This window comes from Lygodium microphyllum, chromosome 17, assembly GCF_053477565.2.
Source record: "Lygodium microphyllum isolate KBCC chromosome 17, Lygodium_microphyllum_v1.1.10, whole genome shotgun sequence".
NCBI lineage: Eukaryota > Viridiplantae > Streptophyta > Polypodiopsida > Schizaeales > Lygodiaceae > Lygodium > Lygodium microphyllum.
Window position 1 is genome coordinate 70,274,721 of NC_141151.1, and position 144,179 is coordinate 70,418,899.

Genomic DNA, 144,179 nt, shown 5'->3' on the forward strand with positions numbered 1-144,179 from the left:
TTGAGCTCATTCTGGGTGAAAATCCATTTAAGACTCTTGTGGTCCGTTACTAAGGAAAATTTGTTACCTAGCAAGTAATGTCTCCAAAGTTTGAGAGCATGGATGACAGCCAACAACTCCAGGTCGTGGGTAGCATAATTCCTTTCATGCCTCTTCAATTTTCTTGAAGAATATGCTATGGGATGACCTTCTTGCATAAATACACATCCTAAAGCAAGTGTGCTAGTATCAGTTACCACTTCAAGCTCCTTGCTAAGATCAGGAAGTTTTAGGATAGGTGCTGATACTAAGCTTTGCTTTATTTTGTCAAGCTGGTCTGTTTCGCATAATGACCATACAATTGCTACTTGCTTCTTTAGTAGATCAATCAGAGGTGCTGCAATCAAAGCATAATCTTTGATGAAAATTCTATACCACCCTGTCAACCCAAGAAAACTTCGTATTTCTTTGACAGAAGTTGGTGTTAGCCATTCCAGAATATCTCTGACCTTAGCTGGATCTACTGAAATTCCTTCTGCTGATACAATGAATCCCAAATATTAAATCTGTCGCTTGAAAAATGCACACTTCTTCTTCTTGGCATAAAGCTTGTGTGCTCTCATTGTTTCAAGAACAATGCGAAGCTGGGGTTCATGGTCCTTTCCTTGTTTTGAGTAGACTAGGGTATCGTAAAAAAAAAACGAGTACGAAGGCATCAAGATAGGGCCTAAAGATATCCTGCATTAACCTGTTGAAGGTAGCAGGAGCATTTGTCAACCCAAATGACATCATTAGGAATTCGAAGTGTCCATACCTTGTATTGAATGCAGTCTTCGAAATATCTTCTTCTTTGATCCTTATCTTATAATATCCAAATCTGAGATCTATCTTTGAGGATATCTTCGCCCCTTGAAGACGTTCAAGTAATTCTTCTATTCTTGGAATGGGGTATTTATTTTTTATGGTTGCTTGGTTCAACCCTCTGTAGTCAATGCATAGGCGAAGCGTTCCATCTTTCTTCTTTTGGAACAACACTGGAGCTCCCCGTGTGAGCTATTAGGACAGATGTAGCCTTGGTCTAATAGTTGCTTGAGTTGCTCTTTCAGTTCGATAGCTTCTGGAATGGACATTTTATATGGCCTCTTTGCGACCGGTGCAACTCTTGGCACAAGTTTGATTTTGTGGTCGACTTCCCTTTGGGAAGGAAGTTCCATCAGATCTTCAGTGAATACGTCTACGTATTCCTTTAACCATGAAGGTTCTTCTCCAGATTCCTGATTCTGATCTAGCTTATTCAATTTAACCAGATAGACAGGTAGACCCTTTTGAACACCTTTTATTATCTGTATTGCTTTTGCCAACTGTATTTTTGGCTTAACAGCCTCACCTTGAGTCGTGACTAGTTCCCCCTCAGAATCGCAGAAGGAGACTTGGCCCTTCCCACAGTGGATGTGGGCATCATTGGGTATTAGCCAATCCATTCTGAGTAAACATTCGTGGACACCTAGGTTAATTACCCTCAATCTCACAAAAGTTGGCTTCCCACCCAGTAGAAATTTCACCTTAGTAGTTTACCTAGTACAAGTAACCTCACAACCATTTGCTAATTTCACAAGTAAAGTAGGTGCATCTATTATGGCTATCCCTAATCTTTTTGCACAGATTGTTGAAATGAAGGAGTGTGTAGTGCCACAGTCAATCAAGGTTTTGAATCTTTTACCTTGATATTCTGATGGAGTTTGAATCACCGAGAATTGGTGATTTGGACCCTTCTTGTGAAGAGTGGCATGAACCGTTGCCCTCTCAATGTCAGCATCCATGGATGGATCTTCTTCATTGTCCAGCTCCTTGTTGGAAACACTGGAGGTTCTTCCTCTGGCCATAGCGGTGGTTCCTTGGCCATGAGTGGCTCTATTTTGACCTTGAAATTGCCCCTGGCGATGTCCTCTGCCAAGCTTGGGACACTCCCTCTTGAAGTGTCCGGGCTCGTTACAATGGGGGCAATGTGGGTTGCGATCATTGCTTTGTGTTGGAACAAAGTTGTTGATAGTATTGACCCTAGCTTTCTTTCTTTGGCCCTGATTCTGACCCTGTGCTCTCTTAGCCTCAGCCTTAGACATACCCTTATTCTGATATTTGTAAGGCCAAATCCTATTGTTCCTTGGTTTGGTCTGCACCTCCTGTATTATTGGAGCAGCTCAAATGAGTGCGTCTTGTAGGTCCGTTGGGGCGCATTGATTCCAATCGAGTGTTTATGGGTGGATTCAACCCAACACAGAATTTTGACACCTGTTGTGTCATATCCATTGGGGATGCATACTTTAGGAGTGAAATGAACTTCGAATAATATGCTTCAAGGGATAATCCTAGCTGCTTCAAGTCATAGAATTCATTCATCTTTTGTGTGCGGTAGGCAGGTGGCAGATACCTCCCTCGCACAGCTTCCTTAAGCTTATCCCAAGTGATTGACCCCTCCGAGATCATTTGGTCTCTGTACCACTGTTTCCACCAAAGTCTCGCTTTGCCTGTAAGCTTAAGTTTGGCGAGCATGGCCTGGTTAGCAGGTGCAGTTCCTGCTGCCTCAAAATAGTTCTCCATGGACTTAATACAGATCTCGGCGTCGGCTTGAACAATCCTTCCCTTGCCATCAAACTTGGGTGGCTTAATTTGTTTGGGAAGGAATTTCTTCTCTTGAACCACAGCTAGACTTAGTGCAAGAGTCAGATTTGGAACCTGCACTTGGGGTTGCGTCTGAACAATAAGATTCTTTATGTTAACATCTTATCATACGTTCCCATATTATGTTAATATAACTAGCACAGCTTTTTAGCTAAGTGATTTAATCACTTAAAACCTCAGTTAACATTTATGATCAAGATAGAAATTTGTAAAAAGTCTTATTTATTCATGAGGGCATAACCCTTTGAGTACATTTATTTGGATAAGTAGGACAGGCTGATTGATACATTAATTTGGCGAAAATAGGATTATGTTATAATTGGCTACAGGGACGAAATAATAATATGGAGTGGGGTCATGGATTTTTAGGAAACGGTAAGTCATAGGAAGCTTGGGGTATCCCTTCCTTTGATACCCGTTCTTTTCATAGCGCCCTAACACTTTGATTCTGTCAGCAGGCAGAGGTCACCTGGGTCACTTCTTCATAGACATACTTATTTTGCTTGACTTTTCGACCGCTAACGTGCAAAGTTGTGTTTACGTGAGCTTTGACAAAGATGGACAGCTTCACGATCTTTAAATCCTCCATCCACTTGATTCTCTTCAAGTTGGTCTGAAGGTACCTGAGTCGGTGGGTTGCTGTGTAGTATATTCCTAAGTCTCTCGTCCATCTCCGCTCCGCATACAGGGGCGAAGGATTATAGATCCGGTCCAGAATATTCATCATGCCAAGCCTCTCACAATAATTCAAAGCATGCATTGCAGTCATGAATGTTTTCAGCTCCAAGAACTTACTCCATGCTTCGTGACTCTGCAACCCAGCATCCATAAGTGAGTAAAGAAATGTTTTCAGCAAAAAATATTGCTCTATTCTACTCACCTTCCCCTGTTTATCCCCTTATTCCCTTTATTTTCCTCCATTAAGTTCCCTTGTAATCTTTAGATCTCGTTGGTTCGCTCTGATACCAACTGTAACGTGTCCGCTCGTCCACTTGTGGGATATGTCTTAGCAGCCCATCGGGAAGAGAGTCTAGAAAGCGCCACCTGGCACTCGCAAGGAATGTCACAGGGTTTGCGATCTAGGTCTTCCTGAGTCTCCCTGAGTGGAAGTATCCGACCGTTCCCACTTAGGACCAACCTGAAGTCACGGTTTCTTTCCTATCAGCAAAGTCTCTAGGAAGTAGCTAGCGTCGAGCTCCAGATAAACCACTTCACGAAGGAACAATAGAGTCGAAGCAGATTTATGCTACACTTGGTTCATGGAGAATGGGAAACGAGAGGGATGCGAAGCTCACCCTCTCTGCCCATAAGGCATAGTCCCATTTCGTTCCCCTAAAACAACATAAATCAGAATTCTAACTCAACTGACTCTAGGTCTTCACAATATCGCTATCACGTCTTTTGAGAAAAGTTTTCAGCTAACTGGGACCACCCTTCCGTAGGACGGACCCAAGTCACATCCACCGCACTTTCCTCGGCTTGCTTAGTTATCTAATTACCTACCACATTATGTTTGACATGCAAAAGCAACTTCCTTAATTAATCAATTTAAACACAGGTTCCTTCACGTAACTTAGACACTGACACAAAAACAATGTCAAGCAAGTTCTTTTTTCAAATATCTGATCTTTATTTATCATAGTCCCGAAATACATCAAGTATTATGCCCAAAGGCTATCCCAGCAATCAACAGGATTGTTGCTCCAAGTTTCGCCCGTAGACTAGTACACGAGCCTCGAGATCCCATCTCGAGCCACGTTGGCCTCTTGTGCGGGATCCAGAGGCAAGGAATTTACAGCTAGAGCCTTCCCTGGCACCCAAGCATCCTCCCACTCCAAGTAGCATCCACGGAGAGACCTCTCACGGCGGGTTTGGTCCATATACCCGATGCGGCTAACAACCCCCTTGGATAGGGCCATGCAGGCAGTCGGAGATAATTGAACTTGCCTCTCCCTCCAAGATTTTAACCTGAAGCATTAAGTGTTTTGCCTTGAATTAGTTCCTTGAGCAAAGAAGTTCAAACAATGTACCTAAGTGTACACACGATCATTTCAGTGGTCGTTCGTACGACCAATTGCTAAGGTGTGATTCCTTCTTCCCAAATGCTCCCAGCATTCGGTCCTAGATCATTCACGACTTAGCGGGATTCCAGGGGCTTGGCAAGCTATGTTGCTTGTTTTCCCTTTTTCTTTGGGTTAGGGTTTGTACCCTACCGACCCTAATTATCCTGGACGTGTCATCAGAAGATGAGTCTTCAATCCAAGAGGTAATTGATTGTGAAACCAAACCCGAAACGACTCTAATCCCATTTCAACATCTTAAGGAGCAACCTAAGTCTCCATCAAAAGAAGAAGTTGATTCAAGTGGGACATCAGAAGAGGACATGACTCCTTTGAAGGAGTCGGATCTGTATCCAGAAGCAGTCCGTGGGACCTTCATCCGTGAAGTAGAAGGTGAAAGGCAGTTAACTTTTGTGGATGCAGATGGCACTGAACGCCACTTGAAGGTGGGTAACAGCCTCCCAGAAGAGGAGTTGTCAACCTTGTACAACTTGTTGAAAGAGAATTTGGACGTGTTTGCTTGGTTCTATACTGGTAGGAAACCAGATATTTCTCATTTGAAAATTTTTGGTTGCATTGCCTATGTACATGTGCCAGATGAGTTGAGATCCAAGTTGGATCCAAAAGCTGAGAAGTGAATCTTTATTGGTTACTCTCTGCAGCAAAAAGGGTATAGATGCTATAACCCTTCTACTCGTAAGTTTACAGTGAGCAGAGATGTTGTTTTTGATGAGATGAGTAGCTGGTATAAACCAGTAAATGTGATTGATGATGTAGATGCACAAAATGGTAATGCTGCACAGAATTCACAGCAGCAGTCACAAAATATTAGTGGACCTGGAGCGTCCTCTAGCAGTGGTTCACATTCTTCGCCATGGACAGGCAGATTGAGATCAGGAGAATCTTCTCAAAGTAATGCAGATAGTGGTATGCAGGTATCACGAAAAGGAAAAGAGAAGGTTGATCAGCCCATGTTTGATGTGAATGCAGGTCACTCTTATGTGGATGGTGAATCCAGTGGCTCAGAACAGAGCATTGATGATGAGTTGGGTATTCCTACTATTGTTACACCTGGAGTAAGGAAGACCAGGGATGTTTTGAGAGCACCTGGGAGTGAACCCACTTTGCGCAGGTCTACCAGAGTTAGGTATCCTGTGGATAGGCTGAAATATGATGGATTTACAGCCATTCACTATGCATATATGGTCAAGGTGATACAGGAACCAGAACCCACTTCTTTTGAGCAAGCCATGGGAAAAGAAAAATGGGAGAAAGCCATGGATGAAGAAATGGATGCCTTGGAAGCAAATGCTACATGGGAATTGGTACCTTTGCCTAAAGGTAAGAATGCAATTGGCTGTAAGTGGGTCTATAAGGTGAAGCACAATGCAGATGGTTCTGTGAATAGATACAAGGCAAGATTAGTAGTCAAGGGGTATGCACAAACATATGGCATTGACTATGAAGAAACATTCAGTTTGGTTGCAAGGATGGCAACCGTAAGAGCAGTCATTGCTATGGCTGCATCAAAGGGATGGTCTTTACATCAGATGGATGTAAAGAATGCCTTCTTGCATGGTGATTTGCAAGAAGAGGTCTATATGGAGCAGCCACCAGGTTATGTGCATACTGTTCATCCTGAGTTTGTTTGCAGGTTGAAGAAAGCCTTGTATGGCTTGAAGCAAGCACCTAGAGCATGGTCTGACAAGATAGGGCAGTATCTTGTCACTATTGGCTTTCAGATTTCCAAGGCAGATTTCTCACTTTATGTGAGAAAGACAGAGAAAGGTATTATGTTGCTTGTCATTTATGTTGATGATTTGATTATGACAGGTGACAGTGATGAAGATATCCTTCATGTGAAAATGCTATTGAAGCAAAAGTTTGAGATGAAGGATTTGGGAGAGCTGCGTTATTTCTTGGGCATTGAGGTGATTAGATCACCAAGTGGGATACAGCTCTTGCAGAGGCAGTATGGATTGGACATGCTGTCCAAATATGGGATGACAGGCTGTAAGCCTATTTCAGTTCCTTTGGAGCAGAATGTGAAGCTAAGCGCAGATGCAGGTGAGCTTCTGGAAGACCCTACTATGTACAGACGCATAGTAGGAAGCTTGATTTATATGACTATTACCAGGCCAGATTTGAGCTATGCTGTTGGATTGGTAAGTCAGTTTATGCAGGCTCCAAGGAAACCGCATTTGGATGCAGCTAGACGCATACTCAGGTATGTGAAGTCCACATTGCAGTATGGACTATTTTATGAGACTGGGGTTCAGATACAGTTGCATGGATACACTGATGCTGATTGGGCTGGTAGTATTTCTGATAGACGATCTACCAGTGGATATGTGTTCTCTTTTGGGAGTGCTGCAGTCACTTGGAGCAGCAAGAAATAGCCTACAGTTGCCTTGTCGAGCACAGAGGCTGAGTACAGGGGTGCAGCAATGGCTGCATGTGAGGTAGCTTGGTTGCATAAGCTACTTTATGATATGCATCAGCCTTCAGATGGGCCAGTTGTCATTTATTGTGACAACATGAGTAGTATACACTTGGCAAATAACCCAGTCTATCATGCTAGAACAAAGCACATTGAGGTGCATTATCACTATGTGCGGGAGAGGGTTTTACTAGGTCTTATTGATCTAGTTTATGTCAGCACAGAGGATCAGGTAGCTGACATATTTACGAAGGCATTGGGCGCAGAGAAGCTGCGCAAGTTCAGAGACCTGCTTGGTGTGCAGGAATTGGGATTGAGCTCGAGGGGGAGTGTTGAGATATCGAGCTCCACTCGTGATACGCCAGGGTGACCGTTGTGTATTTATGTCACCGACTTGTCAGTTGCAGACGCGGTTGGTACACCGCCTATGAATAATAGCTACATGATAGCTATCCTTATCTACTCTAGTTCGTGGCTCAGTTAGTATGCCACCTTAGTTAGTTGAGTTTGGTTTGAGACCCATATATAGGGTTCTTCTATTTCTTTGTATAAGAGTTCATTTGGCTTACACAACTAAGGAGAGGAAAACTATTTTCAGCCTCCACCCTTGTGTGTATTCCCCCATTGTGCAAGCAAGAAAGCTACAAGTGAGACTCCTTCCTTCTCTCCCACAATCTTGACATGGGTTTCGCCCATTGTGGTAGTACCCAAGAAGAACGGGAAACTTTGAATATGTGTAGATTTTCAAAAGCTGAACTCGAAGAAGAAGAAGGATCATTTCCCTATCCCTTTTACCGACCAACTGTTGGACACAGTGGCAGGCCATGAGCTGTATTCCCTCTTGGATGGATTCAATGGATATAATCAAGTCCAAATTGCAGAAGAGGACCAATCCAAAATAACCTTCACCACAGAATGGGAGACCTATGCCTATAGAGTGATGCCATTTGGGCTCTGTAATGCTCCTGCCACCTTCCAACGAGTAATGATGGCTGCCTTCCAAAATCATTTGCATGATTTCATTGAGGTATATCTTGATGACTTTTGTGTCTATAGTTTGATTTGTGAGCACTGGGGACACCTAGAGCAATGTTTTGACAGATGCAGAGAGTATGGGATTTCTCTCAACCCCGACAAATGTGTCTTTGGCATCTCCTTGGGAGTTCTTTTGGGCCATATTGTCTCTGCACAAGGGATTGCAACAGACCCGGTGAAGATTGAGAAGATTGCTGCCTTAACAGCACCAACAAACCTTAAGCAATTGAGAGGATTTCTTGGCCATGTGGGCTACTACAGAAGATTTATTACACACTTTGCAACTAAGGTAGTCCCTTTGCACAAGCTCCTAAGGAAAGATGCGGATTTCCTTTGGATTTATGACTGTGAAGAGGCCTTTAATACCTTAAAACAGTGCCTTACCCAAGCACCTATTTTACAACCTCTTGATTGGACGAAGGAGTTTCATGTGCACACAGATGCTTCAGTCAAAGGGCTAAGTGCTGTCCTATGTCAAAAGGGCCCCTCTAAATTAGATCAACCGATATATTATGCAAGCCGAAAGGTCACTGATAGGGAATGGAACTACACAGTGACAGAGCTTGAGTGCTTGGCAATGGTGTTTGCATTGGAGAAGTTTCGACACTATCTACTATCAACGCATTTTAAGTTCTACATGGATCATGAAGCTCTGTCCTTCCTGATGAGCAAAGCAGATGTTAAAGGACGACTGATGAGATGGTTGCTCCTATTCCAGGAATTTGATTTTGAAGTGGTCACTAAGTCTGGCCATTTCCATGTCCTAGTCAATCATCTATCATGGATCTCTCAAACAAAAGCAGAGGAACAGGATGACCCAGACCTTCCTGATGCTTCCTTGTTTCTAGTTGAAACAATTACTCCCTGGTATGCAGACATAGCCAACCTCCTGGAAACTCAACAATATCCTCATGGCATCTCAAGCCATGAGAAGAAGAAGTTTCTGTTAGAATCAGCCCCCTACACCTTGCTAAGGTGGTGCACTGTACAAGAGAGGCAAAGATGAAGTGCTGCGAAGATATATTAGTGTATGGTACAGAAGCCATCTTCCCTGTTGAACTTGAATTGCCCTCTTTGCAAGTGGCAGTTAAAGAACGCTTAGGAGATGATGAGTCACTGCAATGCCACCTCTTGCACTTGGAATGCTTGGATGAGATACGGCGGATGGCCCTACAGTGCATGGAAACTACTCAAGTGCGACGCAAGGCCTATCATGACAATTTCATCAAGCACAAGGAGTTCCAAGAAGGTGATCTTATCCTGGCTTATGATTTGAGATTTGGCAAGTTTCCTGGCAAGCTTCAACAATGGTGGATGGGCCCATACAAGGTACTTGCTATCAATCCTAACAGCTCTGTTCGGGTGCAGACTGTTGATGCCTCTAATGATCCTTTCCTGATCAATGGCTATCATCTGAAGAAGTACTTCCCTCCTTGGGGATCTTGACAATCACAGTCGACCTACCCTTTCCCTTTTGGGCGTCGCACTATCCTTCTCATCATGCTTCTCATAGCCCTTATGATTCTCCTCATGAGGTGGTCTCATTCTGCTAGCCCCTCATAGATACCTCTCAACCTGACCTTGTTCTCTTCTTGCCTGATCCAACAATAGTGGCGAGGTTGGTCCTGACACATGGTATTTCTGCCATTCTCTTTCTTAATGAAAAAAAAATAAGAAAAAGAAAAGAAAGAAAAACAAAACAAATAAAATTGTTATGGGAGAAAATGAAGAAATTCCCTGTCATAACAGACCTCGTTCCAAGAAAATGTGAAAACACCCTTGGGCGAGAAGCTGACTGTGAAAAAGGTGGTAACACCCCACATTTCAGGATAGCTAACTCATCAGCAGACCTTTTTGAGCAAGTAATTTGAAGCCACCTCCCTTGGTGCGTTGTCTCTGCAATATTAGTCCATCTGCCCTTCTTAACATATGACTTTTCTTACAAATCATTGAAGTATGAGATTTGTAGGATGCCTCCCTGGGTACGCCTCGTCTTCAATATCCTAATAACAACAACAGCCGACATGATCTTCATCACTAACCCCTTGAGTGATGTGAGCTTTCATCCTAACAGGATGGGGATGCAAGTATGGGCTGCCCTTTGTATCTATCAACAGAGCGTGAGACAGAGGGTGGGGTGAGTGACCAGTCTTTCCCTTCCAATCAAATGAGAGGTGAGATGTGTGAATGGAGTGTTGCACGCACGGGATGAGCCTCTCAATAACAACACATGATCTGTTCTTGTGCACTGCACCATAAGGCTCCCTAGCCTTCCTTCTTGCACTATATGTCGGCACAAGGCGGGATGCACAGTTGCACCATCAAATGCGCACAAGGCATACAAGCTCTGCACAAGTGACGGTGAGGATTACATCAATGGGTTTCCGGAATGGGTTGCCCTCTGTATCTTTCAACAGAGCGTGAGACAGAGGGTGGGCTGAGTGTGACTGGTGTTTCTTCAATCAATTATCGAGAGGTGAGGATTGAGGGACGTTATGACCATTGGAGTCAGGTATGTTCTCATTTCCCTCTGCACCTACAGGATGGGTCTCTGCCGTCATCACAGGACACGTCACTCTATTCTATACACTGCACTACAAGGCTCCCTGGCCTTTCTCTTTGCACCTATGCCATACGGGTTGGACACACTGATGCACCATTCATTGTGCACCCTGGCATACTCTCTCTGCACCATTTCTTTGTCGATTCCTAAACCAGGTGTGAGATTTGGGTTCCATCATTATTTCCTCGAGAGATGTTAGTAATGGGGCAAGTGACTGCTCTTTTATTCCATTTGAGTGATCGTGAGTTGAGTGCAATATCCCTCGTCATCGACGAATTTCCTGCGATTCCTTCAACCAACTACCTCCCTGGGTGCTGTTGCGTGGTCCCTGCCATAAAGGACATGTGCTGCGAAGACACCTGGGTACCTCCTGCAGCCGACAACGATACAAGACGCAACCTCGATAGTCGACATTCCTCCTCAGCAATATGGGCCAAGTTTTTCTAACCCTACACCTTCTGTTTCTCAATGACGGTCATGTCTTAAGTGTGGGGACATTCGTGGTTGGTCTAATGTGTGGTACTAGGTCCCTGATGTTCGGTTTACCCTTCCTGTTAAGGTCTTAAGTGTGGGAATGTGTCCCTGCGCATCACTTCTACATATCATCATGGAAATATATCTATCCACCTCCAACTATGGAAATTCAAATGTTATGCTCTGATGGGGTCCCTTCCCCACTCCTCCGTTCTATTTCACCCTGTCCCCGGAGCTGTTCCTTGACCGTTTGCCTTTACTCTTTATTTTGTGATTTTTCCATACGAACACATCCTATGTTTACTGAAAATCACATCCAACCTTACCGCCCTGTTTGTCCCTTTGAACTTCCCACTTTTCATTTTTACCCACCCCTGTTCCGACAGATGATTCTAAAGTTATTAATTTTTGAAGCAATTCTTGTAAATTGGTTGGTTTTCCATGTGAATGTGTCTTTATTGCTTCGAAACCCTGATTTGATGTGCTAGCCCTATCCTACCCATTCCCTCTGACATTTTTTCTTTTTATTCCCTATCATTCCGATACACGGTTGGTCTGCTATTAATTTTTGCAGATTTACAGGCCCTTTTCATGCCTATTTTTCACATTTTTCCATGTGAACATGCCCTATTTGCACCGGAATTTCAATTTAATTTGACAGTCGTGTCTTGTCAATCTTCCCCCACTTTTTTCTTTTTCCTCCCCCCTCTTCCAACTCCTAGATTATTAGTTATTAACTTTTCTGAGTGTTTTCGAGTGTCTTTTTTGTGTTTCTCCCATGTGAACCCCTCCTAATTCCACCCAAACAAAGTTTTGATGTGCCAACCCTGTGAATCCCTTTCCCTCAAACATTTTTCCTGTTTATCGCACTTCGTTTGAGAAATCGGTTCTTCTCCTATTAATTTCCGAGTTCATTTTTGGGTTCGTTTTTGGGGGTTTTTCCATGTGAACGCATCCTATCTCAATCAAAACTGTGTTTTGTCATGATAGAGTTGTTGGACACATTATTCTACACATTTTTTCTTCTTTCCGCACTTCGTTTCGATGAGCAGATTTTTTGATATTAATACACGTATGTGTTTTCGGGTCTGTTTTTGCGTTTTTCCATGTGAACCCCCTGATTTGGCTCCAAAACCCGTGTCACATTTTCTTGTCCTTTTTCCTCATCTACCAGCAATTTTTTCCTTTTTACGGTATTTCGATCTGACGTCCGGTTTGAGTTTTATTAATTTTTCTTCCTTTTTGTTGTATGGCCGTGTTTCTCGTGTCGCGCGTGAACATGCCTGTTTTTGGTTTTACGCGCCTCAAGATGCCCCCTTGGCGTCTGTGGCTCGCGCGTCGCCATCCCTGCCCCGTCTGATCCCGCCATTGCAATTTTTTTTTAAACTCCCATCCCGCGCATGCGCACGTGACGATGGTCCATTCCTTTTTCACACCTATAACCAATTTATTTATTTTTTAAAAAAACACAAAATTTAAAAAAAGCAACACACACCATTTTTTAAAAAAATAAAAAAATATTTTTTAAAAAAATCCACATAATAATAATAATAATAATAGTAACAAAAACAACAAACAATACTTTTTTTTTAAACAAACAAACCAAAAACACCAACACACATTAATAACCCATTAAACAAATAAAAAGAAAAAAAAAACCACCAAAAAAAATGGTTACCTGCTCCCCACCTGCCTCGTCGCCCTCCAACTCGCTTGCGATCTCCCACTCCCTCGCGTCCCCTCCAACTCGCATGCGGTCTCCCACCCCCTCACATCCCGTCCAACTCGCCTGCAGCCTCCCCTCTAACTCCCTCTGCTCCGCCTCGGCCGCCCATCCCCTCCCTCTCCTCCTTGCCCTCCTACACTTCCCCTCCTCCTTCCCCTCCTCCTTTCTCTCCTCCACCACCTATCGCCCTACCCACCTCGTCCGCCCTCTCCGCCCACCGCCTGCCCTGCTTCCACCGCCCGCATCCTCTCCGCCCTCTCCCTTAACGCCGCCGCCTGCCCCTCCTCTCGCCCTCCTCCTCCCGCCCTTCTCGCTTTCGCCGCCTCCTCTCTTCCCCCACTTTCGCCTTCTCATTCCCTTCCTCCTGCTCCTCTGCCGCCCCACGCCCCGCTCGCCTCTTCCGCCCTCTTCCCCTACCTCTTCCACCTCCTCCCCACCCTCACCTCCTCCACCTTCTCCGCCCTCGACGTTTCCCTCCACCACCTCTCCTCCCTCTCCTCCTTCTCCCCACCTGCCCACCCGCCATTTTTTAGCCCCCCCAACCAAATTACCCCCCCCCCCTATTTTTAGCCCCCTCCCACTACTTTTACCCCCCCTCCAGTTGTCCCCTTTACCCAAACCCCAGTTGAACCCTTAATCCTACCCCCAGTTAACCCACCCCCTTTAACCCACAGTTACCCCACTAACCCCAGTTACCCCTCCCCTAGCCCCCCTTCCCACCCACCCCCCTCTCCACCCGCAGAAACCCTCCCCTCTCCCTCCCATGTTCCCACGCTGTGTGACCCTTGCGGTGTGTGTGTGTGTACGAGTGTGGCTCGCGGGCGTTCATGCGCGAGGACGCGCTTCTGATTTGTCCATGCGGTGGTGTGTTGCAGTCAGCCGTTCACACGCAGTCATCCTCCGTTGTTCACACGCAGCTCGGGTACCGCCTTTTAATTTCCAAACCCGCAAAATATATAAAAACACATAAAAATACACATAAAACACCTAAAAACTTCAAAAAATCATTAAACTTTATTTAAAATCCAAAAAAATTACAAAAAATTTCCTAAAAATTTTTCCACATTGCTGAGACCATTTGCAATATTTTCTAAAGTGGAAATTCAAGAAAATAAAGTGCAAAAATTTCAAAACTTTAAAATTCTTTCAAAAATACATTCAAAATGAGTAAAATTCATTAAAATTAAGTAAAATTTTAGAAAATTTCACAAACCCCCTTGCCCCTTTTGCCAATAATTTCTCAATTTAAAATGCTCCCATAAATGGTCAAAGTATTATTTGAAGCCAAAATCCTGAATTTAATACCTCCCCTCATGAAAATTCATTTTAAATTTCAAAAATCAATTGAAAAAACATGGATACATTCAAACACATTATTGACACTTGTTGGATTATTGAAATTCCACGCTTACACTTCACAACATATTCATGTGTCCTATATCCCATTTTAATTTTTTTTAAACAAGAAAAAGAATAAAAAAACAAACAAACACAACCAAACACTATACACAATACAAACACACCTAAAATACAAATTTAAAAAAAAACACACAGAAATAAAAATAAAAAATAAACAAATTAAAAAAATCAAAATAACACAAACACACTAAGGTGTTTTATTTTTTCCAGTCAGTGGTTTTTGCTTTTTTGACTGGATTCCTTGCATTTGGAACTACTTAGTGTGCCTTCAGTCTATTGCATACACACCCCTACCAGGTATTTATTTTTTAGCTTTATTCATTTTTATTATCTCTTAACCACAGTTAATTGCTAAAATAAACTTTATTCACCCACTTTTTCACGCGCGCTCGCGCTAAACACATAGTTTCTAATAATTAAAATCAACCAGCCATTCACTTTGTACATGCTATGTGTGCTTCAGAGGCACTTTAATTTTTAATAAAAACGAACTAGTCATTACAAAAAAGCACGCGCTGGCAAAAAAGCGCTCCACATCACCATTAATTTTTAATTGATGAATTTGCATTTAGAGACCCTAGTCTGGGTATCGCAGTTCGGGTTTCGTTAAAGCATCGCTTCATCCTAATAAATTGTAATTAAAATTTTAAGAAGGAACCGTCGTTTTCTTATTAAGGTTTATAACCTAATAAAATTTCACCCATTGTTAATAATTTCTTAAAATGAACCCTTCATTAAAACCATTTTCCCTCACTGCACTTTTTTTCCCTTTTAATAAACACGCTTCATGAGATGGGCACGCATAGTCCTCTTAGCTGAAATTGTTGGTCAAAGTTATGGTCAGGTCCTGATTAGGTTTTTTATGGTATTATGGTTTGCTTATATGCTACAATTATGGGTGCGGTTTGTAGTTTTTTTCTTTTTTTTGCCTGATACGAGGTCTTGGGTGCCTGTTTGTTGCATCGCATGAAGTTTTCGGTCACATATGTGTAGTGATCATGCCGAATTTTTTCTAGGATGATGTGGGTTGTTTGGGGTGGTAAATTGGTTAGCTACGTTTGTGTGTATCCTTCTTTTGCTTGATTTCTTTTTTATAACTATTTTGTTGTTTTGCAGGCATTCTTTGTGATCGTTTGTGTTTGTGATGTGTGTGTTTTCCATCTGAATGACACCTTACGCTCCTCCTCCTATCCAGTATGTCCCGTTGATCAATAGGGATTATTATTCCCTACTGGCTTTTGAGCCTATAGCGAAAGTAGGACTTGCAACTTTCGTGGCTGTTTCACTCCCATTGATTCCAAACGATCCATCCCTGTGTGATGAATTTCTTGCATCATACAGTAAGAAGTCGAGTGTGGTTCATGGTGCTTCCATGGTATTGACACCTAGAGGGTTAGGGAAGGCTTTGTCTCTTCCCTACAAAGGAGAACCCTTTGTTACAGCCAGAAAATTATTCTCCAATGATGAGATTCTCAAGCTGTTACAGAAGCAGACCAAAGAGATTCTAGATGTCAAGAAAGTGATTAACACTTCAGGAGTATCGTTTTCCATGATCACTGATCCTCTTTGGAAGTTAGTCTGCCAATTCCTCCAAGACAGGTTTATGCCTACCAAAACACCATCCCATTATTTGTCCAAAGAACTCTTCACAGCTTCTTGGATGGTGTTAAAAGGGGTGGCCACCATTGATTGGAGTACTTACCTGCTTACGAAGATGGACCAACATTTTGTCAAAGTGACAAGAGGGAATGTCACAAATGTCACTTATGGTTCCTACTTATATGTTTTCTTGACATACTCAGGCCTTAAGAAGGGTGTGCTACCACCTCCTCCATCTGATCCACTCCACCTTCAAAAGAGTCAGAACCTATTGACATAGAGGATCTTGATTCCCCTCCTCCATAGGTCATTCAGCAAAAACGCTTGAAGTGTGTGGCAGATAAAACTCCCTCAGTCCTTCCTTCAGTCTCACAGTTCCTGCTACATCTGGCAGTGACCTCCCTGCCTACCTCACATACAACAATTTATTCAGGGCACATAGAGAGGGTTCTTTAGAAATATCAGTCCCTTCACTGAACAGTTTAGTATCACGAGATGCCATTCCATTCCTTTGTAATGACATCCAAATTTGATTGAACTTTCAGTGACAGCTTGTGTTCAACAGTTGTATGCTTCTTTCTATGAAGAATTGATGCAATCCAAAGACTAGTTGCATAAGGCAACCTCAGAGTTAGCCTTTGCTAAAGACACTCTTGCATATCTGTTTAAGCAGATGGAGTAGTAGACCCAAATGATTGAGAACCAGAGAGAAGAAATATCTTCTTTGAAGATTTAGTTAACAAAAGCTTAGTCAGAGGTCACTAGAGTTTTGGAGGAGAAAGTGAAAATGTCCAAAGAAGCTCAAGAGTTTTAGACTCTTTTACATACAAAACTATCAGCTTTACAGACTGCTCATAATACAGTGGAATCACAAGCTTCCCAGATTAAGCAATTGTAAGACCAACTGGCACAGTCACGGTCCATTCCTCCAAGCCCCAATGTTCATATGATTCCTTCTATCTCTAAGCAGGACTTGGCAGTTCTCCAGAGACAGGCCACATTGTGTCCCTTGTTTCAATATAAAGTGAAAAGATTGCAGTCCAGGATGGATTTGTTATGGTCTACATTTGAGCACTTTCAGGAGTATGTTTCTTCGGACCATTCTTTCTTTGTCCACTGTCAGTTGCAGAAGTTGGCCTTCTATATGAAGCTTTCAACGATGGATCTTCCTCTTCCAGAGGATGGTTGGAGTGGGGCTTGGTCTTCTGATTTGCTAATAGAAGTTGTCCGTATGGTTTTTGAAGATTCTGTGATGACGGATACCATGTTGTTGTCTTACATGTATCTACGATGTGTTCTATTGATTTCAGATTATGTAGATGTGGCCTGGTATGTGGGGGATGTGGTTTTGCAAGCTGTATTATATGTCAACTATTTGGAGTTGCGGATAGATGACATGTTCTAGTGTTATTCTTCAAAAGTGGCTACTTGCCCTCACAATTCATGGCACTCAATGATTGATTATGTGGTCATGAATCAACTTCAGAATACAGCTTCTACTTATGTGTAGAGCACTAAGCAACTGAGGGTGGATCTCCTAGCTTATCTTTCCAAGAACCATCCATTTGATTCATCCTTTTTTTATGCCTATCAGAGACGATCTGTTTTAGGTCCCTCTGTTCCTAGCCTATTGTACTATCAACAAATGGCCCATCGCTATGATACTTATCTTTCCCTTCATCAAACCAACTCAGCAGCTAGCTTAGCTCTTCTTTTCCAACCTCAGGGTTTTTCTCAAATTCCTATATTTACCTATTGTTCTTTCATCGAAGATCGAGTTTTTTCCCCTTCTCCACTATGCCCTTCTCCATCTATCCATATACCTTCTACTTTTCCTGCTTATCAATTGACACCTTTCCTAACTGATTCACTTAAATTTTCAGCCACTCCTTCTTTAGCCTATTCCTCCTTTTATGATTTCTCCTACCCATGTCTTCATCCTCTTTTACTTATTCCACTTCCATCTCCTACCACTTCTATTTCTCAGCCCCCTCAGTTGGTTAGTGAGTACGATGGATTTAATCAGCATATTCCAAGAAGAAGAGGATGGAGCTCGACTGATTCTCTCACGGGACCACACATTAACTGGCCATTAAATCGAGGGGACTGGACAACTACTAGTCAAGCATACCAAAATTACCTTCATTTTGCTCACCAATATTCACAATCTCTAGATCCTTCAGTGAGATTGACAGCTCATTTTCCTTGGTATCTAGCATATATGCATAGGCATTCCCATAATGATCAAAAGGCCATTCCAAAGCTTTGTACTAATGTCAATGTGAACATTGATTCCCAACAATTGGATGTCCTATATTTTCATACCCTATGTCTACCTAACAGATACCTTGTTTTGCTAGAAAGGATGTAATGCCTTCAGTTCTTTCAAAATCCTCCCAAGACATTTGTGGATGAGTCCTTCTACATGGATCATTTTCGAAACCACCAAGCCTTCAAAAGGGATCACCTTCATTGATGCCTTTGCAATGTATTTTGGATGATTCTTAATGATATATATATCTCTCTTTTTGGAGGTGTCATTCAGATGGTTGTGTTTAGTGTGTGTGCTGTAATAATTTGTATGTGATGAGTTCGTGTTGGTTGAATAATTTGTTGGAGAGCTCTTTTCAAACTATTGATGGTGGATGGAAAGCCTATGGTGGAAAGCTAAAGAATAACCTCTTATATCCTTTACAAATTTGTTATGACTTTCAATTGTTTATCAGAAGTGTCAATGAATAACGAATTTTTCCTATAGAAGTATTCTTTTCTAGAGATACAGGTAATAAGTTGGGATCGTGGTTTGGCGAGATTATTGAAGACCCTAGGGAAGATCAAAATTGAGCTCTTTAGTGAACTTATATTATTCTTTTCCTTAGGTCGCGCGGACGCTTCCTTTCTAAGTGTGGGGATATGTTGAGAGTGGAAAAAGACTAAATTTTTGACTTTTTTTTTTTAAGGATTGAATGATTGATTTTTTATGGATTTAGAGTGATGTATGGTTGTTAAAGGAAGTGTTTGAGAGTGTTTTGGATGATATTGATTATGTTTTGGAAGCTCATCATGATTTTTAGTGGAAATATGAAGCTCTATGATGTTCTGATAGGTTCTGTTGAGGTTCTGATTGGTTCTGTATAGCTTTTGTTTTGTTTTGATTTTCTTCTGTATGAAGCATGGATTGATGATTGATGAAGATTGAAATCTTTTGAAAGCCTATTGAATAGTTTTTGATAGTTTGGAATGGTTTTAGTATGAGTTATGAGGTTCTGATGACCTTCTATAACCCTCTGTAAACCTTCTATAAAGCCTCTGTCTCTGCTCTGTAACTGTTCTGTATCTGCTCTGGTCCTGTACTGTATTGTTTTGTAGATCTTCTGTAAGTGTTCTGTAGAAATTATGTGTGAATTTGGAAAAGTTTTCTAACTTTTGGAAAAGATGAATCTAAGTTCAAAGGCGAGTGCCAAGTCCACCTAGGAGTCCCAAATCTCCTATATCCTCTTTTCCTAAATGGACATAGAAAGCACAACAGCAGTCGTCAAGTGCAGCTACTCAATCCCAATCTCTATCTCCATTTGAGCTTCCAAATGTCCAAGATGTAGGACATGACACTGCCCTTAGTTCTCAGCCTAAGGATATGCCTGTGCAATCAACCATGACTAGCTCAATTGATGCTCGATCTACGTAAGTGAATGTGCAAAGGGCAACAAAAGACACAACCACTTTTGATCTACTTAAGGACTTGACACCGTAGTTTACCGACAATATCCAGTCCACTTAACTAGCTGCTACTACTTCCAATCAAGAATTACTGCCAATGCAATTGGATGAGGGGCTAAACGGAGGGGAGTTAGTTGAAGATCTAGACTCTCCAAAAAGAGAGGCAATTGTACCCTCACAACCTCACAAGGCTGTTCAACAGGCTGTGGCTATGTCTCATAAGGACATGCCAGAAAAAGAGAATGTTGAGGCCCAACCAAGCACATCAACATCTGACCTAGTTCAGGGTCCTGAGTCCTTAAAGGATACACCGCAATTGCCCGAGAAAAAGAGGAGAAAACAACAAAAACAACGGCAGTTGCAAGTGGTTGTAGATGCCAAGAAGATTGACACCAAGAGTGGTAAAGAGCTGAGGAATAAACCATTGAGTCCATCGACGAATAAATCCATTGCCATCTCTTCTAATAGCGATGAAACCTCAGACACATCCATGTGTTCTAATAAGTCAAAGCAACCATTACCATCAATAGTTTCTTACAACACTCAATCCATCGACAACAGAACTTGCATTGACCAATCAAGGGTGGATACAACACTGTCACAATAGGTTGACAAAACTATACCAGTCACATCCGAGGAGAACCATGACACAATAACATCAAAGCCTCAAGAGAAACATGAAAATCGTGAGGACATAAGCAACCCTAGTATTGACCAATCTTGCTCATCTAGGCCTAAGCCCCCAGCTATGCTAAATCCTAGGGAAACTCCTAGAATCTTGTATGAGATAGCAACCGAACAACTTCAAAGAACATTGAAGTGACACAGAGTGCTTGACGGAGTTGGATGCTAAACTCAAATTATTCACATGTGTTTATGCCCTTGCAGACATGGGCACATTCCCTAGGGAGCAGCTTGAGGAATACTTGCCATATCTGCTAACTTAGGAAGAGTAAGAATATCTTAACGAGCACTATGAGAAGCTCCTATATGAACACATGTAACTCATCTATGACAAGGAGGCCGACAAACTACGCTTAACTATGACATTCAACGAAGCGCTTTGCCAACCAAATCTAAAAGAGATAGAGCAACTAAAGCGACAATCAGAGGGTCGAAGTCAGTTTGAAAACATTGGGTTTGAAAACTACGCTACAATGGCCGAACTTGGAGCCCAATCTCAGAGGAGCGACTAGCCAAATGGAGGTCTCAAAGAGACCTAACCTATGTGGCACCAACTTCCTTTCGAGTACTAGCTGTCGTTCAAGGTATGGACTTAGCTGGAGCTAGCTAAGAGAACTCTCTGATTGATAAAATTCTCAATGAGGAGGAGCTACATGTTGCCAGTAGACTTGGACAAGGTACCATGCTACTTGATGTTGCAAAATACTTGTTGTTATTGAGTAGGTTGCCACGAGTACTAGATGCGTGTGCCACACTCCACTACAATCCCGAGTTCTACAATTGGTTTTTATCCTCATGAAGTGACATGGATTTATAAACATGTATATAAATAAACAATGTGTTTTGTGACTGTGTGTAAATAATACCAAAAGAAGCAAAGCTAGCACACACACACACAAGCAATGATAATCAAGCGCAGGTAATATGCATCAAAGTCAACACTGTGGGATTCAGTTAAGTGATGTCTCTTTGAGCTGGATCTATTCATTATAGTTGAAGCATATTGACTTGCATGTACGCTCACTAGTTGTCAAGTGGATACAGGACGACATAGGTCTCTATACGAAAGCATTCAATGTCCAAATTACCACGAGACCACCGACCCCACAAAGAGCCATTATAGAAAAACAGAAATACCAAGAACAAAGAACCATGACGGAAGCTCCACTGCTGGAAGAGAAAATCACCCTTGCTGAAAGCCCACATTGTATTTGAGCATGGCCCAAAACATAGTTATTGGCTACTCTCTCTTTCTTGGCCAAAACTCTACATTTGGCTCACTGTAGTTGCTACCTCAACTGTACCGATATCTCACATGTTACAAAGAGGTTTGCAAATTCTCAAGTGTATCTCTCCATCTCAACAACTATTCCTCTAGCATCGAGGCTAGTAACATAATCATCCTTCTAATATCTATTTTTTCATAGCCTTTGGATCTTGACATTTCTCAGTCCAAATGAAAGGCTGATAGCTTCAATGTATTGCATTGGTTGTATTCATTTTATCCAATAAAAAAGAGAAAAGAAGAAGAAGAAGATAAAACAAAAAGAAAAGAAAAGAAAAAATCACCCACGATCACAACACAGCACCTAGGGGTCCTCAAAATAGATACGTCCAGTGACCTTGGTTGCCTGGCTCCATCTCTAATCCCCTAGTCTTTTTACACATCCCCACAATTGTTCAGGGCACATCAAGGGCATGACATACCTAGGGAGCTCATCTCGCATATGGTTCGACCTGTCACCTTGACCCAGTTACACAATTCTTTTTCACACTCCATCTCAGTTCCATTGCAATCAATACTGGTAAGCAATGCATGAAAGACCATGGAAAGTATGTTGTACTCTTCAACCACTACACGTAGCCACCCGCTACCAAAGCTAAGGCATCAATGAGCTTAATTATGCTACATCGTGTTGTCAAAATTACAAATGATGTCTCAAGAAGCTTTCAAGTGTCCTTCTTCTCAACATCGATAATTTTTCCCACCCCATCAAATCCTTGCTTCACCCACCCACTGCTACGATGAACTATACTAGCACTCTTCTAACTACGTAATATCTAAGTAAACACGTGCGCTCACATCATATCTACACCACAATATATACATAATTTGGATCCTCAAGTGGAGGGCAATACTCTCAGCTTGCTTAGAGTTCGACCTGTCTCCCAAGCTAATCAAACTATGTCTTGTGCACGATAAGAAGACTAGCACTATCCCACGGAGGGACCACATATGAAAGGTTTTCGATTGCAGGTATTGTAAAGACTCCAACGAAAGTAGCATCAGCTCTTCATCAACACTTAAATCTGAATTCTTATCCTTTATCAATGTGCAAGCCCACCAAAGAATCGTCGGCTGCCGTAGAATCCCCAAGCTATCAACACCTATGCCAACCCATGAGTGCAACTCGCAAAAAAAACTAGTCCTATCACCAACTTCAACAACCCTATCACCAGCCAATCAGGCCAACAAAGTGCCACCTACCACCTTCATCTGCTCCACACCAAAACTCCAAGGTAAATCACAACAGCCCCTTCCATCCATGTCTTCGATGCATGCCAAAGCCTGCTACCTATGACGGTGAGTGCCATGGGACTGGCACTCATCTAGGAGGGGGGTAATGTTAACCCTTAGACGAACAAGGTGGAAAATCCAAAAAATCTAAAGTGGAAGACAGGGCCAAGGCAAAGTGAAATGGAAGACGAAGGCACGCTAAGAAAAATATGGAAACACAAGAAGTGCTAAAAAGTTCTAAATCAAGGAGAAAGACGCACAAGAAAAAGCGCAAGTCAATAATTTTGTAAAAGAGCCAAAGGGACACCATGATTTATTTTAAGAGCATCGGGCTCTCATTCGTCCGAATTGTAAAAGTAGATGGGCAGTAGGAAGTAAGCTAGGAAGATAAGAGGACAATGGGACAAAGGGTGGCCTAGGCAACGACCGGCCATATAAAAAAGGGGATAAGGGAATGACCGCCCAAAAAGGATTTAGGGGTTTGTATATAAAGCTGAAAAGAGAATGAGAAGCTCATTCTTGTGTGTGGCCAAAAGTAACTCTCTTCTTCTTCTTCTTCTCGTTCTTGCTTGCTTGAGCTTGTTCTTGAGAGAGGGAGTGTGAGAGTGTGAGGGACCTTGGTGGAGAAGGTCTCCATCTTCTCCTCTCTTCTTCTCTTCTCTTCTCTTATCTTGTCTTGCTCGCGGCAATGGAGCTTGGAGCATGGAGCTTGAGGATGGAGCTTACTTGAAGCTTGCACCTGGATCATGGAGCTACCGGAGTGATCGAGAGAGGAGGCAACTCGATTAGGCATGGAGGTAAGCTCACTACACTCGTAGAGATGGATAGTGCATCAGCTATGTGAGAGGTAGCCATTAGTGCTTGGCTTGGAACGCTTGAAACAACAAGCAGTCCGTGGGTCTTGGTGGTTGATCACCTCTACACCCAATGTTGTAAAGGCCAAACCAATATCATCACCTAATTTTTTTGTTAGAGCTTCCATAATTATTTTCTAATGATATAATAAGCCAAGTTATACTACTAGAAATTGTAGTTCTATTGGAGCTATAAGGAGAATGGAAATCACACATACACACACACACACACACACCATCTTAACCATGCATAAGGATTGAATCTATGAGGTGCCTCCTCCAACAGACCCGGAGGAGTCCTCTTAGTAGTCGACTAAAATTCATATCCATGCATATCACCATCTCATCTCCCCTCGGTAAACCTTGGACTTAGTTGAACATGGGAGTCTTAGTTTTACTTCACAGGGGAAGCGTGGAAGAGTCACCCTTAACATCAATCTAACGCCCACCTAAGAAAGACCGCTTTGTAATCAATCAAAGACAGGAGTGAGGTTAACACTACAATTGGTTTAAAGAGAGTGAGAGACGGGGGAGAGTGTAACTCGATCCCCCTACCCATAAGGTAAAATCTCAGCTCCGGCCCCTTAAAACGTTGTCAAATCTAGTAACTAATCCTACCAATATTGGGGGGGGGGGGGGGGGGGAGGGAGGGGGGGGTCACAATTTAATCGACTCTATCTAGTATTGGAAAGTACTTGACTTATCAGGTTCACCATGCCATAGGCATTTGATCATCAAGATCGAAGCCTCCCACTTTTTGCGATGGGGTTTGCTTAGTTTTATAATTAGCAAATCATACTACCATACAGTTTGGACATATAAAATCATCTTCCTTTTATTTCTCTATTAAACTGGGTTTGTTAAACTCAATCTTTAGCACATAACAAACAATTCAGAAATTAGATACTTTATTTCATAGTAACATCTAGAACCATCACTCTGTAGAGTGGTACAAAACCATCTTTCCACAGAATGACACCGTCCAACCTAGAATAGTTAGGACCTTCCAATCCCTTGAGATTGGGTTGTATGTGATTGCACTTCGTCTGCGGGGTCAACAGGCAATTTACTGGCTCAAAGCCCCTCTAAGCTTCACTGAGCCTCAAAAGTCGTCCTATATAGCAGGGCACTTATCACTCAGCCCTTTGCTCTCTCAGGTGCTCAAGTGATCAAAAACCAAAATACCTACCTCCCTCAAGAGCTTATATATGCCAGTTCCATGCTATACTCAAGAATTTGACTTCGCAGGACATCACTTTTGCAGAGGATGTCACTCCTCTTTTCTTGCTTGGTACTCTTAATGAGTCATGGGATATATTCCACACTGCATTATGTGCCTCTACTGCTACCTTGAAATTATCTAATGTTGAGAGTGCTCTTCTGCAGGAAGTGGTTAACTGTAAGAATTTGGATGCCTCTCGTGTGTCTCATGCTATGATAGTTAGAGGCAAGAATGATGGATATGGAAAGCATGGCAGTGGTAGTGGTCGTGGACAGGATTCTCAGAAATCTCGGTCCAAGTCTCGTGGGAAGTCATGTAGCAAATCCCGTGGTAGGAATGCAAATGTTACTTGTCACCATTGTGGGAAAAAGGACCGTATTAGGCCACAATGCCATGAATTGCATAATGAAAGGCCCAAATATAAGGGGAAAGACAAAGTGCAGGATAATTCTTCTGATCGTAGCATAGTACCTGCAAAGTCCAGTGTCAAAATTGAAGAGATCAATGTTATGCACCATGAGAATGTTGATGATGATGATTATATCCTAGTAGCTTCTTCTAGTGCTTCGCAGATGACAGAGATACACTCTATGTATGCACAGTGTTGGATCTTGGACTCAGGTGCGTCCTTTCATGTGATACCTTGCGGAGAGTGGTTTCATTCATACCGTACTGTTTTGGGTTCTGTGCGCTTGGGTGATGACAGCTCTCTCGATATTGTGGGCATTGGTGATGTTAGGCTACAGTCTCCTTCTGGCAGTAGTTTTGGTATGCAGGATGTACGTCATGTACCTGCTTTGACACACAGTCTCATGTTAGCTGGACAGCTTGATGACGCATGATATCATGTATGTTTTGGAGACTCTGTATGGAAGATCACTCATGGCAGACTTGTGATTGCGAGAGATGCCAAGGCTGGCAGTCTCTACCCCTAGATTGTATCAACTTCTTTCCTTGATCATGTTTTGTCTGTGGGTTCTATTCCACATGTATCTCTTTGGCATGCCCGTTTGGGCCATATGTCTTTGAAGGGAATGAAAATGCTTTTTGGAAGTCTGGTAGGCCACCCCTCGTTACTAGGTTTGCTTAGTATGTCAGAATGTTCCTTGCCTTTCCCCTGAGGTTTGATGAGGTTACCCTTACTAAAGGTTGTGATTATCCTCACACTCGGTAGTGTCAAGTGTATCCTCTGTGCTAAATAATTAGCCTCACACTTCATCGCCCTTTTGAAGGGTCTTCCTAGGAGGGTTTCCTTTCCACAATTAGCACTATTTGGAGGAACATGGAATAGAATAGGCAAGCTTTCTGTTTCAATAGTTACAAGGATTTTTCACTTCCCTATAAGTGCTTCTGAGTGTCCCATGTAAGGATTAAGAGTTGCATTAGTCGATGTGAGCTCTGGTTGGCCCAATCGCATCCATGGTTCATAGGTCAAGATATTGAAATCTGCTCCTTCATCGATGAGAGCATTGATACTATGCTCTGTTTTTGCAATGAGTTTGACCCTAAGGTAAGCAGGCAGTACTATGTCTTTATCTTCTGGGCCTTGGCTTATACATTCAAGCCTTCTGGTACATGCCTTTGAGTCCCTAACTACACAACCATATGTGTATTCTCTACTAATGTCTTGGTTTGTCTGTGCATTGCCATTCAAGGTGCATCTATCATCAGGACTCTCATGTCTAGTCATCCTCATAGTTATAGCTTGATGTTGTTGCATTCCACTTTGACTAGATGCAGTCCGAATGCAACCTATACATGTTTTTGTGGTGTGGCCTTTTTGCCCTTGTTGGCTAGATTGGCCCATTGAGGTTCTAGGGTCTCTGTTTGGGTATGGGATTTTGGTTGTTGTTTTGCACGTAAGAATCTATGCTTGTGCAGAGCCATTATTACACTAGGATCTAATTTGGAGGGCCTGTCATGGCGCGTGTTTTCTCTCCAACCTACTTGGGGGAGGTGCAAAGGGGGCAGAACCATTACACTAAGCACCATGCATGATTTCAAAGAGTATTCGTAGCCAAGTTTTGAACTACTTGCTCTAGATTTCAACTCAATGATAGATTTATGATGTGCTTTCAGCTCTATATGGTCTATGGGTTGGTTTCAGGGCTTAGATGTGTTAAATGTGTATTCTATTCATCTATCCAATTTTGACTGTTTTTTGTCCAATTCTCAAAAGTCTGACTATCAAAATCGAACGTCCGATTTTGGGTTGGTCTGATTTTTGTGTGTCCGATTCTGGGAATCAGACGTCTGATTTGACAGGTATCCAATTTTGGAGTGTCCGATTCTCATTCGTCTGGTTCTCATGCATCCAATTTTGGGATGTCCGATCTTCCGATTTGACAGGTGTCGAATTTTAGAGTGTCCAGTCTGTCATCCGATTTTCGTGCGTCCGATTCAGGGAATCAGACCGTCTGATTCTAGGATGTCCGATTTTCAAAATCGAACAAGGTGTGTCCAATCAGATAGGATGGGTTGGTCCGATTTGGAAAATCGGACCGCTCAGACTAGACTCTAGTGACCGTGTCCGATTCCTGTGGACGAGTTTCCAAGATGCCGAAAATCAACTCGATTCTAATGATTTCGGTTATGAGGGGTCACACAAGCTTCCAAAATGTAAGAAAAGACCCTAATGAAGGATTGTATATACCTGGAATAGCAAATAAACTCCAAAATACAAATCGACAAGCAAATCAAACCCTTTTGCCCTTTATGACGGCAGAAACCCCAATGCTTGTTTTCCTTATTTTTTCTTTGTTTTTTCCTACCCTAATGCATCCAAATCACAAAGTAAATACCCATACTATTCCAACTTACTTTTCCAAATCTAAAAAACAAAAAACTTACTTGCTAAGGAGATCAAATACCTCTTCAAACTCCCTTGCTTCCTACCTATCTACCACAAGCACCGGTTCAGGGAAAACCCTACTTCTATGCTCGATTCGAAGAGTGCAAGAACTAAAGCCTTGAATCCGTTGGTCCCGGCAATGGAACCAAAATGTAGAGGCAATCAACTGCCAAGACCCACTGACCACTTATTGTTTCAAGCGTTCCAAGACAAGCACTAATGGCTACCTCTCACATAACCAACGCGCTATCCATCTCTACAAGTGTAGTGAGCTTACCTCCATGCCTGATCGAGTTGCCTCCTCTCTCGAGCACTCCAGTAGCTCCACGATCCAAGTGCAAGCTCCATCCTCAAGCTCCATGCTCCAAGCTCCATTGCCGTGAATAAGACAAGAGAAGAGCAAAACAGAGGAGAAGATGGAGAGCTTCTCCACCGCGGTCCCTCACCCTCATGCACTCACTCCCTCACACTCTCACACTCCTCTCAAGCACAAGCTCAAGCAAGCAAGAACAAGAAAAAGAAGAAGAAGAAGAGAGCTACTTTTGGCCGCACACAAGAATGAGCTTCTCATTCTCTTTACAACTTTGTATACAAATCCCTAAATCCCTTTTGGGCGGTCATCCCCTTTTTTACATGGCCGGCCATGGCCTACGGCTGTGGCCTAGGCCATTTTTCCCATTGTCCTCCTATCTTCCTAGCTTCCTTCCTACTGCCCATCTACTTTAACAATTTGCACGAGTGAGAGCCCGATGCTCTTAAAATAAATCATGGTGTCCCTTTGGCTCTTTTACAAAAGTATTGACGTGCTTTTTCTTGTGCGTCTTTCTCTTTGATTTAGGACTTTTTAGCACTTCTTGTGTTTCCATATTTTTCTTGATGCGTCTTTGTCTTCCGTTTCACTTTGCCTTGGCCCTGTCTTCCGCTTTAGATTTTCTAGATTTTCCACCTTGTTCGTCTAAGGGTTAACATTGGATTTTGACAAATTGGAAAAGTTTACAATGTCATTGATGTTAGCTTACAAAGACCAAAAAGTCTCGAAGAGAAGTTATCTTGAGTTTGCACTTGTGTTTGCAATGCTTCTCTTTGGATTCTTCCTTCCAACATCATGGGCTAAGGAGATAGCCTCATCCAAGGTGGTAGACTTAAACATATTCACCTCTAGATAGGGAAAGGTAAACATAGATTTCTACTACTACGTATCCAAGAACTTGAAGTAGAGTACTCCAAAATGGTTAGCATTCTAAGGAATTGTCTTATTCTTAGTGAGAGCAAGAATTTTGCATTGTTGCTGAGCTTATAGCTTGAATTGTGAAGGTCAAAAGCACACAATATTCTTTGCTTGGAAGTGTCCCAAGTAAGAGGATGGTTGGCACTTGTACAAGTGATGGTTTCTTAAAAGAAAGAAACCCCTTGCATTAGGCATGTAAGGCTTCAAATTTAAGCATCGGGGCTTTAAATAATCTCCCCATTTTGCTAATGATGATAGCTCCAAGTGGTTTGTGAAGGAAGAGCAAATTGTGTATTTCTTGAAAAGGGGTATTTAGGCATAATTTAAGAAGGAAGGAAGCATTTTCATCCATGAAGAACTATGCAATACCCTTGACCACTGGACAAAAGGATGATCCTTGATGTTGATAATGATGATGGGAACTCTCATGCATGAGAGGATGCCACAGTTGAAAGCAATTGCTTTAGCAATCACAGCAAAGCTCTTTTACCAATGTTAGATCCTCTCACAATAGTGTAACACTTCAATTAACAAGTGAGAAGAAATTATGAAGCAAAAAACATGAAAGTAAGAGAGAGTGCATGACACACGATTGGGTATAATCTCGCCCATGCATTGAGAGGGCTCTCCTCAATGCATGTCTTTAGTTGATGAGCTAGTATTTTCTCAGAAATAGTCCTTGAAAAAAATAAAACAACATTTTGCTAGTTGTTCTTGAATATTTGAGCGAAGGTTGATGAACCCTCACAAGTCGAACAAATTATGGAGTTCTAAGGCTAGATAAACATAATAGTCTATTACAAAGGTGCCTCATAAATAATAGTTGATGACACTATAAAATAAATAAATCCATCAATGCACCTCTAGTAAATAATTTTGGATGATGCTAATAAATGGGAAAAGATTTGAGGTAATTCAAAATGGATTGAATTCTTAGTCCAACACGGTGGACACATTCATTGCATGCCTCCACACATCAAGTGTGAGAATCAAAATGTAGAAATCGCCTTTTATAAACACAAAAAGTATAAACTATATAAAAATCGATTGTCACAAAAAATAAATAGTGAAGGGATGCTCCAATAAGAATCCTTTACATACATACAACTGATCTATATAGTAAGGAATCACCTGCTAGTAGGAATTACCCTCATACACAAGAGTAAGTATCATGCTTAGAAAGGATAGGCATCTATGTTAACTTTCCTCCTAAAGAAAAACCATGTAAAGCCATCATCCCCTTGAGAATGTGCCCCAATGCATAGAGGAAAACAATTTAAGGCCATCATTCCCCTAGCTAAGGCCTCTTGGCAACACTTTTTCACTATTCATTATTGTTCATTCTTGTCACTATTCAATGGTTGTGTTCATTCTCAATAGAAATAAGATGACTAATATTGTTGGGTTTGGTGCCTTTGTGTGATATTATTATTGATATTTTCATCTTTCAAAGTGCTATATATCGTGTTATTGGAGTTTTTGAACATTGTATTTGATGCTCTTACACATTCATCTTATATTGATGACTTATCGATGTGTTGGGTTGTGTGTTTACCAAGATGGGTGAGTTGAATTCTTGCTCAACAAAGTTGGAAATTTGGGGTTTTGCCTAATGCTAGTGTCATGGGGAATCATTTTGCTATTGCGAAGGTTAACTACCCTTACACCTATCCTGTTTGGATCTTGCATTTTTGTCTTATTTACTCCAATATGTGGTAAAACTTCAATTTCCTATTGACTCGCTCCAAATTATGTTAAAACCTGTGTTTTTCATTGTTTGATCTTCTTCAAACTTGAATTTTTCTTTCTTCACTAAAGAAAGGGTCTCAAGTGTTGGTTGGTGTGATTTCTCACTATATTCATTTCAGTATTGTGCCAATCTCTATTGATTTTTTGTTGCTTGTGTGTATGTTTACTATGTTTGAGTTGTGAAGCTTTGTTTCTTGAGCCAATTGACCATGAGTATGGCCCTTATATCTATCTATCTATGTGTGCATGCATGCATGGATGTCCATCCAATTGGCTTGCTCTCACCATGTCCTAACCTTGTTCTTCAAGGATTTCTTTTCAAGCTTCAAGGATGCTTGGAATTTTGTTCTTGGCTATAGATTATTCATGTTATACTTTAACAATGTTTTGAACTTCATGAATTTTTATGCTATATAGGTGAGACAATGTCTTGTTGTTATAGTGGTGACCATGTAGATTGAATTATGGTGATGAAAAATATAGAAAAATTTGCCATGTTCTTTGGTGGCATTGTTGGTTCTGTTTGGGCAATGGACAAATGGATGTTATCTTGACTATTAATGTATTGGTCTAACTTAGATGGTGGTTCTACATTAGGGTGGGAGGTCGACTTCTCCTACTGCATGATGAGGCTAGACTAGTTCCTGGCAAGTTTGCACTTGCAAACTATTGCATTATTTTATCTCCTCTATATCATCACTTATTCACTCTAGTCCATACTTTGCAACAAAGTGGGGATTCCCCTATCCTATGGCAATTGAGTAGCGCTCTTCAAGGATTGTGAGAGGCTAGAGAGGGATGATTGTGGAAGGATGGAGGTAGGGCATATTGATGCCTACCATATGTCTACATGATGCAATGACCTCCAGGGAGGCTTTCTACAAGGATTAGACTAGTCTATTAGTTAAAATGTTTGGGTTGGTATAACATCCTAGGCCATTATGGGAGGCTTCAACTTCAATAGCGAGTGAGTTATTGCTTCTAATATTCTTTTATTATGGGGACACTTCAATGGTTTGGTAAAATGATGGGAACCATGGTCATGATTTGTTTCTACAAGGCTATTCTAGATGTGCATTGAACTTTGACTATTTTGACTTTTTAAAATTCGGATTTGAGTATGATCGAAATTGGCTTTGTGCTTTTCCTTAGCTATTTTCTTGATTGGTATTTTCTTTAGTCACTTGGAGAATTTTCAATAGTGCATTCGAGTACCTCAAACATCTTCTTTGAGCATCGCATGATGATGTTGTATCTATGACAATGTTACAAGTTTCTAGCACATCATTGTTGTGGTATGGGACATATTGGTGGTCTTAAGGGGCTTGTATGTTTCTATCATTTTATATTCTATTATGTTGATCACTCATGATGTAAGAGATGGTGTTAGTGGTGTATATTTCATGGGTGTTGGGCATGTTTATTTGGGTGTGAGGATGCTTTTGTAGGAAATTGGGTGGCTGATATAGGTCTACATGTATTAGTCTCATCCTTTAACCTATATTCACTCCAATTCCTCTCTACTCTTTTACATTGGATCACATCCACCTAGAGAGAGGTAGACTAAAGGTATTGTTAATCATCATAGTGCCATTGCTTGTGTGGTTTACATTGTACATCTCATGTTTCGACTTATGAATCCATTACTTTTCTCATTCTCACATGCCATCACTTGTGTAGTTTGCATGCTACATCTCATGTCTTAGTTTACAACTCCCATTATATTTTGAGTTCTTTCACTTCATTACTTTACTCATTCTCACATTATTAAATATATTTCTTAATATCCAAGTTTGCACATTAAAGTGCGAGTTGAGGCATATTGGTAAAATAGGATGCACTTATCACTTTCTCGTGCACATGCATTGCAATTTACATTAACTTTGATTTATGACTTGTACATTTAGGTGGTGACTTATAACATTAGTAATTTGGTACCTTGGACCTTGTAACATACCCAAAATTCTGTAGCCACATATACTCACTTCAACCTTATTCACTGTCTATTTTTTCTTGAAATAGCTTAAAATAAGTTATTTAATTATTTTAAAAAGTAAATTTTTATAGATTAATTTAGGAGTTTTAAATATAAGAATATTTTATTTCAATTTGTACATGTAAGGGTTCATCACTAAGCAAAGGAAATCACATGTAGAAGCACAACCCAAGCAGAACAACTTGAGTGACCACTACTCCCTATATAGGTGCATATATAGGCAATGCCATGGTAAACCTACAAAGCCCTTACTCTTACACCCACCCCCACTCAATGGATTGTTGTCCTCAATAATCTAAGGGTGGTTTTCTTGACTTATTCTAGGGTCTTAACATAGCTCATTCTATCAATTTAGTTAGTGTCTGCCATTCTAGGACTTGACTCATTAGTGGGGTCTTCACATAGTCTTTTCTATCAAGTTGGTCAATCTTTGCCACACTACGATTTGGGGATCTTAACACAAATTTTCCTATCAAGATGGCCAGGGTTCTTCCCATTTAGAATTACTTCTTTTATTCTTTTTCATTATGGTCCACCCTCAACTCAATTATATTTGAGGAATGGAAGCTTCATAGTCTTAAGTTTATTTGGCTTGGCTCTTATGACACTGCATGCCAAGCTTTGTAGGCAGCACGATCCCACCATTGAGATCAAGGCATGGTGGCTCACTTGTTGCCATGTTGTGCCATGCATCAAGGGAGGAAGTCCATTAGGTTGCTTGTTGAGTAGTTACTTCCTTTCTACTTATCTTTGCACGATCCGGAGTTGTCCTACTATTGGGGTCAAGATGTGGTGGCTCGATTGTTGCCGTGTTGTGCCACACCTTAAGGGAGGCAATCCATTAGATTGCTCCTTGCGTAGTTCCTCCCTTTCTCATTGCCTTTGCCTTAGGCCTTGGGAACTTGGATCTCTTGGTTCATTTTCCAAGATGCTTTGTTCACGTCTCCAAGTCAAGTACTTAGGCTATTATGGCCTCTTTGCTGGATCTTTCTTGCTTGCCTTAAACTTAGGCAATCCGTTTGGTTTAGCTTGCCTTTTCACATACAAGGTGTGGTCTTGGTGCATGGCACCTCTTCGGCTCTTCTTACCTTCATTTGGAGCTGAAGTATTTTAGGGGGTATAGATTAAGCCATCACACATAGACTAGATTTGAGGTTGCAAAAGTAGAGCTATCATTGAAGTATTCGAGGTGACGCCCATGTTTGGTATGCTTGGCATATCACAGATCCATAGGATTGGGATGTCAACTCCTTGCATTGCTTATGGCATGAGTGCTAAGATCTCAATCTTTACTAGCATTGAGTATGGTCCCAACAGGTTCAATAGTCCAAAGGTGTTCCCCTTAAGAGTGAGTTGGAGAGTTCTTCAAGGCTCAACTAGCAAGGTTCCCTCATGCTCTCTCTTCTTTGAGGCTTCATTCTCTAAATTTGTCCAAGCTCATAAGGGTTCACCTCCTCAGGACCAAAGGCGTAGCCAATGACTCCATTGTTGAAATGCACTTGATTCCTACTTTGATCCAATTTGGTTCCTACTTTGCTCCTTGGCCACAAGTTTAGCTTGGGAGGTTTCGGAGGCATTGTTATTCTCATCTCGTATATTGGCTCTAGCGGCCTACCTCACTTCTTTGTGTTTGGTTTTGCCTTCCCCTTCTTCATCTCCTCATTCTCATTCTCTTCTTTCTCTATTTTTCCTTCTTCTTTTCAGCCTTCTTCGCCTAGGTCTAGCTTTTGCTCCTCTTCTTCCTTCTCTTTTTTGCCTAAGTCTTACTCATCTTCTATCTTTTCTCCTTTGGCCTTGATGCCTAGATCTATCTTTTCTAGCTCTTCTTATCCTAACCTATCTTCTTCCTTTGGCTTTCTAGCTCTCCACACTTTCTCACCTATGTCAGCTCCTCCGCCTCTTTCTACTTACTCGTGCTTCTTCCTAACTTTCTTCTTTTTGTTTTCTTCTACTTGTGTCTTCCCATCTTTCTCTATCTTTTTTTCTCTTCTAGCTTCTTCCTAGCCAATTCTGCTTGCTCTTCCATTTCCTTTCTTGTCACATCCTTTCTTCTATATTTTCTATGGCTTCATCTAATAAGTCTTTTTCTTCTTTTTTCCTATCATCTTCTTCTATCTCTTCCATATTCTGATGATTCTCTTAACTCTCTTTCTATCATGTCATCATTGAACTACTTGAGATTGGTTTGTTGTTCGGGATTATGTTGTCAAGGTTGAGGTGTTTCAGGATTTGGGCTGAGCTCATCCTCATCCTCTTCTTCTTCTTCTTCTTCTTCTTCTTCTTCTTCTTCTTCTTCTTCTTCTTCTTCTTCTTCTTCTTCTTCTTCTTCTTCTTCTTCTTCTTCTTCTTCTTCTTCTTCTTCTTCTTCTTCTTCTTCTTCTTCTTCTTCTTCTTCTTCTTGGGAAGGAGCTGTTCTAGGATCGAGGTTAATCTCATTCTCTCCCTTTTCTTTTTTTCCCTCTCCATAACTCTTCTCTCCTTCTTTGTCTAATTGCTCTTCTTAGGTTTAAGTGTTTCTTCCATATAGTGGATGCCCTGTCCAAGTTGCATTCACCCTTCCATTCTCATCTTCTAAGTATATCTCTTCATCTACCTCCTCCTCATCATTTTCATCACCTTGTGCCTCAAAGCATGGTGCCATCCTAGCCTCACCCTCAATCTCAATTAGTGGAGGTGTTCCAAGATCAAGATCAAGCCATCCTCCCTCTTCTCAAACTCTATCTCTTCTAACATTGTTCCTTCTTCCAGCTAGGTTGCACCTTGTGGGTACAAGGGATTATCCTTCTAACATGTTCACCTATCTTCATCTTCTTTCTTGTATCCTAACTCCTTCATAATATTTTCTATCTTTGAACTCACATCTATTCTTTGTCCTTCTCCCTTCACATAATACTCTATCTTTTCTTTTTTCTTCTTGAGCTCCTTCGGGTTGGCATTCTTAGGGGTGGGGGTACTCATTGTAGAGGTATTCTTTTGGGTGTTAGTTGATGAGATATTCTTCACAATAGCAATGTCCATCTCCTTAACGGGATATTCCTCGTAGAGGTAGTGATCTTTGGGATAGCCTTCTTCGTAATGGTCTTCAGGGTAGTGGCAATTGGCTCCTTTATAAGTCTTCTCCAATGCTTTGATTATCTTTCTTATTTGCTCGATTAGTTTGAGCTGTAGCTTCTTCTTCTTATATGTAATCTTGAGCCAATGACATAACTCATCCTCCTCTTCAAAGGAAATGTCATTCCATAGCTTCAACTCTATCTAAGAAATTTCTGAATGGTATGCCATGTGTCCCTATCATGCCATGGATCCCTCTCAACTTTGTTGCCACATTAATTTCTTTCACTTTTTAGTAGAAGGGGATGTCACGTGGGACATCACATTGTATTGTGTTGCATCGTGTCGTGTCATATTGTTGCATCACATTGTGCATTGTGTCACAGCGGTAGGATCTTCTTTGTATCTATAAGCATGTTCCCCTTTCGAGCTAGTATGTTCCGTGCTAGAGGTTCTTTGATGCCAAGCGTAATGGAGCTTCAAGGACTTTAAGGCATAATCTATTATGAGGCATAGAAATGGCATAGTGGAAAGGCACACAAAATATATCAATGAGAAACCTTTATATTCATGATATCAAAAGATACAACATTGCGGCACATCTTGAGGCTACACCCTCATGGCGCTACACATGTGAGGGTTCATCATTGAGCCTAGGGAATTACATGTAGAAGCACAGCCTAAGCAAAGCTTAAGTGACTATTACTCCCTATATAGGTGCATATGTAGATAAGTGTTATGGACCATCAGGACCATAATAGAAGATGCAGGAAATTAGCACTGCAAGGAACTTCCTGACACAATTCACAGCCATTTCATACATTTAATCTTCAGGAACAATATACAAACACAAACTACATATTATATTCATCAATGCTGAACCACTGTCCTGAAAACGATCACACAGTTTATCATCATCATATTCACTCCTGATCAAATAACTTGCAGTAGACAGCACAAATATTCAGGACACAGATACACATTATTAGAACCAGATATAAACGACCAGAATCTGGCGCTGTCCTGAAGAAGATGTCATTCCTGATCACGTAGGAATACAAAAGGCACGAACTCCTAACTGTCAAGAAAGTGCCTGCATGTCAGGTAAAAACCTGAATGCTTCATATGATGTCTTAAGTCACTTTCCATATGCTGGTTCTACATGTATGCTAGTACTAAGGTATAAAAGTACTAATATAGTGCAATTCGAGCCTCAACACCTAGCACAGCCCAATGGATGACTGGGACAGTCAAGACTCGAACCCACAAGTATGTAGCTATATAACGGAAAGCATACAAAGTAAGAAATAACCTAGAGAATACAATTATGCCCTGCCAGAGGCCTTGCACCCCTTGACAAGCCACACTAAGCAACCATGAGTAGAGCCCCTCTAGGATACTCATAGTCCTCTTTTGCAGTTGCATAATTGATCCTAAGTGTTAGCATAGGTCATTACATCATGTCATGAGCAAAAAAGAAGATACATATCAAAGTCAAGTAGTAAACGAACCAGGAGTGTAGAGAATAATATGTGTGCAAGTAGAAATCAGACACTCCGAACGAGCAGCAGCATAGTCTTCAACAAATCTACTACTAGTAACCTTAATCTCTTCATGCACCTCATACAAAACTTGCTGCACAGCAGCATCCTTATCTTCTAACTTAAAATCCTTCTGCTGCAAAAGAGATGCTACATAGTCATCACTTTTTCTCTTCTCATCCAAAGCATGCTGCAACTTAGCAGTAAGATCCACTTTGACAGCTTGCAAATCTGCAATTTGCTTAAGCAATGCCTCCTTTTCCTGAATTAATGCATCAAACTCAACTGGAACAAAAGCATTTTTAAGCATATTATAAGGTCTAGAAACCAAAGTGTCAAATTTTCCCATCACCAGCTGCCAAGTGTTTCTAACATCACCAATCAAATCTTACTGCATCTCAGAAAATTCAGACTTCAATACAACCGAGGCATCCACATCTACTTCCAAATTCTTCAAAATTTTCTCTTCAACATGTTTAAGAGGCTGAAACCTCTCCAACAACAATTGATGCTCAACCTGCAATTAAGCATGCATATCAACAAAACTTTGCAACTCATGCATACACTTATCTTGCAACTCTTGAGTCTATTTCTCAAACAAAGCAGTTGACATTTTTCTATTATCCACTAACTTCTGTAAAGCTGCAATTTTGCCAAGAGATTGTGTTTGCAAAGCATCATACTCATCTTGCTTAATCTTCAACTGTTTAACCAAGGCATCATACTGCTTCTGCTGAAAATCTAACTGGAACTTGACGTGTTTACATTCAGCTGTAGTTTGAGCACTATTTTTGTCAGCCTGCTCAAAAAATGACATAACCTTTTTCATGACAGCCCAAGCATCTGACACACTACTGACAGCAATTTCATCCACCGAGAGCAATCTGGAACAAAGGGAACACTGGGCTGAACAACATCCATCTGCTCTTTAACATCCAAAGACGCTGCAGATACCAAAGGGTCTTTAGAAAAAGTCTGCTGCTAAACCTGAGGCTCCTGCATGCTTCTCAACCAAATCTTACCGATTCTAGGTTTCTTTTTAGCATGCCCATAACCAACAGACTTAAGAAAATCTTCATTACCCTGATTTTCATGAATTGCTGCATCATCCAAAGAGATAGAATTCTTTGGAACAAAATCCAAGGCAACTTTCCGAGCATAGGCTTCATCATAACCGACCTGCATCAAGTCCCTGTATATAGCCTTCTGTTGCTCTTGGTCGGCAAAAACCTTATCACTGTCAGCATTCTTTTGATGAGAATCAGACTCTACATGTTGATCATCAGCATGCACTGCATTATCCACTGAAGAGAATGGCTTCAAGTCAGACACATTCCCCAAAACAACATCAGTAAATTTGGATTGTGCATACTCATAAAGAGCAGCCAAATAGCATCCCATACGCGACTTCTGAAAACCTTCTTGGGCTTAGAGATATTAATCTCAGCCATAAGCCTGTCAAACATCAAACCTGCCCAATTTGGCATACCCACATTCTCAGCATAATAAATAACACCATAAGTCTCCCTTGCTATGCTATCAGTTTTGATAAATAACATGAAACGCTCAATAAACCATCGGAGCTGCAATTTTCGGACAGCATCAACTCTCTTCAAAATGTAAACATGCCGAGGACCAGCAGGCTCCCCAAAGGCCTGATACATCTGCTCATCACTACATTTCCACAAAGTTGGATTTTCATTCATGGGTAATGCAAATACCCGTGCAACCACTGCAACAGTCAATTCCAAACGGCTTGCAATCATGCCCTGACTTTGCCTCATCATGTCCAATTGGGCGGATGCATTATCATTGGCAACCCATCGAGACCATGGCAAACATGCAAACGCATATAATCCAATGCGCTGCAGCCAAGCGTTATGAACTGCATCATCCACGTCAAGGACCAGGGAAGAATCAACAAACGGTGTACTCACAGCACTCGGGCTTGACAGTTGAGAAACCAACATCGGTGTTAACGTGTCCTCCTTGTGTCGACCAGGCCGATCATCTTCCGACAGCTCATACTCCTCATCGTCCTCCTCCTCTTGGTGAGCACGCTTTGGAAGAACCAACTTCGGGGCAGAACTTCGACGTGTATGTGTCATGACGGCACGAATAGGGCGCATAGCACACGGTGATGGAGAAAGAGGAGAATCACGAAGAATGCCTGCTTCCTTCTCCATTTGAAAAGTGAAGTCCAAGTCTTCTGCAAGTGAACTTTGTTGTGTGCCAAATGTCATGTCAGCATCATGCACAAGTGACCCTTCACACATGTAACCTTCACAATTTGATTCCCTTACATTAACAGGAAAAATTAAATTAATAGGTGAATAATAAGGTTGCAGTAGTCTTTTAAGCCAAAAACCATTGACCGCAGGCTTCAGGATATTGCCCTGCAAATTTTTGAGCAGAAATGTACCTTACCCAATATCTTTATGAATAATAAATGGTCCAGCATATCTAAGCTTCAATTTGCCGGGAAATTTTCCCAACCGAGAATTATAAACAACTACCCAATCCCCCTCTTCAAAAACTTTCTTGCGGATGTGTCGATTTACCCAAGCCCTTCTCCTTTGCTGAGTAATTCCTGACACATAAGCAACTAACACTCTGTCTTCCTCCAACTTCAGGAGCTGTTCCATCCGATGCTGCACTGAGTGTTCCGGATCCAACTTATGTTCAACAGCAACTCTTAAACTGGGAACCACAAATTCCATAGGGACAAAAACTTCCAATCCATACACTAACCTGAAAGGTGTTAATCCAGTTATCACCTTGTATGCAGTCTGGAAAGCCCACAAAGCAGAATCCAACTTGACATCCCAATCCTTCCTGTTATCTTCAATGATCTTCTTCAAGATACGGAGTAGGATCTTGTTGGAACTCTTAGCTTGCCCATTAGCCTGAGGATGGTATGGAGTTGACTTCTTGTGAAGAATCATATGCCTGACAGTTAGGTCCCGAATAACTTGATTCAAAAAATGTTTACCCCTGTCCACTGACCAGCTCAATAAGACATCCAAACCTAGTCATAATGTTAGTATACAAAAATTTGGCCACACTAACTGCTTTATTATCCTTGAGGGCTTGTACTTCCACCCACTTTGTGGCATAGTCTGAGCAAACCAAAATGTATTTGTTACCTGTGCCTTTAGTTGCTGGTTTGATAGGTCCAACAAAATCAATTCCCCATTTCTGAAATGGTTCAAGTGGTAATACAGGATGATCCGGCATTCTATCCCTGTCAAGAGGTTGACCTTCCTTCAAGCATTGCACACACTCCTTAGCATACTGATGAGCATCCTTCAACACAGTAGGCCACCATAAACCTGCTTATAGTATTTTCCTACCTGTAATTTCTCCAGAAAAGTGACCTCCTGACAGTCCGGAATGAGCTTCATGAAGAACTGCTGGTTGCTCAAATTCAGGAACACACCTCCTCAACACATTATCAACTCCTCTTTTGTACAAAAGATTCAAAATAACCTGAAAGGACCAACTCTTCAAAGCTAATCTCCTTCTCTGATCTGCTTTAAGATGTACAGGCATCACTCCTTCCTGTAAGAAATGCAGTAATTGATCATAATAAGAGTCAGGATCTATAGCCTGAACTTCAAAAAGTTCAGCATCAGGCAGCTGATCAGGAACTCCTGCTTCCATATCATCATTGTCCAATCTGCTAAGATAATCAGCTACAGCATGCTCTTTCCTAGGAGTATGAATAACCCTGAAATCAAATTCCTGCAATAGCAACATCCATCTAGCAAGTCTGCATATTAACTGAGGTTTATTGATCAGGAACAATAGTGCCTGATGATCCACATGAAATATAACCTAATTCCCAAGCAAGTAATGCCTAAATTTCTGAAATGAGTACACCATACCAAGTGCTTCTCTTTCCGTTTACTGAATAATTCTTTTCAGCAGTACTCAATCTCTGACCAAGAAGAGGTTCAAGAAGGTCAGGAGAGGGTGTCAGGAAACTTAAATGCTGCAAGTATGCATATTCAGTGTGATTGTTTTAATTGCATTAAAGTTGAGGATTGTCCTGATGAAGCTATGGTATTAGCGGTTACTAGAAGCCAAGCAGGCCGGAAGCTTGATTGGCAAGAACAAGAGGAAGCCAAGAGAAAGGTGACAAAGCAGGTCAAAAGACTGCAAAAAATTGCAGAGAAAGACAGATTTGAAGAGCCTGAGGATCAAGCAGCAGAGTCAAGAACACTGTTTCCTGATGATCAGGATCAGCCTCCTGAAGATAAATAATCAGGAAAATTTCAGGAGGGAGGTTCAACATAGCTATTTCAGGCTCTAGCAACGTGTTCCTTGCAATTAACATTGGAGCAGATCTTGGATTTGATCCCAGGGTTCAAGGAAAAGTTACTCCTAAAGATCAGGGAGAAGCAGCAGGAGGTTATTGAAAGTACATCACTTCAGGATTAGGTACTTCCTGACTGTCAAGCAGTTATACCAACTCAAAAGGAGGTGGTAGATTATCAAGTGCCTACTATTCAAGTTGAATATCAAGGGAAGAAGTTTGATGATGTCCTGTTGGATGGGGGTTCTGGAGTTAATATCCTTTCTAAACATACATATTTAGCAACTAAGCAAGAAGAGTTGCTACCAGCCCCATTTCAGGTCAGGATGGCAGACCAGAGGAGGTTACAACCTCTGGGAATTCTCAGGAAGCAAGAAATTCAAGTTGCTAGTCTGAAGTTTAGGGTAAGCTTTGTGGTATTAAGAATGTCAGAGATTGGAGATTCTTACAAGATGCTATTGGGAAGACCGTGGTTTAAGTTGGCTAAATTGAAGCAGGATTGGGGGAATGATTATGTCTGTATACCACGGGGATTGAAAGAGATCAAATTATCAACCGTTAATAAGGTAATCTTGAAGAGTTCTTCTCGACCTGTGGTAGCTCAGACTATTAATTTGGCTGATGAAGTGGAAGATGATGAGGAGGAAATATTTCTTCAAGCAAATCCTTATGTAGTTCCAGTGTTTGAAATTGATGTGGATAATATTATTCAGAAGTCAAGATTCTTCAATATCTACGGGCTATAAAGTTCGGGACCATTCAGTGGTTCAACATGCACGAGGAAACCAGTTAGGACAGCAACTTGAAGCATTTCCTAAAAGTCAGGAACAGCCTGATGTTCAGGAGAACTCAGGAAATGAAACTTATAACAGGATTCCGGATCAGGGCAGTAGTTATCCTGAAGAATTTCAGCCAGAGCAACTTGGAAATCAGCCTAAGGATGTGGATAAATGTAGGGACAGTCCTGAAGTACTTGATGAAGAGGGACAAAAAGCAATCATTCAGGCTAAGTTGAGATATGAGCACACCTTGAGAACATCTGCAAGGGTGGTAGAAGATGAGGTGCAGGAAGTCAATTTGGATCTTGAAGGGAAGGTTAAACTCATTAAGGTCAGTATCTTTGTGGAACAAGACTTCAAGCAAAACCTTGTTCAGTTGTGCAAAGAGTTTCAGGATATCTTTGCTTGGGATTACACAGATATGAAGGGTTTTGATCCAGCTATTTGTCAACATAGAATAAATCTTAAAAAAGATGCCAAGCCAATTGTTTAGAAAAGATATAGGATGAATCCCAATTATGCCAAGCAGGTCAAGGAAGAAATTGACAAGCTTCTAAGGGTGGGATTCATCAAACCAGTCAATGAGGTCACTTGGTTATCCCCTATAGTGGTGGTATCTAAAAAGAATGGAAAGATTTGGGTTTGTGTGGATTATAGGAAATTGAATGCAACTACTATTACTAATCCTTTTCCTATTCCTTTTACTGATTCTCTTCTTGATGATGTGGCTGGTCATGAAATGTATAGTTTTCTGGATGGTTTTTCAGGCTACAATCAAATAAGGATGCATCCAGAAGATATGGATAAGACAGCCTTCATTACTGAATGGGGAGCATATGTTAGTACGGTCATGAATTTTGAATTGAAGAATGGGCCTCCTGAGTTTCAGGGAGCTGCTCACATAAGACCTTTGGGCCGTATTTGACAACTTTTATGAGGGTGTTTATTGATGATTTCTATGTCTTTGGCATCACTAAAGATCATCTTCAACATCTTAGGTTATGTTTTGAGAGATGCAGAAAATTTGGCATGTCCTTAAATCCATTCAAATCAGTATTTGCAGCAAAGAGAGGAGTGCTGTTAGGCCATATTCTCTCTGAGGAGGGTATGAGCATAGATCCAAGAAAGATTGCAGTTGTTCAGAAAGCTAAAGCTCCATCCAATGTGCAGGAAGTTATGAGATTTGTCGGGCAAGTGAAGTGGCATAGCAGGTACTTGAGGTATCTATCTCATATATGAGCTTCTCTTACTAATTTAACCAAAAAGGGGATGCAGTTTGTCTGGAGGGAAGATCATGATAAGGCCTTTGGTATTCTCAAGAAAATGCTTGTTGTAGCTCCTATATTGTAGCCTCCTGCATGGGATTTAACTTTCCATGTTTTTGTTGATGCTTCTGATCTTGCTGTGGGAGCTGTTTTGATGCAAGATAAGGTGCCTGGATGGTATAGACCTATTTACTATGTATTCCCCTACCACTAACAGCTCCTGTATCAGCAGGGACTTGCCATTCCTCATCGTGATTAGGTAACTCTATTAGGACTGCTTCAACTGGGGCAGGTGGATACTGTAGATGAGATGCTCCTGCAGGTCTCCCGTCATTGCAGTTCCTTACTACTGGCATTCCTCTCTCAGTCCTATGCCTTGCCCAAAGTTCACAGTTTGGTCCCACAAAGTGTCCTTAACCTCCACAATAATGGCATGCTCCCATTTGAGTAGTTTGCTGCTATGTTCTTAAATTTTCCCAAGGCTATCTTGCATGTATTCTTCCAGATCCCCTGAAACGTCTTTGAGGCATTGTGTCAATCATAACATGATTTACTGCAACTGGCTGCAAAGCCCTCAGCCTAGGCTGCCCCATTGGCATCTGCTGTGGCATCCTAACATTAGGATTGTACCAGCATGTCCTTGTTTCATGGCCATTTCTTTGGCATATCTCACAATACTTTTCTTTCCTCTTAGTGTCTGAAAGACCTAAATCTTTCAGCTTATGCTTGATCTTTCTATCTAGTTTAGTCTCCTCTGCTTTTCTTTCATTCCTGGCTTTGGTTTTCTTCCTTCTGGACTTGATTGATCCTGACTTTTCCTTCCTCTTCTTGTGTTTCTTCCTACGAGAAGTCTCACTATCAAAATCACTGGCATCATTTTCTGAATATGAACTATTTTCACTATCATCATCACTAGTATCACTTTCAGATTCTGAATCTGAATCTGTGTCAAACTCTGATCCTGAAGAATCATCCTCTTTATGTCTTTTTGAACGAGAAGTACCCAGCCTTCTCTCCACTCTTATAGCAGCCCTAATCATGGTGTCCAGTGTACCATTCTGTCCCAATTCTACATTAGCAATTGGATTCCTGATCTTGCTTTGCAAACCCTTAATGAAATAAGTAATTTGCATTTCCACTGATGGTGCATCATCATTATTCAACCTATTCAATAGGTTCCTGAACTTTTGAGCATAATCTTCCACCAACATCCTCTTTTTCTTAATTCTCTTTATCTTCCTCAAAATATCTCCTGGTGTTTTATCTTTCCGGAACCTGCCCAAAAATGCATTCTTCAATTCATCATAGGTGTTAAATGCTGCCATGCCATAACTGGAAAACCAGTCCATGGCTTTTCCCTACAAAGTGGCTGCGAACTGCTACTCTTTAACCTGATCTCCATACAATTGATTAAATCCACTTGTTGTCCACCTCAAACTGAGCTACATGACAATCTGGATCTTCCTTCTTCCTGCCTGAAAATTTAGATGCCCTCACCTTTGGGTTGAACAATTGATTTTGATTCATATTGTGTTTCTTCTTAGGTTTCCTTTGAGGTGGTAAAGGATTAAAATTCAAAGATTTATTAACTAAAACCCCTGCATTCCTTAACAAGAATGTTCTCCCTAGAACTACATGCTGTAGTCTTTCAAGTGCCTGTTTTGGGGGAGTACCCTGATAGTCAGGAGGTTATACTGGTTCTTCATTATCTGATACATCTGGTATGCTGCAAGGGGTTGGAGGTGTAGGGATGGACTCTGTAGAGGTGGCAAGAGAATGATATACTGTGGAAGTGCCCTCAACAGAACCCACCCCCAAAAGATTATGTCCAATATCTGTGAACTCCTCTTCATCCAGCATGCCTAATTGCACCACTTCATCTATATCATCAGACCTTACAGATTGTTGTTGATGTCTTGACAATGCCTCCCTCAATGCTCAAGATCTGCTCCTTGTGAAAATAAGATTGGAGGAATGAGGATAATTCTTTGACATAAAGACTCCCCATGCAAGGCACCTTGTACATCTTCAATGCCATTAGCATCCTAAATTCCTGCAGCCAAATTGTGTAAGTATTTCTTCCAAGCCGTATACCTAAATCATGAGAAATATTCTCATGAAACTGGGCAGCATCGCCAAAGTGTTATGGACCATCAGGACCATAACAGAATATGCAAGAAATTAGCACTGCAGGGAACTTCCTAACACAATTTACAGCCATTTCGTACATTTAATCTTCAGGAACAATATACAAACACGAACTACATATTATATTCATCAATGCTGAACCACTGTCCTGAAAACGATCACACATTTTATCATCATCATATTCACTCCTGATCAAATAACTTGCAGTAGACAGCGCAAATATTCAGGACACAGATACACATTATTAGAACTAGACATAAACGACCAGAATCTGGCGCTGTCCTGAAGAAGATGTCATTCTTGATCACGCAGGAATACAAAAGACACGAACTCCTGACTGTCAAGAAAGCGCCTGCATGTCAGGTAAAAACCTGAATGCTTCATATGACGTCTTAAGTCACTTTCCATATGCTGGTTCTACATGTATGCTAGTACTAAGGTATAAAAGTACTAATATAGTGCAATTCGAGCCTCAACAATAAGGCCATGGTATACCTACAAAACCCTTATCCTTACAATCCCTCTAGGTTTACTAATATTATGAAAGGTTGTAATCTTGTGAGCTCAAATTATAATTATGCTAATTTTTCAATTCATATGAATTTTTTAGTTTTATATATGAAAAGTATATATATCTTACAGAATAGCATTTTGTCTGTATTATTGTTTTATTCAAAATAAGTATTCATTCGAAAATATTATTTCAATTTCTATCAATACGAAACACTCCTTTCGTACAAAGTATTTTTTTAGTATGAAATATTAGTGATTATATGGATTATACATGGATATTAAACATATAAAACATAATTCTAAATAATATTACCATTTAAATACAATCTAGCAACCATTAATGCATGCAAGGCACTCTCACTTGTGCCAAGAGAGCTTGGAATACCTAGAAGGTGCCAAAACAAAAGTAGTGGAATCGCTACTCCAATAGCCTTACATGTTAGCTTCATGAGATAATATGGGGAGAGTACCTTGCAAAAATGAAGTTTAATGGCTTCAACTTGTCTTTCTAGTTTATCTTTCCAAACATGGAGTCGTAGAGGGTGCTAGCACACTTATCAAATACTAGATATAAACACATATATATTTTTCAAAGAAAGTGATACAAGCTTTATGATTTCTCATAGGAGTCGTATCTTTTTCTCATATATAATATTGCTAAGCATACCTATACTTTGTTTTTGATTATACACTAGCTAGATCTTATGGTGCCTCTTCTAATAGACATCATGCTAGAATATCCATCTATGAGTTGTTTGGTCACTAGTGGTATCTACGATAGTTTGTATTATGTAAATCCTATATATGTGCACATCAAATCATGGCATCTATGCACAACATTACATATGGATCTAGATGGTTGCCAAATCACCATATCCCTTCATAGCATTTCTTAAGCCCTACAAATTCCTCCCAACATTGATCATTTGGAAGCTAACATGAAGGTATTTTGGCTAACGAGTCATGCTATTGAATCCTATTTTTGGCAAGGGGGTGTGAAGTCTTTTTGCATGAGTCATGATATTATATTTAATGTTTTGGGTACATTCACATTCATATTTCTAGTAAGATATTTGAACTTTTTAATATTCTCCAAATCCCCATTTTTCTTTCCACTAAACTCTCATTAACATGTGTTTATCTTGCATCAGTGATATTTATCTTGTGAAGTTAGCCTTAAGATGCATTGAGAGTAAATAATGAAGGTCAACAACATCTCCTTAGTCTGTCCCTCTGCAAAATAGTTAGTTCTCATGCACCACTTAGATTAATAATCCAGCTTTCGTGAGACATGTTGTCGAGTGAGATTATGAAGTGTTTCCTCCTCACGTTGATATTATTTATCCATGCTTTACATGGTAATTTTTCTTGCTAACAAAATCATTCCGTATATGTGATGGTAAGAACCAATAATATTGTAAGGATTGAAAGAGCTCATCTTTCACTCAAGTGGAGAGCTAGTGATTGGGATAGTTCAAACAAAAGAGCATAAAGTGGATACAATATTCTATTTTGAGCACACAATCTCTTGGAATACACTAAATATATGCATGAGGAATGTGCTCACTCATGCGAGGGAAGATCGTGTCCAATCTATGTTTCTTATATATATATATTTATAGATGTATATACATACATGTATATATAGATGTACATACATACATACGTGTGTGTGTGTGTGTGTGTGTGTGTGTGTGTGTGTGTGTGCACATGTATGTATGTATATATGTATGCACACACACACACACACACATATAATTCCCATATTCATTTCAATTGCTTTGTATGCTATTCAATCTCCATTAGATTATTGTTAATTATGGTGGAGGATCCAATTAGTTTCTTTTTCCTTCTTAGGATTGATCGATACCCTTTTTCCTCCTAACACTATTAGTCTTCAAAGAGCAAGTTCTAGGACACGATCTACAAGGTAATGTCTTGCTCTTCATCTTCTACATTCTCTTCCACAACATTTAGCATAAGCATGACTATTGCTTGTTGTGGCTATTTAGAGCTCAAAGAAAAAAGTGGTGAGAGAAGTTTGAGGAAGATAAATGAGTTTCATACCAAGAACAATCCCTTCATTGGTCAAATGTTTTCTTTTGCCTAAAAAGGCCTCATTCAAGTATTGATTGAAGGAAATCATACGATTTAATCATGTTTGCATGACCAAGCATACTAACCCATGAACACAATGACTAAGAAACAAAATGAACCTACACATGACAAGAATATTGTTTACATACACCTAATAAAGAAAGCAAGCTATGCATCCATCTATGTTTTGTTTTGGCTAAAAGGCAAATACTTAACTAGGCATATAAGGTTTTCGTGTAGGTTCAATTTGCTTCATACGCATTGTGTTGTTCACTGGGCAATATGGGTTGTAAAACTTGCCATAGTCTTTTAAAGATGGCTTTATAATACATGCATGTCAAAATCATGATCACAGCAAGTTGCTAATCTTAGTAATGACAATATTGTTGGTACTCCTATATGAGATAGGGTAAACATGGATTGATATACATGGGATAAACATGCAACGTAATATTCATAGTGCTCCATGCTATTCTACTCGAATCAAGGGCTACAAAGTTCTTTGAATATCTAGTCAAATGTTCAGCTCACTTGTAATCGAATGACATGTATATAGGATTGTAGAGCTTAAGGCTTCCTTGAATGTTGAGAAGTGAAAAGTTTTAAACGCATTGAAATACACAAAAAAGGAAAGATATAGGTTAGATTCGACATATATTGATAAGTTGGATGCCTTACATGATATTCAAGTGGTAAGACTACGTCTCATGTCGAGTTCATTCAATGTTACTTTGCATGGATAGGGTAAACATGCAATATAATAACCATAGTCCTCCCAAATCAAGGGCTACCACTATTCGGTGAGATGTTCAACTCGCTTCTTACAATGTTGAGAAGTGAAATTTTTTTAATGCACATTGAAATAGACAAAAAAGGAAAAGAGACATGCTAGATATTGATAAGTTGGATGCTTCATAGGATATTCAAGGGGTAAGAGTATGTCTCATGTCGGGAAGTTCATTCAATGAGCAAGCCATTGAATGTCATCAAAATCAACCAAGCAGATAGGTTCTCAAAAGCTCTGAAAACATGCTCAATGAATAACATTAAACAATCCAAAATCAAAGCCGAGAACCCAAGGTAGTTTCTTAAGTTGTTGGAGAGGGGTTCATGCAAATATGTGCTCACACGACAGGTAGAGAAAAACAATCTCCAATAAAGGCTAATCGATGTCCAACAACAAGAAGAAACAAAGAGGATGGAGATGCGAGCCGGGTGATCAAAATTGCTAAATTAAGCTTTTTAGTTCCAGGGTGATTGTTACATGTCATCCCAGTTCTACTCTATTCCACAGTATCTAATGTGAAGTTGTCACTGTTGAAAGCCGCCATTTCAGAACTGTACTCGCGTCAAGAAGTGAAGGCCAAGAGAGCTTTTTGTGCACGTATGCCACTTCTTTCTCCTTATATATTTGTATCTATTGTAGTCTCCAGATCGTTTTGACCTCCCTCTCTCTCTCTCTCTCTCTCTCTCTCTCTCTCTCTCTCTCTCGTTTGTCCTCAAATCTTGCTTTTTACATCTTGATGTGTCGTGCTCAAATCACGAAATAGGCTTGCCACTTGGAACTTATGTGATGCCAAGCTCCACGCCTGCCTAGCCTCGCTCCCAATAGAGAGGAGGGAATAGGAAGATCATGGAGAAGCTCACACCAACTCACTCGCTCTGAAAACCTCTTATACACTCAACACAAGATAGCAAGAAGCTAGTGGTTGCATTAGCAATGGCAAGGGAAGGTATGCACGATGCAGGGTTAGTACATTATATAGCTACAAGTGGCTACCAGGGTGGTTCCCACCCAGTATTTTACAATGATGGCTAGTATTCACCGGTCTCGTGTAGCCAGACCATTGATTAATAGGCACGCTCTCTTAATGGAGCCTTTGGGACGTCTGAGAGCACGATAATACAACACATTCTTTCTTCTTATGTCTCTTCTCCATCAAAAATAAAAAATAAGAAAGTTCAAGACCCCACCACTTTGTTCTGAACTTGCTAGCAACTCTGGAGAGCGAACTAATGAGCCCCAAACATTAATTCGTCGCCACAAGAAGAGCCTCGGGCCGCGCAGCTGGTAAGAGAAGACCAGTCCCGCCGTCTCTGTTGTCGCTTGTACTTCTGGTGATTCAGCACCACGGAAAGTCTTCACATGCAGCGACAGTAACGTCAATGTGAGTCCGGAACAAACTGAGATGCATAATGGACATCACAGTTGCTGTTGTAGTAGATCTCAAGACTGCAGAGAAGTTCCTTCTAATTCTTGATGAGAGATACAGGAAGCTGGGCAGGATTCAAGCATATGAACTTACCCAATGCGATCCTGCTTTCAATCCTCTCCAAGTGCAGCACAGCCAAAAATTGTGATCCGCAGCCAACCGTAGAGGAAATCATGACCCAAATACTGGCAAAGCTCTGCAACACCAAAAGCCTATGCTGGATTTATTTTGTAAGGGTTCAATCCCTGTCATTTGCTGTTCTTTGTGGGCCTAGTATCACCACCTCTAGATATGTACATCTGGGGCTTTAAGCATAAAGGACCATATTACAATACTCTCATGTTATAAGTAGTGCTGGTAATGCACAACTCTGGAGGATTGTCTCTATCATGATGCACAGGAAGGGCTGCCAGACTTCTGAGTCGACACAACATTTGAGCCACACTTAGGCGAATGAACTGACCGCAACTCACTCAAGCGGTGCTTTTCCCAATCAATCTTGTTCTGCAATGTGATAGAGAACGTCAGAGACCAGCCTCTCTCGAAATTAAACTATCTACAGGCCCAGACTTGTGTAACCTGTGCCTTACCTTCAATTTAACATCAGACAGCTCTCGTTCAGTAGATTCTAGCCTGTCTTGTATATACTTCAGAGCATCTGCAGCAACAGCGTGGTCCACCTCCTTCGCAGGCCGGACTATGCCAGCTACCTGTTAACAAAACACTTGAAGAATCACACGGTATACCCAATGATGTCATAGAAATGTTCTCAACCAGCTCACATTCTCACCTTCAGTAGGCTTGTACATAGCATTAAAAGCTTCTGTCCAACTTGAATTTTTTCCTCTTCAACTTCCTGCTTGCACAGAATGAGAATCAGACCAGCTCACATCTTGCTTGTGATACTTTTTTCATCTACAGAAATCTGGAACTATCACCTGTAATCTGAGTTTAAGTTTCTGTTCCTCCTCAAAGTCAATGTGAGGGGTTTTGCCATCAGCAGCCCGATATCGTCCTAGTTCATCACTTACACGGTTAAGAAGAACCTCTGTCCGTCGAAGCTTTGCTGCCAAGTCCTCATTCTTGATTCTCAAACAATTGTTTTCTTCCTAGTTTGTGTCAACAACACAAATCATTCAAACTGGAATTCACCAGTGAAAAATTGAAGTTGCAAAAGAACCAGACAAGAAGATAGCATGCCTTAATCTTTGCATGATGATGAATCCTTTGTTGAAGGTTTTGCTGACCCGAAAGTTTGTTGACTTCGTCTTCAAGTTCTAAAAGTCTCCGCTTCTGAGTAGCATTTTCTGCCTGCCTTGACCACATGAGTAATAGTCAATCCGCAGTCCTGGACATAAATGGAATCCTAGAAGTGAATACCAAATTACCTTTAGTACTTCATTTTCAGTGCTGATAATTTGGTCCCGCTGGCGCAACTTCTCAGCTGCAACCCGAGCAGTCATCATTTCAGCCTGCCTCCGGTTGATCTCTTCTAGCCAACTGTGCAAATCCAAGCAAAGTTTTAAACTTAACAGACGCATTCCAATCTCCCATGCAAAGTTTACCATTAAGGCAATAAAGTAGGTCACCTCTCTCTTTCCTCAATAAATTCATGAAGTTGCTCCTTCAATTCTTCCAATTCTCTTGCCTGTCAATGTTGAACTATTAATACAGGATCTGAATCATAGGACTTAAGGCAATGAATTTTACCTTCTCTTCAGCCTCAGCAGTTCGGAGTTGAGCTCTTTCAGCAATTTTCTGCACCTGTTGATGGTTGGCCAGAGACTACAAGGAATATATAACCCATTATCTTTCCTTCTTCAGAATTTTAACTTTATGAATGAGACATGGTTTTCAAAAAGAGAAAAATATGAGTGAACATGTTAATTCTCACTTACAGCATAATTGGTGATATCCAATTTTACTCCCAGCAGCTCCCTAATTACATCATGAGTCATGCTTTCTGCTTCAGCAAGCCGAGCATTCAACATGAAGATCTGCACAAAGCACACACATGTTCATTATGCTTCAAGTAAACATGTTCATTGATCAACTAAGATCAGTACTTGCCTCTTTCTGCCTTGATAGAGCAAAAGCCTCAAGTTCTTCTATCTTCTGTGTCTTGATAGCAAGCTCTTCATCCAATTCTAAGTTTATTTGATGGGTCAAGCCTGAACCAATGCATTTGAAAGGCGAACCTGTTCCTTTTGACTTCACAACACCCTTTTCACTTATTTTGGAAGTCTGGATATTCATGGTTGGCTTATGCTCACCCTTCACCTGCTCAATAATGCCTTCCAAGGCCCTCAACTAGTTTCGAACACAGCAGTCACAGTTACAACATGTTGGCCGTTTTGCTTTCAATTTACTTCAGTACAAGGTTTGCTATTTGCAATTACCTGCTGATGGTACTCAGAAGCTTGTCTCTCTGCTGCAGCAATAAGCTCGACTGTATGGTTTCTACAGTTTTTAATCTGCAATAAGGCCCAACATAGATCAAAAACCCTAAAAACCTGAGGTTGACTCAATTGTTTTGAGATCATTGATCTAAGTCCACACAACCTGCTCATCCTTTTCTATCAGTTTCTTTTCAAGCATTTGTATTCTTTGTTCAGCTTGTGTCTCCTTAATTTCATGCTCCCTGCACATCATTCATTCAATAACTGAGAGGAACAGCCCAAACAAAGACTCAGAAATGTTTTCTGGCAAACTTTCTATCGTTCAAACCTCTGTTTCTGTTCCCAGACACTGTACTGAATCTCCTCCTCCGACTTCAAAACCTGCATTTGCAACATTTGATGCCTTAAAACTTGCAACTCAATCTCCATGTTTTCTCTCATCAGCCTTTGCCTATCAGCATCATTCTTTATCATGCCCACCTGCCAAAACATCCGTTGAGTCAAGACTTTATGAGAGCTGTTCACTCCTCTCAAGGAAAGAAAATAACAAGCAGTGTAAGCAATTGGCATAGCTGTCACATCTGATGGCATGCAATTAGTTCTATCTGATGTTATAGGGCACTTCTCAGACTAAAATAGCTAGAAAATATGTCCAAAATGCCACATCAGATGTACAAAAAATACCCATAATTAATGCCTATACCTAACCTAATGTTGGAGACTTAAACAATACACTCCAAACATAGGTGTGAAATAGAGTATGATATATTGAGTGGGTGGGTCGCATGAGCCCATGTGTTGTGTTCTCACTGAACACACAGCTATTGTACATTACAAATATCCAACTTGTACACCAGTATGTCTGTACTTGCATTGTGGGAGATAAAGCATAAACAGGACCTAAGACAGCCCCAAAAGCTGCCCCAAACAGTTCAGCCAAACAGCCATGCAAACGGCCACTTTTCTGGTCAACAGATACAACAGTCACAAACTCTTGACTTAGACAGGTGTATGGGATTGGATGGATTGTCCCATGAATGGACATGGACAGCTACGACCAGTGGTAATATGTGCCTGTAAGCTCAAGTCCTAAAATTATGTTTACTACATACAGACCCATTTTAAGGCAAAATAATGACATCTGTATTTTGTTCTTTTCTTCTATTTGACTACATCTATGCACATGGCCTAAGCATGCATGCAACACATGTCAAATCAACTAATACACGATGCAAAGATGCATACTTGTGTTTCTAGAGCATTGACTGTGCTTTCTAGTTCTTCTACAGAGCGCTCCAACAGTTTTGCCTCTTCTTCTTTTTGTTCAGCATAAGTCTTACTTGTTTCTGCAACCTGTCATTGAAACCCCCCCCAACCCAACACACCCCATCCAAACCAAGGGGAAAAAAACGATTTAGACCAACCAAACCAGATTCCGAGCAATAAAAAAACGCACTGCTTAAACAAAGTCATACTTGCCGAGCTTCAATGGCCACAGCCTCATGCTCTTCTGCAAGTTGCTGGGCCATCTCCAGCTGCTCATTTAAAACAACTAGCTCTGCATGTAGCTTATCCCTCTCTTTAATTACTACAGCCAGATTCTCATTGCTGCTGCCTAATGAATTAGCTAATTTTTCTTCTACCAAACAGTTCAATTCTAGGAGCTCTGCCTCAAGCGCCTCAACTGCAAGCCCTTTGTCTTCTAATTCATCTTCCATTGAGACCTTTTGTTCATCCAGCTCTTTGACTTGGACTTTCAATTCTTCATTCTCAGCTTCTAAAAATAAGACCCTTTGTCTCAAATCTGAAGCTGTTGTTCCAACCATAAGCAGCTCCTCATTCACTTTATCCACAGTATTTTGAAGTTCACTGATTCTACTCTTCAAGCTAGTTATCTGGAGTCGATAATCCCCCAGATCAGTACAATGCTGTTCCATATTGAAAGCTGATTCACCAGGTCCAACATGACCGCAAAACTCTTGAGACAAGTTGACCTCCATCTGTAATTTCCTCAATACCTGATCTTTTCTCTGCAGCTCACTCTCAGCTTTTCTTTTCTCTTCTAGCACCTCTTCGAATTTCTTCCAAGCCAGGTCTGCATGTTCCCGACATGTTCGCACTTCCTTTTCAACCTCAGACAGCACAAGCTCACACCCTTCCATAAAGGCAATCTTGGAATCTTGCCCTATTTCTTGTGTCATTTGTTCCGTGATCATCTCAATTTTCATTTGTAGACCAGCTAATTTCATTTCATGCCCTTGAACAGCTTGGATGAGTTCTTGTGGCCCTTCATGAGTCACCTGCAGAGCATCTCTGGCCTTCAAATCTTCATGCTTTTGTACTGTTAGCTCACACCTCGCCTTTTCTTTCTGAATACACTGCAATTCTTCCTCTAATTCTGTAATTCTTGTGGATAGAACCAGTACCTGCATTTCTTTTTCCTCTAGCGCTAGCTTCGTATGCCTGAAACTGATTGCAGCACTTTCATGGTCTTCAGATATCATGCAAAAGCTTTCAGTAATGCTTTCAATTTCAGAAAAGAGCACGTTACACGCATCAGCAGTTAAGAATAATTCTTTAGGTTCTTCTTTGGCTGGTAGAAAAGCTAATATTCTATTGTATAAATCCGAAAGTTGGATTTCATGGCTTCCTACAGTGGTAAGTAAGATCCTACAATTTTCCTGGAAACCTTGAACAAGTAGCAAGGCATCTTCATGGAGCTCATAAAGCGCTTGGTATGCACAGGCTAATTGTGCCCTTTCATGTTCTATTTGATATTCTTTTATATTGACTTTTGAATAAAGACATGTTACCTCTTTTTCCTTGTTATGTAGCTCCTGAAGAGTTTTTAAATGAGCATCTTTCACTTCTGCTACAAAGTCACAGCTTCTCACAAGTTCATGTCGGAGGATTTCCATGTCTTCCTGCTTTTGATCTGCTTCAGCCATCAGAGCTACATTCTCACGTTCAAGTTTTTCTACTTTTGCAGCAACTTGCTGAAACTGAGAAGCAAAAATCTCCTGTATTAAGAAGCTCTCTACAGTCTTTTGCTCTAATTCACTTCTGGTGAATTCAATTTTCATTTGGAGCTCTTTCTCTAAGGCTTGCTTTTCCTGCTGCAGTACAGAAACCAAGTTCAACTGTTTCTCTTGCTGTTCAAATAGCCATTCCAGTCGATGCTCCAAATTTCTACCTTTTTCATCAAGGGTTTTCTCCCTTTGAGAAGCACAAACAAGCTCGGACCGAAGCAAATATAGTGCAGATTCTTTAGTCCTTAGCTCTTCATCCTTATCTGCCAGTTTTAGCAAAGCATTCTGGAATTTTACTTCTCTCTCAGCAATGTTATGTGAGCAACTTGCATGAATGTCCTCTATAACCATTAGCTTTTCAAGGTACTCTTGAGACCCTGCATAGAAAGAAGATATATGTACTTGTTGTTTCTCTATCATCTCCAGCAGTAAATATTGCTCTATCTTCAACTCTGAAACCGTCGAAGAAGCTTTTTTTAGTTCCCTCTGAGCATTCCATAGCAGTTCTGTGTTTTCCTGCAGTTGTCGATTGACAAATCTTTGATTTGATTCCATCTCCTTAATCTCATTTTCACAAGCTTCAAGCTCCATCATTACTTTCTTGAAAAATTTTCCTTGACAAGCCAAGTTATCGTCCCTCTCCAAGTCCAACTGCCTTATCTTTTCACAACTATCTTGCACATCATCCCTGAAGGATGCTATAATTTTAAGAAATTTTTCTACTTCCTGGTCATGGCTTGATCTGATTTTGGAGATTGCAGTGCAGTTCTGATGAAGCTCCTCTCTCAATTGCTCTGTTAGAATGGTTTGTTCGTTTAACCCTTCAACCAGATCCTTATTTTCCATATTCAAATGAGCAATCTCCTCTCTGCACAGTTCCAAATCTCTGCCAAGCAACTGCAAAATTTTCCTGTCCTTTTGATTACCCACCAACAAAGCCTCCACCTGGCTGTTTAGGTTGCCGTTTTCTGACTTCAAGCAACTAATGAGTTTATTATTCTCCATTATTTGCTCCTTCATTTCTTGGGACCTCTGATTCACCAGAAAGAGATCTTTTTCAATCACCAGCACCTGGTTAGAAAGTACTCCCTTCAGAATCTCTGACTCAAAAACATTAACATAAGTTTCTGCTTTTGAAGTTTCAGTAACATCTTCTAAAGTTTTAGAAAGATAAACACACCTCTCTTCAGCCTGCTTTGCTCGGGATTCAATACCCCGAAAGTGAGTTTCTCCATCTAAGGACTCCTGTTTAAGTTGTTCTATAACTTCCTGCTGTCCACTATTTTGAACTCTCAGACTTTCAAGTTCATTCTTCAGAGACTCCATGCTAGCAAATACTGTTAAGTTCTCCCTCTCCATTTCATTTGTCACATCTCTTAGCTTTGTCAGTGCCACCACACTTCTCTGCTCTGCATCTTTTACCTCCATTTGGCAACATTCTAATTCCCTGCTACAACTATCCAGGTTCCTTTGCAGCTGTAAAATCATATCTTCCTGGGCAACATTTTCCATTTTCAAGCTGGCACTCTCCTTTGAAATCTGGTAAAGTTTATCCTTAAAAATATCCAAGGTCGATTCATTTGACAACAAAGTGTTCTCTAGATGTTGAATCTGACTGTTTAGAACTGCTTTTTCAATCTCTATGTCCACAATCCCCATGAATTTCTGTTGAGCAAACTCTCCTCGAACCCTTTCTAAGTCAGATAGTAATTCAGCACACTTTTGCTCAGACAACTCCATGTCTATGTGTGATACTTTCGAGTTTTCATGTGTAAGCTGAAGTTCCCGTTTCAGTTGCTGCACAGAAGTTTGTAGTTCATTGACTGTCCTTTCCAACTCTGTTCTTTTTACAACATCCTCACCCTCTTGATTAACTTTTTCCCTCAAAGAAGCAACTTCACTTTTCAAACTGCAGACTTCATGAGCAGAAATGTTTCTTCTGAGTTCAGCATCCACTAAAACTAAGAAAGCATCACCGCTGAATTGTTCTGCAGCTGCATTGATACAAGAAAAGAATCGTGTGCATTCATCTTCATGCTGCAACTGTATTTGTTGCACATAATCTCTTTGTTTGTCCAGTTCATGTAATAGAGCCCTACTGTTTGATTCCATATTATTCATTTTAACACACAAAGTCTGAGCATGCTCCCTTTCTTCTTGAAGCAAAAGTGACTTGCCGGTAAGATCCAGCACCAGTTGCTCACGCTCTGAAACTAAACTCTCAACCTGTTTAGAAGCTAGTTCCACTTCTTCTTGTAATTGTACTGCCAGAAGCCTTTCTTTCTGTAGGGCAACTTCCAACTCCTCCTTGTCTGTCTGCGATTTTGCTAATTTCTTTGACAAATCGTCCACCTTCTCACCAAGCCTTAGACAATCCAATTGCATTTCTGTATGCCTAGATCTCATTACAGCTGCATTGGCATCCTGCTCTGCTATTTGATGACTTAGATGGCAAATAATAGTCTTTTCATTCATTATTGCATCCATCATATTGAGCTTGTCAGTTTCCAATTGAGAGATTGTTTTTTGAGATATATCTAGCTCTTCAGCAAGATGCTGCAATTCTCCCAGCTTGGAATGCTGTTGTGCACATGTTTCTTGAAGAGAACAAAGTGTTAGTTCCAATTGCTTCTCCATGCAAAAACGGTCCTGCAAATGCTTTTCGATTTCAGTGATCTCTTCATTCATATAACTGTTTTCTATCTGTAGTCCAACTAGCATTTGTTGACTTAGAACTGATGATTTATCTATCATCCTTGCATCCATTTCCTGAAGAGTGTCAAAAAGAGCAATGAGTGTTTCGACTGAAGCATGCAAATAAAGGTTTTCCCTATCCTTCTCTGCAAGCCGAGAGTCAAGCCATTCTTTGCCAATTAACAAGTTAGATTTTTCTGAGTCCCATTCATTCTTTTGTCTTTCAAATTCTGCAGAAACAGTTTCAAGATCCAACTCAGCAGAAGAAAGTTTTGTTTGCATGCTGCAAAGATTTCTTTGAAGCATCTCAGCAGCCCTGGCCTCCAGCAGAAACTTCTCCCCCACCTCAGTAACCTGCTTCTGCAGATCTGCAATTGCAGTCTCAAAAGAACCTTTTTCTTTCTCAATTTCTGATGCATGCTCTTGAATTTTGTTTTCTAACATTGATGAACTTCTTGACAGCTCCTCCTCGGTCAATTTCCCTTGCAGGTTCAGAAGATCTTGCAGCAACTGGATTTCAACCAGCATGACTAGTCTATCTTCTGTCCTGCTCAGATCAGTCACCTCAACATGTCCATTGGATCGTGAGGAAAACTTGTTTACAACAACAAATGCAGCAAGCGCCATTTTTTCAGCCTCAATGACCCTCAGTTTCCAATGTTTGACCTCCCTTAGCAGCTGATTGATATGGGAGCGTTTCTCCTCGACAACCAAAGTCAGAGATTCCAGGTCAGCTTGCATGGTTGCTTTTTCCTGCCTCTGAATCTGAGCGATTGCTAAAGTTGCATCGCTTAAAACTCTCACTTTGTTCTCAGTTTGCTTGGCTAGCTTCTGGGCATGCAAAAGCCTTCCCTGCAGGACTTCAACCAGGCCTTCCTTCCTGTTATATGTACCCTCTTCAAGAGCCAGTTTAGCCCTGCTTGGAGAAGTACAATCTTCTGCTATATTTTCGATTTCCTGAGCTGCATCGTCTAAAGCTTGGTTTCCCTCAGCAAGACATTCAATGAGACTAGTCGCTGCTTGATTCCAAACCTGTCTCAAGTTCAAAATTTCACTATCTTTTTGTTTGACGACATCCTCATACAGTTCTGATAACCGCGTGTTCTCCTCAACAATCTCCTCAAACCTCACTTGAAGGTTTCTCAAGTCAGTTGCAAGCTGCATTGCTTTGTGTTCAGACTTTGCTTCTCTCTGTTTGGTGATTTCTTGATCTTCGCATAAGTTTTGAATTTCTGATTGTAACAAGGTGATAGCCTCTGTTGTTTCCATTTCTGCATCAGCTCGCACAAGGTCCTTTTCGTGCTCACAAGCCTTCAGAGTATCTTGTTCGGACTGCAGTTTGTTGTTAAGATGCTGTGCTTTTCTGAGTGCTTTCCTGGTCCTCTCAAGCTTGACCTTTAGGTCAGAGTTTTGACCTTCGTTATTTTCTGCTTCCAAGACTCGCAATTCAAGTTCACGTTGAAGTTCACTTTGCAAATACACAACATAACCAGTCAAAACCTGTGTCTCCTTTTCCCTCTTATTCAGGATCTCACCCATTTTGATGTTTTCATCCCGAAGTTCTTTAATTTTGCTTAAAAGACATGATTGCTGCACTTCTAGAGAATCAACTAGTGATTTCTGGCTATGTACATTTTCAACAGACTCTAGAAGCCTTTTGGAGACCTCTAATTCCCTTTCCTCTAGTTCATCAAGCTGCGTGCTGAGAGTTAGGCTTCTCTCTTCTGCATCTTTTCTGTATATACGCTCTTCCTGAAGTAAATGACTCAAAGTGTCAACCTCCATTTGCAATTCCAAGGTTCTTTCTGCATTCTCATTGCGCCTGATTACAGGGTTTTCAGTCACAGCGTTTATACTTTCAGAAGGTGCTTGGGATGACAATTCTTGAATCAATTGTTGAGCTTCTTCCAATTTGCTTCTCAGTTGCAATTCCTGCAAAAAAGAAAAATTTGTCATATCAATGAACAAAGCAGTGTCAGTTATTGAGGTTTCGTAGATAGCACACCTGCAATTGCCACATTGCAGTTGCTTCCTGAATTTCTGAAAATGATTGGCGCTGTTGGTGTGCAATGTCCTCCATCTCCAACCTTATTTGTTTCACAGTAGCTTGAGCAGAGGCAGCTGCCTCCTGTTTTGCAAACAGCAACCCAAAAACCAGCATCCACAAGTCAGACTATCAGTCAATTTTTGGAGTTTCCAGGATCATAAGCAACAGGAGGTGTTACAAAGGTTTGCAGGACCTGTGCAGTAGCAAGGCTGGCCTCTGTCAGATGCAGACGCTCTACAAGCTCTCTGTTAGCCTCCTTGCTTTCCTGCAAATATCATATCCCCTTGCAATAAAAACTATTTCCAATATTGAGCAAGAAAATATGATCCAGAACCTAGAATGTGTATATGTAGTGAACATAGCCAAATTGAGGGTCAAGTATGACTGAAAAGCAAGATAGAAAAAAGTTATGCCATTCACAATATTATAGGTTCATCCTGTTAGCCTGCTCTTCTTCAGTCTCAGTCTGTCATCTCCTGGTTGTGAGCTCCTGTCAGAGTCTGACAGGAGACAGAGGAGCTCTGTCAGGACATTTTTGGGGCTGCTCTAGTTAGCTAGCAGCCCTGGGTTTGTTACAGCCCAAACTGGGCTGTTTTTTGTCCAGACTGCCCATTTTCTGGGCAGTCGGCCAGATCTGGCCAAAGTCGGCCAGATCTGGCTGGGCGGCCAAATCTGGCCAGGTCGGCCAGTTTGGCTGGTTGGCCAGTTTGCTGGCCTGGGGGCTATTTATAGCAGCCCCCCCAGTCAGTCCAGTATTGTTCTCTGCAGGTACAGCACTGCTCCCTCCGTCTCCGTCTCCGGCATTGGTGCTGCCACTGCTTCCAGTCTGTCCTGGTTCCCTCACTGACGCTCCGGGCTGCGTGCAGGGACTGTTCTGTCCATTCCAGTGTATTCAGCATTCATCTCAGTCAGTGCAGACTTTCTTCCTTCATTCTCTGCTTCCTCTCTCCTCTCCTCTGTGTTCGTGTTCTTCTTCCGTTGCGCACTCTCACACATCCACAATATACTGGGTTAAACAATGAGGGGATGAACAAAGCCAGTTAGCTTTACACACACACGTCAGGATATAGATGCAATTTACTGAATGATTCGAGTGTTACAACAAAGAAAAGCCAAAATAGCAAGAGACTGCTAAAAATACTGCCAACTTTCTAACAAGTTCTTACATTCTGCAAACATGTACAAGAACGCCTTTGTGTGCACTAATTCTTCTATTGATTCACAAGGAGAAATCCTTCAGTTAAAAGGGTCGCTGAAATTACAGACAATTAAAATACACTGTTATTGCTCTCTCGGCAGGATCCAACTTCAGATGGCTATAAAGCAATTGTCTACATGAAACTCACACCAATTGTCTCCATGAATAGCATGAGATCGTGACACTCAAAGGAACCAGGAAAGAGTGCTGGTTGATAAACTTCCCCTATATGAACTATGAGTGGGCTGGCAGCCTGGCTGTTGAGAAAACTAGAGAAGGAAGCACAAGTATGATAACAGTCTCACAGAAGGTGCTTCATTGTCACCTATAAACCTATATTCCGCAGATATAGTGAACACCTCACCATCATTCTTGACACATTTGAGGGCTGCATTATTGATTGGCACGAGATAATAATAAGATCTAAGTGATCTTATCACCTATCTATTAGAGTCTAGTCCATCAAGCTGTACTCCTCACAAGAGATGGTTCACTTGGAACTGTTGCAAGAATTTCCTAATTCTATGCCCTATGATTCTATAATGCATCCTGATTCCCAAAAGCCCTCTTCTTTGAACCTGTGGAAATAATAGGGTGTGTATAGTTCATATGCCCTCCATCTCCCTACATTTCATTTGTTGTTGTTTGCAAGGAAATTTGATCAAGTAGCAATAACCAAATAACAAAACCTATATTTGTGTACTTCCATCCTTGCCCATTGTTTTCCTTCCTCTCTCAAACTGGTGCTCAAGCCTTTAAAACCTAGGAGTTCAAGTTGCACTCTGGAGCTTTTCACTTATAGCTTGATGGGTCCTCTCTAAGCTTCCAAAACGATGTCCACGGCATGCCAATGAACTCAAAATGTTGACATGGATGGGCGAGAACCAAGAAAATTATTATGTCCAAAAGCTAGAGTGCATCTATCACAAGGTCGTGAATTTGTAACATATTTTATCACATGTGTGAGAATAAGTTGAAATGTGAGTCATGGTGACAAGCAAACCCTAGATTGGGCAATGAAGGATATGGGCAAAAGTTATAGAGCACAAATGTGAATGGGTACCTAGGAAAGATCTAGGTCAATGACACTGAAAGGCCCCTGTGGGAATGACTTTTAGTATCAAAGGGGTTAGAGAGTTAAATCACTTAATGTCTTGGTTTAAGATTTCTGAAAGTTTCAACACTTTCAAATTCATATACTTTAAATATCAAAGGGCTCAATAGACAACCGGGCGATTCTCCACTTCCACCCACAATAGGCACTAGTGCTTAAACAAACGTTGAAATTCTAGAAGGGGGCGCCATGTGACAATATGTGCTAACTGTTTCTCAAAGAAAAGGGGCTGCTTTTGGAGAAGGAAATCAGAGGCAAAGCAAAGAGAAGCACGACCTCATAAAATCCACACGGGCCAGCAAAGATATCCTCCACACAATCAATCTAAAGAATGGCAGTCAGCCATTAATGAATCCTAGTAAGCATGGGAATCCCACCTGTGAAGAAGACAACTGCCCCTCACTCACGAAAATCTGAAGAAGAACAAAGCACGTGTTGGGTGGGCACACGTGTATCCAAAATCTCCTCCTCCGCACAGGCAAGGATAGCTAAATGGTTGGTATTCGCAAACTTGAGCAACTGTTCCCAGTTTTGATCCTGCAGATTTTGTGAAACAAAGGTCACCTAAGCATACAAGCAAGGTGGAGAATCACCTGTGTCAAGGACCTCCAGGTTAGCATTGAATTCTTCATGGAAGTGCTTGCTGCGTTTGACAAAGGGCTGAGCATCAGCAGGCGGCTCAGCCATCTCCTCGATGCAAGGCACCATGTCTTCTTCCACAACTGTTTCTTCCACATCCATGTCTGGACCCAAGCCCTCAGCAAGCTGATCCATGTCATCCATCTGCACACATGCCATTGAGGACAGGGACTGTCGAAAAACCATTCTTCCTCCTTTGCTTTATTGTGCTGCTCCGCCCCTATACACAGCCAGCAGAGGGGACGATCCAAGCACAGCAACAGGCTGCACGCTGGTAAAAAAAGGCAACAAAAAAGCTATCAAGGCAAACCACAGGCCTGGCGGGGTAGTAAAGCTAAAGGGCAGCACAGTAGGACGGGAGGGTTGGCATCACAAGACTGCAGCAGGGCTGACAGACAGTTAGGTGCAAGGAGAGGGGCAGCCAAACTTCACAGGTCTGCAGGGCTGATGGTCGCAGGGCAGAAGTCCCGCACGGTAGCGAGGCAGAGGTGCAGGGGCAGAACACCTACACGAGCAGGTCAAGGAAAAGGCACAAGTCGTCGCGCTGCAAAGGATGGGCCCCATCAAGTCGCCATCATCAGCTCAACCCACCCTTTTTTTCGAAATGAGTAATTATATTAAGTATGAAAAAGAGTACAAGATAACAAGATCAAAGAGTACAAGGGGACTCTAGCATCCATCTCTCTCTCTCTCTCTCTCTCTCTCTCTCTCTCTCTCTCTCTCTCTCTCTCTCTCTCTCTCTCTCTCTCTCTCTCTCTCTCCGTAAAAGGTAATTGTATTAATTACGAAAAAAGGTACTAGTCGACATGATTACAAGATACACGATGGCTCTAAGCCATCGAGTTACAAAAAGTCATGGCAAAGACGCAAAGGAAATTGCCATATGCCAAGGAAGTAAGTCCTCCCGAGGGAATAAGTCAGAGTGCCGAATAAGATCCAACTACCAATGCAGGAGACCTCTAAGCCTCGCAATATGTCCCGGAACATTAGAGGCCGAATCAAAAAGAAAGGCATTCCGAGTGGTCCAATTGTGCCAGCAGCCCCAGTATCTAAGAAAGTGAAACAAGATCTTCATATGCGACTGTGCCGGTGTGGGGTATTTGGGCCGTACAAAAACCCAATCAAAGGGGCTTAGGGAGAACCCAACCACTGCTCGCTTAACAGCTGACATGAGTGACCAGATATTCTTCGCGAGAGGACAAGAAATAAATCGATGATGGGCCGATTCCACACTAGTGGTGCAAATCTCTCTCTCCCTCCCTCCCTCCCTCCCTCCCTCCCTCTCTTTTTTTTTCGTAAAACTCTCTCTCTCTCTCTCTCTCTCTCTCTCTCTCTCTCTCTCTCTCTCTCTCTCTCTCTCTCTCTCTCGTTTCATGAAAGAAATTGAATTAAATAGCAATATTTACATCAGACCATCAGGTCAGCTAAGAAAAACAAACCGGACACAAATCAAGTCGAAAGGCTACCAAGACTCTCTCTCTCTCAAGGCGCACTTATGACGGATGGAGGTCGATGGAGAAACCCCTAGTGTCCATGATATCCATGATGATCAGATGTAAGGCCTCAATGCCACATGAGATCATCAGAGCCGAGCTAGCAGCTACACCGATTGTGGTGATATGCATACATACATAGCCTATGGGACTTACCCAGACACAAATATGCACGGTTGGCCCTTGAGTCCTCCAGGCAACTTGCCAGAGAGGGTGATACTTCATGTTGGTATGCACATATGTCGGCCTGGTTTAAGCTGCATGGCTTTAGCATGGACAAGTTACCCCCCTTCCAATACTCCCTTGATGCACCATCTCTTGACCTGAGCAGGTTGGAGATCCGCAACATCATCAGGATGGATCTTACCCAATTGGATATCAGGCGGACATGATTGATGCCAAGGCAAGAACTAGAGACAAAGATGGCTTTCTATCGTATGCATTTCCTTCATACTACAGATGATGGATTTATTGTTCGCCCGAGATACATGGGCACCCACCTTTCCCATGGGATCAGATGTACTATTGGCCAGTTGCGCACCTCCTCACATCAGCTAGAGATTGAGACTGGCAAATATAGATCCATCCCACCAGAGGAGCACATATGCCAAATATGCCAATTAGAGCCAGAGACAGCGGAGCATTATATTTGCCACTGCCCAACATATTATGAGGTCTGTGGCCGTTTCCACTGCCTATTTAGAGATGGATTTGGACCACTATCCAGAGTCATGGATTTTACCGATCAGCAATGCCTTGGCCTCTTTCTTCTTGAGATACGACGGCTTCGTGACATGAGCCTCAGGAGTACAACTGCCCCAAGACATCAAGGCCCTTCACAAAGGCAGCTCACAAACTTCTTTGCAAAGGAGACTCAGAAGACTTCAATACAATTACAGCCACAATCCACACAAGAGCCTCTCTCACCGCCACAGTCCACACACAGACGAGTATTGATTGATCGAGCCGCTCACCTTAGCCGATCCAGACGTCCTAGGCCTCGGCACAAACACCAACAACACCTTCATAGATGGATACAGGAGATTATTGCTCGGGCTAAAGCTAGGTCCTCCATACCCACATGAGACTATACCATTTGGAGCTCATTGTTACTAGACAGAGCTCTATGTTTTACACATAGCTATAGTTAGTTTTCTTTCTTATTTTGCTTTGTGCTACATACATATTTTGCCCAGATAGTTGTACCATCATACACATGATTGTAACTCATGGTCTCATAGGTCATTTTGGCCTTTTGTAGACGTTAATCTCTCTCTCTCTCTCTCTCTCTCTCTCTCTCTCTCTCTCTCTCTCTCTCTCTCTCTCTCTCTCTCATGAGTAATATGTATTACTTAAAATGACTACAAAAGTAAAGAAAGTCAAGAGTCAAATCACTAAAAGAGTACAAAAGTCATGGCAAAGAAGCAACAAAAGAAAAATTGTCACATGACAAGGAAGCATCTCCCTCCCTCCCTTGGCATACTAAATTCACAAATGAAATAGAGATCGTGCATCATCTCCCTCATCCTCATCTCCAACACACCGGAGGAATTGCATTCCCACCTAGATGCACTACATGCCTTTTGTCAAGACAAGGATCTCACAGTCAACCTTGCGAAAACCAAGGTTATGGTATTTAACATTTCCTCCCAATGAATTCGTCAATCAATACCCCATTTCACATATGAAGAGGAGATAGTGAAGGTGGTCCAAAGATATGTTTACTTGGTGATTACCTTTACAAGGCCAAGATTCACTTTGAGGAGAGCAATAGAGGATAGATTGACACGAGACTATGTGGCTATGGGATTGACAAAGAGACAGTGTGCACACATACGATTTCAAGAGCCTCAACTCTCGCACTTTGACACTTTGGTCACACCAACACTCTTGTATGGGGCCCCCATCAAGCGATCGAGCCTTTCAAATGGAGAGACCCCTAGTACTGATGATTTCATGGATGACTCAAAATACCACATGAGATTATTAGAGCAAAGATGGAAGCACCACCCATAGTAGTAGAGGCCCTCTTCCGAACTAACTTTTCTGCACAACCTTTGGACCTTGCCGAGACAAAGATACTTCCAACTCGCACGAGAGTCCTCTGGACAATTAGCATTATAGAGGGAAACTGAGTGTTGGTATGCTCAGACACAGGCATGTGTATCACCTCCCACCACTACAATACAACTTCAATTCCCTCCACCTGGAGCTCAACTGAGAGGAGGTGAACTGCATCATCAGGATGGAGTTTATTCAAACACACACAACCAAGACATGGGTGGCACGTATTGAGAATCTAGGGACCAAGATGGCTTTCTACCAAAAGCATCTTCTCCATATATCCCCTAAATGGCTTTGTGGTCTTCCTGAGATACATGGATGCACACTTATCTCATCATCTACAATGCACCATTGAGCAACTCCATACATCGTCATACCAGTTGCGGATCAAGACAAGTACATATGGTGCAGACTCCCTCCCCCCAAAGGATAGGATTTGCTAGCTTTGTCAACTCAAGCTAGAGACAGAGGAGCACTACTCATGCAGATGCCTAATGTACTACAAGATTCGAGGGCATTTAAATTGCTTATTCAAAGAGGGATTTGGGCCACTATCAAAGGTTATGGATTTCCCAAATCACAAATGTCTCAGGCTCTTCTTGCTAGAGCTATGCCACCACAAAGAGCACCTCTTGCAAACCTAGCAACAAAGACACAAAGCCACACACCAACATGCACTTACGGAGTTCTACAAAGCATCAACTAGTCCCTCCACTAGAGAGCCCTCATCAATCCGACCAATGGCCCCACCATGAGGGACCACCCTAGACACAACCACAAAGAGATGCAAAGCCCATCACCCACGCCCTCGCATGAGGCATCATCTGCACATAAAGAGAATACTACACCATTACCGAGGGACCTTACCTTGCGGCATTAACCTCTCTATGCTAGATAGATCCATGACAGATATCCTGGGATGAGAGTGCCTCCTAAGCAGTTCCATATTATATCTAGCTTAGACATCATTTTGTATTCATCAACAATGTATAGTTCACTATTTATTTTCCATCTAGATAGTCAAAGCAATAGATGATAGCTATTTTGGGACATAGGAAATTCCCTGACTTTTTAGATGTAACATTTTGGTCTAATATGCCAAATTGGCCTTTTGTAGACATCTCTCTCTCTCTCTCTCTCTCTCTCTCTCTCTCTCTCTCTCTCTCTCTCTCTCTCTCTCTCTCTCTCTCTTTTTCGTAAAAGGTAATTGTATTAATTACGAAAAAAGTACAAGATTACATGATTACACGAGTACAAGAGACACGAGGGCCGTAGGCCAACGTGTGGGAAATCCCCGGACTAGGGTACTAAAAGGTTACACCAATCATGGCAAGGACCCAGAGGCAATTGCCAATCTCTCTCTCTCTCTCTCTCTCTCTCTCTCTCTCTCTCTCTCTCTCTCTCTCTCTCTCTCTCTCTCTCTCTCTCTCTCTCGCGCGCAAATTGGAGCCTCTACTCTGGACTTGAAGTGTTTCAGCCAAGAATTTGCTGATTTCAGACCTGCAAACAGCGAGAATTAGGGTTTGCATGGTGATCTTGGGATGGCTGCATGCGAAATATAGATATGCAAGAAGGATCACTGCCATGAAACAGTGAATTAACAGTAGATTTGAAATTGTTTGATTGTCTACAACAAGAGTGGTTGGCATGCAACTAGTGGAGACTCAAATTTGGCTCCCTAGGCATTCAAAATCGAGGGACAGATTGAAGATTAAGAATTGCTGCTTGCTGTAGATAGTCAATGGTTCCAGAAGTGTCAGGGAATATGCCTTGATATGTTGGGATTTGGGAAAATTTCAGTTGAAGGAACTTGGAGGGATTTCAAGTTCTCTGCTTGGTCCCCTAAATTCTCATAGCTTCGGCCTTTCTCTATTGTACTCCTCAATTTTTGGAATAAAGCTTAAATAAATACTGCAAGGGGGGGCACCAAGGTTTGGGGCAAATCACTATCAGATTGCGTCACTTGATTTAATTGGTATTTGTTTGCTGCAATTATTCATAAATCAGGGATTCACCACAGTTCTCTAAAAGGATGGCTGTTTTGAGCATCCCTCCACAAGGCAACAGGTTTACGTATAAACAAAGGCTTGACCATGCTACTAATGTAATATTTGCAGAATTAAAAGATAATTTCTCTTGCAGAAGTAAATAATCTCACCTGCAGCTCCTTTTGTAAAGTCTCTGAACCACGAACTGCTTCTAGCAACTGACTGTTCAGCTCATTACATTGAGACATCTGCATCTGGAGCATCTCCTCCTTCTGTTTGTCAAACTCAGTGTGAGCAAATGATCTCAAAAGAATTCTGTTCGCTTTTATTTTCACATGTACGAGTTTGATCACGATGCAGGCTGCACACAGTCTTCAAACTTGGAAGTGTGAGTACAAATTCTTCTGAAAAACGGTTGCAATTAAGGATATGTGACACACCTCTTCAAGCTGGCATTTCAAATGGGAAACAATGCCCTTTTCTTCAGTGTCATAGGTTTTGGCCATCCTATCATCCGAATCTTGTTCCTCTAGAATCTGAAATAACAAGAAAAAAGTTTAAAAGAACAACTACGTACATGTAAGCACAAGAAGAAAGCATGCCTATAGTAAAAAATATAATTATCTAAGAGGGAGCCTATTGCAACACGGATTCATCAATCACACCCAACCCTGCAATCTTTGGGGGAAAAAGTGATAATTGGCTTTATTTTGTACAGATATTGTATTGAAAATGAACCTGGGCACAGATCTGTGGAGCTAACTCTGTTGCAGCTTCAGCATCCATGCAGCTCAACAGCTGCAAAGCACAGGCAAATCCTTTTCAGTACAGAACACTAATTTTCACAGCAAATATAGTTTACAGATCATGCAGCCATAGGGAAGGAACCTGATCTCTTAGACTAGAAATTTCAGCTAGTAAGGTTTCCCGTTCACCCCCTCCATAGAAATCCTGAAACCTGCAAGCGTAAGCAAGAAGAAGGAACAAACCTTGAATCTTTCAAACTCATATCTACTCTTTGGAAATGACATGCTTTTTTTAATTAGTAGAAGGAACTTTAATTGGCAGAAAAGAAAGTATGCATCCTATAATTGGCAACATGGCCGGTATGTAAGCCCATTCAATACATGTGCTCAGCGTGACCTACCCGCCCTAACAACCTTGTCCAAATATTTGGAATCCCCCCCCCCCCCCCCACGCACAGGGCTTCCTCCCCTCCTCTATCTCATCATTCAACTGCTACCCTAGTAGTAATTTATTTGTTTTATCAACCTATAGAATCCGGTTAAATCTTATTTTTTCAATTCCTATAACTAGATGATCGTACAAGTGTTCAAACTGAGCTCACAACCTTCAAGTCACCATGCATTCAACCTACTAACTGAGCTACAGCTACCTGATCTCCTTTTTTGGGCAGAAAAAGGAACAGGAAGCTGCAAGGCTACTATGACAAGAAAAGGAACTCACAAAGTAGATACAACTAGGGTGGAATGGATGATCTCCATCCATGGAGTAGCAAGCTCTCTAAGGACCATGCCATCTCTCTTTTTTTTTTTCGTAACCATGCCATCTATCTCTCTCTCTCTCTCTCTCTCTCTCTCTCTCTCTCTCTCTCTCTCTCTCAATAGGTAAGTGTATTAACTACAAAAAAAGTACAAGATTACAAAATTACCACATGCAAGATGGCTCCAGGCCATCATGTAGAAAAAGATACAAAGTCACAGCAATTGAATAGAGGAGATTGCTGTATGCCAAGTTACCAAATCCTCCTGGGGAGAAGATCAGCATACTCAATAAGATCTAACAGCCAATGTAGGAGACCCTTGATTCAGCCAATGTAGGAGACCCTTGATTCAGGCAATACGTCCTTGAACACATGCACCTGAGTCAAAGATGAAAGCATTCTAGGTAACCCAATTATGCCAACAACCCCAAAATCTAAGAGAATGAAACATAAGCTTCATATGTTGCTGCAGTGGCGTGGGGTATTTTGGCAGTGCAAAAACCCAATCTGAGGATCGCAGCAACAGAAGAGCCACAATTCTCCAAATATTTGACAAGAAAATCTAAGTTTTCCTAGCTAAAGGGCAAGAGATAAATTGATGACATGAGGACTCCACAGTGGTCGTGCAAAAGAAGTAGCTGCCATCCAATATTCAGCACTTTGAAAGAGCCGAGGCAAGAGGCAACCCACCAATGATCACCCGCCAAAGAAAGACCTTGCATTTAAAGAGTGTCTTATTTAGCCAACCCTCCATCCCAATCACCTTCCATAGACCTTAGATTTATGCATACCCCAAGTCGCATTGGCTTTACTGACCAGCCAATGATGATCCTTAATCATGAGATTATAAACTTGGTTAGCTAAAGCCTTTTGAAGGTTAAGATGGCCAAAAAGATTCAAGTCTTGTCAAGGACAATCAAGCACACGTACAAGAAAGGGTTGCACAAGTTGCACTATCCTGTCTAGCTGAACCCACAACTAACAATATCCACGAGGAATCCGATAAAATCTCCTAGCTATGCGGAAGTACATGAACCCCCATCGTTGACAAAAGAGGCATCAACAATAGAAGCCAAACCTAAGCGCACCATATGATTAAATTTTCGGCGATCCTCCTGTTTCCCATCCTAACAAAGCAACGATGACACGACCAACAACTCTGGTCGGAAAGAATTAGCCATCAAGTGATCCTCCGAAGGATGCCAATGCACCTTTCAAAGCACCAAGTGCCAAGAACAAACCAAATGATTTGCCAAAGAGAAGGAAGGTGTCGAAAAGTGGGCATCAAAATTAATAATGTGCCACCATGAAGCTTGTAACCTAGGATTACCGTGGATGAGGCCCTAAAAGAAAAACTAGACAATAAAGACCCATGGGTTATAATCAGTGCACAAATCTTGAAGGAGTGACTAACAAAGGGCCACCATGTGAGTCTTCACATCAAGAATAGCTCCATCACCCATACTTTTGGAGATAGAAGTATGACTCCAAGAAATCCAAGATATTCTTGCATGCAAAGAATCCTTCTTCCACAACATGAAGCATATATTCTTCGTAAGGGCATTCAGAGTGGCAATAGTCCAAGGCAAGAGTGGAAGGAAGTAAGGAAGCATCCATAGCATGATGGCATGTGCAACTTCGAGATGCACATGGAAGGGCCAAGCCTAGGATTTCTAACAGACAAATTTTGCCTCCATCTTTTGCGAAATCCAATCCAATAAAACTTTGGGCTGAACATTGATCCCCAAGGGATAACCCATATGTCTAACAACACTGCCACAAGGTATGATCAACCCTTGCCATCCCAAGGACTGAAGATCAAGTCCAATGCAACTAACAAGAGAGAACTTCGCATCATTGACACGAAGACCAAAAGCATGACCAAAGAGATCCCAAACATCTAATGCCTTACAAAGATTGTCCCTTTTTGCATTAAGGATCATGAAGATGTCATCGAGCCAAAGACTAAGCAATAAAATGTTATTCAAAGTCTGACAACACTACCACGAAGTATGATCAACCCTTGCCATCCCAAGGACTGAAGATTAGGTCTTGTGCAACTGACAAGAGAGAACTTCGCAGCATTGACATGAAGACCAAAAGCATGACCAAAGAGATCCCAAACATCCAATGCCTTACAAAGATTGTCCCTTTTTGCATTAAGGATCATGAAGGTGTCATGGGCCAAAGACTAAGTAATAGTGTTATTTGAAAGGGAGGGACAAACCAAACAGTTGCCTAATGGCCACCATATGAGATAACATAGTAAGGACAGGATGAGTTGCCAAAGTGGAAAAAAATGACTCAAAAGGGCAGCCCTGTCTAACCAAGTGCTAAAGGGGAATGGAATCACTGACACCACCGTTTAACATCACTAAAGAGGATGCATCAGCACTAATCATGCAGATCAACTAGGATATACACTACCCAAATCCCATAATATGCATAAGTCTACGATGAAAGACCAATCCAAATTATCAAATGCCTTTTCCAAGTCTAGCTGCAATATGACCGCTTTCTGATTAGAATGCTTGGCACAGTCAATCCCCATCTGTAAATTTAGTACATTATGCAATATATTTTTGCCCTTGATGATCCATATTGGTTGGGGTGCAAATGTCAAGGAGGCGCTTGTGGAGGCGAAAAGTCAAGACTTTGGAGAAGTTTTTGTACATTGACCCCATTAGAGAGATGGGTCTCCAATGTTTCAACATGAAGGGCAAAGGCACTGTCCAAATCAATTTAATGACTCCCTCCTTCAATGATATTGGCATAAATCCTGTTACCTAAACCTATTGGCACATGGCGATCAAGGGTGTCAAAAAACTCATCAATGAGGCCATCTCAACCAAAACTTTTATCCATGGATAAATGCAATAATACATCCATCACCTCATCCTCATGGATGTCACTTTCCCAGGCATTCCTATTGCAACAAGCACTGAAAGTCAACCATTGGTCTCCGTGGTACCACATAAACATGGCATCAATCACAAAACAAAGGCACCTTTCCCAAGAGGTTGTCACAAAGCATTGTCAATTCAAGCATTACTTCATAGAAGCCCCATGGTCCCACGAAAATTTCCTCCACATAGTCACCCAATAGCATTGAGTTGAGCCATTGGCAAATCCATGAAAGTACTAGGATGCTGCCCGTGAAAAAGAGAATGACCCCGCTTTCATAAAATGCCGAGAAAGATCACAACACTGTCTTGGTATCAATGGTCGCATCTAAAACATCATTTTGATCCTGATCAAAGAATGCTTCACGATTGTGTCGAACGTAATCACCCAACAAAGTATTGGCAAACTCCAATAAGTATTCCCAATCAAGGTCCAAGAAAACTTCAATAACGGACGTGATGTGCGCATAGGAGCACACTTGATTATCAATCGACAGCATTCCATCAATTTCCTCCCTCAAGGCCAAACCATCCATCACTTGGTTAATAAAAACAATGTTTGACTCAAACATGTCCTCACCACAACCAATCAGGTCACACTTATGATGGATGGAGGTCGATGGAGAGTCCACTTGTATCCATGATTTCAAAGATGATTAGATGTAAGGCCTCGATGCCATGTGAGATCATTAGAGCTAAGGTAGTGGCCACATGGATTGTAGTAGAGGCCCTCCCCTGATCAATCACATATGTATATAGCCCATGGGATCTAGTATCTACCCAAACATAGATATGCACGGCTTGCTCTTGAGTCATCCCGATAGCTTGTCCGAGAGGGTGATACTTAGTGTTGGTATATACAAATGTTAGTCTAGTTTGAGTTACATGGCTTTAGTATGGACAGGCTATCCCCCTTTCAATACTCCCTTGATGCACCATGTCTTACCTTGAGCCACTTAGAGATTGGCAAAGTTATCAAGATAGATCTTACCCAGCTAGACACTAAGAGAACATGGTTGGCACCAATCCAAGAGCTAGGGACAAAGATTGCTTTCTAGAAAGAGCATCTTCTCCATACTATAAACGATGGATTTATTGTCTGCAGGAGATACATGGATATACACACCTCACATGGGATCATGTGTACTATTGATCAACTTCGCACCTCTTAACACCAATTAAAGATGCATGATGGCATGTATGAATCCATGCCACCAGAGAAGTGCATGTGGGATTAAATGTGTTATTGGTCAATTGTGCAACTCTTCACGCCAATTTGAGATTGAGATTAGGATATACAAATCCATACCACCAAAGAAGTGCATATGCTAGATATGTTGACCAGAGCTAGAGACAAAGGAGCACTATGTTTACCACTGCCCAACATACTATGAGATCCAAGGGCATTTCCACTATCTGTTTAGAGATGGGTTTGGACCACTATCTAGAGCCATGGATTTCACTGATTATCAACGGTGCCTTAAACCTCTTCCTCATTGAGATACAACGGCTTCAAGACATACTCCAAGACAGCAAGGCCCTACCCAAAGGCAACTTATAGATTTCTTCGCAAGAGAGATTGAGAAGGCTTCAACACAGTCGCAATATCAATCCATAGTCACATGCAACATAGGGGACACGTGCTCAAAACACAAGGACGTCATCTTGAAACGCAAGACCGATTCCCAAAGCATCCCCAAAGGATGTGTTTCTGTGCTAAGTCCAATCACCAAGGGACATGTCCTAAAACAAGTGGGACAGGTGGGGACGTGTGGGATGCACATGGGAGATGCTGCATGACATAAGAGCCCTATACACTATTCATATCCAATACATTCATGCACCTGCGATACTAACTAATACATGATGTGACGCAACCATTGCCTACCTGTGTGATGCCACGAGACTCCAGCCACCACCTGCCATGATTGCACTACCACTTGCCACGACTATAGCTGTCCCTTGCAAACTATCACAACTACAATATCCGCTTGCGAAACCTGTGTCTATTGCATTGTACCTACAATCCAAAACTACCCACTACCATAGTCCACATGTTCCTACTGCATGTAGACTATGCATGTTCCTCGACACTAGTCATTGCAATCTACGTCACTATACCACAAGACCTACAATGTTGAGTCACAAGTGTTGAGTGCACAATGTTTTTTTGGACACCTGCTCTTGACTCTTCAGACATTGAACATATTCTAACATTTTCAAGACTTGTTCACCATGGCATCATGTTCTAGACTTCCCTTGGCAACACCCTCTCGAGCTCCTACCCCTTGTAGGAATGGCAAGGGGTAGGAGCTCAAGACTTGTTCACCATGGCATCATCTTCCGAACTTCCTTGGCAACACCCTCTCAAACTCCTACCCCTTGTACAAATGGCAAGGGTAGACGATCAAATGATTGATCATGGTGATACAAGGTCGAGACCAAAAGGCTAACATTAGGCAAGGGATAACAACATTGGAAATGCACCTTTTGTGGCTATGAAAGTGCAAGTAGGCAAACAAAGTAAGATTCCATTTCTTCAGAGAGCCAAGCCATCAATTGCTCTTTTGTGAGAACCTCAACCAAGAGAAGAAGCAATTTCTTTAGCAAAAGGCCACAAAGCAAGATGCCACCTCAGCACAAAGGAGAGGATCACGACCAATGACAATAGATCCACACTAATTTGGCACAAGCACTGACGTGCATCTAGCTTTGCACACCACTCTTTTAGAGAAGGAGAGACATGCGGTGGACACTGCAGCTGAAAACACCAAGAGTTTATGAAAAGTAAATGGGATAGCTTTAATTGCAAACGAACACTTGAAGGCAATCCATTCATGGTGTGGTTGCATATTCACGTGGAAAGATGTATTTTATATACTCTCATAATGCCACTGAAATTGGTAAGTAAACTAATATACTTGCGACCAAATGAATCAATAGTATTGAGATGGTTGGCATTGATTTGATCGTTGGACTTGTTGTGGATAGAGAGTCCACAAATAGGACTACAAGTGAAAGTGTACAACATGCATATCCACACAGTACAATGTCTTATTGCCTGGCATGTTGCTTGAACAATTTGCCGAAAGACATTGGAAAGTACGAACATATATATACACAACAAGATGGAGTGAACAATATCCATGCATGGAGTTGCCACCTCTCCCATTATGAGGCCAACTGAAATCATAGAAGAAATCTACCATAAGGCAAGCCTCACACTCATCCCACATGGCTATGGATACCCAAAGCCAAATCAAAGACAAAAGCATTGCAAGTCCACCAAATGTATCAAAGACCACTCCATCGCATGTAGTGAAAGAGGCAAGTACGATGAGACTGCAACCTCCCCGTGGATGGGATCTTGCCTAGAACCCAAGAACACATAGGCATTCTGACCTGTCAATCGAGGTCCACACTCTAGAGATGTAAGTCCCAAACCTGTCTAGCAACCAAGCAAGAAATGAAAAGGTGAACAAGGGTCTCATCATAAGTAGTACAAAATATACATTTGCGCCAAGATATCTTGCATGCCCGCAACACATTGCCAATGGGAAAACTGTTGAGCTAAAATGAGCATTCTATGCTGAATTAGCCTCTTAAACAGTCGCAAAAACACTTCCTAAATGAAAACCCTAAAATGGTACACAATTCGAGAGAGTTTAAAACGGTGCACAATACAAAGTCCCAAAACTTTCTATAGATAGAAAGATTGCCCTCCATTCAACCCAATCTCGTTTGTGTTTAGGAGTATTTTCTCTCCTCACTACCTATCTACCACTAGATCCAACATCCTCTCTTGTGGACTAGTGTCTCACATTCAAAGGCTGCCTTGCTGCATTTCAGGATCTGTCATGAGTACAAAATACTCTCCCGCTCATCACCTTTACCTCAATCCTTGAGATATGAGTTCGGGATACAGTTTTCATTCCCTACACAGTTTGTTTGTTGCATGAGCATTGTATAGTGAGTACTCAATCATTCATTCAAATTTTCAATGTTCATTGTCTCTAGAGTTACCCTAACCCTAACTGTGTTCTGTTGAGTTTATGCTTTGTCATACGCTTCCATTTATATTTCTACCACTAGATCCAACATCCTTTGTTGTGTTTGCTAGTGTCTCACATTCAAAGGCTGCCTTGCTACATTTCAAGATTTGTTAAGAGTACAAAACACTCTCCCACTCATCACCTCTACCTCGATCCTCGAGATACAAGAGTTCAAGATATAGTTTTCATTCCTTGCACACTTTGTTTACTACATGAGCATTGTATAGTGAGTACCCAATCGTTCATTCAAATTGTCAATCTTCATTGTCTCTAAATTACCCTAACCCTAACTATGTTCTGTTGAGTTTATGCTTTGTCATACACTTTCATTTATATTTCTGCATTAGGATATTTTTTCACATGGTACCAGAGCAAGGTTCTTTTCCACAAAACCTCAACCTTTGATCTAAAAGCCCTTTGTAAGAAGTAAAAACACAAGATGGCAAGATGACTTCAAACACATCTTGGCCACATCATCATGATGCTCCAGAGCGTAGCACATCAAGACACAAGACAAAGTGGGCTTCACAACTTGCTGCTCCTTGACATTGCCAAGGAGTCTTCGAACCATCATGGTGTCCATAGACCATATGAGATCTCACGAGCCGAATATGATCTCATCCTCATGTATCGAGCTCAACAGCAAATTGAAAGTAAATTTAAGTTTTCCCTTTTAGATTTGGTGCACCAATCTAATGATTTTGAAGGAAGGATGGAAGCTCCACAAAAAACTAATCACCTTGACATGGAAACTAGCATGGAGTACAAACCATTTTAGTCACATTATTCCCTCAGAGATAGTGCCTTCTGAGTTGGGTCTACCGCCTACTCCTAACCCACCTATAAATTCTTTAACTCCCAAGCCCCTTCCGTGAGACCCATTACCTTGTCAATACCAACAAACCATTTGCATCACTATTTATAGCTGATTACATAACACCTTCTGAGCCAAATAGTTGGTAGGAGACTCTTTAGCACTCCCAATGGCGAGAGATCATGGAAAAGGAGCTAGAGAATATTGACCGAAATGAAAATTGGACCTTGGTGTGTGGCATTACGCATGGCAATCTCCCTTGCTTAGCTTGCTTTCCACACACTTTTTTTGCCTCTCCACATATTTTCCATATTTGCTTCACCTACCCTTGGTCTCTTCTTCATCATCGACAGCTAATAGTAGTAGGGATAACTTGCTTACTTTGTGAAAGTTAGTCCGACCACTAGTCTCACAACCATTACTTAATCGACTACCACCTATAGCTTTTAAAATAAACACTATCTTTTTTTTTCAAGTTCATTGTGGTTCCATCCACCTTTGCAAAACTTAGTAGGCAACTGGGCAACTGATGTTCTCCCTTTGTCCGATGCCCTAGCCTCTCTGGGGTGACCACTTGTACTCCCTTGGTAAGATAACCATCACCTTTGTAGTCTTGGTAGGCCACTGCACAAACACCGTGCATCCTTTGTCTAATGCTTTAGCTGCTTAGGGATGGGACACCTTGGAGTAAAAACAAAAACATATCAAATTGTGGATTGGCTTTTCTTTCTAGCTCAATTTTTAGGCTTGAGACGAGATGTTCATCTAAGATAAGTATTACATGCTGAATAGCCTAAATTAGGCTCTTAAATAGCCCCAAAAATGCTTAATTAATGAAAATCCTAAAATGGTACGCAATTCGAGAGAGTTTAAAACGATGTGCAGTACAAGGTCCCGAAACTTTCTATAAATGGATAGGCTGCCCTTCATTCAGCCCAGCTCGTTTTTGCAAGTTTCACGCACTCTAGCTTTGTTACCCACACCCTGTTCGCGGAGAACATCTCAATCAAAGTTGCCAGACACTGTTTACATTCATCAAGCATCTATTTGCAACCTCTCATGCAAGTTCTCTCACCAATTTGTTGCGGCCAACCGTCACGTCTTAGGACTGCATTCAACTTGGCAACTTGATTGAAGGCTATGTTTGTCATCTCTTCTCCCCAACAATCATCTACTGGCTACGTTTGGCCATAACTATTACCACCTTGTACTTATTCATCCGCTGATTCTTGCGATTGGTTCACTTTGCTCCCGCCTTGATTGTCACCATCATCAACAATCTACATTTGGCAATATTCTCTCTCTTCATTGCATATCTACTACTAGATCCAACATCCTCTGTTGGGTTTGTTGGTCTTTGACATTCAAAGGCTGCCTTGCTGTGTTTTTGGGTTTCTGTCAAGAGTACGACACTCTCTCCTACTCATCATCTCTACCTCGGTCCTCAAGACATGAGAGTTTGGGGTACAATTTTCGTTCCCTACATGGTTTGTTAGCTGCATGACAATTGTATATTCCATATTCACTCATTCATTCAAATTTTCACTATGTTCATTGTCTTTGAGTTGCCCTAACCCTAACTCTGTTCTGTTGAGTTTATGCTTTGTCATATGCTTTCATTTACATTTTGTGTTAGGATATTTCTTCACATAAACCCCCAATGTGAAGCCTCCAAAGACAAAACTTTTCCTTCATAGGAAAGCTTTGACTTTGATAAGTGAAGCAACCTCCCTCAAATATCAAGCCCAACAAGTGACCCAAACTATGTAGACATAGACAACCACCCCATATCAAACACAAATTGCTCAAATTTATGCACATCATACAGATATGGAGGAGGGCCAGTGTTGAGAGTGCGGCTATCAGGAAGCGTGAAGATTTGCAATGAGTGAGAATGACAGAGAGAGAGTACGACATGATTTGGGTGTACCAACAATGTGTTGGTACACAAAGAATAAAATGTATTTATACTTAGGGCACGTAAGGGTGCATTCACATGTACAACATAATAATACACGTGTACGATACACAGACGTGAATAAAGGACCTTTACATCCTAATAGCCAATACCTATAGACATGGGATGCATTTGACTAGGATTAATTAGTTGTTTTTCATGTTGTACACAATACTCAAGACATGGACTTATTGTATTAAAGCCAAAAAGGCATAGAAAACAAACCTAAGAAACCACTAAACTTTAGGAGAATTTCCTGTATGGTACTCTACATGCCCATTATTGGAGTTCAGCTAATTTGTATCTGTTCACCTTTTATACCTTGCTGCAGCCACACGGTAATGTAAATTCTTTTCTTATATTTTGATGGTCACTTTTCATTACAATTTGGGGAACCACTAAACTTTAGGAGAATTTCCTGTATGGTACTCTACATGCCCATTATTGGAGTTCAGCTAATTTGTATCTGTTCACCTTTTATACCTTGCTGCAGCCACACGGGAATGTAAATTCTTTTCTTGTATTTTGATGGTCACTTTTCATCACAATTTGGGGATTCCCACACAACAATATAACAAAAATACAAAACCAAAACATAACAGTGATTGGTTTGAGACCAAAGGTAAGGAAGCATGCCTTCCGAGTTGATCCATCAGACGAATGTTCTCCATGGCGAATCGTGTAAGTTCAGGGTTTCGATCAATACGACCACGTAGCAATTGAACTTCTTCTTTCAATGCCTGATTTTCTTCTGTCCTGTAAACTTCTGCAGACATTCCACCATCCAGTGTGGATTCTAGCCTTCTGATTTTGTCTTCTCTGAAACGTAGCATCATTTTGCTGCACTGTGCATCATCCTCTCTCTGTCTGACCTGCAGGTTACAGTGCATAAGACTAATACTACTTTGTGGCTGAGACAGCGGAATTTCAAGGACCTACCAAATGATTCAATTGCTCAATTTCTTTGTGCAGCTGCTTAGCAGCATTGTCAGAAGCCTGTTCCCTTCTCAGGGAACCTGCTAAAACTGCCTCCAAGGTCATTATCTGAAAAACAGAAACAAATAAACCAACTTGTGTATGAGTCATGACAGCAGAAGTAATGAATGTTTCTAAACAATCCCAAGTTTCCATTGGTTACCTTTCTACAGGTTGCACCATTATCATTTTCAACATCACAGCTTTCATTTGAAGAGGATCCAAGTCCTTTGCTGGAATCAGAGATAACAATTGTTGACACCTCAGGTACTGCTGTTACTATTGGAAGAGGTATTCTTGAGATGCTTTGACGACGCAGTCTGTTCAGTTCTTCCTGCAGAAAGTCGGTTGTAGTGAAAGTGAACAAAGAGAGAGCAGTAAGAGCGAAAAAGCATGAATGACCTGACATTTTAACCAAAATTGCAAGGAACCTTAAGCTGTTGTATTTGCAACCGAAGTGCTAATACATCTCCAGATGCATCCTCATTCACAATGGCCTATTTACAACAGAATGTACAAGTTATAAAAGTATCTGCACAACTGAGACATATACACATATTTATTCAAAGAATGTACACATGATATTCCTTACATTGTTTTGAATAAACTTTGCTCTCTGTGCAAACTTTAAAGTGCTTAATGTTTCAGCTGCAGAACTAACAGGAGAAATATGGGGTTATCCCTCTCTCTCTCTCTCTTTTTTTTTCGTAAATCTCTCTCTCTCTCTCTCTCTCTCTCTCTCTCTCTCTCTCTCTCTCTCTCTCTCTCTCTCTCTCTCTGCGTGTGTGATGGCACCATGGAGGGCAGCATGCTTGGTTAAATGGCACAAATCGTATGGCTTTTGACACTAGGCAGCCAGATTGAAAACCTTATGAGGACTTCACTTGAGTTCCTTGCCAGACCATAATGAGATATCTTGGATGTCATGAGGCAATGGACATTACTTCTTTGCAACAGCTGGCACCTCTTCTCTCTAGTGTCAAGCAGAAGCTCTTGGACTGGAGCTTGTGAGGCTTTCTTTTGATGGGAGAGTCATGGTGACCAGCCAGTTTCTTCTTGCAACTATGAGGTTGTAGGTAGATTAGGTGGTTCATGAATGAGTTTGAGTCAATGTTAGTGGGCTAGGCATTTATGATGCAGTCATCTAATGTGGCCAAATTTTGGCCAACTAGTCATTTTGATCGGCCAACTTGCATATTTTGGCCTCCGAAACCCTAACCGACATTTTCATGAGTGTTGCCTATACACACACACACATATAAGCCAGGCTCTCATTCATCTTTAGCATACTCAATTACTTTGCAGGTCTTGTTGGAGAGAGGGAGCCAATGCCAATGCTTACTCAGTTAGTGACTCGCTATTGTCCTTTACAATCTCTTGTCTTGCTATATGGATTCCATTTCCCGAGCATTCTTCTTTTGAGTTCTTTTGCAGTGCTCATCTTTTCTTTGCAATCTCCCTCTTCTTTCTTGTGTTGTGCAGTCTCCTGGAGCAGATTCTCACATTTTCATCGATTCGCCCACTTTTGACATGAAATCTCTTGTCTTGCTATATGGATTCCATTTCCCGAGCATTCTTCTTTTGAGTTCTTTTGCAGTGCTCATCTTTTCTTTGCAATCTCCCTCTTCTTTCTTGTGTTGTGCAGTCTCCTGGAGCAGATTCTCACATTTTCATTGATTCGCCCACTTTTGACATGATATCAGGCATCCATGATCAGGATTTTGATGCTGATTTCTGCCACTGCCAGTCTTCCCTCACACAGTTCTATAACTGATTAGCCTTTCCCTATCTGCTGCAGCCTGGCTAAGCTGTTTCAAGGTACTCCCTGCCTGTTACCAGCCTTCGGTCATCTGCATTTCTGTACTGAAATCTACATATGGGGTTTCGGCACTGTCCTTACATGGCTGTATACCATCCACAAGACTCAACAAATGCATTATTGGCTGTACCATAGCATCAATGCACTTCACGTCCTCCCAAAACACAAGATTCTCTTCCAATTCTTTACATTCTATCCCTACAGCAGTGATAGCCATTGGTAAAGAAGCAAATTCATCACTCATAAACAGCTGTCTTAGAGCACCATTGCATGTGCTCAATCAACCCAACATAAGGAAATTGAATGCAAACAGAGTTTCAGAATATTTCAGCAACATTGTGTTGGACTTCTTGCTGAACTCATAGCACAAGAACTGATGATTCAGCACAAATGACACCATCAAATTTGCATTGTCAATGACAAGTTGTATCCATGGCAACCTTCCAATGACTTTTAGCAAGGATTTCAAATAGTGAGCCATGCAATACGAAACAATATTATGCGGATAGACATTCTGCAAAAAACACCTACTACTGTAATCAACCATCCCGAAATGCCCCAAATTCAATGGCTAGCCAATCCTCCACCTGAATTTAGCTGAAATTCACCTTCAGCCCTGAAAAATCCAAGTCTTGGAGCTTCCAATTTCTGGCACACTTCCCGAGGCTGCTGCTAGACCCTAATTTCTGCTGTAAATTAGGGTTTAGCAGAGAAATTTGCAATTTCTCAACCTCCAAGGGTGCAAATGCTGAGATCTTCAAAGCAAGGCTATGAAATGGCTAGGAGATGAGAGAGAAAGCTGCAGAGAGAGAAAGCTCAGAGTTTCTTTTTGAAGAACTGAAGAAAACCTGTCATTTACTGCTGCTGCCCTGTCTCAACAGCTTGTAGATGCAAAGAACTGAAGAAAATCAATCATTTACTACTGCTGCATTGTCTCAACAGCCTGTAAATGCTATCACTTGCTATTGATTGGTCTTCTCTATCCCCTGGCTGCCTCAAAAGGTTCTCCAATGGCTATAAATCAGTGCAGCAATATCTCCTCCCTCTCTCTTACAAGCTGAATACACTAAAAATGCCTCTCTCCAACCTCTAAAGACGTTTTTCAGTCTTACTTGGGCATTTTTGACAAGTGCCAACCTTCCCAAATGGTTTTTCCAACATTAGCAATAATTAAATATTAAAAATTAATTAATGGTCTTCCCAAAATTAGCCATAATTAAATATTAATTTTCAATCTTTAAATACTAAAAATTAATCTAATAATTATTTCGATGCCTTAAAAAATAATCTAACTAGCCAATAAATAATCTAACTGGCCAATAATTAAATAGGCTAGGCATCTTCCACTCCCAAGTGTCTTTACGTCATCTTTGACCGTCAGATTGGCGTCAGGTACCATTAAATGCCACTTCTCTAGTGTCACCAACTGACACTTATGGCCAAATGAATGTCCTAGGCCAACAACTGACACCAAATACCACCAAGTACGTATGCGGCATAACTTATAGCAACATTTGTCTTTGACATTCCGTGATTTCCTCAGGTCCTGGGCTTCTAAATTTACTTTAACCCCAACTGCACCTCACATGTGCAACATTTACTTAATCATGTGATTAAAAATTAATCCACATGTTAAGTGAGGTTTTAAAAATACATGTCCTCATGACAAAAGGAGTATAAGTTGGAACATACTCCCCAATCTTTTTGCACATTGCTTTAAAATATTTTGACCTCATAACATTAAATGCAATGTGATCATGAAAGAAGAATTGTGCAATGGCAACATCAACTTTCTCCTTTTTTTTGAATCCCAAATAACCTTAAGACTGCGTTGTCACCTGAGAGAATCAATCAATGCTTGCCCAACAAATGCTCCTATTTCAAATGGATATTAAATAGATGATGTGTGACCAACACCAGTACTAGATGATGCATGAGATACCTGAGAGGTCAATGCCATCGCAAATACAATAGAATCAACGGCCGGTAGATGTGATGCTCTTCTCGCTAAAGACGAGGCCCGTAGCCCTATATCCTTCTTTGTGAGCTCTCTTCTCTTCTCAAGAGTCACGTAGGGGCAATATTGCACTTGATACCCTACAATGCGTAAGAAATGAGCTAGAACTTTACTTGTCCCACTTGTGCAATGGTATAGGCACAATTTGCACATCCATGCACGAGATCCTCCACCGCTTTCGAGACGCTCAGCATGCGCCTCATCCCACCAGCCATGCGTCAGATCTTCTACTTCTTCCGCCATGATGACCATCTCAACAAGAGTGGTTACCTTGTGCTTGTGGCAATCCCATGAGATGATGAGGATGATTGAAAAGAGAGAGAGAAAGAGAGGATTGAAACTTGAGATAGGCTACAACAAAGAGTGTCTACTATAAGTACACACAGGAATGAGAGAGCGAGAGAGAGAGAGAGAGAGAGAGCGAGAGAAAGAGAGAGAGAGAGAGACAATGGAGTTTGGCTGAAGGTAGATGTGTAGTTGATTGGAGCTTGGTGGACACGAGTTGTACTGTGAATCACTAATCAGTCTTTGCTAACTTCCAAGTGATGAGAACTGCAAGCGAATTGATAACAACAAACGCGAAAGAGATAAGTCAACCTGTTCTTTTTTAACGATTCATCACCGGAAACAATTAATTAGTCGATGACATTTTTAATGAACATAGAAGAGTCCGCATAATTTTGAAAAAGGACGATTCAATTAGCAGCCCATTTCTTTCAATTGACCAACATGCCCATTGTTGGGTGTAAAGGCCTTACCTACTCCTGTATATATATTTATTTACACATGTGAACACACCCTTGCAAGGGTAAGTGTACAATACCCTAAGTTCAAATACATTCTTTTATTCTTTGTATGTACCACACTAGTACACACCCATCTCTCAACTCTTCACACTCTCACTACATTGCACTGCTGAACACACCTCGATTGATGTGCACACTACTTGAGGGCTTTCTCTTGCTTCCTTCAAACTAATATCAGAGCATTGGCAAAAGAGAGTGTGCTTCAAATTGGTATCAAAGCATTGGCAAGAGAGTGTGCACTTCCCAAGGACAGAGATAGGCAATTATAGTCAATCGATGGTCTGTTTGACCAACAAGCGTGAGGCAACAATAGGTGTGACCAGTTTAGCAACAACGTTCTAGGCCAAGCGCAATCGTGATAGGCAACTCGTGTTTTCTATAACAATAGGCGACAACTGTTGAGAGCAACTCGCCAAGCACGAACTACAACTGACAATGCATTCTAGTAGTCAACGGAACAAGCGACAAGCTAGCGGAGCCAATTGCAAGCACAATCGATAGCAACGACAATACACAAGCAATTGACAAGTCAATGACTAGGTCGTTTAACAATTTTCAAATATTTTTTATAGTTTTTTTTTAATTATTATTTTCTACAAGCAGGCCCCCTGCTCATTAACAAGGGTTCACGCGCACAAGCACAAGGCTTGGATCTTTGCAAATTTATGTCCAAAAATTTGGGGCTTTTTTCCTAGATTTGATGCTGGTCATACAGAGCAGGACATCTGACCCAAAAATTGCAGACATTGTATGCATTTGCTTCAAAAATTTGGGGCTTTTCTTATAAAAGTGAAATTTTGCTCACTTGAGTTAATTTCATTATGATTTGTGCACGTTTGGACCCCAAAACTTGGAGGTTTTGCAAAATTTGTGAAATTTCTACATCATTTGCTCAAATTTGACACTCAATATGATGAATTAATGTAATTGGGACAAATTTATTGCAAAAATTTTGGGGCTTTTCACATCAGTGATACATTTTGAGCCGATTTATGCTTTGACAATGAAATTACAATAGATTCACTACTGAGTGGCAGAAATTTGGACTTAAGATGATGCATTAAATGTTGTAAAAGGGCAACCTCTCATGGTACATGTACTGTTGAATGCTCATGCAATGAAACAGTGGTACATACAACACTTGGATTATTGCATTTAGGCATTATGGTGATGTATTATTGAAGTGGGAGCTGTCATTTATGCAAATGTATTAGATTTGATTCATGTACATGCTATAATCAGCACTTGGGATTGAGATTGCAACAAAAATACCTGCTTCTTGGACACCTTTGAAAGTACAAGTGTGTGTACTTGCTGTTATAATCAACAACCTTGCTATTGGCTGAAAGTGTTCAGCATTTTATAGCAATCTTTTATTACTGAAGATGGCTGGCAGTGCATCTACATCTGATACAAAATATCTTTTTGAGATTTGTAAATTTGATAGCCATGGATTTGATCTTTGGAAAAATCGTATCTAGGGTATACTTTTTCTGAAGGTTTGTGATGATGCTTTGGCAATACATAAGCCTATTGCTTTGCCGAATGAGGATTGGGCTAAATTGAATAAAAAAGCCATTACTTACATTAAAGTGGCTGTCACACAAATGATAACTTAGTTGATATCAAGGGACTTCCCATTGCTTATGCAGTTAGGAAGATTCTCAAGGCTACGTATGAGAATACAACTCCTGCCAATCAAGTTTATCTCATGCAAAAGTTAGTTGACTTGAAGCTTGATGAGTCTAAGCCCACCTCAGAGCATTTAAATGTTTTCACTGGTTTTCTAAGTCAGTTACAAGATGCAAGCTTGCAGGCTTTTGATCCTAAGCTGAGGGCTATTTTCTTGCTCATGACTTTGCCAGATTCATGGGAAGCATTGGTCGTGTCATTGAGCAACAACCCCAACTTGACATTAGATGGTGTGCGTGGTTCTATTCTCAACGAAGAGATTAGACGTAAGGCAAGTGGGAAAAACAATGGATCAGCCTACAACGTAAGAGGAGGAACTCAAAAGAAGACAAATGCTGCAAATAAAAACAAAAATCACAGCAAAAGCAAGGAAAAACAATAAGATATCACTTGCTATCAATGTGAACACAAAGGGCATAAAAACCATGATTGCAAGTACTATAAAAAGGAGCAAGAACACAAGAAGCAAGCTAATGTAAAAGGCAAAAAGAATGAGAACGATGGCACTTTAGGAAAATTCGATCTCTAGGAAAATTTCAGAGTTCTTCCCTGTAACACCATAAAGCTTTTCAAGCTCATCCCATTTCTCCTTGGCAGTGAAGAGTTGGTCAATATAATGAATTAGAGACTCATCTAGATAAAGCATGATGATGGCTTGGGCTCTTTCATCATCTTCTACATCAAGTGGGTTTGATGGATCAACAACCTTAGTCCTTTTGATAAAGGGCCAGTAGCCCCATTCCATCATTTTATACTTCACGAGGACCTACTATGGATGAAAGTCTTTTCCATCAAACTTATGGATTTGAGGCCTAACATCGGCATAAGCCATGGCCATGATAGGAAGGTCTTACCAATTGCCCTAGGCAATGGCAATGTCTAGTCATTTACACAATGGCCAATAAGTACGAACCAACTGAAGGAAATGATCTATGTGTCTATAAATGCCACATAGCCTTCCAACTGTGTAGACTTAAAACTGCAAGGATGAAAAGGATTGAAAATCATACATGTGGAGTACTTCAAAATAAGATTTTGAAGGTTCTTTCCTTTGGACAACCCTTGGTTTAGGTTTGATTGTCTTCTCGGGCTTTAATGAAGTGAACTTTGATTGAACCTCTGCCTCCTTTCAACCTTGTGGTCTAGTGGATGAATATTTGGTTGAACAAGATTGATCGAGAACTTCGACACTTGAAGAAGAGTCTGAGGAATTTCAATTACATCCATGTTTTTGTTTCATCATAAGGCAAGAGCGACTAATGACACTAAATGCCTTCCAATGCTAAGAAGCACGCATCTCAAGGTTAAGACCTCTTGAGGTGTTTATTCATCTTGGCAAGCTTAGTGATGCCCACCAAATGAAGAATCATCGTTGACATGAAGGCTACATGTCAGTAGCTGACTCTACATTTAGTGATTTAGTTATTAAAATAACTATTAATATCAACAAAAATATGAAAAAAGCAAGAAAGTCAAGCTTTCAAGCTTGTGGCTATGGCTACCACTGTAACCCACAGTTAGGACTTTGATTGCAACAGCCAGTAGGAGAGAAATTAACTCAAGCCCTTCTAGGAAGAGATGACCCACTAGAGGGGTTAACAAAGCCCCATGATAGCCTAGATGATTGTGCCCACAGTAGGCCGCACCGTCGAGCTCTAGCCTCAACGAAATCTGTGTCAAATTCACGAATTCTAGCAATGGTGTCCTCCTAACTACCCAATGTCTACGTTTGATACGCCGTGTTGGAGCGCCCTGAGCTGGGGAGCAACTCTCCAAAAGAAAGAAGGGAAAATTTTGCTCTCTTTTGTTCACCCCAAGTCCTCCATTGAGACAAGTAGTCAAGGTTGGCTATGGTGGAGAAGAATATAAATAAAAAAGAAGGAGATCTTCTTGTGCACTTAAGTCAAAATATAGCCGAAAGAAGCTTGTTGGATCAAAGATAGCTCTGATACCATGTTGAAATATCAGAGTGAAAGTATGAGTGTGCACAAGAGGGAGAGAGAGAGAGAGAGAGAAAGAGAGAGAGAGAGAGAGAGAGCTCAACTACAAGAAGAAGATCTTGCTTAATGAGTTATTCACAAGTATAACTAGTATACTCTCCTCAACTGTGAGAGTGACCGTTAGGCTGTCTATATAGCCTTGAAAGGCTAGGATTAGGGTTTCCCTCTGCCCTCCAATTCATTCACATCCAGCTACCCTTATCCATCCTTCAAGAGGGAGAGAAAGAGAGAGCTCAACTACAAGAAAAAGATCTTGCTTAATGAGTTGTTCACAAGTACAGCTAGTACACTCTCCTCAACTGTGAGTGACCGTTAGGCTATTTATATAGCCTTGGATGGCTAGGGTTAGGGTTTCCCCCTACCCTCGAGTTCATTCACACCCAGCTACCCTTATCCACCCTTGCATACTAAGATACAAAAAAGGCTCTATGCCAGTCACTAGAGATGGTAAAAAGAGAACTCTATATTATCTTCACTACAAGGCACTTCTAGCAAAGTTTGTTTTAGTTACTGAAGTGCAATCACACATGGAGTTATGGCACAAGCATCTTGGACACATGAGCCAAAAGGTTTTACAAGCCCTTTCTTCACTTAAAAGAGTTGTTGTAAAAAACTCAAAGCTTGACTTTTGTGATTACTGTGTTTTGGAAAAACATATAAAGAGTTCATACTCTCATGGAGCCGCTAGGAAGGCATGTATCTTGGATTTAGTCCATTCTGATATATATATCATGCCAATAAAAGATCGTAGTGATTGCTATTATTTTGTATCTTTTATTGATAAATATTCTAGAAAGCTATGGGTTTACTTGCTTAAGCAAAAAATAGAGGCATTGGATGCCTTTAAAAAGTTTTATGCATTTATTAGTACTCAAAAGGGCTTAAAATCAAAATACATAAGAACAGACAATGGGGGAGAGTATGTATCTAAAGAATTCAATAAGTTTTATAATGTCAATGGGATTAAAAAAGAGCTAACAGCTCCTTATAATCCGTCATCTAATGGTGTGGCTAGCTGAACGAATCTCACTTTATGTGAGAAGATTCGATGCATACTGTCCACAACTAATCTCCGGCAATCGTTTTAGGGAGAAGCACTTAAAACCACAGTGCATATTTGCAACCAATCTCCACATCATGCACTTGAAAGTGGCATCCTTGAAGAGATTTGGTCTAGCAAACTTGCTTTATATGACCACTTAAGGATCTTTGGTTGCGAATGCTATGTACATGTCCTTGTTGATAGCAGAACCAAACTTGACATGAAATCCCACAAAGGTATCTTCATGGGTTATGGAGATGAAGGTGAAATGGGCTATACAGTTTGGGTTCCAAGCATGAAAAAGGTGCTACGCAACCGAGATGTGGTACTTCATGAGTCAAAGCTGCTGATAAATGCCACATCTAATGATTTGGACAAAAAGAAAGTGAAATTTCAGTATGATCAACCACTTGAACAGCCATCAACCACTAAAAATTCAGCTTCATTTGATGCTAGTTATGATAATCAGCATATCATCATTGATTTAGATGAGAATGGGCAGCAAGGGGATGTTGAAAATCAGCTTGGGTAACAAAACCAACATGCTGAAAATGAATTACAGTAGCCTGAACATGTATTATAGCAACCTGAAAATGTAGTTCAGCAGCCAAATAATAAGGTCATTGACATTCCTTTGGATCTGGATCCATTGCCTAATAACACAAATTATTGGAGATGCTGAAAATCAGCTTGGGCAACAAAATCAACATGCTGAAAATGAAATACAATAGCCTGAACGTGTATTATAGCAACCTGAAAATGTAGTTCAGCAACCAAATAATAAGGTCATTGACATTCCATTGGATCTGGATCCATTGCCTAGTAACACAAATCATTGGGTAAGAAGGTCTACACGTGTCAGGAGACCTATACAAAGATTCGATCCCTCTTTGGACTGCATTTTACTCACAGATGAGGGTGAGCCTCTCGCATATAAAGAGGCATTATCATGTGAGTTAAAGAAAAAGTGGGAGCTAGCTATGCAGAAAGAAATGAAGTCATCATATCAGAATGATACTTGGGATTTGGTTCCATTGCCCAAAGATAGAAAAGCTATTCCTAACAAATGGATCTATAAAATCAAGTGTATGGATGGCAAACCCAAATACAAAGCCATGCTTGTGGCTAAGAGCTATACACAGAAAGAGGGGATTGACTTTCACAAAGTCTTTTCACATGTTATCAAAATGACCACTCTTCGGGTATTGTTTGCTATCGTAGCATCTATGGATCTTGAACTTGATCAAATGGATGTTAGAACTACATTCCTACATGGTGATTTAGAAGAAGAGTTGTACATGAAACAGCTAAAAGGCTTTGTTATGCCAAGAAAGAAGCACTTAAGTGTGTAGCCTTGACAAAAATACGATTCGTAGAAGAAGAAGAACACGACAGTAATACCGGTTGGCAAGGGTGTAAGACTCACGATGATAATGACGGTTATTGCGGGATTCAATGATATAGGCCTCGCGGATGGTTCTTCTTGCTTCGTGGAGAGCAATACTTCTCTCTCTCTCACCTTGGCAAGCAAGGGTAAAAAAAGGGTAGCTCTTTCTCTAGTATAGAGCAAGAGCGAGAGAATAGGTATGATCTCTCTCTCTCTCTAGTAGAAGGAATAGGAACGAGAGTAGAGAAGTTTATATGGTTTGAAACAGGCTCCTAGACAGTGATATAAAAAGTTTGATGCCTTCATGCTCTCACATGGGTTCAAAAGAAGCAATGCAAATCACTGCTTATATATAAAGAAGGCTGATGATGGAAGCCTTATAATACTTGTGCTTTGTGTGGATGATATGCTTATTTCCGGTAAGCATAAAAGCAACGTTAATGCACTGAAAAGACAACTGAATTCAGCCTTTTCCATGAAGGACTTGGGCCCAACTAAACACGTTTTGAGCATGCGTGTGACAAGAGATAGAGAGCAGAAGCTCTTATTTCTCTCACAAGAAAAGTGCATCAGCAAAGTACTTGATCGTTTCTCTATGGCAAATGCTAAGCCACTTGGTATTCCTTTACCACCATACGTTAAGCTTAGCAAAGCAAATTGCCCAAAAGATGATAAGGCAGCCAACTCTATATAGGGTGTTCCTTATGCTTCAACTTGTGGGTGACTCATGTATGCTATGGTTGCCAGTAGACCTGACATTGCTCATGCAGTGGGAGTTGTGAGTGAGTTTATGTCAAATCTTGGCAAAGCACATTGGAAAGCAGTGAATTGCATCTTCCAATACCTTAAGGACACACAAAAAAAATGTATTTGCTATGGAAAGGATACGTTAGATCTGCAACAATAAGGTGATGCAGACATGGCAGGTGACTTGGATACTCACAAGTCTACTAGCAGGTACGTATTTACCTTGACTGGTGGGGCAGTTTCTTGGTGCTCTAGATTGCAAAAGATAGTAGCACTTTTCACCACTGAGGTTGAATATATTTCAATCACTAAAGCTTTGAAAGAAGCCATTTTGCTTGGTCGTTTAGTCAAGGATTTTGGGTTGCCCACCAAAGCAGTTGTTCTTCGATGTGATAACCAAAGTATTGTATGCCTAGCTAAAAATGCCATGTTTCATGCACGTACCAAACATATTGATGTGCAGTATCACTTTATCAAACAGATTCTCGATGATGGTCTAGTCACACTGACTAAGATCAAAACATAGGATAACCTTGCAAATGTTCTCACTAAAAATCTTCCAAAGGCTCAACATGAGCATTGCATTTGGCTAGTGGGAATTGGTTAAAGGTTTGCTTAGGACCTTTAAGTGGGAGGTTGTCAAGTGTAAAGACCCTTACGCTACTCCCGTGTATATATTTATTTACGCACGTGAACACACCCTTGCAAGTGTAAGTGTACCGTACCTTAAGTATAAATACATTCTTTTATTCTTTGCGTACCACACTGGTACACACCCATCTCTTGACTCTTCGCTCTCTCAATGCACTGCACTGCTGAACACCTTGATTGACGTGTACACTACCTAAGTGCTTCCTCTCGCTCCCTTCACCCATCACTTTTCCTATCACTCACAAAGTAATCCATCACTTTTCACATCCCATCTCATCACCTTCATCCGTCACTTGTGACTATGTAATCGTGGCTTTTGGGTGTGTCCATAAGACCATGTCTCAAAGTGCATTAAGAGGGATCCATACACGTGTTAAAATCCTCCATCATCAAACTTGGCCTACCAAGTGGTCCAAGTCTAAGGCATGATTCTGTTAGCAAAGAAGTCAATTCATGGTTGAGTGTGTGTCATCTGCTAATTTTCGGCTTGTTCTACTGCAATTTTCTCAGCGTTTTGCAGTCTGCCATCTGCGTTTACAGAGATTTCTGGGGCTGTTTCAGGGCTGGGGACCTGTTATTGACCCTTCCAAATCTGCATTTTGGGGGCAGCCAACTGAGATGACCTGTTTTTCTGAAAGGTGACTGCATTTAATGCAGCTACTGTCTGCGTTTTACTGATCAGCATCTGCATTTTGCTTGTTTGCTTCTGTGTAGGGCTGGGCAACAGTATTTCAGGCTGGTTATGGCAATGTTTGGGTCGTCTTTTCACTTTTGATACACTGCTCAGCTTTACAAAGGATTCACGTGCCTTTGGTTGTCATGTTCTCATCATTACACTCTAGTTACTATCGATCTTTTCTCTATGTCCTTTCTTTACTGCTTTGAACTGGTGCAATCCTTGTGAGTCTTTTTTTTTTTGGCATACTTTTCTCCTTGAAGATCCCGCGTCTTTCTTCATCTTCTGTGTATCTCCCTCATCATAACTCCTCTAACCGCTCCTAATGGTCAATATGCTAACATTATTTCCTCATCTACCAGTGTTATGTGGAGACTTGTGTTCAACTTCAGGTTTTTGTGAGGATGCTATCACTTGGTGCTTCACATGTTCCAAGTTCAGAGAGGGGTGCCATATGACAAAAGAAGAAGTCTCTATGCTATTATTATGGCAAGAAGGGACACCTCCACAAGGACTGCAAGACATTAGCAACTTCACAGCAAGAGCAAGAGTAGACAGTGATGACGGGTGACGACTCTCTCGGCGAGTCTTCCTCCTCTTTGGGTCCAAGTTTAGGCTCTAGCTATGTGGCCCTGACAATGGTTGTAAGGGTCTCCCTTCCAGGTTGCTAGTACAAATGATACAACATCCCTCACAACTCTCTAGTGCCAAAGAGGAGTGTGAGAGGGTGGTGCGATGGGGTTGCAAAGCCTTATCTATACAAGTATACCGGTGCCTAGGCTCCCGAGAGAGGTTTTCCTGATGCATTGACCGAAGTCTGGCAAGTTCAAATCCTGGAGTTGGGATTGACATCCAAGTTCCTAATGGGCTAGTTTTTTTACAAAGAGTGGGATTGGCTCCTAGTCTAAGCTCACGAGGGGACACTTTGGCGGTCTAGCCAAAGGTGGAAAATCCAGGGTCACATATGTTCATAGGCATTTTTGACAAGCTGGTCTTGTATGCTATTGCAAGACATTGTTGACAGATATTGAGAGCCGCTATGATTCTTCTCTGTTTTCAAGCGCCGATACAATTAACATCGACATCAAGTTCTCTCCGAGGCACCTTGGTGGTGGCTTGTGCATCCACTACTTGGATATCCATGGTTCTACTTTGGTGGTCCTTGTTGTATGTACTATGATGGGACATTATCATTGTATGTTCTATTGTATCAATAGCAGATAAGTCAATTCATGGTTGAGTCTGTGTATGTCAGTGGGCTAAGGCACCAAGACATTTCCTAGATTACTTAAGCATTTTATCTGACATTTTATGATGGCTATTTTAGCATTTTATGCTAGCCAACCAACCTTATCATGCATCATCTATCATTCATCATCTGACAAGTTCTGGTGGAGGAAGAGAAGCAAGTGCCAGTGCCTTCACAGCCAATGACTCATATTGGTTTTATACTGTCTCATATCTTGGTATATGGATTCTATTTCCCGTGCATCTCTTTGCTATTACAATAGTTTCCCATGCTTCCATCATTGCATCCACTTCTGATAGATTGTAACTATTACCATGAGTCACAATGGTACATGACATCATTCGATGCAAAGATACCAACCAGCCATAAATCTCATCATCATATGTCAACAGCATGATGGCTTCAATCGAGTAAGCGCTCGACCACAATATTTATCTAACTACAAAAACTCATCAAACCTCACACCAATTTGAGGAAATCAAGTGAAGGGTATTAACTACTCTATCCAAAAGATCAAAGCCCACTCTAATACCAACTATTGGATTTAGGCTTGTAGAAATGCACACACATAGCTTGGAGATGAAGAAGCTTGAGGGAACACAACACAAAGTGTTTTATAACAAGTCGCATGTTTCTATATGTCATCAAAGGCATGCTTGATGGCTCACTTGATGGGAGGCCTACTCCTTGGTACAAATGTAGAAGAGATGAACATCACCCCCTTGCTACTACCTCAAGCTAGTTCAAAGGAGTGGATATTATGAGTGCAGCATAGGGAAGCAAAAAGCATAAAGCAAGAGAAAGGGTGTGAGAGAAGAAGAATGCAAGAAAGATGAAGAAATTAAGATTAAAATTAAATGCAATAATGAGTAGAGTACAAACAACCCTTGCTTGAATGCTAAAGCACATCAATGAGGACACCCAAATGAAAAGCAAAAGATGGCCACTACAAGCAATGATGAGGGACCAAAGCGAACGTTGAATCTAGAAGGCACGTGTGATGAAGCATAAAAGGCCCTCCATCCAAAACATGCTCTCAAACATAATGGTTCTACACACCTCAATGTGTTTGATATTTTGTATGAGCATGAAACACCAGGTTCTTCATAATTGTAAGTGTACTTTGGTTCTCAACACAAAAAAGAGTAGGTTCCACATGTGTAAACACAATGTTGACAAGCATGGGTCAAAGCCACACATCCATCTTCATCAAAGAAAGAGCAACAATAGGTTGCTTCTTGTTGCTCCAAGAAATAGCTATAGATGGAAGGGAGCATATCTAGTTGTTGATCTATCAATTTCATTGTCACTTGCCCAATCTAAATAAACACAATAACCATGAGACGTGTTTCACTAATGAAATGTTTCAATATGCAATAATTTCCATTTCACTCCAAAGGGAAGAAACATTCTATTTGAACCTACTAAATATATGTATTTTGTCATTTCACTTAGGACCTACCCAAGGGTGAAACATTTTGCAATTACTTTGGACTCACCAACCTAAAAGGTGACCCCGTCACTATACAAAATTCCATCAAAATGGCTATATTCTACAAGTACTACAAGACGCGAGGACCAGCAAATTTCAAATACCAAAAACGTTTCATGGGTGAAGTGTTTTGCGGTTACATTGGAATCAAACAAATGTGAAAGGGTGACCCCTTCTCCATACAAAATCCCATAAGAATGGGTATCTTGCAAGTACTAAAATGCAAGAAGCAACCTCCCAATAGGAACGAAGAGGCTTGTTCATGAATGAAGAAAGAAAAGCCACCACATGAGATAAGTCCAATAACAAAATTTGGTCAAACGCTTCAGCTAGCCTAGGAGAAATGATTGCTTCTCAAACCAAATTTACCAACGCCACTAATTTTGTAAGCAACACAATAGTGCTAACATTCTCACCAACCATGAATACTATATTCTCATGTTGCAAGAACGTTGCCTACCGTGCTACCAAAGACTCCACAAGTGCATCTCACTCAAGCTCACTCAAGCACTAGTTATACACTAATAGTTCTTTCTAGGATGCAATTGTTGCTTGGATCAATCCACATGACAATAGCAAAACAATCACACATGCTTGACATAAAGCATTCTCAAACAACAAGCCCACCATGTCAAAAGTCGACATCAAATGGTGTAGGCCTATTGTTCAATAAACATGGAGACTAATTTTTCATAATTTCTATTCCACCCATAGTTCAAAGGAAACAAGGAAATGAAAACAGAAACAAAAATGGAAAGTTTGAAGAAGGGGAGAATGGAAATGCCACATGATCAAGGAGGGGAGGGGGGCAAGCTTAGAGGCTACGTGCTTAGAAGTTAGAACTTAGAATACAAGTTTCATACTCAAAATCAAAGCTTTTTCTAAAGTCCAAGTTTTTTTTTCTTTTTTTTTGGGGGGGGGGGGGGGAGAGAGAGAGAGAGAGAGAAAACGTCAATGCAATCCTAAGGCTAAATGACAGTCTATTCATTTAAAATGTAATCTTATTTGTGTTCTATTGGCATGTGTGTGGGGGGGGAGAGACACAGAGAGAAAGAGAGAGAGAGAGAGAGAGAGAGAGAGAGAGGATCTCATCTAGTCATTCTTAGCATAGCAACTACACAAGGCCGTTATCATGGTAGAGAGAAACAAGCCACGATCTTCTAGAACTTAGAAGAAATCATGCACATGTGGACTGGTTGGTACCACAAAGCCTTGTTAACTAAAAGAATAAAATCAAAACATTAAAAATGATAACATTAAAAGAAAAAAGAAACATTGAAAACAATAACATCAAAAACAACATTAAAAATGATTGATATGAAACATTTAAAATGAAAAATGAAAAACATTAAATGTTAATCCTCAAGTTAGCCACTTTTTTTTAGAAAAAACCGCTTAGAGCATGTGGCAAAACAGGTGGAACCGAAACGCTTCCCCAAGCCTAAATGCCACGTGGCAGCTGTTTCCCCGAAGGAGAAACATTTCAGCTAAAGCAACACATTTCAGAACTCTCCTTAGATTTCAGCATTTCAGGCCCTCCTAATAGGTGTTTCAGGGCCTTTCCCGCTTATATGCTTCCACCCCCTTGATACATGTTCCCAAGGTTGGAAAGCCCAATTCAGGTCTACATTGACATCTTCGAACAGTTGAGAAAATCCTAGTTTTCTATACTCAATAAGAAAGGACTTATAAGATCCCAGCTTCATAGTGCATTTTCCTATGTTGCACAGCAAGAGTGTAGCTAATACAACTAAGAATCTGTTAAGCTTGCTTGCGGTGGTTTCGACCAGAGCAGTCTCTAGTCATCTGCCAATAAGGTCTTGAAAATTTTTGACACAGTCAGCAGACAGGCCTTGCATATAGAAAGAAAAACTTCATGTCTCAAGTCAGCCTTGCATATCAAAAGAAAAACTTCATGCCTCAACCTTTACCAGCCTTGTCTCTAAAGGCCTGGAAGAAGCTGAAAATACCCTCAAACTTTTTTAATGTATGTGAGTTCAAACAACATCTGTTCCTGAAGGCAACCTGAGAAGAAGCCAATGACCAAAAACTACGGATTGACATGGCACAGTGACATATTTTATTGCTACTCAAACAACATATGGGAAGTTTAAGTTTTACATAATTCGCTTACAACAAGATCTGCCTCTAAGCTCAGACTAGACAATTGAGACTTACCAAACAGAAGGGCTGACATTTGCAATAATGGTGGTTTTTGAATTGCCACCTAATGAGTCCTGACAACAAGATCCAAGTTTTTAGAACACGATGGCAGAAAACTTCAAGTTTGAAAGTTCGAACATGATTGTCAGGACCAGCAATTATGAATCACCTGCAGCAGAAAGGTAAGCTTTGAGTCACGATATGGTACATGTCGTTGTTTCCCATGCGCCACATCAACCAATATCATGATTACCAACCTGAAACATAACAGAAGTAATGTACTATAGTTTATCTCAATTTTTGAAAGAATGAACAGATTTCATAGCATGCAGTTACCAACCCTAGAGTTGACAAAGATTTGTTGATATTTGCAGCTTCCTTTAAGCGTTCTCCTTCAGCTCCTGAGCTTTTCTGTCTGTTACAACATGTTATCATGTGTCAGAGAGCAGATACTAAGAGTCGTATGCGTCAACTGATCAAAGGCATTCTTACAAGAAAGCCAGAGTATTTATACATTGACACTGTACACCATATGTATATGAAGAAAGTTGAGGAGTGTTGCACTAAAATGCACACCTTTCAGAGCCAGCAAGATCAACCAGATTCAACCTCCCAAATCTAATGTTGCTCATGGAATCAGTTTCCCACTACAAAAAAAGACATCAAAGGCTTTTTTGACAGGGCATACAAACAAAATTTTTCGTTAGTGTCCAGTGTCCACCAATATGTTTAAAAATAGTACCATGCTTTCAATAACACATGTGAAAACACTATGGGATCGACTGCTCTCTTTATTCATATTTGTAGCTGCAACTCTTCTATTAGCAGCACCCTGCAATACAAATATCGTCAGTCTCTTCTATTAACAGCACCCTGCAGTACAATTATCATCTCTCTCTTTTTTTTCGTAAATTATCATCTCTCTCTCTCTCTCTCTCTCTCTCTCTCTCTCTCTCTCTCTCTCTCTGTGTGTGTGTGTGTGTGTACAAACATGCACACCAACACACTATATAGTATGCATATGTTTTGTGTCTATACACACACACAGAGACACAGGTGTGAGAGAGTGTGCAAGATTCAACTCATTTTCAACCCCAAAAACAACTGTGGGCGCATGTGTGCACATGTTCTTTCAAAGATCACTTCAGCAGTCTTTGTTCAATTGTCTCTCATCAATGAGATTGAGCACCATAGGTATTCACTTTTTTTATCAGTGCCTTTGGTGTGTGCTGTGATCTCACTGAACACAAGCTGTTTATATTAATGTGATACATTCAACTCCTTTCAACATTTTAAAGAAAGAACTGTGTGTGTGACAGACTTCTCATTTTGTAGCACCGTCATTGTTAGGATGTTAAGCATCTAACTTAAATTCTAACTGCGGTAAGTCTTAATATAATATTTATTTATTAAAGCATGAGAGATCATCACCTTGTCTAATTTGAGATAGCCCTTCAAAGCAGTGTCAATTGCCATGCTAAGCAATCAAACATATCAAACTAGATCTTTCTACATGATTATGATTGTACCTGAAGAAGAAGAAAGACCACATCTTGAACAGTTCTAACTTCCACCTCACGAAGGTTCTCAACGTAAACCCCTTTCTTCACGTCTTCTCGCATCTGCATGATGACAAAAAGTCACTTGCATCAGTATATCTTTGCAATTTTATACTTGCATGTGCAATACACTGAACTTACTTGTAAATTAGTGGATGACGGCTCCAAAAGATCAGTTATTTGTTCGTTGTATATCTCAAGAAAGGAACACTTGCAAATGAATTTTAGGTTCTCATGTCTGCGAGACTCTTCTTCCTGATGAAGAAATGCATAACCATACATGGTAAATCACTCCAAGCAGAACCTGAATAAATAATAAAACAAACTGGAAAACAGTTGTATATCATATGTACAGATGTGTGTGTACCCCAAAACATGCAAGTACCCACATTTTCAAATTGTGCACTTACAAAACTAAAGAATGGAGCAGCATCAATGACTTCATTGATGGATCTTCTAACTGTGCAGCACAATAGACAAATACAATGAAGGGTGAACAAGAAGGAACAATGATGATGAAATTGCAAAGAAATCATGAACAAGGCAATGGAATCCTGAAATAAAAGCATGAGAATGAGTACAAAACCAACAGGGTCACCAGCACTTTGACGACCAGCTACAGTGCCTCCAGTCTTCCTCTCTCCATGAATGCCACACAATGCAATGATGATAAATGGGAGGCCCAAGAGTAATGCTTTGCTAGATCCATCTTGCAAGTAATGCTTTGCTAGATCCATCTTGCATACAAGACACAACACAAGCCATACAAGCACATAAAACCACCATGGCACAACACAAGCCATACAAGCACATAAAACCACCATGGCACGACACAAGCCATCCAAGCACACACAAGTATAAGGAAACCGCTACCATGCTCACCTCTCAACCAAAGAGCCAATATGGGCTCACCCCAAAGCTTGAGAACCACATAGCAAACAAGCCAAGCCTCTACCATAAGAGTTGACATTCCATACCAAAAGCTTACACTAATACAAGTGTGCAAGGAGAGCCACCTAGAGTTTCAAGTCCAAGAGAGCATCACACAATAGTGTGCACAAATGTCCACGGTTTCCTTTTATAGGACCTAGCTGCCCAAACCCTAAAGTGCCCTAGCCATGATCGTTCTACAAAACCTTTAACCACCTAAAGCGACATGAGCACCTTCACACTACAAGATCAAGATCATTCTTTCTAACATTTAGTATACTTTCACATTTAGTGACCCTTAGTGGCCAATTTTTTTTAAGGAACCCACCTTTTTTTTTTTTAAGAACCCGACTCTTAAGCAAGCATACCACAAGTTCTCTGCCTCCAAACAATTCTTCCACTTGACCAACAGCACACGATTAAGCAATTCAATGCATTTGCAAATCTTGCAAATAAAGAACCGAGACAAGTTTAAGTAGAAGGCATTTATCATATCCTCTTGGTATGGGACTTCCTTAATCGAGACAATTGATTCACCCTACCCAAAGCATTCTATCAAAAATGGCTTACATGGGGCATCCGCAATTACTTGGAGATAGTTTCCAACATATGTTGATGTGTCTCAAATTAGAGTTGTCCACATACCTTCAAGAAACCTCCAAGGATTATGATGAAGACAAGCAATCCTCAACATTGCCAACATATCATATAGAGAGAGTTGAATACGGACTGCCAGCAATCGCCAACATTTCCAACATATCATACAGAGAGTTGAGTACCGGTGCCTTTTAAATCATTGGAAAAGTAGTGGTCATAGATCATAATCGTACATTAGCAAGAATGGGCTATATCAATTAGCCAAAAACTTAGTACCATTACAATAAATATAAATTCCATCCAAAAAATGAACTGCTCCCAATCAAATAACGGAAAACATATGTTTAATACATATACTCCAATCGTCCATCCATTGGTCATTTGCAAAAATGGCCAATGCACTAAGAAAAATGATCATTGACAATTTGATCGAGTAAATAAAGTAATAGGTGGGCCTCCAATTGGTTGCCAAAAACAACAATAAACTAACTACTAATTTCAACGAGCAAGCCATTTGTTCTAGAGCATGACAAAAATGTTAGTCGATTCTTAGCTTCGCACTCTCTCAGATATGAGAAGGGTCATTTGTGACAATCAATCAATAAAAAGGACCAAGATTGCATCATGGCCATGGCTGGAGCAATCCTCTTATAGCACTCCAAGAATGTAAAAATCCAAAAAAAAAAAAAAAAAATCAAGAAATAAAAAGCCCAACAAATTAGTACCATTCAGCTCATAAGCATACACAAGCACATAGGCTAAGGCCAATAGCCAAGTACCTAGTATTACCATAAGCAAACATAATATCAAGAAGAGTATCTCTCCATGGAGATTAGTGTCATAAAACACATGCATGAAGCATGCATTAAAAAGGATGGTGTGCAAAAACTACTAGGGTTTGCACAAAGGACACACAGAGTATACGACCACGACAAAAACGCAAAGAGACTGACACAGACACAGAGGGCAAAACTCAAACCCTAAATGCAAAACTCAAAACTCAAATACATAAACTTAAACATAAACAAAAGAAGGGAGAGAGAGAACACAACTCTGAAGTGAATGAATGTTGTAAATGAATGTAAGAGTGTACAGTGTGCTCAAGGGCAGAGCAATGTCGAAGTGTCACGTCCATCGGAGACGGATCCCAAGTCTGTGACCACCAGTCGGAGTGTGGAGAGAGAGGAAACTACAAAGCGTTGACACCAAGGGCTGCCAAAAACAAAGGCGAAAGTTGCAGAGTGGAGAGATGACACCAACGGCTCCAGAAGGATGCAAACGCAAGCTGTAGGATGTCGCTTAATGTTGGATATGCTGGCAATGGCAACTGGAGGCCAAACGCAGCCTGGGAAATGGCGCCTGACAGTGGGCAACAGCTGGAAGAAGGCACGAGGGCACTGCAAGGCTGGAGAGAGAGGTGGCAGTGTTGAGAAACCCTTCACCTGCAATTTGCGTTTCTGCGTTTCTGCGTTTAGGATTTGCAACCCCAAAAAGGAGCGCCATCCTAGACTGACTATGCCTATTTATAGGCCACTCTCTCATTCATTCTTCATGGCTGATTCATTTAGTCCATCACCTCTTCTCTCCAACCTCTCCACTATCCTCACACCCCTTCAAGAGGACATTGCGGTTTGTGGTTCATGGCTGTCTTCATCATCTTCCTTGTGCTACGGCACCCTTGTTTCCTTGTATCACATTCACTCCATGATTCGGAACTTCATCATTCCATTCATCAAAGTTTCTTCTCTCTTCTCTTCTCTTCTCCATGTTTGCCGAGTTCACTCTGTGTTCCTTCCCGCCAACCCTACTGTCTTGCTGGTACGTCACCTTTTGACATGGTATCAGAGCTAGATCTGCTCAAACAACGGCAAGATCCTCCACTCCAATGAAGGCAAAGACCGATGGCAGGTTTGGCATCCACTTCTCTTCTTCTTCCGTTGCATCAAAATCTCGTTTTTGCAAATTTCAAGTGTTTCAGCTTGCCGCCCACACCCGTTCGTGGAGAACATCTCAATCGAAGCTGACCATTGTTGTCTCCATCAGTTGGCGCCTGATTTCCAGCCTCTTCATGCAATTTGGAGTTGATTCCAACCACGCAACTGCTATTCCTATGCAAACCTGCTGTTGTACAGCCTACCATGTCATCACAGTCCTGTTGCCTGCGTTTTTAGTCTTTCTCTCTCCTGCAGGCTATCCTACCTACGTTTTTAGTCTTTCTCTCACCTGTTGCCTACATTTTTAGTCTATCTCTCTCTTGCAAGCTATCCTGCTTGTGTTTTTAGTCTTTTTCTCGTTTTAGTCTTTCTCTCTCCTCTCCAAGCTATCCTGCGTGCATTTTTAGTCTTTCTCTCACCTACAGACTATCCTGCCTACGTTTTTAGTATTTTTCTCTCCTCACCTACGGTTTTCTACCGGTTGCAATCTCTTGTTGTTGGTCGCATCCTCCTCCCACTGGCAGCTCACTTCTAGCCCTTCCACTACCCTCCCACACCTTAGCTGATCTCTTCCTTCTTCAGCAAGGCACAATGGTATCCATGGCTTCTTTACCAACAGATGACCAGACTACTGGGTGCTCCTATTGTGGCATCTTCAAACACACCACCAATGCTTGCCGACTTCAACCTTTGCTTCCCACTCCTCCGGAGTATATACGTCTTCCACCACGCATTCCTTGTGCCACCTCTTCTTTCTGGGCCACAGAGATTGTTTTGCATCGGGTATCATAGTTCTATGCTCAAGGCAATAAGATGCATCCGATACGCACTAAGTCCTTTCGAGCACATGGAGGATCAATTGGCGCTATGACCTCCTGGAGATCATTGCAATGTCAATGGCAGTCTTCTCCCACTTATTTTCAGGTACTGTGGCTTCCACGACCTACAGAACTGCAATCCGCTCCTTCGAGAGACAGTGGTTGCTCGACTCCCTCTTCTTCGGCTACCTAGTCCGCTCCACTAAGAGACAGCGATTTCTGCCCACCTCTTGCTCATTCTAAGCCCCACCCTTCCCTAACCTCAACTACTCAAGTTCAAGAGGCTATCTCTGGGAGCTCTTCGGCACCCCTGATATCTTCTTCGGCACAACCGACGACACTTCCTTCGTCATCAGACATTTTGGAGTCCGTGATTCATGAGTTTTTGGATTTCCTATCTACTTCAGAGGGAGATTCAAAGGGGAATGTTATTTCTTTGCCCTCAGAGGAGACATCTACTTCAGTGAGGGCCCCTCCACCTCCCACCTCAGAGGGGAAACCTACTCCACATGAAGTTTTTCACCCATTCTCTACTTTCTTGAGGTGGCTGTCTTCAACCAATCATCTCTTCTACTGATACCCAGGATCTTCAGGTACCACCTAGATCGGGATCTCAGAGGTTCAACCACGACTTGGTGACAAGGCCTTCGTATTCCTTCCAGCATGGATGCACGGAGCTAGTGGCTTCTCTCCCAAAGTTATGTTTCGAGTTCTCCAATTCACTCTGTCTACTAGTCTTTACTACACGTTCCCTTTCCAATGGAAATCTTGGATCTTTGGAATCCTCTACATCTTCTTCCTACTCTTCTCTTCTTGCCTTGGTAGGACCAAAGCAATCAGCAATCAGCAAGTTAGCCCTATACTGAAAGACAAAACCCTGCAAAAGAGATAAGAATCTGCAAACACAAAGGTTAGTGGTGAGATGCTCCAAAGCAAAACATAACAGAACGAAAATCTAACTCAAAATAAAGAAAAAGAATGTGTATGTGTAAGTAAATGCAACGGAAGACAAAATAATGGAAAAGCTAAGGACAATGAATCGTATGGATCCGACTCTAAGAGTGTAAAAAATGAATGCTAGACTAACCTAGGGTATCCGAAAGGACCTAAAGACATGCTAGTCTAAGAAGGTGGCTACCGTCGCGTGCGTCCAGTAGCAAGGCTCTGCTAAGGAAATGCCTGACAAGATAGGGAGGAAGGTGAGATAGATACATGAAGTGCAACAAGATCAAAACCTGCAAACCAATCAGCCAAAGCAGGAGCAGAAGGCGTAGCCCCACTAGACTGTGCAGTCGCAGTGGTTTGCAAAGGCTTTTTAGGTGGAAGACCTTGGACCTTGAAGCGACACTCCTCGTCCACATGGTTTGCTCTCTGGCAGTGTGCAAAACTGGTTTTTCTTAGGGAGTTACTGCCAGATAGATCTAGATTCTTTGCTTCCAACTGAGAAAGAGAAGTCACCCTTTGATTGGCTTACCTTCGCATCTTGCGAGTTCTTGCGACTAGTGGTTTCCCCTCCCGAAGAAAAAGCAACCAATCCCCTGTGCACTGAGTAAGGTTGTGATGAAAATTTCTTGTGGACTTGATTATGCAACTTCGCGTAACACAAGAATTGGCACTCAAACTTGTAGAAGATTGGCAATTGAGATTGGGAGATTATGTGTTGAATGAAATTGAAGCACTTTTCAAGCAACTTATTCAAAAAAAATATAACTTAATCGTCATCTAACTTTGGAGAGCCAGTAGTGGCAAACTTGGCAAGTAACTGCCTATATTCAGCCAGCTTGACTTTCAAATCATCCCCTTTCTTAATAGAGAACTCTTGAAGCTCAAAGTCAAGATTAATGTGCCGAGTACAATCACGAGCCGCATAGCGTCAAGAAGGTGACTCCAACACTCTGACGCGAGCGGGGAGTGCTACAACTGAGAGTGAAACTCAAGAAGCAATCCTTGCATCAGCTCAACATTGGATGTGGCATTGCGGGCTCTCCATTGACAAATGTAATCAGGGTGAGCTAGTGGAGGGTCCAACATAGGCTCTAGACCAATCACGAGGTCCCAAAGACCCGAAGACTCAAGCACTTGTTGCATGAAATTAGACCAAGTGGTGAAATTTAACCCGTTAAAACGTATCTTGTCCGTGAAGGCATTCTTGGCTGTTGCAATAGAAGTGGCAATGCTTGGAGATGGATAGTGTGAAAAAGTGTAGTGTGGATAGGATGGGGGAGTGGAATACACTTGGGAATGGGTCTCAAAGTGCCCACCAAGCATGCGGGTAGTGTGCAAGGTGGATCCATAAGTAGGGATGAGCTAACTAGGCATGGGCATGGTAGCCACATGAAGAACCCAAGGAAGTGGGATAGGAACACAATAAGCATAAGATAGGAATCCCTGCGTAGGTGTAACCCAAGGAGAGTGTGAAAACGCACCATAAATTGAGGATGGAAACCCTTGAATATGAGTGGTCATGTGACATGTGAAGCTCGGAATAGTGAGGGAGATGCCTATCACAGTCGACCCAAGAGTTATGGGTGTGCTTCTTTGCCGAAAGGTAAGAGACGTTGTGTTAAAGGGTGGCATTCCCCCTAACGAAGTACCATGGTGCAAAGAGGTAGAGAATGGGATGAAAAAGAAAAAGGTGCTAGGAGCGGAGATGGAAGATCCAACCCCTAGGGTGTGTGATGCAGATGTGGAGTGTAATCGAAGGTTTTGGAAAGATGATGAGAGGTGATCAAGGTGTAATATAGAAGAGGGTGAGATGGGATAAAAGTGAGAAGTGTGTGTGATATGCTCAAATGAAACAGAAATTGTATATGTACCTGAATTCTATTTGCTTCATGAGCCCCCTCTATTGAAGTTCACATATGCAAAGCCATCCGGATCCTGTATCTTAAAAAAAGAAACATGCGAGGGTTTTGATTCATGCAACACAAGAATTGTACAAATCCGACATTGGACCTAATTGAGATGATAAAGATGAATCGCTAGATGTTCCGAATGCCGTATGTCCTCCATGAGCGGAGAGGTGGCCAACCTCACCAACCAGTATGAATGTCGTAGCAAAACTGGTAGGAGGGATGTAAACATCACCGTACTTGTTGCGATAGTACTCCTCAAAGTCCTCCTCTGTCATGTTACTAAAATCTGATGAAGGTAAAGTGTCGTCCTCCTCACCAAATCCATAATGCCATCTCAAGGCCTCCAATGATGGAGAAGTTTGATAAGACATCATAGGAACTGGAGAAGAAATTTTCCAAATCTCACCATACTAAGAATGTATGTGGCAATGTCCCCCCTCTTTTTTTTGGAAAGAGGGGTTAGTCAAGATTGTCAAGAACAAGAGATATCAACCTCAAAGATGCTAATAAAGATCGCAATAACCTAACTTGTTGCACCCTTATAGTAGTACAACAAAATCAAATTCTAGATCTTCCAAACACGAAGGTTCAACAATGATGAACTTCTAAAAAGAAAACCGGCAAGTTCCAAACCTTTTTGAGATGTATTCAATATCGTGAATTGAGATAACAAATCCAAGATTTAACTCCATGAGAGCAAGCTCACATATCCAAGGCAATGAATCAACTAAAAGTTAGAACTAAAGAAGACTGTCCATAGCCAAGAGGTATACAAAGAAGATTGCTTGTAATAGAGCACATCCAAAGAAGATTACAAGTAATAGAGAGCATCCATGTAAGCCTCTTAACACCCATGGGATTCAGATGGGTAAGACAAGGCTGCCAAAAAATAATACTTTGACTACCATAGCTATCTCATCGTTTTTTTTTTTTGACTACCATAGCTATCTCATCGTTTTTCCTCGAGCACAGCTTACAAAGTTGCACAAAATGAGATAGCTATCAGCAACAAGACTTATCCTAAAGGTAATGCACATCCCATAAACCATGGAAATCCATTAAATAAACGTATTGAGAGAACCCAATCCATGGTCGTAGAGCTTCAGCCCTCTGCCACATGAATACCCTCAAATACAATAGGTACAACGTGATCCTTTAGACGAGGTCTATAGGAAAACATGTCTAGAAAGTTCTAAATCATGGGGTACTAGTTGAGCTTCATGGTCAAACTACGGCACTTGATGAGCCTATTCATCTTATTGCTCCCAATTCGCAATTTTGATCAACGGAAGTACAACGGAGTTCAAGATTTGATACGATGCAAGAAGTCTAAAGAATTGTTGTTAAATAAAAACTCTACCGTTTGAGCTAGGTCTTGTCAAAAACAAAGTTCTGTTTATCGAGATAATCGACCTTTGATATTAAAAAACCATTAAAGATATCTACAAAATAGAAAAATAGCTACTAGAGTAATATCCTATTAATATGGGCGTGGAGGTCTCGTGCTCCAAGTTCGTTGTTCGAACCACCTTTGGAGTACCACAAAAATCACCAAGCAACATCAAAAGGTCCTTCCGAGCATCCATCGCAAACTGACTTGTTGCTTTTGGGGTAAAACTTTGCTGCATAGCAAGGAAACGTGGCAAGAACGAATGTCCAACTCTTGAAGTTACCAAAGTGTCCTGCGTATTTTGTGCTTTAAAAACCAAACGGAAACTCGCAATACCATAGAGTGGTACTCGTTGGGAATCCAAGCATATCAAAGATCATCGTCAGCGAGTTTACTGGGTTCCATTTTACTCCAGCAAGTATGCATCTAAGTTCTTTGTTTCCTAGCTACATGATAAGCCTTGTATAGCCGAGTGTGAAATGCGCACCATAGATAATACAAAAACATAACGTAGATAACAAGGCCCTCGCCACGCGATGACCTACGCCAACGAACGGCCAACGCTTAAGATCGCTCCATCTAACCTAGCTGAGGGAGAAGAGAAGAGAATGTGTATGGGCCGAAGAAAGCCCGACAACCCACCCAGTAGAGATAGCTGGCCCGGGATAGCTGGTCTCAATCGAGAAAGTGCTCGACCCAAACGGGTCATGACCCAAACACAACAGGGCTAGGCCCTCTGAAACCGGCGTCCTAGGGCCGAATGGGATTGCTAAAAAGTGGCATCGCCAGTCGTAAAATAGGGCTGCCATTCCTTTCGTCCATGATCACCATGGGGACCCAAAAAGTGGTCATCGTCGCAGAAGACCCACTGCAACGAGCCAGAACGTCATCGTCGCACACAAGAACCCCACGCACAAACGAGCCCCTATGACTCCTGCATGGACGCATAAACGAACCCCTACGAGACCAAACGGACGTTTGCTAAGGAGCCAGCCTCGTGCATGGAAACGTGGCAAGGCCACTTAGAATAGAACATGCGGATACGCCATGCAAAAAGGGCAGTCGGTAAGTCGCGACCCAAAGCGAGCCCGTCCAACGAAGCAGATCAAAACGAGTAAGCAAATACGTTACAGCCAAATGGAACAAGAGACAAAAGTCGCAAGCTTTTGACAGTCGAAACAACTCACCAGTCGCGTGCCAAAGAAAATGGGCCACAGCCTGCTGCCCATATCAACATCTCATCCCAGTAAAATGGGTGTCACGTCCAAAAAGGTGAATGGGCTATCAAAACAGGGCCTATTAGCGGTTCGCACATCTCATGGGCTGGGCATCTCTATTAGCAAGCTTCTTGGATGGCATGGCTTTTTTTTTCATTACAGTCACTTGAACTTTTTTTCCATTACACTCACACTTCAACGCCCACAAGTGGGGATACATCCCCTCCAAATATTACCCATGAAAAATCACAAGCATGTCTTATGAAAACCAAGGATAATCTACAAGCCAAGCAAACAGCGGGGATTCTCCTCCTCAAGCCACCGAGGAGGGTTCATTGGAGTGTTCAAGGGGCAATAGCCCCGATTGCAAGTACACTCCATGTGAACATAGGTGTTCCTACTTGCAATGCACCTTTGTGGGACTTAAACACACAATCTCCAAGTTGTGAAGCACAAGCTTTACCACTAAGCCATCACTTTGGGGATGCCACTAATGCCTATTTATAGCCAATCCTACATTTCATCATCTTAGCATTGTCTTGATGCTTGCATATGATGGAGAGAGGTAGGCATGCTTGAGAGGATCACCAGTAGCAATGCCTTCTGAGGATGTACTTTATTCTCATTGTCAAGAGATTGAGAACAAGAATGAGAGAAGAGAAGCATGCACTAAAAGTGAGAGAATAGATGAATCAAAAAAAGGACGCACTCCTCTTTTATTCAAAATGAAAGTGCCTTAGCAAGGCAAATTTCATAATCATCTCAAAGAGTGGATTCCATCTACGTGCTAAGTATGGAAATTTTTTAAACTTGTGTCGATTGAGGTTGGTGCACATGGAATATTTAATGTTGTTGTAATGTATACATATGAATAGACAAGTGTTACAAAGTAAGATCCTAGTGATGGTGCTAAAATGGCAGCATGAATGGCAGCAATACCAAGTTTAGGTATCCAATCTCTAGCTCTCACAATAGAGATAGGATTTTGCCAACAAGTCCTTTTAGCCACAAAACCTCCACACAATAGGCTACAAATGAAGTATACTACCTCAGGGAATAATGAGATGGATGAGGAGTATAGGTTGCACCAAATTGGCATTCTAAGATTTTACTTTTTTGTTGAAATGCTTCCCTTGTTTCTCCATTTAAAAATTGCACTTCCCAAAAACCATCTTCATACGAAATGCACAATTGATCGGACTTTAAGATGAGACATCAATCTTCTTAATTGGATCTCCAAATTGGAGATATGACCTCTCCGTTACCAAGCAATTGTGTAGTAAAAATTGATATCTATTCAAAAAAGCATAGCATTACTCAACCTTAAATAAGTCAAATGACTCCATCAAATTGATGAGCAAGTGCAAATGAGTCCATAAAAGTGATAACTAATTCTTAGTTTATGGCTTCGAGCGATTGGTCTCCATTTTGTCACAAATGTCTTCTATTGACAAGCAATGTCGCAATTTGTAGGCGACTGTAGAATGGATTGTGTCAACCTTTTGGTGCCTTGAAAATAAGGGTTCTGGATTTGGTGTTCTTCTTTCCAGCTTTTGCATCCAAACTTTCAAATCTTTAGGCAATTTCCAGTTTTTAAAAAATTCTTTCATTTAGCCATTTTGTGCATAATATATTTTCTTTAAAAGCAAAGCCTACATAAACCTTCTCTCCAAGCTAACAAGCACCAAATACCTGGGACGTTTGGACTAAGGTGCTCCTAGTAAAACCATAGCCTTCGATCGCTAAAGATGTTGAACATGCGCTTTTTCGGACTTAGCCAAACAATCACCTCGAACAATGAGATGCAATGAGGCTAGATCAGTAACACAACAATAGTTCTAAAATCCCGGTGCATGTATGTACAAATATCATTCACCATTTAGAGGCAACGGGCAAAGATTTGAATGTGATTAAGAGCATATGAGCAAGAGGCATCAGACCTTACACGCTTGGGATTTGACACCTTTTTCCAGGTATAGATACCCATGTGGTTTGTCTTTAAAAGTCACAAGACTGGTCATTTGATTAGCCTTATACTAGATGTCTTCATCCAACGTTACTCGGCACCACATGAATTGGAAAGGAACGCATGCATTGGCAGCTTATCGTTGTTTCCTTACAATAGCAAATTAATTTTTGAACTTCTTGGAGCACATATTGCGTGGTCATGCAAGAAAGCACAAATCAAGACATGGCTTTCACTTTTGGATGCAGGTTGAGTCAGCCTGTCGTCTCCCCAACTCTCTTTTAGACCCAAGTCTCAGCGTTAATTTGTGCAAGTGGAGACAGAGGCCAACCTATCCTCCACCTCTCATTTTCTTAGCAGTCCAGTCTAGAATTATTCTCCAACTTTCTAAAATATCAAGCATTGGAAAATGCCACTTTCAACCTACAATTCAAGCTTGCCACCTGATGCCTATTTTTGACATTTGAAATTCAGCTGCTCTAATGGACTGTGGAATCCAATCTTTTTTCGAGATAGACGGGATATGCAGCAGTCAGCATAATTCTATCGTGACAGATTCAGCTTCCATCCGTGGGATATAGTTATCTGGACACCTAACTTCTTACCCATTGACTAACCTAAACCCTGATTTCTAGGGATAAACGGGCAATTCATTTATGCCCTACTTAGCTGTCTGGATTGCAAAGCAAAAGGCCCAGCAGCCTTTGAACATCCAACTTGGCGAGACTTCCCAATTTGAGCACTTCAACTGGATCAATTTTAAGGTTGTATCCACCCTTAAGATGCATGAGAAGCTGACAGGCATTAATGTACATAAACCTGACACAATGTGCCCACCTTAGTCGGAGCACAAAACCAACATGAGGCTATCCTAGACTTAGAAAAAAGTAATTGAGGAGTTTGGAAACCGAAGAAAAAAAGGGGGAGCAAATAAATTCTATGAGCCAAATTTTACTTATGGTCCATCCACACCTTGCATCAACATGGTAAAGTGCATAAAAAAGCATTGGAAGATGTTGGCATGCTTGCAAAGGCAAGTTGAAAGAAGATGCGTCAAAGCAACTTCAACCCTCCCGAATTCGTTCATTGCATAGTGAATTTATTAGCAGCCTGTCAGTCTTAACCATTAATTTACAAACATTTGGAAAAACCAATGCGATTATACATGACTGATCTTGATTGCACAAAACTAATTCAGCGACCCTCCAATTTGCAAACACACACAGGAATTGAGACAAAGTGGGGTAATGCATAAACTTAAAACTTACAAGAAAGATTAAAAATGAAGCTCCGATTCATTCTGAAGGAAGCAAACAACATGAGCTAAAGGAACTGTATGAAGGAGAAACGACAAAGAGAAGAAAACCAAAAAGATCTACAGCCCACAAAAGACCAAAATAATTATGATAACAGCTAAAAGGACTAGAGATGCAGCTGGGGTGCACATGTCAATGGATGGTTTTATCTTATACCTAAGGAAGAATATGTCACAGCTCTCATCCCTACCAAATATATGTCATCAATCTACTACTTGTAGAACAAATTTGGCAACTTATTAGTGGAATAACCCCGTCTTGCACTCACCATTGAGATTCGAGCAAAAAGATACTCAAAGATTCTGGGAGTCATCCCCCGATTGTCACTTGGCCGTTGCTCAAGATCACCAATATCTCCTAGCATTGTATGCGTCTTGCCACTTCCAGTCTGCATGAATGGGAAAACTCCATGTAAGTCTATGAAAATGGTAGAAAAACAGCCTGATAATGACAGATGCACATCACATCTAAGTCTCGGCTCCAACATCTTTCACTTACTTGTCCATAAGCAAACATGCAACTGTTGTACCCAAGCATACAATTGTCCACCATTGGGACACCAGTGGTTTTGAACAGTTTTTCCTACCAATGCAACGTCACTAGTTAATAACCAGTTCTTGAAATTTTTCCTCCTAGAAAATACAGTTTACTTAGTACAGAGCCTTGCAAACCTGTGTTATTGTTTCACATGCAACATGATCAAAGGTGAACCTACACTCTGGATGTCCAATCCATGTTACAGTATGTGGACTCTCCTGTCTCAAGCACCTGCTGTAACCATTGGAAGAGATTTCTGATGCATTCAGCGGACGAGTTCGTATTAAAACCTGGAATCACCACGATAGTGTCAAGCAATATTCTTAGGATAGATGAATCTCTCATACTCACAGAGAAAAACACCGCAATGAGCCATGTGTCCATAGTAGGAAACAAGATCATTAAGCAGTCACCTGAACATTGTGATCATCCCAAAATGATGGATCAACTTCCAGCTCAAAATGTGGCACTTCCACAGCTTGATAATCAGCAAAATGGAGTGGTCGTGATGATTGCAATAACAACCCTGTAGGTCTTACACCTGGAGGGCCTGATCGGTTATTTGCCAATGCAGAAGACACTGAAGAACCACAATTTGCTCCTTGATGAGAGTACTTTAAAGAACGTGATACACGGTTTGGAGTTCCAGTTTGGCTGCCACAGCCATTCCCGGAAGCTTCTGAATCATGGAAGGGTGGCCTTACACTTTTTGAAGAGCGGGGTGTTGAGTGATTGGAATGTCCTGTTCGGTTAGAATTAGTTGACTGTGCGCACGCATTGCCATGTGACACTTCTGGACCTGAGAAATTCTTCCAAGGTCTTGGAGGCGTTTGCAGATCAGTCACATCATCAGTAATACACTCCTGAACATTTCTCCCTGTTGGAGAAACTGATCTGAAAGCTGCAGAAGTACCATCTCTTTCCTGTCCATAACCTGCAGGATGGCGATTCTGGTGCCAGCCAAACCTATTTCTTCCAATTACACCATTTGAATGGGGCAGAATGTTCTTTTCAGGGGTACTATGTGTAGAACTATCAAAACTATCTGCTTGCAGTGATTGTCTACTTTTTACCCGTGGAGTGGCCACGTCACTCTTGCCTTTGGGAGTTGAGGTAAAATTTCCACTTGTCTCTGAAACCTGTCCTGGCAGAGGAATAGGGCAAAGTGGAGCTCGATTAGGAGCGATGGCATTCGACAGTACTCCCCCCAACTCATGAACATTCTCATTGCCATCCTGAGCTGCCGGTTTTCTGGGAGAATGCCTAGAATAGGTGTGTAATGGAGACATTCCCTTCATTGCATCCAGCTGTGGTTGAAGAATACAACAATTATCGACAAAAACGTGCAGAGTGGCTACTTTAAATCACCTCTTTCTGCTGCCGTGCCGATTCATGTGCGTGTTTACAGACCCGATCCTACTTAGTGTGTCTTGAAATTGCCAAATTCTCGATGAAAAAGAAGGTACGTGTAATTCACGGTGGAAGTAGATCAGGAAGTTCTTAGTACGTGATCAAAATCTGGATGATTCAATCGTGGCGCTAAAATCTCTCAAAATTCGAGCTTCTCTGAAGCTGCTACGCGGAAGAGGGCTCTTCAGCCCATTCTGCGACGATCCTAGGAGCGTGCATGCCTAAAAGCAGCGCCGTTCGAACGATTTATGGTGGCAGGCAGCAGGTCAAGCTTCAAAGGCCATGCCTGATGGTGAGAGTTCAAGGCCATGCACGGCATTCTCGTCCAAACGGTAAAATGCTGGTCGCGAGGCCACGCGAAACGAACGATGGAGGCGTCGGGAGCAAGCTCGCGAGATGGCGAGTCTGCGAGAAGCCAAGAGATCGCCGAACGGGACCGCCTTCTGCGAGAGACAGAAGGCCGGAACTGTGCTTGCTGTTCTTCTCCTCCTCCTCCTTCTTCTTCTTCTTCTTCTTCGACACAGACAGAAAATGGCGCGCTTCCAACTTTGAATCTGAAGAGCCCCGATCGGTTCCGGACTCCAAGCTTCTTTCTGACTCCACCTATAGCGTGTTTGGCGTCCGTAGTGGGGCTTGAGCTCTTCTAGACACCTTTTTGGGGACCTTTTAATACGGCGATTTCCCTTCCATCGGATGGCCAGTTTTGAATTCCCGAACCGGGGATTTCAAAAAAAACACTTTTTTCGAACACGCCATTGAATGCTCTTCTGAAACAAACCATGGTCCTCTAACGGGACTCAACACAACGGAGCTGTTCACACGTTACGGGGTTCCCGGTTCCCATTTCCCACCTTTTGTCACACGCAAACCAAAAACTAGTCTTAGTCACATCAACCGGTTTTTGCTTTTCAGCTGGAAAATGGTTTTCAATTTAAAACACAAGCTCAGAGGAGTTTCGGTTGAGAACCACAATGAAAACACATTAGGGTGTTTCTCCATTTCCCATTCCCACCTTTCGTTGCGGAAAGCCAAAAACTAGTGCTACTCCTACGTGTTCGTTACTACTTTTCAACTATTCAAATGGTTTTCAATTTGAAACATGAGCTCAATGGTGTTTCAATTGAAAATCATAGTGAATGAGGAGGCATTGATGTCAATTTTCAAATACATGTTGAATTCGATGAAGGTGAAAATCTAGGAATATTCTCTCATTAATCAGTCATGTTAAGAAACAAATATATTAGTATTTGAAAAAAAATGAGGTATTCAGAACCCACTAATGTGACCGGGTTTTGACTTTCAAATCCGAAAAGCAACCTACTAAAGTGAGGTTGGTTACACACCAAGTCATGGATACCCAACCCTCCAAAAAAGGGTCAATGAGAAGCAAGCATTCCTAAAATAAGGTGGGTGCGTTTACACACAAAGTGCAAACAACTAGGCACAATTTGGGCCCCCGTCTTATTTTGGCCGTCAACAAGGCAGAGGAACTCCCCCACTCGCTCACTTGCCCTGTTTTGTCCAAGGCACCATCACACCAATCAACATCCTCTATTGGCATCCTCCGTCTTCTTTTCATTGGGGAAGAGTCATTGCACATCTCCCTGCGCTATTTCATCACAAGACCTCTTGTTATTCCTTTCATCACCATCTTGTGTTTCTACTTCTCATTGAATTCCCCTTGTGTCTCTACAAGAGCTCCTATGAAAAAATCGTGGTATTTGTTGGATTTCTTATTGTCAGATTTTGTTGGTCGCTTATTTGTTGAGGGGTTGTCTTTTTTAAGCAAAGCATGTATCACAAAAGATTGCTAGACATTGTTTATCCTACTATAGATACCTTCAAAGCTAAGCATTGTTGAACTTCATATTTTTGCCCAATATAGAAATATTGTGCATTTGCTACTCATCATATTTTTGCTAATCATGTTTCTCCATCATCGTGCTTTTACTTGCTCAGGTATAATCAGCCACATGTGCTCTCTCTCTCTCTCTCTCTCTCTCTCTCTCTCTCTCTCTCTCTCTCTCTCTCTCTCTCTCTCTCTCTCTCATGTGCATACAAGGGAGGCTTACCAAATACCTCCTCTATAACTCTACTACCAAGAGTAATGCATGGGGATCTATCTATCAAAGGAACAATAGTAGTAACTACCTCAATCCACAAGTACAATGGTAACCTTACCTGACTAAGCATATTGTGGACTCTTTCCTGAATAGTCCAATTCATACGCTTTACAACACCATTATGGGGTGGGGTGTAAGGGGTGATCATCTAACATTGAATACTGCTCTCATAACAAAACTACTCAAATGCTTTAGAGACATCTTCACTCCGATTGTCAAACCAGGCATTTTAGCCTATACCCAGACTAATTCTCAACCATAGAAAGAAAGCATTGAAATGTGGCTAACACCTCTAACCTCTACTTTACAAGGTAGGCCCAAACTTTATGTGAATAGTATATAAATGAATGTCACAAAATACTTAGCACCACCTAATAACTGACAAGGCATGGAACCACAAACAATTGAATACACAAGAGCCAACAACTCATCCATTCATATAGAGCTAGACTTTTTATGAGAGTTACAAGTTTGCATGCCATATAAACAATGTCACAAGAGCCAAAACATGAGTAGTCAATAGGTGGCAAATATTGCAAACAAGTGAGTACTTTCATACATTTAAGAGACATATGTCCAAGACGACAATGCCAAAGAGGTACATGAGGAAGATCGGTCATGGCAAAAACATGATCAACTAATCCAAATACAAGAAAAGGATACGGGTTGCCAACCTTGGCACCTTTAGCAAAGATATGGTTGTCATATGTAATCTTCCATGGAGAATCGCCAAAAGCGACATGGTACCTATCATCATTCAACTATCTAGCAGAGATAGGTTTTTAGTCAAAGTCGGAACGTGACGTACATCATGAAGCACAAATGGGACACTAGTACCAAACTACAATCTCACATCACCTATACCAAGAATTGCATACATGATCATCACCCAATTTGACTAAACTTACAATTGTGTGATAGGTATAAAACCAACGACGATGTAGGTAACATGGAAAGAAGTTTCCAAATCAAGAAGCCAACACTAAGAATAATTAGGCTAAATATCAAGTGATAAAACAACAAGTATGCAATCGTCTGAGCTATACTCTAAGGCATTTATCTCTTCTATCTTAGCATTGGACTTGGGAATAATACTACAGCCATCAGAAGATGTAACATTATCCTACACTTTTCCTCTGTCTTTTTTGGGCCTATCATTGCACATCTTTCGGCACTATGGCCTTATGTGACCCGACTACCCACAATAATGACAAGTAAGAGAGAAATTAGAATCATGGGGCGTACTACGTAATTGTCCACCACAAGACTTAAACTTGCCCCCATTAGGCTATGAGTCTCTACCATTATTATTATTCCCGACACCACCTTGTCTACCTCTCACAATAAGTGCACAAGAAACACCCTCTATATCCTTGAGTTGAAAGAGACCTTCAAAAGAGTTCGCACTTGGAGTAGTGTGAAATGTATTCCAAGGCTCAAACAATCTAACAAGCAAGAAAAGAGACTTGATATTCTCCACTTAAGACCCAACCAAGTAAGCTTATAGAAAATGGAATGAAACTCATTTAGATTAGAAAACATCGATGTCCCTTCCTTTGTGCGAAGATCCATGAGTTTCTTAAGTCAATACAATTGTGTTGCAAGACTATGCTTATCACAGAGATCACAAATCTTTTTCCATAATGCATAAGCACCACCCTTAATCTCAATGACATTGAAATATATATGTTTTGATAATGACAAAATAATGATCAAATTATATAGCTCATCAAGCTCTTCCTAATCTTATGCATTATAAAATTGTGGCTTTATGCACTCTAATTTCGAAGCTTAACTTACTTCTTTTGCACCAATACCTACCAAATCTAAGTCTTTTAATACTGAAAGTTATTGTCATCCAACTTCTTTATGTTGAAGATAACATCGTCATTGGAAGCATTTGAAGCACCTGCCATTATGTTTGCCAAACAAAGAGAGTGCATGCTATTGTAATAATAGCAAATTAGCTCCAAAACCAAGCTAAAAGGCGTGCAACATGAGGAAGATTGAGCCAATACACTGATGTCCACAAGCAAGAAGCACTAGAGTTGTAAATACAAGTATTTGCTCTCAAAGAAATTGCTCAAACTTTTTTTCCAGCATGGTTGTCCATAAAATTATAGTAAATCATGTAGGCAGCTAGGCATAAGCAATCATTAACCTCCAACGTTATACCCAGTTTATCACCACTACCATTGGGCAATCGCTACAATCTCTACTTAAATGAATCTAAGTCTATACAAAATTCTATACTCTAATTTAGTTGAATATCATGGCTTACATCAAGAGTTACTCGAGTCTTTGCTTCAAGGAATCAAAGTCTACCCAATGCTATATTTAGTAGTTTCATTGAATAACATGGCTTATGTTAAGCCTTGTTCAATAGTCTACCCAATATTTTACGTAGTAATCTATCCAGAAGAGCACAATGTTATCAAAATTGACCTAATCTAGGAGCATAAAATGATGTCACACTACAAAGGCATCCAAAATCATTATGATGTAAGATATTTGATACATGCAACAAGTGTGATTGTCCTATCACATAAGTAGACTAACATCATAATTTTAATTTATTTGAACAATATATACATAATGGATGCATTTACACGTTCTTCTACGAATGAGATAGTATCGATCCTTGGATAAGAATGTCTATATAGATGCCTTCTAGTAGATACATATATTATTTTAAAAACATTTGGGATACTATAGCTATGTTGAATGTGCATATGAAAGGTATCTATATAAGATATGGATATGTTCTTCAAGTGACTGACTCATCACTTCACATGTTTTTTTATCTTAAGGTATATCATGATAAACCTATATGAAAGTACTAGAGTAGCAAGAAATGAGTTATCAAACACATATAGCAACAATGTGCAATGCTATAACTTATGTGTGTTGATGGCATAGAGAAAATAATTTTGTAGTGAAGCAATGGACAACAAGCAATAAATGATATAAAGCACCTAGCAATGATATAATAGAAAGGGAAAAAGTATCTTTATTCCTTGAATTGAAGTAAAAGCAAGCTTGCTAGACAATAAGCTTAAGGTTATTGGATATCGGGATAATGTACGAGAGAGCACATGTGGTCATAATGTTTCAAATAATGCATTTACGGGCATCCTCCTCCTCCACGATATATGCCAAAACGATAACGAACAATGACAAAGAAAAGGAGCTTTGTTCATTGCCATGTCATTCTTTCACTAGTGAAGTGATGACTTTTCTTCATCACATATTGATGACATCCATAAAGTAATCAAACAATCAATGACAATTTGGTTATCTTCCATTCACCATAGAAATATACGAGTACTTGATTCTTTCCACTCCTCTCTATGCTACATAAGAATTGTAGCTATGGACTTGGCAATAAGTTTGTCTACAACAGACTCAAGTCTCAACCTTAGGGAGCCCCAATTGTCCTTCGACCTTGGTAAATAGTAGATAGACATCCAACTTTATCAATTCACTATCACCTCCTAGATGGAATTCTGATAGTAGAGAACCGAGACCATTGGTGATGTCTATTCCAACATGAAACAACATTGTCTTTCTACATCTCTCATTGTTTTCCATTTTCCTAGTTAAAGTTGCATGCCTAATCTCTCATTTGTGTTTTTTCCTCTACACTCAAACATATATCATCATCTCTCTACAGTGTTTAATCTTTTTTTGGACCCACAATCCACTCTTGTCGTCACCTCTCTCTCTCTCTCTCTCTCTCTCCCCCTCCCTCCTCTCTCTCTCTCTCTCTCTCTCTCTCTCTCTCTCTCTCTCTCTCTCTCTCTCTCTCTGTGTCCATGTAGTAGCAAAGCGATAATAGTGGGAGCAAAAGTGGCAACACAACATTGTGAAAAATATTATTTTGGTTATGGCTTACCAAACTACCAAAATAAATTTGAGCCTAAACAATGGTTAACAAACCTATTCTTAAACCTCCCCCAAAATCCCACATATCAAGGTCTTGAATTCAACCACTTTTTTTGGGCAGATCTCCTCCCCTCCCCCTCTCTCTCTCTCTCTCTCTCTCTCTCTCTCTCTCTCTCTCTCTCTCTCTCTCTCTCTCTCTCTACACATACATGTAGTAGCATAAGCAGGTGCAATAGTAGCAGCACCATCAGTGCCAAAAGTAGCAATCCACACATTGTTGGGGGTAAAGGCGCCTCTGCCTAGCCACCAGTGTATTACTACATTGATAGTACCCGCCACTGCACATTGCAAGTGGCGGGTGCTCGTCATAGTCACTTATTCTTTATTCTTTTAGTGATAGTTTGAATAAAGGGAGGCCCGGCCACACATTGTGGTTGTTGGAGTTCCCACTTTTGAGTCTCTCTCTCTCTTGGCTCTTGCTCTCCATTCACCATAGCTCTCATCGCCAAGCTTCTTCCTCCTAGTTTCACTTCCCTTTCAATTGGTATCAGAGCAAAGGCATAGGAGCTTGCTCAGCTTTCTCTTCAACCTGGATTTGAAAAGCTTCAACTCGAGCTTCAATGGCAGCCATGGCACCTTCATTTGTAGGTATGTTTTGATCTCTCGCCTCCTCCCCGAGCTTTCGGACCTTCATCGGCTTCTTCCCGGGCTGCAATGGAGGCCCCTTGACCTTGCGAAGTGCCCTCGAGGACTATTGAAGATCCCCCAGCCCCTACGAATAGCCAGCACAATTTTCGGCGCATTTTTAGGGGGCTGGGCTGATCTGCTCCCTGGCATTTCCCTGCTCCTCCTCGGCTTCTCGGCACTCTTGGCAACCTTCCCGAGCATTGCTTGACTCCCCGGCATTGGTGCGTAACTCTCGGTGATCGATTCGAGTGCTTCCCCCTTCAGCCCTTTGCTATATACACAGTCCCAGGACTGTCAAAACAGGGCAGCACTTGACATTTACTGTTTCATGCTTCTTGGCCTTGCCCGTTTTGATGCCTATTGATGCACGGTGATGCCTGGATGTTATGGGATGCTATATCTATGCTTTGGGACTGATTTGGAGCAGATTTGAGCATCGTTTGAACTTCATATAACAGTAAATTGCTTGTTGTAATACAGTGGGCTAAAGCTCGTTTACTTGGTGTATACATTGGTTCATGGATACGGGGTGCTTCCTGGAGGTTTTAAATGATCATACCGATGTATTTGGAGGTTGTCAAATGCTTCTTCTTGGTTTCGGAATGCTTTTGAGCTTGGATTAAGCTCCAACTTGGTCGTTCTTCACTGGCATTTGGCTTCAATTGGCATGCTTTGGACCGATTTATGCATACTGTCATTGCTTAACATTTAGGCTTCTTGCATTTACGCTTTGATCAGATATAGATGCCACTTGGTTTGCCCATGCTTGACAGTTACTTGGAGCTTCATCTTCAGATATATTTGAGCATTTTGGATATACTGGGCATTACAGTTGGTCGTTAGTTACATGCTCTTTGAATGCTTTCAGGCTTATGCTTTACGGGTTTGAGATAGCTTGGGATTTATGCTCCGGATGTACCCTATTGGGATTTGGCATGTCTAATGCTATGTATTTGGCATATCTAATGCTATGCCTAATGCATGTCTAATGCTCTCTTTAACATTGCCAAGTTGGATGGTACCAACTATGGGTATTGGAAGTCCCAAATATGCCAGGTTTTGGTGCAGAAGTTGCAGATTAAACCCTTGCGCTTCAAGGGTGTTAAACTTGAAGATATGGATGATGATGTTTATGAGCTATGCAAGTTTACCATTATTTTGTCACTCTCAGAAGCGGTCCATCATAATGTTGTTGAAGATGAGAATCAGAGTGCATGGGATTTATGGGAGAAGATTCAGGAGCTTTATGCGCAGCAGAGTCCTGTGTCATAGATGTATTGGCTAAAGCAGTTAATGGACCTTCTCATGAAGGAGGGGAGCTCCCTTTCATCTCATTTCAGTCAGTTTCATGCTATCATGAAGAGTCTGTTATTGAGTTCAAAGACAACTTGCACTCATTGTTTCTGCTTGGCACCTTGCCTGAATCATGGGATGTCTTCCGTACTGCCATATGCATGAACAAGCTTGATGGGCTGAAAACCAAAGATGTTGAGAGTGCTTTATTGATGAGGAAATCAACAAGAGAAACAATGATGCTTCTCACTCTTCACATGCATTGACCGTTAGAGGTGGCAGACATGGCAGGCATGATAATGATCATAAGGGCAGGGACTCTCAAAAGTCGAGGCCCAAGTCACGTGGTCACAGTAAGTCCCGTGGATCGAAGTTTGATCTTACCTGTCATTATTGTCGGAAAGCAGGACATATTAGGCCACAGTGCCATAAAATGGGCGATGATAAGCATAAGGAAAAGGGAAAAGAAAAAGTACAGGAAAAGTATTATGAGCGTAGTATTGTACTTGCAAAGTCTAGTAGTGTAAAGATAGAAGAGGTCAATGTCACGCAGGCCACTGATTTAGATTATGATTACATACTTGCAGCTTCTTCATGCGATGCCTTACAGACTTCTGAGATACATTCTATGTATGTGTAGTACTGGCTCTTGGATTCATGTGCGTCCTTTCATATGACACCTTGTAGAGATTGGTTTCATACCTATCGTACCATGTCTGGTTTTGTGGATCTTGGTGATGACAGGTCTCTTGACATTGCGGGCATTGGAGATGTTAGGCTGTAGTTTCCTTTTGGCAGTTCTTTTGTTTTGCATGATGTATGCCATATACCTATATTGACTTGCAGCCTTATGTCAGTTGGATAGCTTGATGATGCATGGCATTTTGTGTCTTTTGGAGACTCTGCATGGAAGATTACTCGTGGCAGGCTTGTACTTGCAAGAGGTGCCAAGTCTGGCAGCCTATATCCCTTACTTGTATCTGGAGCTACATTGGATCATGTTTTGTCTGTGGGTTCTATTCCCCATGTATCCCTTTGGCATGCTCGTTTGGGGCACATGTCTCTTAAAGGAATGAAAACGCTTCGTGCTTTGCAGTATATTCTGCCTTTTGACTCTTCGCATTTTGATTCTTATGATCATTGTTTGTATGGCAGGCAGACTAGAAATACACATAAAAAGTCTGGTAAGAAACACATGGGTGAGCCCTTTGCTCTTGTGCACTCAAATGTATGTGGGCCCATGCCCTGTCAGTCACTTGGTGGGGCAAAGTACTTTATTACTTTCATAGATGATTACTCACGTAAGGTTTGGGCTTATCCCATAAAGAGAAAATATGATGTCTTAGATACATTTCAGCATTGGCTTGCGTTGGCAGAGAACCAGTCTGGGAAAAGGCTAAAATGCCTAAGGTCAGATAATGGGGGTGAGTATGTATCACGTGCTTTTGAGCAATTTTGTGATGAGCAAGGTATTAGGCATCAGTTGACCGCCCCTTACACCCCTCCCCAAAATGATATGGCTGAACGTATAAATAGGACCATTCAGAAAATAGTCCGTAGCATGCTTAGCCAGGTTGGCTTATCGCAGCACTTTTGGGCTGAGGCAGTTACTACTGCAATGAATCTCATTAATAGGTCGCCTAACAGTGGCATTGCCTTTCAGGTTGCAGAGGAGGTATAGGCAGGCAAGCCCCCCTCTTATGATCATTTGTGTATCTTTGGATATGAGGCATTATGCCATGTGCCCAATGACAAATGCAATAAGTTGGATCCTAAAAGTGTCAAATGCATTTTCATTGGCTATGGAGATGCATGAGAGATGGGTTACCATCTATGGGATCCGCAGGCGCGGAAAGTGATCCACAGCCATGATGTCATCTTTCATGAGGACAAAATGCATATGCAGCCTGAGAAAGTAGTTGAGGTAAAGAAGAGTCTATATGCCTTGAAGCAGGCATCTAGAAAATGGTACTATAAGTTTGATGCATTCATGCGATTGTCATAGGGCTACACCACAGTGCTATGGATTCGTGCTTGTACACGAAGAAAGCCCGGGACAATTCTTTACTGATTTTGGTACTCTATGTGGATGACATGCTTTTAGTAGGGACAACTCATGAGGAGCTAGATGCTCTTAAGGCTCAACTCAAGAAGAGCTTTGAGATGAAAGATCTAGGACAGGCCTCTCACATACTTGGTATGCACATTACGCGCGATAGATCTCAAGGACTACTCTATCTGTCACAAAGGGAGTACATTCATAAAGTCCTTGAGCGCTTCTGCATGCAGGATGTTAAGCCTATTGGCTGTCCATTACCTTCTCGTGTGAAGGTTTCACAGGCCGATTGTCCACAGACACACTTGTCCAGATATTGCTTTTGCAGTTGGGGTTGTGGCACGTTATATGACTACACCTGGCAAGAAACATTGGGATGCCGTGAAGGGTATCATGAGGTACTTGAAGGGCACAACCGATATGTGTCTTTGTTATGGCAGCCACCAGGATACAGGAGTCGTGGGGTACACTGACTCTGATTATGTAGGACATGCAGATAGTAGGAAGTCCACTTCTGGCTATGTGTTCACTTATGCTGGAGGGGCTATCTCTTGGATGTCCATAGCGTAGAAGTGTACGACCCTTTCTACTACAGAGGCCAAGTATATTGCAGCCACAAAGGCTTGCAAGGAGGCTATCTGGTTAGGCCATTTGATTGTTGACCTTGGTATGACAGATGCTATGCCTACACTGCATTTGGATTCTATGAGTGCCATTTAGTTGGCCAAGAATCTAGTCTTCCATGCGAAGACAAAACATATTGAGGTGAGGTATCACTTCATTCGCGAGGTCATTGAGGACAGATATGTTGACCTTGCCTGCAAACTTGCTCACGAAGAGCCTCACTACCGAGCGCTTTGCCTTCCTCAAGAGATTGATGGGCATTGGATGAGATGACGTCTTTTTCCTCATCCTGTTGTACATGTGTACATATTGTACTGTCTTTTCCTTTTTTCTCTCTCAATGGGGCATATTCGCCTTTAAGTAGGAGGTCGTTGGGGGTAAAGGCGCCTTCGCCTACCCACCCGTGTATTACTACACTGATAGTACTCCCCACTACACACTGCAAGTGGCGGGTGCTCGTCACCTGCACTTATTCTTTATTCTTTTAGTGACAGTTTGAATAAAGGAAGGCATGGCCACACATTGTGGTTGTTGGAGTTCCCACTTTTGAGTCTCTCTCTCTCTTGGCTCTTACTCTCCATCCACCATAGCTCTCACTACCGAGCTTCTTCCTCCTAGGTTCGACTTCCCTTTCACACATAATGCAATATATTTGGCGGTAGTAGCTTGTGATAGTGATGGCAACAGCAACTGTGAGGTCAACATGAGTAGCGACAACGGAACCAATGATGTTAACAGCTATAGTGGCAATGGTCAGTGACAAGTGGGTAGCGATAGTAGTGGTGTGTAAGCACAGTGGAAGAAATGGGAGTGAGCAACATGGTAGGGTGCCATCAAGAAACTGCAAACAAGGCAAATCTCTCTCTCTCCCCCTCGCTTTCTCTCTCAAGCCCAAAATGGTCTTTGTCTTAGGGTAGGGTAAAACAACAAGGCACGACGACAATGCAAGTAGTAGAGAGGTGGGCATGACAACTGGTTGACACTGCGATGACAGATAGGTGGGATTGTGAGACAAGGGTTGAGAGGTGGTAATATTATTATTATTTGTTTAATGTTCATTCAATGGGGGAGAGTGTGTTTGTGTGTGTGGATTTTGAGAGAGAGAGAGAGAGAAACGAAAAGTAGGTGTTAGATTTTCATGTAAAAAGTTTTTCAAATTTGTAAATAAAGCTTTCTATTTGGGATTACTATATGCATGCCATGTAGGTTTGGGAGATCCGTCAATAAGAATAAGAAGAAGATCAACCCACTAGTAGTGGATTGAAGAGTGTAAAGTGGCAACACATTACTATTGAGAAACACAGTTTCTTCTTCTTCTCTCTTTAGATTTCCCTCTCTACATCTTCTCTCTCTCTCTCTCTCTCTCTCTCTCTCTCTCTCTCTCTCTCTCTCTCTCTCTCTCTCTCTCTCTCTCTCTCTCTCTCTCTCTCCCTCCCTCCCTCTCTCTCTACACATATACATGTAGTAGCATAAGTGGGTGCAATAGTACCAGCACCATCAGTGCCAAAAGTAGCAACCCCCACATAACACACTATATTTGGTAGTAGTAGCTTGTAATAGTGATGGAAACATCAACTATGAGGTTAACATGAGTAGCGACAATAGAACCAATGATGTTAATAGCTATAATGGCAATGGTTAGTAAGCTTCACACGGTTCGTTCATTTCAGGTTAATTGCAGGTAGGTGAGTAACCATACCTTGCTTATGCATCTCCTACAATACTGCAAAACCAATGTGACCAAATCTTTCATGTCAAAGTTTACTTGTGCCCACATCGTCAATGGCTATAAGAGCACTTAGCTCATACAAGTTGTTTCTTCTTTCTCATTTGTCAACAACTTTGCTAGTATTGTCGATAATTTTTGCACCTATCTTAGTGAACCTCACCTCATGGCATAGATCAGTTATAGAAGCAACTAATAGTAGATTTCTCTTTATCTTTTGAACATACAATACATTTAAAATATTTTTGAGTTCACTATTTGCAATAATAGAGGAAATAGTACCTGTGCCCTCAACAGGGTATTTTGCATCATTTCCAACCGTCACAGTGATAGATTCCTATAGAGGCTTCATTGAACTATATAGACCTTTCTTGTTGGTCATGTTACAGGAGACACCACTATCCAATATCCATGAGTTAGTATTAGATATTTGAGGAACACACTCCTCAATGGTTGCCATGAATAACTTAAACTTTTATTTAGTCGTATTGGTTGTCTCCTTCCCTTTAGTCTTCACAGTGCCATTCTTTTCATCTATCTACTTGGCACGACAATTTGCAATTACATGTCCTTTCTTCTTATGTAGTAGAAGCACTCTCCTTGAAACTTTTTCTTACCACCCTTCTTCGGTGGTAGAGAAACCATCTTTGCCTTTCGCATTGGCAAAGAATGCAACGTCTCCATTGTTTCTACCTTCTTGAGCTTTAAGCCTCAACTCCTCCTCCATTAGTAGTGCACAAAATTCCTCAAACGTCAAAGCTTCGGGTCTCATCTGAGTGTTTAATGGAATTATGAATATGTCAAAATTTGGGGGAAATTTCGAAGACACCTCTAAGCTAGCTCCTTGCTAGTCTTTTATATCTTAGTACTAGCCATCTAGTCACATACATTCTTGATTTGAGTGATGAATGCTTTAGTTGTATCTCCTTCAACAAACTTCTCTGTTGCTAGTTGATTCTCAAAGTTCAGAATGCTTGTTTGATTTCGTGTTACATACTTACTACTCAATATGTTTGAAGCCTTTGATGCCTTTGTTGTATGTTGAATCAAAGTCAAAACACTGTTAGAACAACTCATAATTAAGGCAAACAGTGCATCTACGTTCCTTTATTTCCAAGCTTGTAGAGGATTTTCATTTGGAGGAATCATAACACTCAATTTTGATGGATCAAGGGTGGGTTGTGGTTTTGGGTTAGTGCCCAACATCATCTCCAGAAGCTTATAAGAATTAAGGATAGCTATAATTTTAAGCTTCCACAAAGTATAGTTTGTACCATCTAACTTGCCTTTGTTGAAGGTTGGTGGATGAATCCTTAGTGTTTGAATTGTTGGTATAGCAACAACACCACTTAATGTGCTAGCACTACTACTTGATGCAATAGACGACATTTCTCCTCTTTGTTGTTAAAGCCCTTACCTATTGCATACTCTTTACTCCTCAAAGTCCCCTGGGCTCTGATACCATTTAGAAATTACATGACATAATGGACAGAATCTGAGCAGGAGTAGAGAATGTACCGTAAATATGAGAAGAACAGAGACTGCTTTAATTTCAAACAAACTAATACAACGACGAATGAAAACCTAAATATCCTTGCTACTTATTGATTCAAGTGCAATGGTTACAAGATAAATAGAATATGTAATCCAAAAGTGTAGTACATTGTCTAAGATACATTTTTCCTATTTGTAAATAACGTGAATCACAATGAACCTTATATGTAGGTGCCCCAAAGAAAAGAGAGAAATACTTTATGTAAGGACATTCACACTGCATAAGTTTTCCTCTTACCTCAACCTATCCAATAGTATAAATGGAAATACAAATACAAATTTGTAAGAAGGACGAAAGGTGATATAAAAACTATTTGAATTCAATTTCCAATGATGGCAATTTGATTACAAAAGCTCTGGAGATTATGTAAAAGATGCAATTTCTTATTTGAATACTAGAATTTTGGCATATTTACAACCTTTCCATCCTCTCTATATTAGAAGTGTCCAAATAGTTGGTGTTATCAGCAGTCAAGTGCAGATCATCTAAGTCAATGGTATTGGGATGGGGATATGGCATTTCGACTCGGGGTTCTGGGCGTAGATCTAGAGGGTCATACGCACGTGGTATTGAGAGATTTCAATGAGAAGTGTAGTTGATTAGCCTTTCAACAATCTCTGCTCTAATAGAAGAAGGTCATCACCTATATAAGTTGCTAAGTGCTCCCCTGCATAAAATCATAGAAATGAGACTAAGTATAAAATTGTTAAGGCTATGTAGGGTTAAATTAACAAAAACTAAATTTACATTACTCATTTATTGCCTAAGTAGATGTTCAAGGAGTATTTTTGCATTGTAGCAAACTCTCCATCCGTAGCTATGGCTGTCACCTTGATTCGACACTTTGCAAAGAACAAATCTTGCATTGTCCAATATTCGTGGTCTTGAACCACTGTCTCGAAGCCCTTTACTAGCTTTTTCAAAGAAACGTTTTGGTAAAGGAAAACATAGTTAGTGTTTTTCTCTCTCCCCCTCTCCCTCTCCCTCTCATGGAACATATACTGGTTCACATTGTCATGGTATCCTTCAATTGAGTTGGCTAGAAAGCATCTCCATGTAGGAATATCATAAACAATCATTCTCCAGTGAGATCTACAAGGCAAGGACAATAAAAATCGGCTTTTTTTTTTTGAGATAAGTTAAAAGAAACATACAGAAAAGGCCTTACCTTTCATGTATGCCATAACCATATGTTATACGAGATCCAAATTGCAATCTTGGTACCACATGCACATGTCTAGATATGATGTTCTCTCCCGGGTCAAAAATGTCGATAGGAGAGAACCTATGATGAAAATTTTATCTTAAACATTAGAGGGAAGGTTTACAAGAATTAAGCTGGAAAAGCAAATAAATAGTAAGATTTAGGCCATATGCATATGAGAAAAATATGCAAAATTTTCAAAGTTTCACAATGCCTTAAGATTGTGGTAATTACACGATCATTAACCTCCTTTTGAAGGTCTAAGAGAACTTGAATATCCTCCTTGCTAAAGTGGATGGCATTGAGCTAATGTTGGTGTGGCCTTCTTAGAGGTAGCACAATATCAAAAAATGGACCCAACATCTCAAGCACCTCACGATTGTCCTCGTGCATGCTAACATGCCTCTCTCTTTTTTGTGTAGTCTCTCTCTTAGCCTCTATCTCACGAGCCTCCCTTTCTTCTTGGGCATTTAGCCCCATGTTGTGGGAATGCAAGGGTGTGACATCAGTAACCCTCATCTCCTTACTCTTTTTGAGGGGAGGGAACTCTAAAATTCCCTTCATCTTCCTATCCGTAATGCTTTGTGGGACCAACAACTTGTTGTATCTGAACCTGAGGGATGTGAAGTCCCTAGGCATCACTTTCACCCTATGGGCATGAGCTGCCAAAATGCAAAAGTGCCAAAAAAATGAGATAAGTTAAAAGAAACATACAGAAAAGGCCTTACCTTTCATGTATGCCATAACCATATGTTATACGAGATCCAAATTGCAATCTTGGTACCACATGCACATGTCTAGATATGATGTTCTCTCCCGGGTCAAAAATGTCGATAGGAGAGAACCTATGATGAAAATTTTATCTTAAACATTAGAGGGAAGGTTTACAAGAATTAAGCTGGAAAAGCAAATAAATAGTAAGATTTAGGCCATATGCATATGAGAAAAATATGCAAAATTTTCAAAGTTTCACAATGCCTTAAGATTGTGGTAATTACACGATCATTAACCTCCTTTTGAAGGTCTAAGAGAACTTGAATATCCTCCTTGCTAAAGTGGATGGCATTGAGCTAATGTTGGTGTGGCCTTCTTAGAGGTAGCACAATATCAAAAAATGGACCCAACATCTCAAGCACCTCACGATTGTCCTCGTGCATGCTAACATGCCTCTCTCTTTTTTGTGTAGTCTCTCTCTTAGCCTCTATCTCACGAGCCTCCCTTTCTTCTTGGGCATTTAGCCCCATGTTGTGGGAATGCAAGGGTGTGACATCAGTAACCCTCATCTCCTTACTCTTTTTGAGGGGAGGGAACTCTAAAATTCCCTTCATCTTCCTATCCGTAATGCTTTGTGGGACCAACAACTTGTTGTATCTGAACCTGAGGGATGTGAAGTCCCTAGGCATCACTTTCACCCTATGGGCATGAGCTGCCAAAATGCAAAAGTGCCAAAAAAATGAGATAAGTTAAAAGAAACATACAGAAAAGGCCTTACCTTTCATGTATGCCATAACCATATGTTATACGAGATCCAAATTGCAATCTTGGTACCACATGCACATGTCTAGATATGATGTTCTCTCCCGGGTCAAAAATGTCGATAGGAGAGAACCTATGATGAAAATTTTATCTTAAACATTAGAGGGAAGGTTTACAAGAATTAAGCTGGAAAAGCAAATAAATAGTAAGATTTAGGCCATATGCATATGAGAAAAATATGCAAAATTTTCAAAGTTTCACAATGCCTTAAGATTGTGGTAATTACACGATCATTAACCTCCTTTTGAAGGTCTAAGAGAACTTGAATATCCTCCTTGCTAAAGTGGATGGCATTGAGCTAATGTTGGTGTGGCCTTCTTAGAGGTAGCACAATATCAAAAAACGGACCCAACATCTCAAGCACCTCACGATTGTCCTCGTGCATGCTAACATGCCTCTCTCTTTTTTGTGTAGTCTCTCTCTTAGCCTCTATCTCACGAGCCTCCCTTTCTTCTTGGGCATTTAGCCCCATGTTGTGGGAATGCAAGGGTGTGACATCAGTAACCCTCATCTCCTTACTCTTTTTGAGGGGAGGGAACTCTAAAATTCCCTTCATCTTCCTATCCGTAATGCTTTGTGGGACCAACAACTTGTTGTATCTGAACCTGAGGGATGTGAAGTCCCTAGGCATCACTTTCACCCTATGGGCATGAGCTGCCAAAATGCAAAAGTGCCAAAAAAATGAGATAAGTTAAAAGAAACATACAGAAAAGGCCTTACCTTTCATGTATGCCATAACCATATGTTATACGAGATCCAAATTGCAATCTTGGTACCACATGCACATGTCTAGATATGATGTTCTCTCCCGGGTCAAAAATGTCGATAGGAGAGAACCTATGATGAAAATTTTATCTTAAACATTAGAGGGAAGGTTTACAAGAATTAAGCTGGAAAAGCAAATAAATAGTAAGATTTAGGCCATATGCATATGAGAAAAATATGCAAAATTTTCAAAGTTTCACAATGCCTTAAGATTGTGGTAATTACACGATCATTAACCTCCTTTTGAAGGTCTAAGAGAACTTGAATATCCTCCTTGCTAAAGTGGATGGCATTGAGCTAATGTTGGTGTGGCCTTCTTAGAGGTAGCACAATATCAAAAAACGGACCCAACATCTCAAGCACCTCACGATTGTCCTCGTGCATGCTAACATGCCTCTCTCTTTTTTGTGTAGTCTCTCTCTTAGCCTCTATCTCACGAGCCTCCCTTTCTTCTTGGGCATTTAGCCCCATGTTGTGGGAATGCAAGGGTGTGACATCAGTAACCCTCATCTCCTTACTCTTTTTGAGGGGAGGGAACTCTAAAATTCCCTTCATCTTCCTATCCGTAATGCTTTGTGGGACCAACAACTTGTTGTATCTGAACCTGAGGGATGTGAAGTCCCTAGGCATCACTTTCACCCTATGGGCATGAGCTGCCAAAATGCAAAAGTGCCAAAAAAATGAGATAAGTTAAAAGAAACATACAGAAAAGGCCTTACCTTTCATGTATGCCATAACCATATGTTATACGAGATCCAAATTGCAATCTTGGTACCACATGCACATGTCTAGATATGATGTTCTCTCCCGGGTCAAAAATGTCGATAGGAGAGAACCTATGATGAAAATTTTATCTTAAACATTAGAGGGAAGGTTTACAAGAATTAAGCTGGAAAAGCAAATAAATAGTAAGATTTAGGCCATATGCATATGAGAAAAATATGCAAAATTTTCAAAGTTTCACAATGCCTTAAGATTGTGGTAATTACACGATCATTAACCTCCTTTTGAAGGTCTAAGAGAACTTGAATATCCTCCTTGCTAAAGTGGATGGCATTGAGCTAATGTTGGTGTGGCCTTCTTAGAGGTAGCACAATATCAAAAAACGGACCCAACATCTCAAGCACCTCACGATTGTCCTCGTGCATGCTAACATGCCTCTCTCTTTTTTGTGTAGTCTCTCTCTTAGCCTCTATCTCACGAGCCTCCCTTTCTTCTTGGGCATTTAGCCCCATGTTGTGGGAATGCAAGGGTGTGACATCAGTAACCCTCATCTCCTTACTCTTTTTGAGGGGAGGGAACTCTAAAATTCCCTTCATCTTCCTATCCGTAATGCTTTGTGGGACCAACAACTTGTTGTATCTGAACCTGAGGGATGTGAAGTCCCTAGGCATCACTTTCACCCTATGGGCATGAGCTGCCAAAATGCAAAAGTGCCAAAAAAATGAGATAAGTTAAAAGAAACATACAGAAAAGGCCTTACCTTTCATGTATGCCATAACCATATGTTATACGAGATCCAAATTGCAATCTTGGTACCACATGCACATGTCTAGATATGATGTTCTCTCCCGGGTCAAAAATGTCGATAGGAGAGAACCTATGATGAAAATTTTATCTTAAACATTAGAGGGAAGGTTTACAAGAATTAAGCTGGAAAAGCAAATAAATAGTAAGATTTAGGCCATATGCATATGAGAAAAATATGCAAAATTTTCAAAGTTTCACAATGCCTTAAGATTGTGGTAATTACACGATCATTAACCTCCTTTTGAAGGTCTAAGAGAACTTGAATATCCTCCTTGCTAAAGTGGATGGCATTGAGCTAATGTTGGTGTGGCCTTCTTAGAGGTAGCACAATATCAAAAAACGGACCCAACATCTCAAGCACCTCACGATTGTCCTCGTGCATGCTAACATGCCTCTCTCTTTTTTGTGTAGTCTCTCTCTTAGCCTCTATCTCACGAGCCTCCCTTTCTTCTTGGGCATTTAGCCCCATGTTGTGGGAATGCAAGGGTGTGACATCAGTAACCCTCATCTCCTTACTCTTTTTGAGGGGAGGGAACTCTAAAATTCCCTTCATCTTCCTATCCGTAATGCTTTGTGGGACCAACAACTTGTTGTATCTGAACCTGAGGGATGTGAAGTCCCTAGGCATCACTTTCACCCTATGGGCATGAGCTGCCAAAATGCAAAAGTGCCAAAAAAATGAGATAAGTTAAAAGAAACATACAGAAAAGGCCTTACCTTTCATGTATGCCATAACCATATGTTATACGAGATCCAAATTGCAATCTTGGTACCACATGCACATGTCTAGATATGATGTTCTCTCCCGGGTCAAAAATGTCGATAGGAGAGAACCTATGATGAAAATTTTATCTTAAACATTAGAGGGAAGGTTTACAAGAATTAAGCTGGAAAAGCAAATAAATAGTAAGATTTAGGCCATATGCATATGAGAAAAATATGCAAAATTTTCAAAGTTTCACAATGCCTTAAGATTGTGGTAATTACACGATCATTAACCTCCTTTTGAAGGTCTAAGAGAACTTGAATATCCTCCTTGCTAAAGTGGATGGCATTGAGCTAATGTTGGTGTGGCCTTCTTAGAGGTAGCACAATATCAAAAAACGGACCCAACATCTCAAGCACCTCACGATTGTCCTCGTGCATGCTAACATGCCTCTCTCTTTTTTGTGTAGTCTCTCTCTTAGCCTCTATCTCACGAGCCTCCCTTTCTTCTTGGGCATTTAGCCCCATGTTGTGGGAATGCAAGGGTGTGACATCAGTAACCCTCATCTCCTTACTCTTTTTGAGGGGAGGGAACTCTAAAATTCCCTTCATCTTCCTATCCGTAATGCTTTGTGGGACCAACAACTTGTTGTATCTGAACCTGAGGGATGTGAAGTCCCTAGGCATCACTTTCACCCTATGGGCATGAGCTGCCAAAATGCAAAAGTGCCAAAAAAATGAGATAAGTTAAAAGAAACATACAGAAAAGGCCTTACCTTTCATGTATGCCATAACCATATGTTATACGAGATCCAAATTGCAATCTTGGTACCACATGCACATGTCTAGATATGATGTTCTCTCCCGGGTCAAAAATGTCGATAGGAGAGAACCTATGATGAAAATTTTATCTTAAACATTAGAGGGAAGGTTTACAAGAATTAAGCTGGAAAAGCAAATAAATAGTAAGATTTAGGCCATATGCATATGAGAAAAATATGCAAAATTTTCAAAGTTTCACAATGCCTTAAGATTGTGGTAATTACACGATCATTAACCTCCTTTTGAAGGTCTAAGAGAACTTGAATATCCTCCTTGCTAAAGTGGATGGCATTGAGCTAATGTTGGTGTGGCCTTCTTAGAGGTAGCACAATATCAAAAAACGGACCCAACATCTCAAGCACCTCACGATTGTCCTCGTGCATGCTAACATGCCTCTCTCTTTTTTGTGTAGTCTCTCTCTTAGCCTCTATCTCACGAGCCTCCCTTTCTTCTTGGGCATTTAGCCCCATGTTGTGGGAATGCAAGGGTGTGACATCAGTAACCCTCATCTCCTTACTCTTTTTGAGGGGAGGGAACTCTAAAATTCCCTTCATCTTCCTATCCGTAATGCTTTGTGGGACCAACAACTTGTTGTATCTGAACCTGAGGGATGTGAAGTCCCTAGGCATCACTTTCACCCTATGGGCATGAGCTGCCAAAATGCAAAAGTGCCAAAAAAATGAGATAAGTTAAAAGAAACATACAGAAAAGGCCTTACCTTTCATGTATGCCATAACCATATGTTATACGAGATCCAAATTGCAATCTTGGTACCACATGCACATGTCTAGATATGATGTTCTCTCCCGGGTCAAAAATGTCGATAGGAGAGAACCTATGATGAAAATTTTATCTTAAACATTAGAGGGAAGGTTTACAAGAATTAAGCTGGAAAAGCAAATAAATAGTAAGATTTAGGCCATATGCATATGAGAAAAATATGCAAAATTTTCAAAGTTTCACAATGCCTTAAGATTGTGGTAATTACACGATCATTAACCTCCTTTTGAAGGTCTAAGAGAACTTGAATATCCTCCTTGCTAAAGTGGATGGCATTGAGCTAATGTTGGTGTGGCCTTCTTAGAGGTAGCACAATATCAAAAAACGGACCCAACATCTCAAGCACCTCACGATTGTCCTCGTGCATGCTAACATGCCTCTCTCTTTTTTGTGTAGTCTCTCTCTTAGCCTCTATCTCACGAGCCTCCCTTTCTTCTTGGGCATTTAGCCCCATGTTGTGGGAATGCAAGGGTGTGACATCAGTAACCCTCATCTCCTTACTCTTTTTGAGGGGAGGGAACTCTAAAATTCCCTTCATCTTCCTATCCGTAATGCTTTGTGGGACCAACAACTTGTTGTATCTGAACCTGAGGGATGTGAAGTCCCTAGGCATCACTTTCACCCTATGGGCATGAGCTGCCAAAATGCAAAAGTGCCAAAAAAATGAGATAAGTTAAAAGAAACATACAGAAAAGGCCTTACCTTTCATGTATGCCATAACCATATGTTATACGAGATCCAAATTGCAATCTTGGTACCACATGCACATGTCTAGATATGATGTTCTCTCCCGGGTCAAAAATGTCGATAGGAGAGAACCTATGATGAAAATTTTATCTTAAACATTAGAGGGAAGGTTTACAAGAATTAAGCTGGAAAAGCAAATAAATAGTAAGATTTAGGCCATATGCATATGAGAAAAATATGCAAAATTTTCAAAGTTTCACAATGCCTTAAGATTGTGGTAATTACACGATCATTAACCTCCTTTTGAAGGTCTAAGAGAACTTGAATATCCTCCTTGCTAAAGTGGATGGCATTGAGCTAATGTTGGTGTGGCCTTCTTAGAGGTAGCACAATATCAAAAAACGGACCCAACATCTCAAGCACCTCACGATTGTCCTCGTGCATGCTAACATGCCTCTCTCTTTTTTGTGTAGTCTCTCTCTTAGCCTCTATCTCACGAGCCTCCCTTTCTTCTTGGGCATTTAGCCCCATGTTGTGGGAATGCAAGGGTGTGACATCAGTAACCCTCATCTCCTTACTCTTTTTGAGGGGAGGGAACTCTAAAATTCCCTTCATCTTCCTATCCGTAATGCTTTGTGGGACCAACAACTTGTTGTATCTGAACCTGAGGGATGTGAAGTCCCTAGGCATCACTTTCACCCTATGGGCATGAGCTGCCAAAATGCAAAAGTGCCAAAAAAATGAGATAAGTTAAAAGAAACATACAGAAAAGGCCTTACCTTTCATGTATGCCATAACCATATGTTATACGAGATCCAAATTGCAATCTTGGTACCACATGCACATGTCTAGATATGATGTTCTCTCCCGGGTCAAAAATGTCGATAGGAGAGAACCTATGATGAAAATTTTATCTTAAACATTAGAGGGAAGGTTTACAAGAATTAAGCTGGAAAAGCAAATAAATAGTAAGATTTAGGCCATATGCATATGAGAAAAATATGCAAAATTTTCAAAGTTTCACAATGCCTTAAGATTGTGGTAATTACACGATCATTAACCTCCTTTTGAAGGTCTAAGAGAACTTGAATATCCTCCTTGCTAAAGTGGATGGCATTGAGCTAATGTTGGTGTGGCCTTCTTAGAGGTAGCACAATATCAAAAAACGGACCCAACATCTCAAGCACCTCACGATTGTCCTCGTGCATGCTAACATGCCTCTCTCTTTTTTGTGTAGTCTCTCTCTTAGCCTCTATCTCACGAGCCTCCCTTTCTTCTTGGGCATTTAGCCCCATGTTGTGGGAATGCAAGGGTGTGACATCAGTAACCCTCATCTCCTTACTCTTTTTGAGGGGAGGGAACTCTAAAATTCCCTTCATCTTCCTATCCGTAATGCTTTGTGGGACCAACAACTTGTTGTATCTGAACCTGAGGGATGTGAAGTCCCTAGGCATCACTTTCACCCTATGGGCATGAGCTGCCAAAATGCAAAAGTGCCAAAAAAATGAGATAAGTTAAAAGAAACATACAGAAAAGGCCTTACCTTTCATGTATGCCATAACCATATGTTATACGAGATCCAAATTGCAATCTTGGTACCACATGCACATGTCTAGATATGATGTTCTCTCCCGGGTCAAAAATGTCGATAGGAGAGAACCTATGATGAAAATTTTATCTTAAACATTAGAGGGAAGGTTTACAAGAATTAAGCTGGAAAAGCAAATAAATAGTAAGATTTAGGCCATATGCATATGAGAAAAATATGCAAAATTTTCAAAGTTTCACAATGCCTTAAGATTGTGGTAATTACACGATCATTAACCTCCTTTTGAAGGTCTAAGAGAACTTGAATATCCTCCTTGCTAAAGTGGATGGCATTGAGCTAATGTTGGTGTGGCCTTCTTAGAGGTAGCACAATATCAAAAAACGGACCCAACATCTCAAGCACCTCACGATTGTCCTCGTGCATGCTAACATGCCTCTCTCTTTTTTGTGTAGTCTCTCTCTTAGCCTCTATCTCACGAGCCTCCCTTTCTTCTTGGGCATTTAGCCCCATGTTGTGGGAATGCAAGGGTGTGACATCAGTAACCCTCATCTCCTTACTCTTTTTGAGGGGAGGGAACTCTAAAATTCCCTTCATCTTCCTATCCGTAATGCTTTGTGGGACCAACAACTTGTTGTATCTGAACCTGAGGGATGTGAAGTCCCTAGGCATCACTTTCACCCTATGGGCATGAGCTGCCAAAATGCAAAAGTGCCAAAAAAATGAGATAAGTTAAAAGAAACATACAGAAAAGGCCTTACCTTTCATGTATGCCATAACCATATGTTATACGAGATCCAAATTGCAATCTTGGTACCACATGCACATGTCTAGATATGATGTTCTCTCCCGGGTCAAAAATGTCGATAGGAGAGAACCTATGATGAAAATTTTATCTTAAACATTAGAGGGAAGGTTTACAAGAATTAAGCTGGAAAAGCAAATAAATAGTAAGATTTAGGCCATATGCATATGAGAAAAATATGCAAAATTTTCAAAGTTTCACAATGCCTTAAGATTGTGGTAATTACACGATCATTAACCTCCTTTTGAAGGTCTAAGAGAACTTGAATATCCTCCTTGCTAAAGTGGATGGCATTGAGCTAATGTTGGTGTGGCCTTCTTAGAGGTAGCACAATATCAAAAAACGGACCCAACATCTCAAGCACCTCACGATTGTCCTCGTGCATGCTAACATGCCTCTCTCTTTTTTGTGTAGTCTCTCTCTTAGCCTCTATCTCACGAGCCTCCCTTTCTTCTTGGGCATTTAGCCCCATGTTGTGGGAATGCAAGGGTGTGACATCAGTAACCCTCATCTCCTTACTCTTTTTGAGGGGAGGGAACTCTAAAATTCCCTTCATCTTCCTATCCGTAATGCTTTGTGGGACCAACAACTTGTTGTATCTGAACCTGAGGGATGTGAAGTCCCTAGGCATCACTTTCACCCTATGGGCATGAGCTGCCAAAATGCAAAAGTGCCAAAAAAATGAGATAAGTTAAAAGAAACATACAGAAAAGGCCTTACCTTTCATGTATGCCATAACCATATGTTATACGAGATCCAAATTGCAATCTTGGTACCACATGCACATGTCTAGATATGATGTTCTCTCCCGGGTCAAAAATGTCGATAGGAGAGAACCTATGATGAAAATTTTATCTTAAACATTAGAGGGAAGGTTTACAAGAATTAAGCTGGAAAAGCAAATAAATAGTAAGATTTAGGCCATATGCATATGAGAAAAATATGCAAAATTTTCAAAGTTTCACAATGCCTTAAGATTGTGGTAATTACACGATCATTAACCTCCTTTTGAAGGTCTAAGAGAACTTGAATATCCTCCTTGCTAAAGTGGATGGCATTGAGCTAATGTTGGTGTGGCCTTCTTAGAGGTAGCACAATATCAAAAAACGGACCCAACATCTCAAGCACCTCACGATTGTCCTCGTGCATGCTAACATGCCTCTCTCTTTTTTGTGTAGTCTCTCTCTTAGCCTCTATCTCACGAGCCTCCCTTTCTTCTTGGGCATTTAGCCCCATGTTGTGGGAATGCAAGGGTGTGACATCAGTAACCCTCATCTCCTTACTCTTTTTGAGGGGAGGGAACTCTAAAATTCCCTTCATCTTCCTATCCGTAATGCTTTGTGGGACCAACAACTTGTTGTATCTGAACCTGAGGGATGTGAAGTCCCTAGGCATCACTTTCACCCTATGGGCATGAGCTGCCAAAATGCAAAAGTGCCAAAAAAATGAGATAAGTTAAAAGAAACATACAGAAAAGGCCTTACCTTTCATGTATGCCATAACCATATGTTATACGAGATCCAAATTGCAATCTTGGTACCACATGCACATGTCTAGATATGATGTTCTCTCCCGGGTCAAAAATGTCGATAGGAGAGAACCTATGATGAAAATTTTATCTTAAACATTAGAGGGAAGGTTTACAAGAATTAAGCTGGAAAAGCAAATAAATAGTAAGATTTAGGCCATATGCATATGAGAAAAATATGCAAAATTTTCAAAGTTTCACAATGCCTTAAGATTGTGGTAATTACACGATCATTAACCTCCTTTTGAAGGTCTAAGAGAACTTGAATATCCTCCTTGCTAAAGTGGATGGCATTGAGCTAATGTTGGTGTGGCCTTCTTAGAGGTAGCACAATATCAAAAAACGGACCCAACATCTCAAGCACCTCACGATTGTCCTCGTGCATGCTAACATGCCTCTCTCTTTTTTGTGTAGTCTCTCTCTTAGCCTCTATCTCACGAGCCTCCCTTTCTTCTTGGGCATTTAGCCCCATGTTGTGGGAATGCAAGGGTGTGACATCAGTAACCCTCATCTCCTTACTCTTTTTGAGGGGAGGGAACTCTAAAATTCCCTTCATCTTCCTATCCGTAATGCTTTGTGGGACCAACAACTTGTTGTATCTGAACCTGAGGGATGTGAAGTCCCTAGGCATCACTTTCACCCTATGGGCATGAGCTGCCAAAATGCAAAAGTGCCAAAAAAATGAGATAAGTTAAAAGAAACATACAGAAAAGGCCTTACCTTTCATGTATGCCATAACCATATGTTATACGAGATCCAAATTGCAATCTTGGTACCACATGCACATGTCTAGATATGATGTTCTCTCCCGGGTCAAAAATGTCGATAGGAGAGAACCTATGATGAAAATTTTATCTTAAACATTAGAGGGAAGGTTTACAAGAATTAAGCTGGAAAAGCAAATAAATAGTAAGATTTAGGCCATATGCATATGAGAAAAATATGCAAAATTTTCAAAGTTTCACAATGCCTTAAGATTGTGGTAATTACACGATCATTAACCTCCTTTTGAAGGTCTAAGAGAACTTGAATATCCTCCTTGCTAAAGTGGATGGCATTGAGCTAATGTTGGTGTGGCCTTCTTAGAGGTAGCACAATATCAAAAAACGGACCCAACATCTCAAGCACCTCACGATTGTCCTCGTGCATGCTAACATGCCTCTCTCTTTTTTGTGTAGTCTCTCTCTTAGCCTCTATCTCACGAGCCTCCCTTTCTTCTTGGGCATTTAGCCCCATGTTGTGGGAATGCAAGGGTGTGACATCAGTAACCCTCATCTCCTTACTCTTTTTGAGGGGAGGGAACTCTAAAATTCCCTTCATCTTCCTATCCGTAATGCTTTGTGGGACCAACAACTTGTTGTATCTGAACCTGAGGGATGTGAAGTCCCTAGGCATCACTTTCACCCTATGGGCATGAGCTGCCAAAATGCAAAAGTGCCAAAAAAATGAGATAAGTTAAAAGAAACATACAGAAAAGGCCTTACCTTTCATGTATGCCATAACCATATGTTATACGAGATCCAAATTGCAATCTTGGTACCACATGCACATGTCTAGATATGATGTTCTCTCCCGGGTCAAAAATGTCGATAGGAGAGAACCTATGATGAAAATTTTATCTTAAACATTAGAGGGAAGGTTTACAAGAATTAAGCTGGAAAAGCAAATAAATAGTAAGATTTAGGCCATATGCATATGAGAAAAATATGCAAAATTTTCAAAGTTTCACAATGCCTTAAGATTGTGGTAATTACACGATCATTAACCTCCTTTTGAAGGTCTAAGAGAACTTGAATATCCTCCTTGCTAAAGTGGATGGCATTGAGCTAATGTTGGTGTGGCCTTCTTAGAGGTAGCACAATATCAAAAAACGGACCCAACATCTCAAGCACCTCACGATTGTCCTCGTGCATGCTAACATGCCTCTCTCTTTTTTGTGTAGTCTCTCTCTTAGCCTCTATCTCACGAGCCTCCCTTTCTTCTTGGGCATTTAGCCCCATGTTGTGGGAATGCAAGGGTGTGACATCAGTAACCCTCATCTCCTTACTCTTTTTGAGGGGAGGGAACTCTAAAATTCCCTTCATCTTCCTATCCGTAATGCTTTGTGGGACCAACAACTTGTTGTATCTGAACCTGAGGGATGTGAAGTCCCTAGGCATCACTTTCACCCTATGGGCATGAGCTGCCAAAATGCAAAAGTGCCAAAAAAATGAGATAAGTTAAAAGAAACATACAGAAAAGGCCTTACCTTTCATGTATGCCATAACCATATGTTATACGAGATCCAAATTGCAATCTTGGTACCACATGCACATGTCTAGATATGATGTTCTCTCCCGGGTCAAAAATGTCGATAGGAGAGAACCTATGATGAAAATTTTATCTTAAACATTAGAGGGAAGGTTTACAAGAATTAAGCTGGAAAAGCAAATAAATAGTAAGATTTAGGCCATATGCATATGAG

General features: G+C 41.1%; 1 protein-coding gene and 1 pseudogene across 5 annotated transcripts; one reads left to right on the forward strand and one right to left on the reverse strand.

The window, feature by feature from the left end:
* Window positions 1-50,164: 50,164 nt before the first annotated feature.
* On the reverse strand, window positions 50,165-116,372 carry LOC148022015 (kinesin-like protein KIN-12F). 5 transcript variants are annotated; one of them, XR_015694449.1, is made up of 38 exons: window positions 114,862-116,372; window positions 114,583-114,738; window positions 114,410-114,493; window positions 114,180-114,299; window positions 101,030-101,143; window positions 100,859-100,951; window positions 100,072-100,161; window positions 99,906-99,976; window positions 99,670-99,744; window positions 99,499-99,586; window positions 99,345-99,403; window positions 82,181-82,244; window positions 82,020-82,085; window positions 81,752-81,922; window positions 81,553-81,657; window positions 81,250-81,485; window positions 70,272-70,341; window positions 70,122-70,181; window positions 69,824-69,919; window positions 69,554-69,655; window positions 61,081-61,152; window positions 60,846-60,968; window positions 54,593-60,772; window positions 54,363-54,470; window positions 53,446-53,597; window positions 53,281-53,359; window positions 53,118-53,192; window positions 52,789-53,028; window positions 52,617-52,715; window positions 52,429-52,503; window positions 52,308-52,366; window positions 52,107-52,218; window positions 51,919-52,029; window positions 51,657-51,827; window positions 51,509-51,574; window positions 51,309-51,428; window positions 50,812-51,222; window positions 50,165-50,645 (listed from the first exon to the last, which is right to left on the reverse strand). XR_015694449.1 is itself a non-coding variant. In XM_087697590.1 (37 exons), the coding sequence occupies exons 1-37, from the start codon at window positions 115,744-115,746 to the stop codon at window positions 51,106-51,108; spliced, it is 10,734 nt and encodes a 3,577-aa protein (XP_087553716.1). In that variant the 5' UTR covers window positions 115,747-116,372; the 3' UTR covers window positions 50,166-51,105. The 5 variants fall into 5 exon arrangements, 4 of the variants coding, with proteins under 4 accessions (XP_087553716.1, XP_087553715.1, XP_087553718.1 ...); XM_087697590.1 differs by having other exon boundaries at window positions 50,166-51,222; window positions 52,789-52,998; XM_087697589.1 differs by having other exon boundaries at window positions 50,166-51,222.
* On the forward strand, window positions 65,400-66,416 carry LOC148022016 (uncharacterized; annotated as a pseudogene).
* Window positions 116,373-144,179: the final 27,807 nt, after the last annotated feature.

Coding starts and splice junctions, on each gene's coding strand:
- LOC148022015 (XM_087697589.1), bottom strand. CDS start 115,746: ATGAAGGGAATGTCTCCATTACACACCTATTCTAGGCATTCTCCCAGA. Junction 51,828..51,918: donor ATCATCATGCAAAGATTAAG/GCATGCTATCTT, acceptor GACACAAACTAG/GAAGAAAACAATTGTTTGAG. Junction 51,223..51,308: donor TGTCTGATGTTAAATTGAAG/GTAAGGCACAGG, acceptor ATCACATTGCAG/AACAAGATTGATTGGGAAAA.